Here is a 144,179-nt window from a genome sequence, read left to right as displayed (position 1 = left end):
GTTTGCGTAAACACCGGGCTGCATGAAAACCACACACAGAACATCTAATTTAAACTCTGTAGTTAATAATCATAGCACACCGGTTTACCATCTACATGGAAAATACATGTTTGCGGTCCACTGTAGCTGCATACTCTTCAAGTGAACCTTCAGTGCGTTGAATTACACTAATAAATGTAATGATGACAATATAGGAAGCAAAATGTCGGCACATATCTTGCTGTGTCATGTAACTTTTTCTTTGCTTTTCTCTCTCGTCTGACTATGTAAATGTTGATTTGTTGCACCTCTAACTAGAGCCTTAGAAATCTCTTACATGCATTAATATATTTAGTGTTGCTAAATGTTCTCGCTCCGGCTCCTAACTGTACCTACTGTATACTTTTATGCATGTCCCTAAATCCCTCAGGTTAATTACTGAAACCCGTGGACATCTGTTGCTTTTGCAGCTACTAGTTGGTTGCGTGTGTGTGTGAGGGGAGGGTTGGGCGTGCGGTTATGAGAAAGACAGAAATAACATGCCCCAGCTGAATACCGGATATAGAACATACAACATGGTTGTCTGCCTCCCTTTTAATGTTACCTCATAAACACTCGATACACGGTGACCTCATCACTTTCAGAAAGTATTCTTAAACCACCACAGCATACACTGTTATGGTAGCCCATGTCGAATCAGCAGTGTACATGCATTCAGTCACATCTTGTTCATAGTTTTGGTAAGTTTATATCACATATTTAAAGGTGTTTCAGTACTAACAAGAAATTACTGTAAATGCTGTAAAGGCTTCCATTTAGTGTTCTGACAAGTTGCGTGAGCTATAAAATATTATTTATAGTTAAGACAGGATATGAAAATGTGCTGCAGCCATAAAGATTTTCTATTTATTTTTGTTTAATGATGCATCCTGTTCCGATAAGTGCAGATGATAAAGTGTATCATGGAGGTTTTCAAAGTAACATGGTGCTAGTTCAAGAAGAGCTAATGTTCCTTCTTTGCAGTCATAAAGTAGAGTAATAAAGTTTAGCTTGATTTTAACAATCTTCAGAGATATTAATATTGACTGTGCATCTGACAGAGCACATATAAAGAAAAGCAACACAGAAATATATTCACAGATATTAGAGGTGAGGTGTCGGAGCCTTTCTGTCTGTCAGCTCTTTTACCAAACTGTCGCGAGTGAGTTATCTGATTTGCTGTTTTGTTTGCTTGGCCCAGGAATCCTTGATAAGATGGAGCCATTTGACAGAGCTCAAAATCTAGCCTCATCCGTGGATTGAGCTTGGAGTCTTTGGAGCTCTTCCAAAGCAGATAACACACAGAGTCACATAATGGCTCCAATTTATCTCCTCTCCAACCTTCCCAGTGCCGGCCCCCTCCTCCTGCAGAATCCCTCCCACTCTACATACCAGAAAGGGAAATCAATTTATCTCGCCACACACTGACTTGTCTCAGTCTACTCTGAGAGAAAAACCTTTTGTGTGAGAAAAGAATGTGTTCTCACACAAAAGCTTGCATGATTTCAACATAGAAAATTTGCTCGGTGAACGAGGTTTGGCTAACCGTAACCTGTGTGTGTAAAAATGTGTTTGCAGAAGTAAAAAGGCCCCCACATATGTGGTGCAAAAGTCTGTCTCATTTGGCCTGCTAGACACAGTTGCATTTGTATTACAGTTAGTGGAGAAAAAGAACAGAAGTCAGGGGCCTATCACCATAAAAATCATGTTTGTGCCACCCTTCTAGATCTCAGGAATTCTATATGTTGATCTCTTTCTGTGCCCCTGATTGTTTCCATCTTCTCCAGAGGAATCATCAGATACTGTGAAAGTGGCCTCATACATCCTCATCGGAGTGGGTTCCCTGACGATGGCCATGGGCTTCTTTGGCTGCATTGGATCCATCTACGAAGTCCGTTGTCTTCTGGGTCTGGTGAGAAGCTACACTGACTTTAAACTCTTTTTAATCTCTTTTGCCTCTATCTGCAATCGAGTGCATAATTAAAACAGTAAATACTGTTCGAGGTATTGTTTCCTACTTATTTATATTTATTCTCTTATCGTTTTAAACACACAGAAGCTTAATTTTATTTAATGAAACATTCACCTACCTGCTTGAGCTCTCAAGGCTAAGAACATGTGGTATATTCCTGCTGACATTAAAACCCTTCAGCATTTCTGCTAAATGTGTGCTGCCAGGCTATCACAGCATGTGTGGATTTACAGGTGGTGGGGTGGGGGGGATGGGGATAAAGCCAGTAAAATGTAGGGGATACAACAAGAGTGGGGATGGGTGCGTGACCTACAGTGTTAAACCTGCAAGGGGTTAACTGAATAACTGCTGTGACCTACTTCTTCCAGTGACAGTGACCAGCTGGCAGTAGAGCCTCTCTCACTCACACACACACACACACACACACACACACACACACACACACACACACACACACACACACACACACACACACACACACACACTGAGGGAAGACTGGAAAAGCTGGATGTGTCTGCCCAAAAAGTGTTTTTCTCTTATTCTGTTTTGTTTCTATTTGTTACATGTGAATAAATTTCCATTTATTAGAGTTGATAATTTGTTTACTTTCTATCTATTCAGTACATTAACTGTGTGAGGATGAGATGCAATAAAAAAAGTTAAGAGAACAGGTCCAGATTATAAGCTTTACCGTTGGCTGATCTCACAATCGTCTCCTACACTGTTTTCAGCACGGCTGCTATCTTAGTCGAAGTCCTGTTATGACTCTTTACATTTATGCCTCTGCAATATTCATTGGATCACCTCCTGTGTGTCATAACAGTGGACCTGCAACTTGATTGTCATTTTCGTGAAAAGGATGAAAATGTAGGGAAGCAAAACTGGTGAGCGGTCCAGAAACTTCTGCGTTTTGAGTGTGCTCTGAGCTGACAGGAGATGGCTGGCTGACATGCACCATAATTCACATCACTTCTGCTGAATGTTCTTCTTCAGAAGCCCCAGAAAGTTCGAATAGAGCTCCACGTTGACAGTTTCACCGCAGGGAATGAATTCACTGTGCACCATGTTGGAAACTAAAGTGACTAGTATGCCCTCGGTCTCGCACCTCTCCCCACACACTTGCCTTAGGGCTTGGAAACTGTGGAGTCTGACACAAACTTCAGGTTGATTTGAAAAGACAAGTTAAAGTTTGACCTCTGTGCAAGTTTGAGGTCTGTGGTTTAATCATAGAGCACGGAATAAGATCTAAAAACAGCATTCATGCTGGAACTTGTCGGGACCAAAGCAGCCATGTCTGAGAAGATAAGCTTTAACGTGAGATTGGCCTCATTAAATTCTTCTGAATCTGTTTTTAGAGGGGTGTTTTTTTTCATTCAGAAAAAGTGTCAACACTTGTTTTGGTGTTTTGGCTGCCCAAAAATAACCGAGTTTCATGATATTCAGGACTTAATAATCTATTTTCTATCTATCAGCTGCGTGTGGCTGGATATGTTAGTGTTCGTTGAAAGTCTTCCTGCTGCTACTAATTAAAAAACCTAAACTAAACCAGCAGCCTATAATTACCTGAAACTTGCTGTGAAACTGTGCAAAGCTGATGGGAACTACAGATATATGTTCACCAATACAAGCTTTCTTACTTCATTCACTCCTGTTAAAAAAATAATTATTTTATCTGCTTTAAGATTTGCATCGGTGTTTTTCATCTCTTATCAGTGGTTATGTAAAACTGACATACGTCTTTGTCCCCTCACAGTACTTCACCTGCCTCCTCCTCATCCTCGTTGCCCAGATCACTGCTGGAGTTCTCATTTACTTCCAGAGAGATCGGGTAAGAAGCTAGTTTAGTTGATCCTGCTTTACTCTCTTCCCCTATATTTTTTTTCACATCTTCTTTCTTTTTGTGTTATATTTGTTTCCTTTTTTATTTTTACCATATTTCCTAATTTAACCTGTTTCCCCCGCTTCTCGTGCATTCTACCACCTACCACTCCTCCACCCACTAGTACAGTTTGGGCCCACTGGGTACTTGTTTCCCCTTCACAGCTTTCGCTGGCTGTGTGTACATTAACCTGTAAGGAATCCAAAGTTCAACAAATGGAAAGTTTCAGTTTGAGTTTGTGTCATGTGATTGGATTGTGAAAAGTGAGATAAAGAAGGAGGACAGGAGACATGTGATAACAGTACCGGAAGTAGTTTGTAGGTTGCTGTAATCGAAGGCTTTCGTCATCATATTAGTGATGTGGAGCGAGTGTGCTGGAGAATCGCATTAAATGATGTTTTTAAAGCTTTAATCATATGAAATAAGTCTGTCTTCATCTTCTATACGTTAGTACTTTTCACCCCAGAGGCAGAAATTGTCATCGTATTAACTATCATGTCACCTATTTCTGGGTGAAAAAAAAGTTTTAAACAACAGCAACCAAACTGTGGCAAAGTTTAATCCTTTGATAGATGTTATTAGCTCGGCAGGGGGGCTTGAATTAAAACACAAGCTGGCTAAAATAAAAACCATGACAAACAACACCAAAAAACAGCTTAAGATTTTCAAAACGTATTGGATTAAATTTTAAAAAGCTGTTGCGTAGCTGTAAATGTGTTTTTCTGAACTCCTGATGTTTTAATGTTTTCCCCCCTTAAAACCTTTCTTATACAGGTCAAACCAGTAATAGCACCACCTTTGTGTTGTTCTAAAGGGAGTGTTAAGTTGGAGCACATAAACATCTAAAACCGGTTTTGTTCTCTAAACATGGCCTTTCTTTTCCAAGACATAAAAAGCCTTTCCCTTGATAAACCTCACCACTGCGCTCAGGATAGGTGGTGGCTATTTCAGCCCTCCAGCATTTATATGCATGTATGTGTACGTACATGTGTATCTGCGTATCTGTAGCCCAAGACACCCTCCCTGTGTTTAAGGCTCACCACAGGGCAGGGTGGTGCCCATTCCCAGAATAGGGTGAGGCTCTCGCTGTAGAGCCTCAGAAGCTGCATCTCTGCCACCGCTCTGTGGTCGTACACACATAAACACGGAGTCGTTCTCTTGCTAAGCTGTATTTGAACAACGTTTGAGCCCAGCAAGAGACGTCACATAGAAGAACCGACTGCGGCGGTGCTCGAAGAAGCATAAATTTAAAATTTGGAAAAGAACGATCATCTGTGGGATTTGTGGGGGGTTGTTGCTTGTTTATTTGCTTTCCTTCATCACCACTGTTTCACTTCCCCTCTCTGGCTGGTGTTCAACCTTTTTTTTTTAATGCCTAAAATAAAAAGCACTTTTATTTACGTACAGCCATGGTGTGTTTTCTGATTCTTAGACACTGATAATAATATACTCGTATTCAATTCCAGTTGGCATATGAGATGGACAGCATTATTAAGACTGTGATCATCACCTACCCCAATAACAGGACCACAGAGCACCCCTTGGACTACATTCAGAGGACGGTGAGTTGACGCTTCAGTGTGTTTCCACGCCTTGTCGACCCCCCCCCCCCCCCCCCCCAAAAAAAAAAAAACCAAAACAAAACATTTGTTTAGATTTCAGTTTGGATTGTTTTGGTGGCAGGCGTGATTACTCTAAATAATTCTTCAAGAATCACATTACAATACATTATAAGCAGCTTTTCTATCCTTTTTAATGCGTAACTCAGTCAATCAACAATTATCATGCAAGCAGCTAACGGTGTGATTGCAGCTTTCCATACATCAGGAGAGACTAATTGTGCTGAATAGTTGTAGGTCTGTAACCTGCAGCCTTCGTCTAACTTAACTTTCATCCAATCCGGTGGGCTCCCTAAGTTCCATCACATCCACCGTTTTCTGGAGACAGCCTTTTCAGAACTATACAAATAAAACTGATCTGAGGGATACGTGAAAATATGTGTATGCTTTGCACTTTGGATGAACTAACTCATTAAACTAATCAGCCTGTACCCAGTTTCTTCCCTCTCTTCTTCCACCTTTCCCTCTTTCTTGCCAAGCCTCTTTCCTCCTGGTCTTTCTGAAAGCAGCAGCCAAGAATACATTGTTCTCAAATATCATAATACAAGTACTCATTCACAGAGCCAAGGGATTTGCTAATTTTGGATCCAGTTTCATTTCCAATTCATTTTTGTCTCTTTTAAAGAAATAAAATGCAGCAAAATCTTTTCAATCCATCCTCTGTGGAGGTTTTTGTGTTTCTAACTTGTCTCACATCCTTACTTTCTCCCATATTACCAGATGAAATGCTGTGGTTTTACTGGGCCGGGCAACTGGTCTGAGAACCCTGTGGTCAAGAACAGCACCCAGGTGCAGTATTCCTGCTCCTGTCGTAATGATTCCTTGCCTGGAGTGGATAAGGCGCTAGCAGGCCTGTGTTCAACCTTGTCCTCGGATCCACCTGTTTATGAAACGGTAAATAACACAATGTAAAGTCTGCAGCCTCCTGTCTGTGCGCTAAGAGTTGAAAATTAGGCGAGCAACTGTTAAATTATACAACCTAGACTGAAATTGTTTTATTTCCATACCATGATATTGCTGCTTATACAAATTATTATTATTATTATTATTTTTGGTATTTTCTTTAATATTTTCTCCAGGCAGTGGGACAGCCCCAAAATACTGTAGTAAAATTAATAATATCACAGTATTTAAAAAAAAAAAAAAAAAAAAAAGGAATTGATGATCTGCATGTTTGATTCGGCCTTTATACGTTAGAGAGGCAGGGCTGAGATGGTTTGGACATGTGCAGAGGAGGGTTAGTGGATACACTGGACAAAGGAAAAGAGGAAGGCCACAAAGAAGATTCATGGATGTAGTGAAGGAGGACGTGTAGACGGTTGCTGTGACAGAGGCGAATGTTGGGGATGGGATGAAATGGAGGCAGATGATCTGCTGTCATCAGAGTTTTACTACAGTTATTATCACTGCATTTAAAAAGTATCTTACTTACTGATTGGATGTGTACTACAAGAAGTATAGACTTATTTGAAGTACTTTGCAGCTGCACGTAAGCATAGGAATGATTTTTAATTTATGATTCTTTGTTTTAGGGAATTTAACGATTTTTAACACTTAATGTTTGTGTCTGATAAGGCCCAATCAGCATTAAGGTAAAGTAGATGTCGGAGTTGTTGTTTGGTCTGCGTGTTTGAGAAACTTTACACTCCCCAGTCGCTCCCTTCCTCGGCTAAGCTAAACCTGTTATTCTTCCCCTCACAGGCTCAACCCAGAGCTAACAGTTGTGCTTTCAAAAGGCTCAGTTCATGTCCGGCTGTGATCCTGTAATCATTCATCTCTCTGCATGTCTCCCCCCCCCCCCCCCCCCCCCCCCTCTCTTGTTCTCTCCTGTAGGGCTGTAAAACCACCATAGAAACATGGCTAAAGGATAACTTGGGAGTTATTCTGGGGATCTGTGCTGCCGTGGCAGTCGTGGAGGTACAGTATCCGCCTCTTCCTGTTCTGATTTTTATCAAGAGTGCCTTAAGGCTGCCAGTATATTTGTTTTTAACTGCACCATGTCTGCGTTTGCTTGGATCGTAGCTGGTATACAGTTTCAAGTTAGGTCAGGCAGACACAAGATAAATAAATGCATTAAATTATGTTTGTTCATTACAACGATGGCAGAAAGCAAACATATGTGTTTAGATTATCGTAGTAGATAGACTTTATAATCCTCCATATATACTGCTATAGGCTACTTTTAACTCCTTCCTCATTCACAAAAGGTCACCAAAGTGGGTTTGAGTTCGAGTTGAAGATCTGTGCCTTCTCTCGAGGTCTTTCCTTTATGGATCTTTTGCTTGTTTTGTTAGGTGAATGTGTAACTACACCGACAACAGCAGCTTAATCCTACACCCAGGTGCCACATGTACTGTTCCTTTAAAAGTTTGGTCTTCATTACCACACCTCTGGCTTCAGCCAGTTAGCTTAGCTGGAAACAGAGTGAAACAGCTGGCCAGCATCTGTACATAACTCTTGTAGGCAGAATCTAGTTTGGTTAAAAAGAAAAGCTTCTCCTTCCTCTTTAACTGAATGTCAGAGGCACTAAAAGGAAAGTGAAGAAGCCTTTAGAAAACAAAACCTCCAAAGTTTTAGGAAAACCAAAAACGTATTTATATAGCTTACCTTTTTTGAATAATATATAAATGGATAACAGAGGAGAGTGTTTGAACCTTTAGAATTTGCAGTAAAATTGAAGGTGAAATTAGAATCTGGCTCTTTATGTTAAAAAAAACTGGGAGGTATTGAAGTACGATCCTGACATCTGAGGTTGTGAATCATGGCTCAAAAGCGAGAGGCCTGAGGTCCTCAGAACAGAAAGCAAGCAGTGTTTATTTATGTAGTATCTGTCCCTGCTTTTTCTATATAATAATGTTTCCAGTAGTCTCAGTTTCTGCCGTTTTAGACTAAAACACGGTGCTGTGGTTTTCAAACTAAGACTGGATATGTAGTGTTTCCAAAACGTCTCACAGACAGGAATCACAAAGTGCTGACACAATGCAAAATTTTAAAAAGAAAATAAATCGAACAGCAGATTAAAAAATTTTAAATTAAAAGACAGTGTACAATATTTTTAAAAAATACCCTTTTTTTGAAGCTAAACTAGGGTTAAGGGTACATTACATTAAAGCAGAATTTGGGGAAACACGTTTCTCATGCCAGCGTAAATGGACATGTGCGGTTGAAGCTCTGCAGTGGACATAACTAAAGTATGTGAATATTGTTTCAAGACAGACTTGGAGAAAAAAACAAAGCCTGTGGTTCAATAATTGTAGCCTGTTGTAAATACACAAATTCTTTGGTTTTATCACCTGCATGTTTGAGTGCACACTCTGCTCATCAGTTTCAAATGCAATATCTAAGCCGACAACTCCTCTTTCCTCCAGCTCCTCGGGATGATCCTCTCCATGTGTCTCTGCAAGAACGTTGGCCGGGAAGATTACAGCAAAGTGCCGAAGTACTGAGCTGATGCTGGAGCCAGCTTCACATCACACACACAGATGGACGGACTCTCCCTCTCTCTCTCCTCACAGCCCAGTCTTACACACACACACACACACACACACACACAGACAAATGACAGCTGTCTCCACCATTTGAGCTTCTCATGTCTGCACAGCTGTACAGATTTCTCACGCCCACATGTACACAAACACACACACACTTCTCAAGTGTGATATATTTGTGGACCGTAAGTTGAAAAGTTACTTAATTTTCCTCATTTTATTTGTTTTTATTTTTGATGGAAGCTTCTGGCGTTTGATACTATGCAAGTGTTCATTTGTATGTCGTCGTCTTTTTTCTTTTTTTTGTGTCCCCTTGGCTGACCTCAGTGATGCGCTTAACCCTGTAAAGTCATAAGAAAACTGCCAGAAAATTCTTCATTTATTGTGTCTTAATTGAAAATTCAGACACATTTTTTTTAAATAAAAGGAAGTATTAATTTGCGTGTAAGCATTTAAATTGGTATCATCTTTGCCACAGCCATTTTTTATGTTTAAAAATGTTCTGTTGCTTTAAAAAAACGTGCAATGCATTGATGATGTAGAAGTCTCAAAAACTCATGTATCAAATGTACACCTGGCGCTACAGGGTTAACTGGTGAGAGAAAGAGAGCACTTTAGTGATATTGAGTTAGCTGAGAGCCAGTTATTCTGACTTCAAGGCACGGAGATGAGAGGAAAATGGGAGGGCGCATGCTACTATCTCAAGGTATTTTTGGTGCAGTGGGTGGAGGATGGATGCAGGGCATGGCTGCTGCGGTGGAGGTTTTGGCTTCTGTCGTCAACTCCTCGTACCTAGTAGCTCTCTGTTGACACCCACCACCGGCTCCACCTCATGCCTACCCATCATCTCTAAATCATGTCTGTCTTCCTTTCGGGTACGCATGATTCGTAATGAGCGGCTCTTCGAAATGAACTTTTCTGTTTGAAGTACGTATGCGTATGATGTGTTGAGTGAATATTTTATTTCTTTATGTTCTTTTTTTAGTATTTTCATGTTATCTGTTCTTTTTTGTTGTTTTTAAACAGCTGTATATATGACTTTAGATAGTGATCGTGGCATGTTGAGTGCTCGGTCAGCGTTTTATATGGGAAAGCTTTCACCCACATGTTCCTGTTTTAAGACGTCCTATTGTTCTTCGGTTCCTTCGGTTCTTGATGAAGAGCAGAGCACGGCTGCCTGTCAGCACTATTTTGGTCTGAATCGGAGAAATTGGATCCCTTGGTAAATTGTCATCAGTCTTAAAGCTATATTTTCATTTCCTTAACATGGCATGGTTGTTTTTGAACTTACACACAGCTCTTGGCTTTTATTTTGAAAAGTCATTTTTTCGTGTGTCTTTTAGCAGCTGTGTGACCACAGTGGATTTCTTTCAGAGCGTGACTGTTTTCCAAGAAGTTAGTTTATAGTATCAGTCCGTGAGAAAAAGGAAAGACAAAAAAAGTTGTAAGTTATTACATATTCAGAAACTGACTCTTCTCCCACTTATACTTTCTTCTCTAAAAATACTTTTTACAAAACCTCTTCTCTTCCTCATTTGTTTTTTTTAGCCGTCTTCTCCATAAAATCCCATCTTTTCACTTCAATACACTATTATAGCTCAATTTATGGTTAATGAGCACTTTCATGAGCCTTCGAAAGCCTTAGAGGATTAAAAGCTGTTACAGTCAGCTTCTACTGCGTGAGCTGCCAAATTGAAAACATTAATTTAAGTTGAAGAAAAATGAAGGTTTCCTTAATGTTTAGAATACTTTGTACACTTTTTCCTTTGTGGAACTTTTAAGCCATGTTAGTAATTAATTGTTTCTTTTTATTACTGAGAATTATTAATAAACATGAACCCACTAGAAACTGTTGACTGCTGATTTCATTTTATTTAAAACTCCAGTTCGAAGTTGGTACGACTTCACGCACAGACTGGAGTCAATCTTTCGCAGGCTGCTTGTTATTTGTGTGTTCAGATGTCACGTTTGTTTGTTTTGTGTTTTACTCAAAGCAACCAGAAGATGGCAGTGTACACCTAACATTTGCACTTGGCTAAAATGAGTAAATTTCCCTGTTATGGCCTTTTATGTGTAAAATGAAAGACTTCTCATCACTGGATTAATTATGCTCTAAAACCCTGATTTATAAAAGCTACAGGTTTAATTAATGGGATTCATCCAGATTCTTATGAAATTGGTTATTTCACTACCTTTCCAGTTTTGCACCTCTAAGCTAATTAATTTCTTTTTTTTTTATCGTTTCTTTTCTTCGTTTTTTAAAAAAAAAAATTATGTTAATTTAGTCTCACTACCCCGTGGCTCAATACAACAAAAAGCTCCACACGCAGAAATTTCGCTGCTTCAACAGGATTTTTCCCCTGTAAGATTGTCTCATGAGATCTAAATGCAGTGACTCTTATCAAGGAAAGCGAGCCCCATGATGTAATGTCATACCACAAGCTAATACCTCACCACTGCCTTTGCTGCTTTTAAAGGAAACATGACAATTACAGCACAGACCTTGCTGCTCTAATCCACTATTGTCTAAGGCACTTAACCTCAGTGTAATGAGTACAGCTTAGTGTCCTCTCAGGAGGCTGCTTTTACATCTCATCAGTGAGCTTCAAGAGGCAAACATCACCTTATCATTTAAAGCACAACACTGAACTTAAACAACTGTGGCTGCTGAGAGGGCAGACCAAAAGGAGCGAGAATTAAAACTTCCAAAACTTTTCTAAGATTTTCATGCTGGCAAAAACTCACTCATCCTAGTTTGTTAGGTACGCCTGTTCAACTGCAAATATCTAATCAGCGAATGTCATGGCAACAACTCCATGCATTTAGACATAAAGACATGGACAAGATGACCTGCTGAAGCGCAAACTGAGCATTAGAACTGAGAAGAAAAGAGACTTTGAATGTGGCATGGTTGGTCTGAGTATTTCAGAGTATTTCACTCCTGTCAGCTGATAACAGGAATCTGAGACCACAATTCAAACGGAGGACTGGAAAAATGTTGCCTGGTCTGTTGAGTCTTGATTTCTGCCTCAGCATCCCGATGGTAGGATCTGAGATTGAGGCAAGAAAGCATGGATCTGTCCTGCCTTCTATTAATCCTTCATGCTGCTGCTGGTGGTATAATACGATAATTAAGTGTAATTAGGCTTGATGAAACCCCACAGCCATGTCCATCCATCTATGACCATCAGTGTACCCATCTTCTGATTGCTGCTTCCAGCAGGATTTCACATCATGTTACAAAGCTCAAATAATTTCAAACTGCTTTCTTAAACATGTACTCAACACTATTCACTGTACTCAAATGGCATCCACAGTCACCAGATCTCAATCCAGTATCCTTTGTGATGTGGTGGATGTTTCCAGCTCCTTGTTGAAGCTGTGCTATGAAGAATTACATGAGTTCTGAAGGCAAAAAAGGAGTTTAAGCAAGGCGTAACCGTTGAAGAGGTTAATAGGTGTAGGGGTAAAGCTGATTACATCATTTGGGCAACACTATTAAATCACGGTAAAAAAAACATATATAATATGAGCCCGTCAGGTGTGCTCAGATATGAGTGTAGTTACAAGAAAGGCAGAGAAATCACAAAGGAACAAAACGATAACCATGCTGACAATTAGTCACACCGACGGAGTCGTTCAGCTCGAAACAAAAGACTTTTTTTGCTTGAAAGTCATATAATTACATTTGTCCTAACATTAACAGTTTTGCATCGCAGAAGATCATAAATCAGAAAGCAATCTATCCAGCACGTTTATCAATTATTTAAATGTTTGCAGTTTTCAGAGGCTGAGGAATTTCATCATTTTGCTGTTTTATGTCGGAATAAAATGATAAAAGTTATGAGGAACGGGGTTTACCTAGCAGACTGGATCGCTGGTACAATCGGACGAGGTGATGATCCCAGCCTTCTTAAATCGTTTTGTTGTTGATTATAGGGCTGCAACAAATATTTGGTAACTATTTCATAATTATTTCACGAGTCATTTAAACTCTTTAACATGAAGGTGCTTTTCACCGTTATCTAATACACCAAATAACAAACTGATTATTCCAGGCTCATCTATTCCCACACGATTCTATAAAATAAACAACTACTGACAGAAGCCCTACATGTTATTCACATGTACAGTTACATACATTTCATTTTCTCTGCTACAGGCTGTGAGAAACAGGTCTACAGACCCCTGTAGAGCAGGGTGGTGCGCTGCTGCTGCTGGTTCATCAGATCACACACCCACACTCGCATTGTTCTGGTCGAACACAACGAGGAAGGAAACGTTCCTCTGTTTTTTTCCACATAGCTGTCAATCAGCGAGCGGAGGTCAAAGGAAGTGGGAAAGATGATGATGCCACTGAGACTGCATGAAATGAAAGAATGATTGATGAAGGACTTTAAATCCATCTCTTTGTTGAGAATATTTGATTAGGAGGCATTTTGGTGAATACCTACTTTTGTAAAATCTTGCCACTTCATTCATCCCACAGGATGTTAAATATATTTACATATAAAAAGATGATTGAATATATTTGTCATATCAAATGTGTGTTCTCTGCAGTCAACACACACAAGGTCTGAAAAAGGAACACGGTCAATTGCTGGGGTCTCTCTGCAGCCGCCCCTCTGCCTGTTTCCCCCTCATCCTGTTCTGACTGGGTCAGGGACATGCTCAGGCAAAAATCCCTAATCGCCCCTTAGTCACCCGACGCCGGACCCCACCTCCACCTGCACACTGACCCCCCTCGCCAACTCCCTTCCTCCTGCACAGGCCGTGACTGTCTTTCCTGTTTTTAATCTCTCTAAGCGATCATACGTAAACAAACTGTGTGCACTCAGTCTGTTGCACACGTCCGCCTGAAAGATATGTTTAATAAAATAACTAGCTGGGTCCATCCCCTGTCTGGTGCAGAGCACTAATCAGAAATGAGGAGCATGAGTCACGGTGCCCCCTGTATGGGATCGAAAGAGGTTCGGCCTAGTTCCATTAGCTGTTTAAATTGTTTCTGTGATAGGCTGATAGGCGGCAAGTGGCGGCAGGTCAGCGGGTGTCCTCTGCCTCATTTCCTGCCCAGCAGCTTGGCAGGAATCAGAAGAATGATACTCTGACTCACACTCTGAGCCACCTTCCTTCCTCTCTCCTCAGCTCTTTATACCTCTGTCTCTCCCCCACCTCTGCGGGCAAATCCAGCATGATAAGGGCAAGCTCTCCTCTTCATGTGGCCTCTTTGGCCTGTGGAGAGTTAAGACTGCTGAAATCACTCTGGCACTCCGCTAACCATCGGGAGCCTGTGAAAACTTATTAAAGTCCAGTGAGATAGAGGAAAGGGAAACTGGCACGGAGAGAAAAATCTTGGCACCAAGTGTGGAGGAAGAGAGAGAAATAAGAAACTACAGCTGGACTCTGCGGTCAGCTGCCCTGTCTAATATTTTCCAGAAAAGCACCACATAAACTTTACTTCCGCTGGTGAAATTTTTGAAAAAGTACAACTCTTAAGCACTTATTTTTACCTGACACTTTATATTTTAAACCACTACATTTGAGGGGATTACCAGCTGACACAAGGTGAGATAGAAGGTGTACAGCGGACAGGTTGCCAGCCCATCACAGGGCAAACAACCAGAGACGTATAACAGCACACTCTCACAACCACTGAGCCTAACAAGCATTTCTTTGGACTTTGGAGGGGAAAAATCCCCCATGCAGAAACAAAACAGATATAAAAACCACAGAGAAAGGCCTCAGCTGACCAGATGGCTCAAACCCAGAATTGTTTAGCTGTGAAGCAGCAGCCTGTCCATAAGTACTTAAAAAAAATATCTTATTTTCAACATTTCATGTTGATGTGAACAAAAAAAAAGTTTAAAGTTAAATGGAAACCTGATTTAAGCCCAATTATAGCAGATGAAAAATGGGAGGAAACGTCTAAAGGTGGACGTAAATTCCCAAATAGCCCAAGATGGAAAATCAAAATCAAAATGAGACGTACCAATTATTACTTCAAAATATAATAACTCATCTGAACTTTGTTGGAGGGGTTGTGGCTAGATCGGGAATTTGCGATTAGCCTCATTTATTGATAAGATGTTCAAGAAGAGATTAAACAGATGTTGGGAGTTGATGCTATGTTAGATCTGTTACTTTATATATTGAGCATATGAGTGGATAATATAATAAATGTGAAATTTATATATATATTAAGAATTATGCCACTGTGAATGCATTTTGTTTTTGTCCCCAATTTTTGAAAAATTATCAGTTCACTGCAACAAAATCCTGCAAGAACGTCCTCACAGGCTGGATTACTCTGCCTCTGACGGTCTAGAAAATGGACTTTAGGTTAAGTGGTGATTCTTAATTGGCAGCAGGTGTCAGTGACTGTCTGTCTCTCTGTGTTAGTCTATGATAGACTGGCAAATTGTCCAGGGAGGATCCTATGACAGCTGGAAATTGCTTCATATCCACTGGGTGTAGCATTTTGTCTTGATGACTTTGAGATTTTGTCATTTAAATCAAAACTAGCTTGCTGGTGAGATCACATGCTGAAATGACCTCACCCAAAACCTAAATCTTACCTAAAAGTGTGAAACATTAAATAAACCCTGTGATTTAGCAGATTGTAGAACCACGTGTATCAGAAATAACTTGGAGTAATTGTTTTCTGTATGACTTTATCAGTCTTTTACATCGCTGTGGAGGAATTTTGGCCCACTCTTCACCACAGGACTTCAGTGGTGTTGAGGTCTGGACTTTGGACCATTGCAACACTTTGATTATTTTCACTCTGATGTAGATTTAATGCTGTGCTTGGGATATTTGTTCTTTTGCATGACCTAATTTGGGCCAAGCATTAGCCGTCAGGCAGATGGCCTCACATTTGACTCAAGGCTGCTTTCGTATACAGAGTCACTGATTCATCGACTCAATGACTGCAAGATACCCAGGTCCTGTGGCCCTCAGTCATTGTGTTTTACAGCTGGTATGAGGTGTTTTTACTCATATGCTGTGTTTGTTTTTTTGCACGGTCTGACCTTGAGTCAGTTTGCTGGGACGTCCACTCCTGAGAAGATTGGTAACTCTCTTGAAAGTGTTTCACCTGTAGAAAGATGGTTTTCATCATCCTTCTCACCGTAGAAGGATGGTTTTCAAATTGTTTAGAAATGTCTTTTAAACCCTTTCCAGACTGATGGGAAGATCGGTGCTGATGCCTTTCATCTTCACTAACCCACATCTGAATGTTTCAGACCAGAAAACTGCAAAACTACTTTGAAAGTTCTCCCACTCGTCAGCTCCTGGTTCCTTGTTACCCTCTTTCTCTCTCCCCCCCGCCTGTCCCGTTTGGTTCTTTTGCAATCAGAATTATTGTCTAAAGGCCAAGAAAGATGCCCAACGGATTTACTTTACCAAATGGACCATCCCGGCCTTGCCGTATTGGTCCATTTGATTGACCTTTGTTTTTATTGTTTATTTTATTTTATTTTCACTTGCTACACACGGGACAGACATGACTGGGGGAAAGAAAAGGGAGAAAGAAAGAGGTAAGGAAAGAAAAAAAGCGGGGAAGAGGAACGGTGATGAAGGGCAAAAAACAAAAACAAACAGACAAAAAATACATATATCACTCACCTGGATCACCTGTTGAGAAAGAAAAAAGAGAAAACAAGCAAAAAAAAGAGAGCAATTTAATAAACAACATCATCGCGATGATCTATGTGAATATAACAGTAAATACTAAACTTTGAATATTATTGTGCAGCACGTCAGCGCACAGTGTGCTTTGAGGTAGGAGCCAAAAAGGGTGCAGTTTGTGTGTGTGAGCACCCGTGTGTACACCTGTGAGCATGAGCGCGCTTGTATTTAAAAGGTTCCTTCATGTAATGATCTGCTAGAGGGTGTGGGAGCCATAGGGCATGAAGCAGGTATGGAGGAGATCAAAACTCCAGACATCCAGAGACCCTCAGAGCACAAGAGACCAAGGAAGACCAACGGAGGGGCAGCCGTGCCACTGTCTCGGAAAGAGCTGAGGAGAGCCCCAGATGAGGGGTCACTCAGCAGCTGCGGAGCAGAAGGCAGGGGGGGTAGCAGTGATGTGCCCGTGAGCTCCGCTGGCAGCGAGCTGTGCCAGAGTGACCGAGCCCCAGGCCCAGAGGCCGAGGGCACCCCCCCCCCCCCGAAGGGGCCTGAGCGAGCCCCAGGCTCCAGGCCTCAACAAGCAGACACCAGGAGTGAGCCGGTGCGTACCTGAACGCCCATCCCCGGACACCAAGAACCACCAATGCACCCATGTCTGAGGGCGTCTGCCACTGGCAGGGGGAGTGGTTGGGGGGATACCCCACCACTATCCTCTTTCTACCCTCATTCTTCCTATAGAAGCAGTAACATTGTACTTAGTTTTTCTGTACACTTCCTCTGCATTTTTTCTTAGTTTTGTTAAAAAAAGAATAATAATTACACGGTGTATTCAGTCATGTGTGGTTGTTAATTTGAGGTTGTATTTGCCTGATTTTAAGGCCTATTAATGACCGTGTTATATTTATTACACATGATACATGTACAATAAATACAAACTTTGGAACTAATAGAGTTCATTTTCTTTTTTACCATGGCTACAGCATTAGATAGAGGCGCTGGACTCATAAATACAGTATTTTATACTTTTTTTTTTCAATATGGAGGTTTAAAAAAATCTGCTCTCATCCAACCTGAGTCAGCAATAATTTAGAATCAGATGGTGACTTATTTTCATCTGAGACCACCAACACACTCCTTATTAATTAGGTTTCATGCAAAGCTTTGACTGCTTTGAAACACGATTTTGTAGGGTTGTAGAGAAATAATCAAGATAGCTTGCATCTTCCTATTTGAAAGCTAGTATAAATGTGCTAACCGTGCACATGTGGTTGACAGCAACTTTATATAAAAGCTAGATGTAGCCACAGTGACATCGCTTGTTGGGTTTGCGATGTCCCATTGTGAAATCTGGAGTTTGGTTTTGGAAACCAGATGTCACAGATGAGGTGTTCGCTTGTCTCTCCCCATGCCCTGAAACTTACTCAGGATTACTGTTTGTGCAGGCAAAACGGTGTTCATCCTTTGAAAGAACACAGGTTTAAGACATTCCACTTGTTGGTTTCCCTTTTCAGACCTAGAGGAAACAACCATCTTTTACATACTGTTTATGTATTTTCACTCGGAGTGCTATGTCTCATGCAACATCAGCTCTGGCGCTTAGGATTAGGAAGTATGGTGGTTAACACTGTCACCTCCCAGCAAGAAGGTACAAATCCTCAGCAAGAGTTTAAATCCTCAGGCCTTTCTGTCCAGTTTCTCTCTGGGGACTCTGGCTTCCTCCGACAGTCCAAAGACACACATGTTAGGTTAAATGGTGATTCTAAATAGACTGCATAGTCGTCTGTGCGATACCCTGGAGGGCCAGTGCAAAAACTGAAAGAGAATATTACACTACATTAATGCAGTCACTCTAACTCATAATCAAAATTTGATTGTGCAAGAAAATGTAATTGGAGGATCTGAATATTGAATCTATCATCTACAAAGAAACTGCAGACTGCGGTAGCACCTGTAGCTAACACATCTTCATGATCACACCTGACAGTTGTGCTTGAGGTACTAATTATTGTTCATTGTGTCCATAAATACCTCATAATAACACTGCAATCTTCTGCATCAGATTGCATTCTTCATCACTGTTTCCCTCCAGCTGTAATGAGATAACTCTGAATTGAATGTTTGAGGGTGTTTGTGTACGTGCCTGATGTGTTGGTATACTTTAAACATCTATGTATTTGTGAGTGTGTGTCTGTGTGCGTGAGTATTTGGTGCTTGAGTGGGAGTTCATGTCTGATCTGATTGATGGAGGCTGCAGTTGAGGCAGCACTCCCCCTGATTGCAGCTACAGGCAGCACTAGACTTCTCATTAACCTATGATAATGCACCTGTCACCCTGATACGAAAGCCTTGCAGCACATTTGCTGCGGATGACTGTTCTCGCTTCTTCTTCTTTACCCCCCCTTTATTTTGTTTCTTTGCCCGGTTTCCCTCCCTGCTTCATCCATCTCCTTCTGCCTGTCCTTTCTTTCTCACTTTCTTCTACATTCATGTTAACACACACACACACACACACACACACACACACACACACACACACACACACACACACACACACACACACACACACACACACACAAAGTAAGCTCTACCTTTGGAGAGCCTTGTTGACTCCTTGCCAAAATTGACCACAGCAGATGGAGGTTAGCACCCTCCCCTTCTCTACTGAATAGAGCAGCAGCTACAGTATTTAATAGGATCTGTGCTCACTAACCTATCGGGACAGGGGCTGATACGAGATCAACCGTTCCAGCTTTTGTGTATGGACTACAAATGTGGCAGCAAGTATGTGCAGCAGTATGTGCTTTCACACAACATAAGCCATCCGAGTTGACTTATTTTCTGGCTGGTAGAGACGTGATCTCTCCTTCTGGTGAATTTGAACTCTGAATGAGATAACTTTTCTTTCAATTCAAACACATTTGGTTATGCCAGGAATGTACATTTTAATCCAAATTTGTATCTAAAGTCTACAAATAAGTGGTAAGTTTGGAGTAACAAATAACTACAGTTCTGACTACAAAGGCAAGAAACTAACAACAAAAAAGAAGTCTCTGTACCTAATTTATTGTGTCATGATAGGGTTAAGGTTTTGCTTGAGATATACTTTTTCATAAAAAAAAAATTTATAATAATAATATTTCATTTAACACATTTCAATAGTCTATGTACTGAGCTTGGAAGATAGCATCAAACTATCAGTCCTATCGCGCTAGTATTAAGCTGATACCAATACCAGGATTGCTATCGATACTATCGATTGATCCACACCTCTAATTTCTAAAATATTTTTGTTTACTAGTTTTTATGACAGGTGATTTAATAAATGTGTCAAGCACTGTATATATAACTGACTTATTTCCATTTTATTAAGGTTTAAAATCAGGTGTTTTAAGAAAAGGTAGGTCCCAGCTAGGCTGCTAGCTGCCCTAGCTAGGCTCCTCCTCAGCTAATTCAGGTCACTGAACTGGACCTATCAAGTGCACCTGTGGTGTTGGGATCTATTTAAGCATTTCTGATGCAATTACCTGCCAAATAAAAGTAGCTTAAGGTGCAGTGGTCAACACGTTCAGCTTACACACAAAAATACCCTGAGACACAAATCTAGCATAACAGGGTCACAAGCTAATGTACTCATAGCGCTGGCCCAAAACCTGGATAAACAGGAGGGGTGCATCAGAAAGAGCATGTAGTGTGGCGACCACTTAAGAAACAAACCTGATAAATAATATGGTTTGATTTCAAGTCACTTTCAATTTCACCCCATCTGTGAAATCGCTACTTCAGTTTTTTGGGGAGAAATCATGCATTTGATTTCTACATTAACACTAATAAGCAGATGTCTGTGCAATGCACCCACACAATCTGTGGCTAAGTTGCTAAGCATTTGCTAGCGTTTATGTTTGCTACCATTACCTGATAGTGGTCCACCTGTCTCATCAAAAGACAGACTCTGGAATATGATAGCAACAGCGATAAGGCAAAATTCAAAGCCCTAAAGACGGCACTTGATGAACTGGAAGGTGATGAATCAGTGGCGAAGTATATCTTTTACAAAAAACCCACTCTACACGCGGTTTGTTTAAAGTCTTCATTTTGTATTTAGTGGAGACTCGAATAAAGTTCCTTCACACATACAGATTTTTGTGACCACTAAACCACATACGGATGACACACTGAACTTGACACATGAAGTAAATGAAAAATGAGAACGTTACATTAAAGGGATGATGAAATGAACATAAAATAGGTATGAAAATTAAAAGAGTTGTGATTTATAATAAGTCTTCTTCAAAGACATATCAATGTTAAGAATCACTGTATGTGTGATGTTCATGCAAAGTTTTGTTCAGATTGTCCCACCTGTTAAGGAGGAGATAGGGTGCACAGAGACATATGTAGCAATCAACATGAAGTCAACACAGGCCTGCCTCCTTTGAGGGGTGAACATCAGAATTCTCAAAAATTCATAAAAATGCCAAAATGTTAAACATATACAGTTTTATATTGGGTCAGATGTGCTTACCGTATATTATCATTTTCACACACAAGTTAGCTATGTGCACCTGACACTTGGTAAACAACATCTCTACCCACGATGCGGCTTGTGTTAATTTTGTGATGTGTAAATATTGTTTTAATTAGCACTTCCATTACATCTGAACTCAAGGCGAGCTGGCACAATCATCTCCAGTAGTCAGTGTCTTATAATAATGTGTCTCTATAAGTCATTTTCTCCTCAGCAGACAGGCTCCAGTTCCTCCACCAGATGTCTTCTTTATTCCCTGTAGCCCGTTCCACTCGGTTTCTCTTTTCTCCAGAGGGCCTGTGTGTGATTTATTTATCATATCTGCACATTTAGTTAGAGCCAGGAACACGCCCAGAGAGCTCGCAGGGCTGCGTGAACACACTCTCTCGAGCTGCTGGGGAGTGTCGAGAAAGGGAGGACTTCAGAGGACAGGCTGACGTGTGTCAGAACCGTTGCGTGTTGAGTCGCGGCTGTTTCACAAGGACATAAATGGAGATTCTCGGTCTATGAATTTGTTGAGCATGTTTAGGTTTGGGTCTTTTCGGCAAAGAGAAGCTTCAGCGGCTCCCATAAGGCACAGTCATAGGCTAGAGAGACCTTTTGATGCCGAGCGTCCTTTGGAATTCAGATTTCCCAATATTGGCAGGACTTGATCATGATTAAAGAATGAGCATGTGTGGTGCTGGGAATGTCTCTGGCATGACTCTTTGCTTCCAACCTCTAATCTCCTCTGTTTCATCTTATGCCACACTCATTTCTCCAAGGACAATCAAACATTGCTTGAACTGTTAATGTCTCTGGACAATAGCCTGAGTTTGTTTGCGTTGGATACCAGCTGCGCTCATTAAGGAAAAGCACAGGGATAATAAAAAAAGAGGAACACCCCTGCTTTGACTCGGACCTTCCTGTTTAACAACCATTCAGCTTCCCGTTGTGGTCTCTGTCTTGGTTTTTTTTTGTGTGTGTGTTCTTTTTGTCCTTTGACTCCCCGCGGTTAAACTGGCATAAATATCCTGCCGTCTTTTTGCTTTTCATCTATAAGCGGATCATCGAGATGTAACAGAACCCACAATCACTTACAAATGAATTCACACGTTTCAAATTGTCAGCAGTGACGCGAGTACCTTTTTGAAGTTATTTGGCTGTATTTGCCCAGCAAGCTGTCATTTGGAAAATGCACATTTTCAGCACAAGTGCTCATTTATTTCCACTGCTTACCGAGTGGAGCAAAAAGTACTGGAAAGCAAGCCTCTCTTAATGTGACGAGAGCAAAGTGGATATCTTTAACATGGCAGCCTGCTGTGTTTAACATGTAAAAAAGAGGGAGTCCACGCTGGACATAATTGAAGCTGAGAACAGACGCTGCTTTCTCGAGGAGTTTAAATTAGAACCCTTTATTTTTTTTTTAAAAAAAGAAGAAAAAGGTAATGGTAAATTTATGCATCAGAGTAATCAAAATGAGAGGAAGGAGGTTGGGAGCAGAGCGGATGGCCTTCAGTGGAATATTCTCGGCTGCTGATTAGAGAAGCCCTGTTAATGAGATTCACTGACAGACTAATACGGAGAACAGCATGCCCCCTGCTGCGGCTGTCTGTGTCGTCCCTTTCTCTCACTCCCCATCTTCGGCTCGTATTTTGCTCTTTTTCTCAGTTTCTTTCTCTTTGCTTGTCACGTCCTCACAGAGGGAATCGTGTTTTCACTGGACTGGGACAGCAGGGGATCCGTCTGTTTACCACCAAGTTCTTTAATGATCCCAGTTGAGGAGTTCTACTTTTAACAGCACACGATTCTCACAGTCCTCCTGTCTTCTTCAGGAAGGAGAGACAGGAGGACTGTTCTTAGCAGCCCACCACACACACACATGCACGCTTACGCACAAAGTACCTTGGGATTTGGGTACGGGTGGAGCCATATGAAAGGCAGGCAGAAGGCAGCTGGGTCACATTAGCAGGAGTAATGACAAACGGGCGATTGCTGTTGGTTTTCTCATATATAAACAGTAAACTGCAGCTCTCAGGTACTGTCACTCAAAGGAGTAACCCAGTATGTGTCTTTTAGATGTATGTGCTTGTGTACACTTCATATGCAGCCACATGCTAAGAGGTCCATCTCAGGGCTCAGTGGAAAACTGTGCAGAGGAGGAGGGAGAGCCAGCTGTTTTAGCTCAGTAAGCTGAAAGATGAGTTCATGGGGAGAACATCTGAGGCTTTCAGCTCTGTTGACCCCCGAAGAAAGTCTTAATCCAGACATTTTGTGTGCATATGTGTACAGTGAACACTGAAGATGAAACTATTGTTCAGGTGCTTTGGGTCCAATAAACTGTGATCTAATTGCCATTTTGCCATAATGATACTTCAAAACAAAAATAATAAGCCAGATGTGGAAACAAATGCGTTGGTAATGCCTGTGGCTGTGTGTGAGAGAGTCCGATAGAGAGGGTGAAACGGGGTCTTAAGGAAATAGTTGAGAGTGTGATTGTGCCAGACAAAAGTGTTCCCTATTAAGCAGAAGCGTGTCTGTGTGCGCAGGCTAACAGCTTTCACTACAAAAAAAGTCAAGCTGGAGTTAATGGCCTTCCTCGCATCTCACGATTCCCCTTTTCTGTTGGCCCAGCAGCTGCAGCCTCAGTGTTGTGACAAACAGGGAGAGAATTTAGCAGAGGTCAGATGGAGGGATGGCTCGCAGGGTGCGAGTGCCCTCTGGTCGCATCGCTTACCTTCCCCCAGCTGAGGAAAAACAAATTCTCTAAACCACAAGCAAACACCCAAAGACCCCCCCACCACACACACACACACACACACACACACACACACACACACACACACACACACACACACACTGTACTGCTGCAGAGTCTGTGGTCAACCTCAATGCCTGTATTTAAAAGATGGACACAGTCACAATGACTACGGTCTCTGAATTTTGACCCCTTAGCATTAGCATTTTTGGCCCCCATTATTTTGTCTTTTTTCTTTTTTTAGGAGCCAAAAACGACCGTATTTACACAAGAGGGTGTAAGTTTCATTCATCAAATCTGGAGCACAAACCTGACTGAGCTGCACCAAACAAGAGGCCATAACAGTTTCGGATATGACAGCAAAATCCATCCACAAGCCTTGGCATCCTTTTTAAACGAAGTTAAGTTAGGCACTCTAACGTGGAACTTCATGGGAACTGACTTGCTTCTTGAGTCTGCCTCACTGGCTCAACAGGAACTGCAGTTTTTGACACACTGTTCAGCTCTGGGGGGTGCTTGGTCATACACAGCTGATTCACTTTGATCTCTCACTAGAGTTCTCCTCAATTCAACTTTTTTCAGCAAACCACACACCTAGATTATCATCAGGTCAGTCTATGTGTGAACTTTTCTGTAAGTTATGATCGATTTATTTGTGCCCAGTGCCTGATGTCTATTTAGATATGCCTGTTTTGCTGTCCTGTAAGCTAAATATCCCTCTTTGGTCAAGGAAAAGCTGTAAAGTAGACACAATTGACCAAAGTGGAAATGCAAGAGAATGTCAAAAAAAAAAAACCCATACAAACACCAAGGAAAATATGCTCCAAATATAAAAACTGCAAGAATACCAAAACCCTAGCTAAAAGGGAAAACTAAACACTAATGGAAAATGCTACAAAAAGACTTGTGTTTGATTGGGTATGACTGGCTCTTTTGCAACTTTCTTGTGGCATTACAATTTTTTTGTGACCGTGAACAATATTTCCCTAATGTTTTTTCTTTGATCTCTGATGACCAGGAAGGAGGACAGGATGAGCTCATCTGTGAGGCTGTGAACCACTTCAAAAACCAACAAATCACACCCCTTGTTTTTAAGGTTTCAGCCAATCACTGCACCAGTGGACAGGGGGGTCATGTGAGACCAGTTAACTCTTTTACGAGGCCCTACCAGACAGGGGGGAATGGGATGGAGAAACGCTGTCTTTTAAGGGTTACTGGGGGATAGTGCGCTTCCATCTCAAGGTTATTAATAAAGAGCTTGGCATGCGCACTCTCTTGCAACCTGTGGGTGAAGCCTGCTGCACCTGGGCTCAGCTAGAGAAAGAAGCTTAACCCCTGGTCTCCTTGCTCTGGTTGTCCTGATGCTTCATGTTTTCATTTCAGCCCTTATAGATTGTTTTCCCAGTTTGCAACTGTGTCAGAATCAATTCTCCATCTCAGTCATAACTCAGTCTAAACTGAACATAGAGACATGAGAAAGAAGTCTTCATACTTATATCTAAATACCTTTATATCTAATTACCTTTGTGCGAAGTATTTGCTCAGAAATCAGAGATAAGACTCATAGCTTGACATGTATTTCTCAAAATTATTGTAATTCAGAGATTGCATTCACAAGTACACTGCAAATAGAAACTACTAAAGGTATGTTTACATCAATTTAGTAAAGGATATTCAAAAAAGTAAAAACAAAAAAAAAGATTTATACGGCAAAGCTATTGGCTGGACATCATCAGTATACTTTCTTTTTGCACATTCTATTCACACAGTCATGTTCTTAAGAAATAGGAAACATTCCACCAAAGGCCTGACAAAGAACCTAAGAGATTCATCTGACCCTTCAGCTGATCCATCGACCGTTCACTGAAGCCTCATCAGAAATGGGCTCATTGGAAGGGTGGCTGTCAAGAAGCCATATTTACAAAGGGAAACGGTAGAAAAGGCAGAGCTATGCCACATTACACAAGAACTGCACTGAAAATCTGTGTTAGTGGGTCTTGTGGTGTGATGAATCCTAATTTGAAATTTTTGGTTGTATATATGGAGTTGGTTAGGAGAGAGGTACAACTGCAGCCATCTCTAAAACACGATGGAGGCTTAGTCCTGTTTTGGGGCTGCATATACGTCAGTGGTGTTGGGGATCTTTGTAAAACTGATGGATTATGAATGCAGGAAAGCACCATCTGATTTTCATACATCATGCTACACCATCTGGAAAGCGTCTGATTGACAACAGCATCTCAATGATCTCAAACACAGTGCCACTGAGGAAATAGCACACAGTGGAAAACAATGTGTTTTAAACTCTGGGATTTCCCCCCTCAGAGCATGAACCTTAACGTATCTGAAGTAACCTGAGAAAACACCAGTAACTATGTGGTGTATCTGAAGCGAGACACAATCAGTTCATCTTGTCAGATGACCTATGGACCACATGCATATAGTTTTATTTTGTTGTTTTTTTCTAGTCGCAGCACAAACAGTAAAACTGAGAAATAGTTCTGCATAGAGCATGCTGTGTACACTTGAGGTTCTCATTAGATTGAACTCTTCAGGCATCTGCAGCGATAAATGAACACACTTGAGTTTTAGAGATCTTCCTCGTCTCTGTTTCTTGGTCTTTACGATACACGTGTGCCCTCACATAAAGTGAAAGGACTGGGAAGAAGACTAGTCTAGTAAACCAGGATTTGATTAACTCCTCCACAGGGAATTGGTGGGGTGGGGGGGTAATATAGACGGTACATCTAACTGAATTTCACTTTTTAAATTTCCCTAGCTTGTACTCCTGTATCCGGTCTTCCCGAGAGCTGAGCAGTTTACAGCCAGCAAGAGAGAATTTGTCGCCAGATTGGCTTTGTCATTTTGATTCATGTGGGGCTCACTGCCGAGTGTGTTATTGTGCAATCCTGAGCCTATTCTCCTGGCTCACCACGCTCTCGTCTGGTTTTATTAACTTAGCATCTTAGATGTGTTCTGTAAGAGACGAGTAGTCACGGGAAGACTTGGAAAATGATAAATTGATAGAGAAAATTTTCTTTTTTCTACTCCCTGAAACTTGCTGCTGATTGAAGCCTTGAAGTCTTTACATATTGTACCCTCTGCTGTGAGCTGAAGGTAGGTGGATGACAAGAGAAACACAAGGGGAAGAAGAAAGAGTGTGGAGGAGAAGGTACAGGAGACAAAACAGTTAGCAGTGCATGATGTAACAGCCTCTTTTTTTTTACCTTTCCCTTTTTCTGCAGCCACAAGATTTCTGTCACCCACATGGGAAACTGAAACAAACTATTCACAAGAGATCTGATGAATAATTCATGATTCTGTTGGATTACCAGTGGTATTTTTTTCACATGACAGAACCACTGGCATCCCATGACAGCATTCTGAGCCTGTTTCATGTGCAGATTGCTTTGACATTGTGGTAAAATTAGTATATTTGCTTTGTTTTCAGGAATTACTGTTAGTGTTGTCCCTTCAATATAAGCACTTTGATCCTGGACCATCAGTGCAACTGGCCAGTCATGCTGGTTGTGATTCCATAGTTCTAACTCAAAGAAAAGAGACTGGCGCATGGCCATAGAAATTCTATAAAGATGGATGTAGCCACTGTGGCCTGAGGTTGACGTGTTATCAGCTAATGCTATCAAGCCTTGATACAAAGCAACATTCATAACATGTATGGGTGCAGGGCAGAAGCACAAACTCTCACTATTCAGTGCTCAGTAATAGACTGTTAACAACACTAGAATTATATTCACCAAAAGTGAAGCAGTGGGTTCAACTACATTTGACATAATAGATAATTCCATGAAAAGGCTCCAACATGGTAAAAAGGTCCAGTTCAGTGTCACCAATTAGCGGAGATGAGGCCTTGGAGACAGCTACTGGCTACAGCGGCTAGTGTCGAGACATCTGCTAATCAAAGCTGCCGAGTCCCTTCCTGTCAGACCTCTACGGTATCCAAATGAACTTCTAAAAATTGTCACGCATATTATGTTATAAAAGGAGAACCATCGATCCAGACGAAAGTGTTTATGTACCAAAAAAGACATGTTTTCACAGCTGAAATTGGGCATTTTAATCGAGGTTTTTCATGTGACATCATGTGCACATTGCTCAGTAGTGGTCTGTCATACTGGCTGTGATACAGTCACCAGTTGGTTGGGAAAAATGTTCATTCACTGATTGGTTGGCAGTGGTTCCTGGAGGTTGCTGGGCAAAATTGGTTGAAAGAAGATGCTGCAGCAAAAACCTCCCAGCATTTTTTTTTTTGCTTGCAAACAGATTGCCACGGTAGTTTTTACCCCTCAGCCGTAAAAGGGTCATGGCGTATTGTTGTCCAGGTCACCCACCTACCGTGGGTGGCGTGAACGCCCAAATTTGTGTATGCAATAACTTGAGAACTAGGTGACAAAGACACCATAGAAATAGACACCATAGATCTACTAGGAGTCTTGGGGTCAGCATTGGTAGCCATCAGTTTGTCTTTAAACACTTGCAAACTAGTGGCCAACCAGTGAAAAAATGTGATACAAACTGGAAATGGAAAAGGTTCACCTTCAAAGTAAAAGTTGTGTTTTAGCTCTGCAGGTAACATGTTTCAAAAGGCGCCACTTTTAATTCAATAGTAAACAGTCTCCATTTCCGGCTTGTTTCACGCTTTCCACAGTTTCACTAAAGCTTGGAGAGTGGCTGGACCGTGTTTGTAGACAGCTCTACCACCTTCCTTCAGTCTGCAACTGCACCAATATGCTAGCAAGCAAAGCAATCACAAGTCTTTGCCAACAGATTTGGGGAATACAGGTTTTTCCCAAGTGACCAGTGGTTAACAGGGGGGCACTGAACCCGTCTGTACTCTTGCCTGCATGACTGAGGCTTTTGCATCATTTTTCCTGCAACTGCCATCAAGCAGTTTTTGGCAATTCCAGATTGGCCTATTTTCTTAGGCCTAAGGTTTCCACTTCTCTTTAAGGTTGTGATGGATGAAATACTACTACTAATAATAATGGATTGCATTTTTATAGCGCTTTTCGAGACCCTCAAATTCCACTATTCATTCACACACTGGTGGAGGCAAGCTACAGTTGTAGCCAAAGCTGCCCTGGGGCAGACTGACAGAAGCCAGGCTGCCATATCGCACCATCGGCCCCTCTGGCCATCACCAGTAGGCGGTAGGTGAAGTGTCTTGCCCAAGGACACAACGACCGAGACTGTCCGAGCCGGGGCTCAAACCGGCAACCTTCCGATTACAAGACGAACTGCCAACTCTTGAGCCACAATGCCCCCCCAAAAAGCATGGCTTTGTCTGAAACCAAAAGTAAACATGGCACTACTTAAAGCAGTTTTCAGTCGCACATTGGTTAGGTGTAACAGAAAAAAAAAAGCCTCAGTTATCTTAAGGAAAAGATAATGGTTTCAATTAAAATGGATGCTTCACAACATTAACTATCTATTGAAAAGGTCTTGGTGCTTGTTGAGAGTGCACTGAAGGCCTTCTGGTGTAGTCTTTTTTCCCTGACTTTTGTAATGTTGTCACATTACAAAAACGTGATTGGCCAGTTCCAGACATGGTCTTTGTTGTTTTGGCATGTTTGTTTTTCTATAGTTTAAATAACAACATATAGTGTGTTACTTAAAGAGGCTTATATTTACTGGGTTAATACTGGTTCAGGTCTGTGTGCTGAATCATGCTAATCAGCTGCTGGTGATTCACATTTACCATACGACACAAGAGTAGAATCAGTCTTTCTGACACGCACAGGAAAGTGGAAAAGCAAAACTATTTTTGTAAGTCAGATAAATGCCATATAAAAATTCATGCAAGTTATTCATTCAACTCTCTGTCCCTGTGCCAGGAGTCCAGTTGGTTTCTTCCTTCCTCCTCTGCTTGGCTGCAGTCTGGACTTGTGCGCCATGTGCTTTGTGGTCTGTGGATACAAGAGTGGAAGTGACAGGGTGGGACAGCAATGTCCCCAGAGGGACCTGACGTCCTTCTGCCTCAGCAGTGAGCGAGACTCAGCGAATCCTAAATGAAATGCTCAGCCCAAACTCATCGTGACAGAGAGGACAGAGCCTCAGCTCAACCCTGAAGGTGACTGGACTCTCGCTGTGGTCAGAGGCCACACGTTTACATGCAACACTGCACCCATATGATCTGAAAAAAATACCTTTGGGATCTGAAATATGTTGGAAATCCATCCATAAAAAGAGAGAATCATGTAAAACGGCTTTGACAGCACAGTCGCCTCAACAGGTGCTACGAGACTGGCTCAAAGCCACAGCCCAATCGTCTGTGATGGCGAGACAGACGATGGCAGCAGCAAAGCCATCCAAGTGTCATTATAAATCACTTATAGATGAGTTTTACTGGCTCGTCTGGTTTTGTGCATATGTAGTTGTGCTGGTAAACCCCAGAAGTCTACTTTGTGATTGGAGAGAGAAATGATGGGCCTCTTGGTTAATGGCGAAAGCAACTGGCGTTGGAAGCCTGTGTTTTTCTAGCTCATCTGGCTTAGATTAGAGCACGCCTGCACTCCACTGTCATAGTGAGAGTGGAAAGGAGATAGAGGCATTAAGAGATGAAGAGAGCACAGAGTGAGGAGGGAGGGGACTAAGGGACGGGTCTGGGCGGTGGGAGGGAGTGAAAACAATAATATAGAGAGCAGGGAGGAAGGAGGGGTGAAAAAAAAGCATTTGCAGAGGTTTTTAGGATTTGTGATGAGCAGTGTCACCCAAAGTGCTTAGCTCAAGTCAGAGGCATAAACCCTTTAGATAGGCCTTGTGAAACAATGAAAAAGGGGGAAAGCTTTTAAGACCAGGCCGTGAATGAAAACCGAGAGGCAGGGAACAGAGCCAAACACCACTGGTTGCCCCTGGCATGTCCTTGCCCGCTAACTAAAGAGTGCACGCCCATTGCGGGAGGGCAACTTTCACCCTTTTCACCTTCAGAACATCCTTCTGCCTCCACATCCGCCTCCTTTGCTAATACTCTCACTTAGCTGACAGTCGCTCCCTACACTCCAGAAGAAAAAAGCAAAACACAGGAAGAAAAAAATAGTAGGCAGGGCATCCATATCACTCAGTGCAGGTTAGAGTACATGGTTCACCAGCTTTGTGTTGTTGTTGTCGTGCACCTGCAGAGTCTCCGAAACAAGTTATAGACATGCTGGAACTAATTATTTCTTCTGCTGACAACAGCACAGTTTCACAATGCCTTAATTACGTCAGCTCCACCCATATCTGTTTCTTGTCTTGCAGTAGGTGCATCTGCAAATCTGCTTTGTGGCTCAAGAGATTTATTTTAAGTTAACTGGCCTTTTCTGTCTGTATGGATTTTGTGTCGTAAATGCTTGTACCCTTTTTTTTGTTTTTGTTAGTTAATCCAGTCTCCTAGACAGCGAGCTGAGTGGAGGGATTTTGAGTGTTTTGAGCCCGTCAGTCTGTCTCAGCTTGTTGTGCACCCTGCGTGCAGACAGGCTTTCTGGGTCATGCCTAATTGACAACCTGTATTAATAACAGTGAGCAGCATGTGCATGCGTGTGTGTGTGTGGATTTATGTGTGCATTACTGTCCTGGTTTTTGCTGTCTCACTGTCCTCAGGCGCAGTCTAGAGCTTTACCCATACAAAGATACAGCCCATCACAGAAGACCACCCTCTGATCCTCCACCCTTTCTTGTTCCCTGGGGTTCCTGCTAATTTTTGGGCTACCAGGGATGACACAGAGGGTGTGTGTGTGTGTGTGTGTGTGTGTGTGTGTGTGTGTGTGTGTGTGTGTGTGTGTGTGTGTGTGTGGGGTGTATCACGCTGTCACTCCAGACTGGCCAGCCTTCGTTCACGCTCTTACTTATTTTGTCTCTACATGGGGTCGGTTTCCCTCCCGAGCTGGCGTGGGGGATGTTGGGAGGGGTTGCAGTCTGAACAAACAGCATCCCCTCTAATGAGCAGAGAGTACAAAGCAGTGTTCTAACAAGAACCAGGGAAATGCGAATATACTGGCTGCTGTTGTGTAGGTGCAGTCATTATTTCAACTAACTGTTAGTTTTACGTTCACCACAAGCCTGTCCTAAAGGTGAGGGAAATATAACAACAAGGTCACTGCTTTGATGCCAAGACATTTGCACTAAATCTTGATTTCTCCCATCCATGTGAAACAGATGCAGGTGCAAGGATTTTAATCTCAAATGCTTAATCGGCCACCTTATCATACTGCTGTGATCATGTGTAGAGACTGAAGAGTGAATATGAGAAGGACATTGCTACAATACAAACGTCTCCTTGAATAAATTGAGGGAATTTTTAAAAAGGGTGGGTGGGGTTACTCAGTCAGACAGTTTTAAGCAAGCCAAAAGTTACGCCCAATTATCTAAAACTAAAACAAGAGTTCTCAAACTTTTAACGACTCAAAGCCAATTTAGTGAGTGAGCATATAATTGAGGCCGGCGCTGAAGAAATGCACACATCAAACAGTTTTACTGCCGGTAATGTGTCTGGCTTGTGCTATAATCAAAATGTCAGGGCTCCTTCATGTGTATACATTTTTTTAAACCCCATTGACAGAAGTATACTTGTCAGTGTTAGGAAGGTTTACTCTTTATGTTGGCTGCAGTTGAAAGTAACGAGACAAATGACCATTTCTTTCTCAAATCGCTCGACATTCTTTCTTCACCGTGCTTTCATTCAGCATCAAATGTTACTGATCTGCACCAAAGCGCTGCCAGTTTGAGAACCCTAAACCATCTGATCTAAACTATTTTATTTGGGGGTCAGTGTTGGATCTGATATGCTCCACATTAATGTGTAACCAGGGGTTTAAGTGGGCTGGAACAATCTGGAACAGCGTTCGGCCACCTTCAATAAACGAGCAATTGAATCTCGTATGAAGGCTAATACATAATACAGTTAGAGAGTTAATTTTTCCTGGTGTTGTTTCCAGCTGCTAGCTGTTAGCTGTTTCCATTGAGATACTTGCTCAGTAATAAAATAATGACGTCCCACCATCCGCTTACACCTTCAGCTCATCACTTTTTCCTTCTCGTCCCTGTGATGGGTTCATGGTGCAGATGCCAAAGTTACGTTTGTGGCGCTTCAGCATCTAGTTAGCACAACCGTAGAGGAGTGAGCATAAAAGGGACAGCTTTATGAAGCGGCAGGCAATTTAAGGTGTAACTTTTCAATCAACTCGGCAAACATGAAGCATTTCATGTTTGCTGAAAACTTTTTAAAAACACATCAATGTTTGATACTGTCACTTGTGGGCAAAAATAAGAGCGAAACAAGGGGGTGAGGAAAAGGAATTAGTTAAAGACTATCAGATTTTTTGTCTCTGTACATAATGTGTTGCTAAATTTTGTTCTTCTGAATTTCATGCAAAACAAACTTAAGTGTGCTCTTCTTGTGTTATCCAAATTTTGCACAAGTATACTGTACTAACCACTTAGTCTGCAGCTCTGTAGTGAAGTTTACAACAATAATTACAACAACACTGGTACAGAATAGGTTGTGGTGTTCATGGTAAATGCTAGGCTACATCAGCTAATTTAGATTTAACGTATTGATGCTGGTTAGATTCATTCATGATTCATGATTTTACCTTTTGTACTTGGTAAATGGCCTGTATTTATATAGCGCTTTACTAGTCCCTAAGGACCCCAAAGCGCTTTACATATCCAGTCATCCACCCATTCACACACACATTCACACACTTGCGCCATATTGTCTAAGGGTGGGAATCCAAGAAGATAAAAGCAGAAACACATCCCCCAAAGAGCAGCAGAGCAGGTCACATGATGACAGCCTGCACACAGAATGAAATCTACTTTATAATCGATGTGACTTATATCTAAGTGATTCTTTGCCCCATGCTGCACCTGATCATAGGATTTACCTACCTGCCAAATCTCACATTAAACCCTTTGTGTAACTGTAATCACAGTGCATTTGGTAACAAGTTGGTAACAACTGTGTTGTTACTTGCATAATTTCTTTGATTATCTGCAGGATAAGCAAAGAGAGAGAGAGAGCCCTTTTCCTGGAATCATCTGACCAATTCCTGTGCAGGAAGAAGAAAATGGCAGTGGTCTTTATTTGTTTAGCACAGCACTTTTTTTTCCTTTTTCTTATGTTTTGCACAAGGACAAGAATGGCAGACTAAAGCACAAACCGTGTCCTGTTTGGAAATACAGCATGCTAACACAAAGCTACTAGTGTGGAACCTGAGAGTCAGAATGATGTTCAAGCTGTGTGTATGTGGATTTAAGCCAAGCAGCCCGAGCTCGATATTCAGCAGGTAAGAAAAGTAACAATAAGCAGCCAGCAGCATTAATGTATACACACCAACATATATATTTAGGTTTCTGGTAATTAGGTGGGAATATATGCTGTGGGATTGTACAACAGCAATGTCATATGTAAAAAGGAAGGAAGTAGATAAGCAATTTTCCAGAGTAATGTGGAATGCATTACTTTTTTCAGTAATAACTAGAACATGAATGAAACCCTTGTGAACAGTTTATATGGAAGCCAACCCATAGCTGTAGCACGATGTCAGTCTATGAGCTGTGACAAAGATTTACAGGGTGTGAGACGATGTTACTGTTCACATTTTTCTATATTTACAAATCATTTCAGACTGATTGTTTTCCAGTCTGACCGTTTTAAGTGAAGTCATCACGTCCCATGATTACGGTAGCTAATCTGTTCGGTGCAATCTTGCTATAATCAATAGACTTAAATCAGTGGATGTGGGGAACTCCAAGAGGATTGTAAAGTTGAGCTGCGATATTAAAAAGTGTACATTGGCAGATAGAGACCATTTACACCAACAAACTTACATGATGTCTCCACTGCCCCCTTCCACAGTTTTGTTTGTTTTTTTGGCAAAGACAAAGGTAGCTCATTCTTATTTATTGTCCTTTGGGGTCTTTGGCTGACACACTGAGTTATGACAATAGTGAAACGGCTCTTTTCTTTATATTTTGTTTCCAAGGAGCCCGACTTTCTACATTTTTTTTTTCAATCCAGTCATTGTACCGGATCATCTTCAGAGGAATGTTTTTCTTCTTTGTTTGCTAAAAAGCTTAAAACCTACTACAAATCACTCTGGTATATAAAGCAAATAATGAATTTTAATTGTATCTTTTAGCACTTTGTTACCAGCAGCTTGTTGCTAAAACACATCATTTGTTACATTTTCTTCAGAACAGTCTATAAAAAATGCCAAAGATAAAACAGTTTAACCGACATAAAATAGTGTTTTTATGTCATCAAGGTGATTCCCAAGGAGCTATTAACAGACAACCCTAACAACAGACAATATCTCAGCACAGTCTGCAGTGCGTCACTAAAAAAATTGAGGGAACTGCACAAGTGGAGGACAAATGAAGAATTGGCAGCAGATGAACAGTATCTGAAGGTCATGTCTTTAGTAAATAGAAAAAGAAATCAAGCACAATCTGAACCTGAAAGATGCACTTTTGCTTTTAGATGATCCGTCTACTGTTCATTGAAGCCTCATCAGAAATAACCTCTTTGGAAGGGTTGCTGTCGAGAAGCCTTTTTAAGGAAGGAAAACAGGGTAGAAAAGGCTGAAGTTTGCCAAATTACATAAGAACTGGACTGAAAATCAGTGCTAACAGGTCTTATGGAGTGTTGAATCCTAATGTGAACATTTTGGTGGGGGTCAGGAGTGAGGTGCAACAGTGAGTGTGAGGCTCTGTCATGGTTTGGGACTGGATTTCAACCAATGATGTTGGGAATCTTCTCAAAATTGATGGAAATGAATTCAGAAAAACGTAGCGAAAATTCCTAACCTACATTAACCCAAATATTAATCTTTTCCTAAACCTGACCCATGTGTTCTTGGTGTATAAATCTATACAAGCATAACAAGCATTTGACTATAAACGACTACTACTAAAGACATAGACTACCTTCTGCTGACTTAAAAACGTTGGTACTGGCTCTAAAAAGATTGACAAGCCCTGCTCTAAATATTTACAGTTGTTTATTAAGTGTTGCTACTGATTTATATGTCTCTTTATAAATCTGCTCAGTTAGATACTTGACCCGTGTATTTGCATGTCATTTACTGTCTCCTGGAAGTATCCAGCTATTCAACTTCAAGTTTGAAGCAGGAAAAAACGTGGCTGTTATGCAACATCATCGGTAATGGTGCTAAACAAAGAATAAACTTGATTCAATTGGGCTTCACTCTCAGGGTCAGATCTTTGAGTACAGCAAGAGCCAGACAGTTAAGAAACACAACTTTTCTTCTTCTTCTTCTTCTTCTTCACACAACGAGCAAACTTTCTTGTTAATCTTGCAAGAGGCACTTTGAGCTGATGCGTGCGTGTTTGCTGAGTCTGGAAGTGAAAGCCGTGTTACCTTGAAAGTCTGTACGCTCTACTCTCTGGGGCAAAGCGCTCCTGCTGCTCGGCCTTCTAATCTCTCGTGGAGTGAGCTGTGTTCAACGCGCACTCTAACAACCCTCTGCTCCTGTTTTTCTCACGCGCGCCTCAGCTTTGTTGGTGCTTCCTGTCTTTCATTTGTGCCTCATCCACTGGCTAGACCTGGAAAGAATCCCGCTTCGTTCTCCTCCACCTCACATCCCAGTAATGTTGTTGTTCCCAAGAAAGATATCGGTGCAAAGAGAAACGGTGTCCACGTTCACAAAACGTCAACACTGACATGATAAACGTCCAAGGCAACAGCAACAACATGTATATGTGTGTGGGAGAGAGCAAAAGTAAAGCAATGGGGAAATTATTTGTTTGTTAATGAGACCGAGTGCGTTCATATGTGCAGTCTGATGTGACTACTTTAAATCCCTCCAATCGACCCTTCTGACTACAATAAATCTTTGTCTCCTTCCTAAGATAATGTTTTGGACTCGGACTCTGGTGCACTATGGTCTGTGGAATTTAAATGTGAGAGCTTGTAATTTCTCACATCTGCTTTTCTCATGAGTATCCACGTCTTTATATGGTCAAACTATTCCATGCAGCTCCTGCTACTCAGTAACAACATTTAGAAATGGCCTGAGATCATCTAATTACGTCCATGTCCACATGCTGACGGAGCGGTGCAGCCTGTTTAGAGGCGGCACTGAAGCGTGCTGTTCAAACTCTACTTCTGAGATGAATGTCTTCAGTTTAAGTAGCTTCAAGTGAACATTAACATGCATTTTGTCGCCGGAGCACACTTAACGCGCACATTGTTTCACCTCTCCATGACAGTCGTGCTGCTTCTGTGTGAGCAGACTGACGGGGCCACGTCCTGCTCGGCTCGCAACACTGAACTCTGTTGTCATGGCGACGGAGACGTCGTGGCAGTTGGAGTGCATCTCCTTCGAAAATAAGACCAGCACACAGCATTATGCATCTACGCGTACTGCCTCTTTACTATTAATGGACATAAATATTTATACGGTTTGGAAGATATTTTCACGGTGGAGGAGAGCCAGTGGCCTGTGGCGAGCATTGTCAGACATTTGTGTCGGTGTGCCCATGTGTGGAGGCGCAAGTGCATTGCTCAGCGCCATACTGTATAAGAATAATGATGCTGGGTTTTATAACATGCAAATTAAGCACTCATTGTGCTTAACATACATTTGAATATCTTCAGTCGTGCTCCGTATTTGAACAGTTAATCTCTGCTGCAGAGCCGTGGTAATGAAGCGTTCACAGTATTCTTTGACTGCAGTGAGCAAAGAAAAAAAAAAACAGCAGTTAGTTAATTGATTTGGCAATTTATACAACAAAATACTGACAAGTTACAGAATCCAGACTCTCTGTTGTTTCTTCTGTTTTATATCAGGTTAAGCGATGGGCTGGGCAGGGGGTATGATCAGTGTGGGACATAATAAAGATGGTGTTGAACTTTAACTAACTAATAATAATCTCACGCAGGTGTAGGTTTGTCTGTTTGCGTTAACCTACACCAGGGGTGTTAAACATAAGGCCAGGGAGACTGAATCAACCCGGCAAAGACTCCAATCCAGCCCAACACAATATATGAACTCACAAACACACTTTGCCATCTTAATTTATGTTCCACCTGCATCCTTACATGCAGTGAATGGGTCATTTGAACAGCACCTCCCCAAGAGACCCCTCACAAAATCAAGAAACTGAAGCTGTTTCACTTTGATATATAAAATAAATTCATACAAGAAAAAAATGTTGCTGATTTATCACCACATAGTCTACCTGCACATTAGTGCCTGTATTGAGCAAATGCTTAGCTAACCCAGATAAATTCACAAAGCATGAATTATGCATCCCAAATGTAACAAGTAAGCCTAATTTCTCTACTTCTAAGTGGATTCACACAGACGGGCGCTGTCTGCACCAAGCAGTGCTAGGGTTTGGGTCACTTACATCCTTCATGCTCTCTGGAGGAACTGAAAAACCTACAGATGACAATGACTAACAGCCAGTTAACCACAATGCACACTGGGTGAGAGTAAGCATCCCTAATTTCCTTAGGGATTAATAAAGTATGCTGATTCTGATAGTCCTGTCTACTGTCTGCACGTAAATACAAACCAAGAGTTTTTATCAATATAAACTGAGAAAAACATGCATGAAAAAAATACTAAATATTTGAATAAATACTGACTATCTTTAAGCAGGTTTTTAGGGTTTATTAAAGTGAGATTTTAAAAAAAGCATCTGAAAATTTAGTTCTGTTGTCAGATCTCCACAACCTTCCACGTGCATTGGTGGAAAGCTGCAGTCATGGAGACACACAGCAACACCTCCTCTGCTAAACAGCGGGCATATGTGACAACAGACAGGGCACTGGTTGGAGCTGGGGTTGAGGTGGCTTGCAAATGTGGAGCAATTGTTGCTTGTATTTGCCAATCCATCTGGCAGTTGGATGCATGTATGGGTTTCAGATGGGTAGTTAGCCAATGTGGGTTGGCCATGGGATTGGTTAATCTGCTAAGACTGTGACCAAGCTTTCTCTCATATTTTTTGAGCAACAATACAACATGTAAAGAAAAGGTTGGATCCACTCTAATGTCCAATGAACATGTATCTAGAGCATCAAGATGATTAGCCTAGCTTAGCATTAGGACTGCAGATACAGCTAGCCTGACATCAAAAGTCTCTGAAGTCTCGTGGTGTAAATCATTATGTTGCTCTTACACTTCAAATAAACAAAATGTGATGTGTTGTACTTTTAGAGGCATTTATTGGCAGATGTATCTGACAGGACCAGGCTAACTTTTTTTCCACTGCTTTGAGAATTTACGCTAAGCTAAGAAAACTGGTTGCTGGAACTTGTTTAAGGTGCAGACTATATGGCATCAGTCTTCTCATTGATTGCAAAAATAGGTAAGTCAATATAAGAACAACAATACCCATGTGTTTTTCTTTTATTTTTTTACACTGAAAACTGATAAATGTTGCTCACACTACTCTTAAATTTAAAATATAGATCTTGTTCTCTGGCCATGTGGAAACAGAGCTGAAAAGCAGGAAGAGTAAAAAAGGCTTACTTTAAATGAACACAGTCCAATCTTACTGTATTTGCCTTTTCATTCTGTGTTGATAAATTGCATTCCCTGGCTACAAGGTCACCCTGTCACTTCAATGTGCATAAGATCTATATTTTATTGGCTTCTGTGCCGCCTGGATTTCACACTCGGCGCCCCGCTTCCCCATTTCTCTCTCTCTCCAGCTTTGTTCTCTAATGCGCACATCCTCTTTTGTCTTTGCACTTTCTCTTGAAGTTCTCTTGAATCTGTAACATTATTTCTGGTAAAGGTTCAGCATAGAGGCTCCCACAGTGGGCTCAGATTTATAGCAGATTAAATTATACGTAGAGTCCTTGGAATCTAAAGGGAGGGGAGAAAAATGATCCTTTTTATATTTCATTTGCATGCTTTCCCCATCTTTCCTCCAGGCCTTTTGGTTAACGTGACCAACCTCCCATGGCTGTCTCACAATCCATCCTCTCCATAATGACTAATTTAAAAGGCTTTGATAATCCGTTAGTACAATGAATTAAACAGCCATTAGAAGAGGGTTCACAGGGAATGATGTGAATAGAGGATGGTCCAGTCCTCCTCCCTATCTCACCTCTCACTCTGCAGAAAAGTCTTTTTTATTTATTATTTAAAACATTCAGTTTCTCTTATCATTCAAAGCTGGTCTTTGGATGTCTTTAATTTTTAAATAACTAAGTTTATTACTCTTTAGAGCAGCTGTAGCTATACGTTTGTCTTTTAAAAGTATTGTTTTAGTATTATAATTTTTTTTCTTAGCAATATGTGCAAATGATATCTCTCTAACATTTTTAGATATTTACCAGTTAAAGAGAATATTGAATGAAACTGATTATTTTGATTATTTTCCATATTTGTTGTAAAAATATAACCTCTGAACATATTTTAATGTTTTGTCAATACAGAAACTGACCTGGAACACTTTTTACATATTGCCTCAAACTCTTATGTTCAGGTTTCAGTCCAAGTCTTTGCATGAACACCTACTAACAGCTTTTCGGTTATATTCCATTTGAACTGTTGTATTGTTTATGAATATAAGACTTCACACAGATCATTAACCCCAATGTCGGTAAACATTTGGAGAATTTTCCTCCTGCAGCTTTCCCCCCCAAAGCTTTCTCCTCAGCTTTTGTCTCTTAAAATCACTCCTTTCTTGAATCCAGTTATTACTACAAGAACACATTTTTGGTTTCTGTCTTTTCTGCAGCCTTCCCTCAAGTTATTGTCTCTCTGAAAACACTTCCGTTGTGTTTTCAAAGATTTTTTTTTTTTGTATTTGTGGCACTTACTTAAGTTGTAGTGTGTTTGAACTCTCAGGGCCATCGTAGAAAAGAGGTGTCACCTGATTCAGCCCTAAGTCTAAAATTTAATGTGTAATCTGTCTGACATCCTTCCAAGTATCTGAGTTTTTAATGTCTTAGGCTAAAAGTAACAATAATATAGTTGTTGGAACTCAACTGTTCAGTATCTGTCGGGCTTCTTGACCTTTGACCACAGCCTGTTTATAAAAGATGTACATCGTTAAGGTGATGATACTCACTGTTTTCTGCACTCTGCACTGTTAAGTGTCAACATTGGCATTTAGGGGAATGCTACGTCGTTGTTTTTCAGCCAGGCGTGGGGTTATTTTCAATCTGCTATGTTGCTTTTTTAGCAGTCTGCATCCATAAACTGCTCAGGTCTGATACTTCACAGGTAATCATGCTAAGTGTCAGGCTAAAGCTAGAATTTCATCAAAACTGAAGTACAAATATTCAGCTAACTGTACAGTTGTGATGGTGCGAAAAACGATGATATATTATAATTATATTTATATAGAATAGAAAAAACTCTTGCACTAAAGTGTAAACACGCAGATTTTTAACATGGGAGTCTATGTGTATTAACTCACTTTTTGAGATAGTCTCAAGTGGCCATTAGAGGAACTGCAGTTTTTAGCACTTTGTGCTTGGCTTCAGTTTTCGACTTTAGAGTTTGCTGCTTACTTTCTGTCTCATGCTACCACAATGCACACTGGTTCTGGAGCTTAGAAAAGACATGAAATTACTTCTGTCAAATAGCCGGTCAATTACAATCAAGATTCCTTTTTTAAGCTGATCTCTGAAAGCACTATCCTGCATTATAGGACAGACATTCTTACCAGCTACATGTGAAAAAGAAAGCACATGCTCTTTCTTTCAAGGTTTTATATATGAGAACATAAGAAAACAAAATCCCCTGGTCCTTAATATGTCTTACATTTAGGTAAATACAAACTAATATGAACAAGAACACACAACATATTAGTCATTAGTTATTTAATAAAAACGAAGCCAAAATACAGAAGCATTGTGAAAAAACTAAGTATAGCCTAACTGCTTCTATAGGAAATAACAGGGTAAATAATAGAGTTGATAATCAAATGCACGTGGTTACCTGATCATCTGTGAAAACAGAGGTTTTTCCGGTTTGCCAGTCTGGAGCAGTCAGGTATTTGTTAACACAGTGCCAAGCAGGAAAGACATGAGTAATGATCTCAGAGAAACAGCTGTTGCTGCCCTTCAGTCTGGGAGGGGTTATAAGGCTTTTTCCAAACAATTTAAAGTCCATCATTCTACAGGGAGAAAATTTATTCACAAGACAGTTGCCAATCTTCCCAGGAGTGGATGTCCCAGCAAATTCACCCTCAAGGTCAGACCATGCAATGCTCAGAGAACTGCAAAAAAGCCAAGAGCTACATCTCCAACTCTACAGGTCTCAGTTAGCATGCTAAATATTAAAGTTCACGACAGGACAATTAGAAGACTGAATATGTAAGGCTTGTTTGGAAAGGCTGCCAAGAGAAAGAAACTCCTCTACATACCAAAACAATTTTGGAGTCAAATATGAAGCCATCTCTCCGACAGCTAAAGCTTAGGACAAACCGGGTAATGCAACAGGACAACGATCCCAAGCACAGCAGCAGATCTAAAACAGAACGGCTGAAAAAGAAGAAAAAAATTAAAGTGTTGCAATGGCACAGCAAAGTCCAGACCTCAACCAGATTGAAATGTTGTGGCCTGGACCTTAAGAGAGCTATGCATAAATGAATATCCACAAACCTCAATGAACTGAAACAGCACTGTAAAGAAGAGTGGGCCAAGATTCCCCCACAGTGATGTGAGAGACTAATAAAGTCACACAGAAAACGATTACTATGGTGGTTCTACAAGCTACTAAATCATGGGATGTACTTAGTTTTTCCCACTTCTGCATTTTGGCTTAGATGCTGTTAATGATAATAATTAATGGCAGGATGTAATATATCATGTGTTGCTGTTCATTTACCAAATTACCATTTACCTTATAACCTGCTAAGGACAAAATGATTTTTTTAATTATTATTTATTATTATTATATCCTGATACATAAAACCTTAGATCTGACAGAGGGTGTAATTTTTTTCTCACATGACTGTGCCAGCATTGTTCCGCTCAAAGACAATGCAGCTCCTAGTTTGTTTTTTTCTCTTTATGTGCAGTCTAAGCCTGTGTAAATAGCAGACAAAAGGCACAAAGAAAGATACAGTGGAGTCTGCATATTAATGAGGCCAATGACGCACCTAATGCCAAGAGAAGACAACAACAACACTCTAAAAGATCAACACACTATACAGCAGACTGAACAATACAAGCACCTAAAACCATGGGCATGTGATGTGACAATCAATAAATACGAGTTTTAAAAAAGGAAATCTTTCTTCAGTCTTGAGTTTGACACGTGGACGGTGTATTTTAAGCAGCGGTGTCTTAAAAGAATTCAGTCATTTGTTCCAATTTACCAGTATTGTGCAGTTTATCACACCCCGCTTCCAGGAGAGGAAAATGCATTCATTATTAAACATGACCCTGCGGCAATCAAACGTCACTATTGTTAGCAGTAATTAACAAGGCAGCTACCTTTAGGACAACATTTTAATAAAGAAACAGAAAGCAGTCGAGTTTGAAGCACGCTCTGACTGCCGGGAACAAATTCATAACAAGTCTTCCTGTAAAGCTCCAACAAGATAAACTGATGCAGTGTGTGTGTGTGTGTGTGTGTATATATATATATATATATATTTATATATATATATAGTTCCATGTTACTGTCAGTTTCAGAATCGGAGCAAATTGAACATTCAACCCGGGGGGAATATAAATATCGCATCAAAGAATCAGATCCTTTTTATTAAGAATATGTACACTGCCAGCTGACAAAGGCATCAATTCTCCCCTGATAGACCCGAGCCAGGGTGGATTTTTGATTTAAAAATGTGATTTCATATGAAACTCAGCAGTCAGGTGTTTCCCCTGAAACTACCTGCTGAGTTTTGACAGGATGAGGAAAATGAGAACTAACCTGTGCTTTGTTGTTTTCCCCTTCTTTTCTTTTTCAACTTCCCTGTTATTTTCCTTTTTCGTTAACCTTTCGGTTTTATACATGTTTTATTCTTGGAACAGCTGCTACATTGGATCTTGAAGCTGCACTTTGATAAAGCAATAGTTCAGCTTTGCACTCTGTAAGCACAGCCTCAGCTTTGACTCATTGCCATTGATGTGATTTCAAGGTTAAACATTATATCAGCCCCCACCAGCCCCTCAACCTCATCCTTTCTACAAAGATTTGTACCATGGACTCACGATAGACTGTTCTAATCAATCACCCGGATTGTCTCTGCGACACCTAGGACATCTTCAAATAATGAGATGGGGATTCATCGGTAAATGAAAGTGTCACATCATTGTGACAAAATGGGTATCATCTTTGTCTTTTGTCGGTGAACAAATAAATGTCTATTTCTTGTTCGCCCTTTCACGTTCTTTGACAGACTTGATGGTGTCGTGACTGTCCCAGCACTGTCTTCATGGCAGCTACTTAATTACAGTCCATCAGTGTGTATAGCTGTCTATCATTTCTAGTCTTTTGATTATTAAGAGATTAAACAGCTGAGAATGTGTGAGGGTTTTTTTTTTTAATTCACATCAGCACAAAGGTGTGTAAGATGGAAAATTAGATCTATCCATGTGTTTTCTTAACCACTGGGGGTGAGGGCAGGTGTGTCGTAGTACAAAAATGGTAAATGGCCTGTATTTGTATAGCGCTTTATTAGTCCCTAAGGACCCCAAAGCGCTTTACACATCCAGTCATCCACCCATTCACACACTGGTGATGGCAAGCTACATTATAGCCACAGCCACCCTGGGGCACACTGACAGAGGTGAGGCTGCCGGACTCTGGCGCCACCGGGCCCTCTGACCACCACCAGTAGCCAACGGGTGAAGTGTCTTGCCCAAGGACACAGCGACTGAGACTGTCCAAGCCGGGGCTCGAACCGGCAACCTTCCGATTACAAGGCGAACTCCGAACTCTTCAGCCACAATCGGCCGTGGTGGAGTCCAACCCGGACAGTCTATAACAGGGCTAGTCAGGGGCTGTGAAACAAAGAGACAGACAAACATTGACTAATTAACCCAACAAGCATATCTTTGGACTGGGGGAGGAAGAGTTCCTCCAACCCCAACCTAAAAGCCATGCAGTCATAGTCACATGCACACTTGACTCCACCAGAACCTGCTTGCTGCTGATACTTACATATCCATGTCTCCCTTGTAGAGAAAGTACAAAAGAGGATGTCCTTAACATGACAGCTGCCACGAGCCAAGTAATTAGATGATCTACGGGTAAACAGTATGTCGTGCGTTTTACACCAGTGCTTCAATTGCAGCATTGTTGAAAAAATTCAGCGATGCAATGGAGCATTAAGACTTTCTTTAACTAATAGGGCAGTGTATCTACCAACCCTTGTTTGTTCCTTTCAAGTCTGAGCAAACTAAGAAGTATATTCAGATTTAACAAGGTTTAGTCCTAAACTATTCAGGACTTTATATTTTCTGCAAAACAAAAATAATTAGTAGATGCCAATTTTTGTGATAGATGTTTATGATTGCTTTTACCCTTTAATAATTACCACCTGGTCCCTATAATTATACTGATATTGAACACGGTAGCTTGTGAATCTGACAGCAGTTTCTTTTTTTTCTGGATCTGAGCGAGGCAATAATCACTAAAAGCACAGATGGGAGGTGTGGAGTACAAATTAATAGCTTTGCTTAAAAGGTTACTCTGCGTCTACATGTTATGTCTAAATAATTATTCCTAATACTACTACTAATAAAAATTAAAATGAAAAAAGAACACAACGCTATTTATAAGTGCAGTGCATTTGTCGAGATAGCTTTTTATCTCCAAATTTCCTTAACTCTGACTCATCAACAATGAGAGGTATCCCTAAACCTTAAAATAAAACTAAAGAATCTTTCTTTTTTTTGTTATTATTTATTTATTTATTTATTATTACTATTTTTATATGCACATATATGTCATTTACACACATGTTGTATATATGACATTTTTGTGAGTAAAAACTGGATTCAAAACATATTAATGCAGCCATACTTGAGCTAACTTTAACATCTAATCAGACACAAGTTCCTTTTAATTTATATGTATCTTTAGTACTGTATGCCCTCACAAAGCCCTGCATTAACTGAGTTTCTGGGCTCTTGGAGGCAAAGTAACAAAACATGGCTTAACTCAGTTTGGTTTAAAGCTGATGAATTTTTAAAAAGTGTTTTCAGTTGGGTTTTTAATGACGTCTGATTTCAGTGAGATCCTCGTGTGAAGCAGCAGACAGTTCAACAACTTAGAAGTAGCTACTTGTCAGTGGTTTTATCTGGACCTCGTGACAGCCGGGAGCATCTGGTCAGCAGACCTCACTGATTTCATGAGAATGTGCGAAGTAACAAGATCACAGAGTTTAGGAGGTGCTTACTAATTTAATGGGTGAAAAAACCCCCGAATCAATTCAAAATCTTAAGCTTGCTTGGAGCCAAAAAGTGAGCATAGACTAATTGTAATAATAAGCTTTAAACAATAAACTACACAATCTAGACAGTTTTTCAGTTAACTGTATATCTTTGGAGATTCTGCAGATTTCATTTGAAGACTATACGGCTCTACAATATTGAACTTTAATTATAAATGCATTGTTGTGGCAGTGGAAAGCCTGTGCTGTTGACCTTGCACGACCATTAGGAGCTGCCCACGCACAATAAGTTCTGTGGGTGGAAGGAGAGGAATCAATAAAGAGGAATACAGTGTTTATATTGCTTTCTCCTCCAATGACATTATAGGTTTCTGTGACATTTTTCCTTTTGCAGCTACTTGGTTTAACAAGCATCGCAACTTGTCTGGCGATGCCAGCTGTAAAGTATGAAATGTCAAGATGTCTCATGAAAAAAAATTAGATTACGTCTCTCTGCCCTGGGGTTTTTATCTATCATTAGAATTAGGCCCAAAATAGAGGTCCATCCAGTATGGTACATTTTGTTTTGCAGAGTGGATTTAGAGTACCCGCCCACCCTGCAGTTCCAGTGCATGTACAAACAGGGTCACAGGAGAAGCCTGTGATTTGTGTTTTGGGAGCTCAACGAAAATCACGCACGCAAGTTCTGGTGCTTTGAACATGTCTGAGCAATTTCTCTTCTGTTGACATCATATCTGATGACATCTGGAGTGTGATGAGGAAGAAATCCTTCATTTGTGTGCTCAGATTTCTGTTCGGGGTATTGAACAGGTGTTTTTTTTTCCAAGGAGCCGGCCTGTTCTCCTTATTGGCCACACTGTGCACACAAACGCGCAAGTCTCTGATGGTTTCCCTCAGGCCTGCTGAATCTCACATAGAGCAGACAGTAATGAGAAAAAGGATAACTGTGTTCCATCAACAGCTGAGCCCTGCAGCTCCTGTCAGCATTAAATGCACATATATAGCCTCTGGCCATGCAGTTGCTAAGGAAGTGCTGGTATCCAAGCAGAAGTTGGCAGGGAAACATCCCCAAAGTTGATTCAAGAGATTGGATGCCGCTGGAGATGATTTCAAGCTACATCCATATTTCATTTATGTATACGAGTTCTCTGAAGCCAAAGGAGGAAAATTACCTGGACATCTGTAGGAAGGCTGCAATGTAAAGTGTATCAGATCCAAAAGAAACTCTGTGAACGTCATTATTGGCTCACAGGACATTAAAACAACAACCAGAGTGGTTGGATATGACAGTTGTTAGACTTATGGCCCCGTATTCAAATGTTATAAACACGTGTTCACATCAAACTTGGTCAACGAGGTCCCAAACTGGCCGAAGAAAGAGAAGACGCAAAGCAAAACAAACAGTGACCACCGTGATGTTGTTTCCACACCTGACTGCTGCTCTCCACTCAAAACCAGACAAGCAGGCTATGGCTGACAAGCCACCAAAGTACACTGTAAAACATCAGAGAGCAATTTAAAGCAGTTCTTCATTGTAAGTGTATCACAGCAGATCCACAGATCTTCTACAGCAAGTGATTGTATCCCAGACGTTAAATTACTATTTAATCAAGGAATTGAGAGGCGCAGTAGAAGCAGAACAGTGACTCATGGGTGCAAAATGCTGCTACGGTAAGAGGGTCATGCATTTTCTCAAAAACCTGATGCCTATCCTGGCCCAATATGTGACATAAAAGCAGCAAAGACATTCAAATTCACACTCACAGACTTTCTGTTAAGTCCATGAGGACCAAGGGCTTTCAAATTGTCAAGTGCATGAGGGCTCTCTGGCAGGTATCTTGTATCCCTTTGCACTTTCCGTGGAGTGAATTTGGATGTTTTGAGAAAGGGAAAAGGAAAATGAAAGCTGAAAGAGCATTATTACAAATCAGAATCCAGCACAATAATAGTTTTTATTTTGTTTATCTTTTTTTAATTATGGTGATATTAGGTGTAATTAGGTGTAAAGGTGTAATCGGAATTAAAATTGGAGCAATTTTACAGTATAATTGTTTATAGAACTGCCAAAGATTACAATTTCTGCTGTCTCTGCCCCAATATGTAGGTTTTAAGAAGCTTTCCCCCCCACATTACATTATTACAACTTTATTAACAGCTTAACATTCACCTACATCTTTACTCCAATAGCAAGTGGATATAATTCCCACCAGATATTAGCTGAACTGTTGTATAGCGCTACTGTGCACGCGCATCAGTGCAACAGTTTGATTGGCTCATTTCTCTTTCGGATGATTGGCTCTTTGAGGGCAGGGGTAGCATATCTTTGGAGACTTCTTACAGGATCCTTTTAGTCTCTTACTTGTAATGTCTCTACTTTAATGTTGGTTCAAATGAACTCATTTGAATATGAGCGATGGTGCTGACTGTCTTATGCACAAAGTGAATGTGTTTGGGGTGGAAAAACCTTTCTATGTCCCACGGTTCCATTTTCCAAGACTCTCAGACCAGAAAATGTGTCTGGCTCAACCAGTAACCACAGAGCTCCATACTTCTGCAAAGCATCATGGGGCTCTGACTGGCTTCAGCAGCTTCCTTGTAAACCTGTTTGAATTAAGTATGTCAAAACATACGCAGACTGTGTGGCACACGCACAGGACTACAGAGTAGAAAGTGCATGTTGTATCTGAGATAGAACAAACAGCCCATGTCAAACGAAGAAGGAGAGAAATTCAGTGTGACAGACAAATGGATCTTTCCCTGCCAGTGAATCAGATTTCTGGAGGAGGGGATGCAGCGGTGGCTTGCCTGGCCTACTTTCCTCCATTCATCAGCCAGTTCATCCTCCTGGGAAGACTGGAGGTACGGTATATGAAGGGAGTTCAGCCACGCTTGGCCTGCCACCACAACAGCAAAGAAATGGCTGCACTCATCAAGCAAGAGGGGATGGGTGGAGAGTCAGCATGCAAAGGTAAAAAATGGACCGCTCGCTCCTCTTTTCCATCTTTACACTCTCCATTTGCACTCACCCCGTGGCCCTATAAGCCTTGTGTGTGGCTTCTTTCTTTCCCCTTTCCGCTTGGTTAAGTTCAGGCCCTCCAGATGTTTCTGCTGTGTGCATTCCTGAATGAAGAGGTGTATAAAGTATCTGGTTAGACTGGCATATAACTCTACAGTATTCCCCCTCACACCCCCTCATATCCTCGGGCTCCTGTCACAGACTGAGATACAGCAGGTAGACATCCATAATTATTAAGGTGGAGGAAGGCATCGCGCTAGATTGCCTACAGGTGTTTTTTAATGCTAAGGAATGCACACGCAGAGGGAGAAACACAATCCAGAGTAGTCTCAATACAGTGAGCCTTAAAGATACTTTCAAAGCTTTCTAATTCCAGATTTAGCCTGCTAATGCTCTGATTTCCTTCTTTATTCCTCTTCCCACGGATTTGTCCAATTACTCCTCTAAACAGCGCTGGGGGCTTGTTGCTAGGTTATGTTAGATTATAATATTATTTTATGCCATGTTATACCCCTAATTAAAGATTGTGAATTATTATGTAGTTTTAGATTGCATTATTCTCCTGAATTAGAAGAAGCTGATAACTATTGCATTAGTTAAACTGATTTGCATTACATTAAACTGCTGACTTGTTGTGAATGAATGATATTGTTTTATGATGCATTATACTGCTGAGTTATAAGAAATCTAATTTGTCTGAGTAGAAGAGAACAGAGTGTGCTGGAGTTTTCTGCCCCATTTCAGCAGGAGCAGATAAACAGGGAGCCAAGGTCGTAGCTTAGGCGCTGTGTGAGAGAAAGCATGTGAATGTTTAGGCTTTGTATGATAAGGTGGAGGCACCAGAGGCTATAAAAGTTTGAGCAATGCTCCACCATTTTGAGATTTTGAGGCTGTCTGCATCAGTGTCCATCTCCCACGTGTGTGATCATTAAATCATCGTTTGACTCAACCCGACCGGACCAGTGTTGTTATTGTGGTTTTTCTCTTGTCTCCATCCCCAATATTTTTGAACCATAACAGTTACCACCAGGTAACACACACACACGCAGTCACCACAGAGTTGCTAAGATGAAGGTGTTTCCAAATAAAGATGATTCCTTAGCTTCTGGCTTAAGAGTTAAACAGACACGTCTACTGTCACCTTCCTCTAACCCTTCTCCATCAGCTTGGTGAACGTGACAGATGCAGACAGGCTCACTAAGCCAGATGGAGCCGCATGAATTCACACATGATTTCATGTGAAAGCACACTGATTTTAAATGGTGTCGCAGACAAAGTCATAGAGGGGAAATTTGTTTGCCACTCTCTTCACAAGTACTGCTTCAGCTTAAATCCCATATATTTCACATATATATATCATCATTTTTTCTCCAAAAGTTTCCTCTCTGGGCAAATGCATGCCTAAATTCAATCTGGAAAACCAAATTATGACTCAAACAATACAATGGAAAATTAAAGACAGCAAGCTCATTCAGTGCAGTGGCATTGCAACTTGAATGTGTGTTATACAGCCCTGATCCAAAGGATGAGTCTACTCTCTGCCTCACAGCTTGAGTCCCGTCCTGGAGACTTAGAGGGGGCAGAAAAGCTGGGACACATGCCACGTCCCCCCTGGGCATTGGCTGATGCCCCCTGACAGATTGAGGCTGCAAAGATGTGTTCACATTTGTGTACTGTGTGCGCTTAAGGGTCTTACATTAATCAGAATTGACAAACTGCGCAGTTTGGGACAAGTAAAGGTCTGTTTGTTCAAGTAAATAACCTGTAAAAAAATTGATCTGTCATAAAAGTCTATGGCTGGACTGCTCTGTTTACAGTAATGTGCAAGAGTCACCCTTGATTTCATTATATTTTGCAAGGGAAATGAAAAATAGGTGAGGTGATTTACTGAAACGTGTGCTATCTAGGTATGCTTTTACTGCATTGGCAGTGTGTTTGGCATCACTGCCATGTTGAAAAATGAAGCTGTTGGCAGTCAGATGCTTTCCAGATGGTATTAGCTGATGGATCAAAATCTCATTATAGTTTTCATCATAATTCCATCAATTTTGACAAGATCCCCAACATCACTGTTAGAAATGCAGTCCCGAACCATGACAGAGCCTCGACCGTGTTTTACAGATGGGTCTAGACACTCACTGTTGTACCTCTCTGCTGACCACCTCCATACAATTTCACATTCTACCCATAAGATCTGTTGCCACTGAAAGTCCAGTTCTTGCATAATTTGGCATACCTTTGGTGTAGACATTTATACAGTCCTAACACTTTTTGCACATAGAGGCGTCACCTCTTGCTAGCCAAAAAACAATGCAGGTTTAAAGATTCTTTACGGTTGCCTTTACTTTTCAGACCCAGACGCTGTGTCCATCTTTTATACAATTTAATTCTGCTTCATTTAATTTGCACTGCAAGAAAGTCAATCCTGTGTGTTTCAGGGACCAAAGTAACACAGATATAAGATATGAGGTAACACTGAAAGAATCGGACAGTTATCAGTATATCTAACTTTGGAGCAAGCATTATGTCACTAACAGAGATAGGCAGTAACGCGTTACTGTAATCCGATTACTTTTTTCAAGTAACAAGTAAAGTAAGGGATTACTATTGCAAAAACGGTAATTAGATTACCGTTATTTTCCCGTAGGAACGCTGCGTTACTGGTTACTAAAACCGTGATTTTTTTTTGCGAGAATGTAAGCGAGTGCTACATTGTGACAACAGCTGTGTGCAGATCAACAATGGATCATATGAGTGTGGGAGAGAGTATGAGCGTGCAGCGTTTAAAGCGTGGAAGTACTGACCTTACTTTGAGTTTGATTCCATAAAAAGTGACAAAAACATTAGCGTCCGTTGTGCGTGGGAAGAAAACTTCTTTTTACAGCGAAAAAACCCCCCTAAACTTCCAAGCAAGCACCGAGTAGCTACCACATAATGGGAAACTCACAGAGAAACTCGCGGATTCTTCCACTGACCGCTGTGGCACACCTGCACCAGGGTAAACCTCCGCCTACCCGACTCCTGCTTTACAGGTGAAAATAGAGCAACAGGACCGCTAGTCTTTGATGTTATTTATTTTCTGCTGTGTTTTACTTGCATCTATTTGAAAGACTGAGTGTAAACACACAAAAAAAAAATTATTTCATGTGCTGGAATGTGCAGAAAATAGGTTTAAATATTAAACAAATTTCTTCCAGTCAGAAAATGTTGCATATAATTTAATTTTTGCTTGATGCATAAAGTTAAAAGATTAAAACTAATAAAACAAGTTTTAAAAAGAGACTTTTCCATTTGATTACATTTTGTATGATGGATTATGCAGAAAAAGTAGAACTGGGCTGAAAGATCTATTTCTTCATCACCTATTCAGGTTGTAAATCATGTTTTTAAAAAGTAACTAAGTAACTAAGTAATTAATTACTTTTGAAAATAAGTAATCAGTAAAGTAACTGGATTACTTTTTGGGGGAAGTAATCAGTAATTAGTTACTGATTACTTTTTTCAAGTAACTTGACCAACACTGGTCACTAATAAGGTAAAAATCCAAATATCACCTTAGGCTCACTGAACAGTGTTACACTGCAATGTAAAATACTCTAAAAGCTATAAGTAACGCTAATTATGTTTGCTAACTCAGGGCTAAATAGTGCCTTGCTAACGCATAACTGACATTAGCTTTCTTACAACTAAGTAGACACAGAGCTCTAGCCAATAGCACTTCAGCTGACAGATGCATATAATGGGGGTAAATGTGTTCTGCTCCAGAAGGTGTGGCCAGGCTCCTCTGTGTTTTAAATGTAAACTTACGGTGTTAGCGTGAAAGCTCCATGGGTGTTGGTAGTAGTTTTTAGCCAGCTGTTTCCATCTGCTTTCAGTCTTAAAGACAAGTTGGATAGATAGATTTGTTTATTTCAAACATACGGAATATATTAACCATGCATCTGCATATAAGTAACTCCTAAAAGGAATAGGAAGAAGTATAAACCTATGTGATCCTACCCCTCCAAGTTATTGGCCCCTTGACTCTAGCTACATATTTAGCCAACCTCTAGAACACAAACAATTACCCTATTGATTAGCTGATCGATAGAAAACAAATTGTCACTCTCTATGTATTGATTAATGGCTGAAATGATTGTTCAAGCAGAAACATTCACAGATTTTCCGGCTTTAAAATGTGCTGCTGAAGTGTAGGAGCATTATTTTCTCCCTCCAGTGGCTACACAATGGTGATATTTCATCCTTTGCTCATAAGGACTTGATATTTTCATGCTGCAAAACATTTAAAGAGAAAACAAGACAGCATTGCATTAACACAAAATGCGGTAAATTAAATTACTCCTATGCCGTTGCTGGGGAAATTCCTTCAGACTCCATCCCCTGTGTGTGCTTATGCATGTCTCTGTGTGTACATAACAATGAGTCCCACTTTGTGTGAGCTTGTGAAGCATGGCCATGGCCTGTTTAATGAGATAGCATGTGTTATGATGCTATGTGTGTGAAATTGAAGTGCCGGCAGTGTAAATTGAATTAAATGGGTATGTGTGCGATAAGGATGTGCATATGAGGAGCTGCCTATAGGCTGAGATAGTTCTACCTGCGAGTGTCATGTGCATCTTATGTGATTACCATGGACACAAAAGTAAATTTCACTGGCAGCTGCATGGATGGAGGAGAAACAGTAATGAAGTCTGCTTTCAATCCAAATTCTAAACAGTTTAACATGCACATGACTTAGCTGGAAACTCTCAGCAATGATAAACAAATAAATGGTTAATTGCACCAGTTTCCATCTGAAGCACCTTAAATATGACTTGGAGTTTCGAGAACAAATAACTTCCTGGATTTTCTTTTGTATTGGGGGGGATAAAATGTCACTCTAAGCCATTACAATCCGACTTAGGCCATCAAATAAAGGTCAAAACCCGAGACTGTAATCCAATTTTGTGGCTGTGTATTGACTGTGACTGGCGCGCTGCATCATGTGGACAACAGATCAGTACATTCGTTGATCAATCACTGATTAGCTAAGAAAAGAACAAATAATCACTCAACTGAACCGTGTCAGAGCTTAAAGAGTGCACATCTCCCATCGCCAGTGAACCATGTGAGCGCTCAGATGGGAGTGGGGCTGTTTAGTCAGTGATTCACTTCAGCTTTTCTTTACTCTGAGCCCTCTGAAAATACCCAAGGAGCCAAAAGGAAAATACCTCACAGCTGTTCTCTCTGCAGCCAAATCATTCCAGATATACCTCTCTTTACTCGCCCTACGCCTGAACCCCGAAGAGCTATTGAATCCAGCCTTTCCATAAGCTAATCTTTGCCCTCCTCCAAACTTCACATTAAGTCGCTGGATGTCTTTTCTTTTCTTTTTTTTGCTGTTGTTGTTTTTAACATTAGAAATACATTTAAAATAATAGACGTGTCCCGAGAGCCAATGAGCAAAGAGTCAGGAGACTGGGGGTTGGAGGTATCACATGTGCCAGTGGGAATGTCAGTGTCATGACCTTAGAGGAGTGGGCAAAAAAGATCAGTCTCCGGAGCGCTTATCTTGCTCTCCATCTGTAGTAGATTTGGTGACACGAGGAGCACAGAGGGATAGAAAACACTTCAAGCTCAACCCCCCACGCCCCCAAACCTGGAACAAAAGCACTCGCCTTGTTTTCTGGCTGGTGAGAGAGTCACACAGCATGAATAATTAACAAGGGACAAACAATAACTATCAGCTGCCTATGTGTAAGTTGTTGCTTATCTGTGACTGTCATCAACAGTGCTTCAAAGGAACCCATACTCGTTAGTCTCATAAAGATAATATTCCTGTATGCCTTGGGGTACTCGCTAGAAGCAGTATATTGTTCTGTGCTGTGGAATTTTGTTAGTTTCCCCCAAAGTGTTGACGGCATTCAATTCAATTTTATTTATATAGCATCAGATCACAACAGCAGCAATCTCAAGATGCTATATAGTATAAGATAAAAACCCTGTAATGTTAGATAGGGAACCACAGAGTCCCTCATCTGTGCAAAAAAGACACTGAGCGGACGGTTTTCCTTTACAAGGGATGATTGCAAACATTATGATCATTTTATCCAGCAACCCAGCAACTTTATAAGCCATTTCTCTGCTAACCACAAGCTGCAGAAGTGATTATTTGAATCATGCCTAGTGCTGCAACTTATTTTCAATACAGATAAGTGTGTAAATTATCTTTCCCACACCCAGTTTGCGTTTATATTTTATTTATTTTTAAACTATGAGACACAGAGAAGGTTCCTTGCATTTCCCCCTCCTATTTAAAGACTTAAACAATTAATTACCCATTAAAAATTATGATTTTCTTTAGATGGACTAGGCCTAATCAGTTATTGAACTCAGCAGCTCCAATTCTGAGTTCAATAAAGGTTGAATATAAATGAACAAAACCTAAGAGATCCAGAGTTCCCCAAAGTTTGGAAACCAGGTAGAAACAACTTAGTGGAGACCAAATCTAAGCAGGGGGTCGGGGTCTGGGGCCGTTATTACAGTTGATTACACTTGTGTTTGGTGGTATTTGAATGAATGTGTGACTAATGAACTTTTCAAGAACTGATTGATCGGTACTAGCTTAATTATTATTATTATTATGATTATTATTATGATTATGATTATTATGATTATTATTATTATTATTATTATTATTATTATTATTATTATTATTAAAATACTTGGGGGGAGGGCATATTTGGCGATATGTATTACACCACCCATCTGTTCTTACACCTAATTTTGACAGATTGATGCTTTCCATTAAGCTGGTAAACGCACGTTTCTGCTGCGTTTTGCCACACACGCACAAACAACACAGTGAGCGTAAACTCGAGGCGTGTATGTGGTCCGGAGTCTCCGCCCTCCGGAGCAGAGCAGGCAGCTGTATGAGCCGCTCAGCTTTCAGTGAGTTCAGAAAACTGTTTGCATACCAATCTTCCCCCAAACACTGCGTGCGGGTCTAAATTGGGATCGCCGATCTCGTAGTGGTGGATCTTTTTTCACAGTTGGACGCCGTTGGGCACGTTTCACTCCAGTGGACATCCCAGCTGATTCCGCCTTTCCTTTTTTTTCTTTTCTTTTCTTTTTGGTTTTGTTTCACCTGAATACGTAGGTTGCAATCAGTAGTAGCAGCTCTCAGAAATAGGCTGTGAGTAGCAGCGAAAACAGCGTGTCACAGCCAGAGGTTTCGGCACTGAGGTAAGAAACTGCTCTTCAGAAGTGTCTCCAACTCAAATGTTACGCACCGAGGCAAAAGATTTAAAAGAGAATTTCGTGACTGCCTCGTTGAACTGAGTCATTATTTTCAACAGCGTGTCTAATTGTCTAATGGGTGGTGGTGTGAGGGGTGTTGTTGTGTGCGCACTGTTTGATTTCTGCAGAAGCTACTTTGTTGCGGAGAGTTTAATTTTCACATCAAACAAGGAGCAGAAATGAAATGCCTCGCAAGAAGTGACACGAGCAGGAGCGCGCTTGTTAATTGTTTAAGTCGTTTATTGGGTTGTTAAAACCTCTTTAACCACGGGTCAGATCTCTCTTTCGTCTTTTAGAGATGCAGAAAAAAAATGCATCGATGCATATCTACATTCTTTGAAAGTAGTTCAATCTTTTCATTTAATTGTGGGTTATAGTGTGAGAAACCTGACAGCAGGGGCAGTCCAGAGCGACGTCTGTCAGTCTCCAAGCTGGCTTTCTTCCCACGGGGGTCCAGCTAAAAAACGGGCAGGCTGTCTGCAGAGACTTATGGAGCCACCAAATGGATGTCTCTCATGGCGCTACCTTCGTTGTAGGGCAGGAGTTCACTGTCAGTTCGCGTTAATCAGAGGGATGCATCATCCAAAATCACCTCCTCCATGTTTCTGTCTGTCAGAGCTCCTCTGGACCAGACATGAAATACTCAGAGACTGAAAGGGCAAATCCGGCACTCTTAGGAAAGTCCCGTACTTGTGGCTTTTCCTAGTAAACTTGGGCTGTTTTTGTTTTTAAACTGATAAGTTGGATAGAGTGAAAAGTTGACGTTCTAACTCACTCAGTATGCAGTGAGAAACTCAAAACATCTGTCACTGAGTGTAACAGCTGGGAATCGGGTTATAATCAGATTTTGCCCAAGGAGATTGGCTCCAAGGGACCCATTAACACGCTCACCGGTGTGTCCAGGTGAGCGTGGTCTGCTGGGCTCTCTCACCTCAAGTTAAAGTCACTGCCGGGCCCATGTCTCCCCGAGGCTGGTACAGTGTGTCAGGAGAAAGCAGAATCATATCACGCCCCAGCAGCTTGGACAGACTGACAAATCAGCTTCTGTCTTGATAAATGAGCTGAGCTCCACTATACTGCTGCCTCATGTGAAGATTTCTCTCTCTCCGTCTCTCTTTCTGCTGCCTGCTCTTTGTTCCACCTTATTTATTTTCTTTATTATCATTTTCTCCCCCCTACAAATCAGATGAATGTGAGCTGGTGGCTGGAGAAGAAGCACAGAAACTGGGAACAGAGGCATGTTTGTTCACCATGTTGCGGATGAACATTTGCCTTGTCAAAAAAAAAAAAAAAAAAAAAAAGACAGAAAGAAAGAGGAGGAGGAGGAAGGGGGGAAAAGAAACAGTAGTATTGATGCTTTTGGAGCAGCAGCCAACACGGATGACTAAACTCCGCCTGAAGCCTTTCTCTCCTCAGCTTGATTCACATGAGTGTTGGAAAATAGAAATTGTTTTTTTGCTCAGCGATGTTTCCAATACAAGTACAAATGTCAGCAAACCTACAGTGTAATTTATACGGGGAATAAAGGTTAGCAGCAACAATGCAGACTCCGGAGGACAGCAATTAGATGGGAACATGTTTGAGTAGACTCAAGTCTCCGGCGTGCCCGGCTGATATTTATTCCACCTACAGACAGAGAACACCTGGTGTGAGACTTGCCACCGGTGATCAGTGCACTCGTTTTAATAGTGCCTCTGATAATGTGTTGCTCTTAATCACACGTTTATGCGCCAGCGCTGAAGTGAACAGCAAAAACACATTAATAGGAGAGAGAAGGCGAGATGGAAAGAGGGAGAGGAAGTGTGGTGAGTTCTCTGCTCCTGTGTCATTCAGTCCTTGGCAGAGATGGGGAAGTGTGAATTGTAGTGTATGGCAGCTCCCGCTGTGAAGATGGGGTGACTGACTTGATGCCGCCTGGCCTGGCAGTGCATCGCTCATTAAAGGCCTGAAATTAATCAGTCTGCGGTTCCACATGGTTGGGTGCCTCTGATTTCTCTCCGTCCCCTCCTGTTTCACTCTTTCTCTCTTTCTTTAATATCAGCTGATGTGCATGCAAATGACGGGGTGGGGAGGCTGATCACCGACCCTGAGTTTACATTCCTGATTCACTATGCCTCACCATAACCTCCTTCCATCTTCTCTTTCTCTCTCCGTCTGTTGCATCTAATCTATTTTTCCTTCTTCATCTCGTTCCCATCCTTTCTCATCGTACCTTTCTTCGTTCTGCCCTTACACAGTTTGCAGTACACGTCTGTATATTGATGAGTTCAGAGCAGCGGAGGCACAGGGAAAATGAGGCTGGGTCATCACTCTACACTCGCTTTCCCCTGTATCAGCCTCACTACAGCAGCAGTGGTCCGTAGAGATCCCGGAACTAAATGGAGTATCTATTGGCTCAATGAGAAAATTGCTTTTTTCGATTGCTAGAGGACCCTTCATTTAATGTGTGTGATGCAGAGGCCCCGGCCTGTAATGGGTTCGGCATCTTTGTTGTCGAGAGACAGGAGAAAATGAAATTTGCTTTTCAGCTGGCAGAAATAATTTACTTTCTGAAAGGTGTATTTTTCATCAGCTGTTTAAAAGCAGCGAAGGTGCGTGTTGGTGTACGGGCCACGTCTGCGCTTGAATGTCCAAACCGGCGTGTTTTGATGTTCTCTGCTGAGGGCAGTTTTTCCGCTAGAAGTTTGATCACAACACAGCTCTGCTAAAATATAAAGCCGAGGTGGAAAACTTTGCTCCTCCGTGAAAGCAAAACGCAGCAAAGCTCGGTAGAAAAATGAGCGTACGAGGTCAGTGAAGCCCACTACTTCCTCTCGCTGAGGACGCCTGAAACTGTGGCAGGCCAAAACAAGCATGTTGAGATCACAAGTGTCTGATGAGACATTTTGGAGAGCGAAGAAGCAAGCACAAACAACAGCTCTTATCTTGTCCGGCGATGCGCAATAAATGGTACTTTCATCCACACTCCAATATGAATTTACACATTAACCTCCTCAGATGAGGCTGCCCTTAATTAGAATAGGAAAAATGTTATTCTCTTTAAATGTGCCAGGCACGGCAACATTTAACCTTGTTCGTACCAGATTATTTACATTCTTGATTGACCTATACTTAGCTTTTATAAGGAAGTGAACAGCTAATATGCACCATCTTTAAAAAGCCAAATCTTTATTGCAGTATTGACCAGCGGTATTGCACATTCTTGGGTTTTCTAGGGTTTAGCTACCCTCCCCATCATCTTCAACCTTCATCCGTTCACGCTTCCATTTTCTGTTTTGTTCTTGGGTATTAGTCGCTGGGGAAGCAGTCTAAGGCATATCCCTTTTTAAATCATTTTTCAATGTGCAAGATTCTCTAGTAGGATTGACTCAGTCCCTAAACCTCTGGAGTAGATGCTTTGAGACTCAAATTTGCTGTGCTGCTGTCGTTGCTTGGAGAGAAGCTCGTTGCAAATCAGAAAACTTTGTCTGGTGAAGTGTGTCATAATTGGGTGTTTTAACCTGAACTGTGATCCTGACCAAACAACTGGAGGAAAAATGGAAAAGGAAAGTGTAAAAATAATCATCTAGGCATTCAAACTCTTTGATTAACAACATCCATCTGGATCGAGGAAAGAGTTTGCATCGGGTATCAACAAATTTTGGTCAGGAGTGAGAAAGTGTTGTGTCAAAGCTGTAGCAGCAAGTAGACACAGTAAATTGTTTATACTGTAAATGTTGCCATAGCGAAAAAGAGACATGGAAATTGTTAAGCATTAGTATGGTTAAGCAAGTATTTTAAACGCTTGCATATCCTTCTAAGGGGACTTTATAATTTTATATTTGATGATTGTATGTGTTTATATGCTAATTCTGGATACCTCACGAGTGCAGTTGCTTGTTAGAACAAAGGTGTGTTGGAAACACAACACACCTAAAAGGTTTTGCTACATCATAGTGCATATAAACTGTTTATTTGAGATGCATATAATTATAAATATTATAAAGTACCAATCAACGTGAATATAAATTCAGTCTTAGCTTGCTGTCGAGTCATGTTTCTGCATGAACACACAATCGTGCACTCCTGTGTCCCCGGTGTGTCTCCATGTGCACCAGGAAGCAGAGAGTGACCTAAACATGGGGCAGTTGGCAGCTCCACACTTCGCTGAGAGCAGGAAGTTGAAGGGGCCTCTTCCGTTTTTATCTGGAGGAAGCAGGACGTCTGTTTGTGCTCAGCCCAAGAATTCTTTGTGCTTATCTAGCGTTCACCCTATTTCCCTCAATAATGGCTGTGCAGAGCAGGTAATGAGGTAAAAGGTATGTATGTGGCAAGCTGGCCTCAGCAGATAGCAGGCTCTCCAATAGGCTTATGGCTCTTAGTTGAGGGCACTCTCAGCCACGTTTCAGATTGTTCAAATATTTCAAAGTCTCCCCCCTGCTTCCCCTCACCAACCCCGCCCTCAAGCCATCTTTCCTTCTGCATAATGTTTTTCAGAATTAATAAACCATTTCACTCAGGTGGCCATTAAAGGCTACTGGTGAGGAACCGCGAGTTATTACACAGAGCGAGCATACTTGCTAAATCCCCTGTGCTTTAGCCGGGAGGTTTCTTCATCACCTTGTGGTCTATTCATCCCCCCCACCCCCAGATGTAGTTAAAGCTGAGAGAGGGGCTTAGGCAGACCAGGAGTCTAGGTATGTGACACGGTGAGATTATCTGCCTGGCTTCAGAGAGTGGAGCGACTTGGTTGTACTGAATGATGTTTAAGTTTAAGCACGTCGCTGATGCAGAAAGCATTGTAGCAAAGGTACAGCAGAGTGCCTCACAAGTTTTCTTTGCTTTAGGTGTGTAAAAGGGAGGCATTTGTTTTGTGTTTGCGGCTGGGCTCGCTCACATTGGGTTCAGTGCCGGCTCACTGGGCTGATAATCAAATAGTACCAGAGAGGAAGAGTTCATTTTACGGATGCGATTGTTCTCCACGCTCTCTGCCTAACGCTGGCTCTTTCTCACTGTAGATGACTTTTGGCCTCCCTTTTTAAACTGTTTCTTGTCTTCTTTTGCAGAAACGACTCACTCGCTGTTGTACATTGTGATAAAGCCCCTGTGCTCACATGATTCATTAGGCAACTCAAATGGGGGGGGATTATACACTGCTTACGAATCAATGAGGAAGGAAAGAAGTGTGTTACAGGAAGAATAACCCATTTTCTACAACAATGGGAAAACTCTCCATTGTAAGACTCCACCATGTTTCTCTGTTTGCACAATGTGCAAAAGCGTCACTCTGATTGTCCACTTCAGCTCCAGTGTTGTGTTTCAAGCATTCTTCACTGTGTGTTTGACTCTCAGCGGTGATGTGAGAATTGGAAATTGTGCAATTATAGAGCTGAAGTGAGTCATCAATGCCAGTCATCAGTCAGTTATTCACTAAGTTTTTCTGATCAACTGTTTGTGTTTTTTAGGGCTGTCGCTGTCTAAATGCCATGTTTTGGCCTTTTGAGCTTCAATGGTAATCGATAGTGAAAAATAATAAGTATCTGCTGGTGTACAGGAGTTAAGATCACATCTGCAATTTCAACATGAATGTAGATTTTTCACTCAAACACACAGAAGAAGAATATATTTCATACTTCTTTTTTTTTTTATTGTTCTCTGACTCGGTGCACCAGTGCTCACCACCCAGAGAGAAGGCAAGGAAAACATTGCTGTGCCAGGAGAGCAAGACTTGCTTGCAAAATGCAATCCTGGTCATCCATTTTTTGTGAGGCTTTTAAAGCCTTTAAATCGGATGCAAAGTCACTACATCTGCATCCAAGCAACAAGGCAAACTGAAGACTGAGCATCATTGCAGTGAGTAAAAAGGATATCAGACAGAGCAGCTTAAGTTATATTTACTCATCTGTAGGTAGCAACAGAAAATTGAACAAAAAACAATACTTTCCCAGCCAATATATGTGTTTTATTGTTTTATTTTGAGTCAAATAAAACCTCTTACCAACCAGTGTACCAGCTGTTTTATTTCTAATTGCACATAAAATTGCAAACTTTAGAAAGTTCCTGCAGTCCCTTATGCATTTAATTGAGCATCCTTGAAGCACATTAGCAGTCTGTGGCTAGCATGAGCGCATTATCTGAGTAGATGTACTGATAAGGAGACATCAGCGGACATGAAAACCCATCGCACTTCGTTTAAGGCCACTGTTGTACTCTTTGGCTGCTTTTTGAGGATGGTACTGGGAGCTGCACTCAGTTCAGATCTGTTTTCACAGCCTCTCCCTGTGACTCACTGGGCCTAATGGTTCTCTGCTCCTGACTCAGGCATTTTTTCTGATGAAATGGGACTCTCTCCCAGCTTCTGGTCTTTTTTTTTCTCCTCCTTTTTTCTGTTGCTTCAACCACAACTGCGTCCCAAATCTCCTCTTTCTGTAGGTTCTTTTCCTCGAGTGCTCGCACTCTGTGCATCCAGGTTTTTGGATAAAAAGGCCATAGCATTACAAGAGTACCCCTATTAGTCATCACAGGCTTTTAAAATGTGCCCTATTTTATTCCATATTCAGCACGGTGCTTTTTATTTCCTCTGCCTACAGGGGATCTGAGCGCCTGTAAATATCCCTGTTTATTTTTAATCACTGACGACGGGCTACACAGTATAATGTGATATGATAATTGTTGCTTGCAAATACAAACACACTTGCTCTTGTCAGAAATTGATTTGGCAATTTAGAGCGTACAAATTATCGTAGGGATGGACAGCAGGTTGTTAATGATGACCCAGATAATTAGGTCATTATCACTGTAAACAAATTAAAGGCATGTTGGTGCTGGATGATACCTCATTAACTCACTTTTTCAAACATTTACATTCTGATTGGAAGTCGGGGAAACAAAGCGGCGAGGGTGGAGTCGCATCAGGTTTAATGATACAGAGCGGACGCTTGGTTGGTGTGTGACGTCGTCTTGTTTGCTGTCTGTTGCTTTTCCAAAGTGGCTGAATTATAGAGTGCTTTTTGGAGATTTATATTCAGCGTGATATGGGTTTGCATCCCGGTCTGTTAATAACACTTTGCTGTTCCAGTCAGTTATACCCATACAAACCTCAAATACAAAACCACAAGTGCACATGAAGCTCTCCCACACACACACACACACACACACACACACACACCCCTGCAGCCTGGGTGCTGCTGCTACAACTCTAGTGGAAAATGGGGTTGCTTCATATTTACTGCATATGTCTTTCATATCTGCTTGAATGTGGGTGAAATGTTTTGAATCGCACAGGGGGGGGAACCTTAGCTAAGCAGAGATTTCTTTATTTTAACCTGGAAGAAAACGTTGTAAACTTCAAGAGACGTAAGTAGGCTAATGTGATTCTTTCACTGCAAACTGATTATGTGCGTTCATATTCACGTTTCAGTCCCTTTTCCTGTCAGCTGGCTGGCTTTGCTGTCTTTATAGCCCACACACCTCGTCCACAGTGCTGCTCCCCCCTGTAGCTCCTGTGGAATAACAGCAATGTTACAGGCCCTCCCACAGGGTCAGACTTGCCACAGGTCTATTAGACATACGGGCTCCCTGTTAGCTTCCAGGGCATCAAGGCCACAGATCGGTTTTTTCTAATTAAAGAAAAAAAAAGAAGCTCGCAGCAGGTTAGAAGCTGTACCTGGGGAAACTTGTGGGCGGGGGGGGGGCAAATAACGGTCTCTCTCCCACCATGATCACAAGCCTCTGAGAGAGACGACTGCATTTACCTCGAGCTTGTTAACAGGAAAGTGAAAATCTTTAAAAGTCGTGGCAGTTTATGTGGCGGGCGTCTGCCTCCGCTGTTTTCTGTTTACATTTTGCAGGCTTGCTTGTGATTCGCTTTACTCGTGCAATAACGTTTTGTCGCCTGAGGTTATGGAGCGTCTTACGAGTGTGACACAGGTGTGCTCCTTGCCGGATTTAGCTTCCCTTCAGCGTCGTCCTTGTTTATTGCACACAGTCGCACTGTTGGACTACATGTGGTTGAAAACTGAAGCTGAACTGTTGCTCGCAATGTATCCCTCAAAGCCAACTGAGGTTGTCCAAGTGAACCAGCATCCTCCAGCAATCCAGAGTAGGCCTGTGTGAAGATAGTAGTGATGGTTCTTGGACAGCCTCCCTGCGTGCTGAACGTCTGCCCCCTTCACGTCTGACTGAATAATTGCCTTTTAACAGCAGATCAGATGTACACGGTGTAGACTGTTATTTTTACTCCTCAAAGGCGAAAACAATTAGACGGCAAAGACGGTACGCACTGCTGCCTCATGACTTTTTCATGGCGCTTTATGAAATTTTTAACCTGCTGCCTCTTTAAAAGTGCGGCGTGCTCGAGACAGCATTCATGGGTCAGTGCACTAAAACCCGGCCTCTGTCCTTTGGGCAAACGGTACGTCAACCCCAGCTGATGTGTTGCAGCCACAAGCAAACCACACCATTAGTATGAAGGAAATGTGCTGCATTTAATATTCTCTGTGGCTTTGCAACTTCCAAGAGGAATTCTTAAGAAGTCATGCGTTTTCTAAGAAGAAAATAGATCTCTTTTTTCTTTTGTAGTTCTTCATGGTAAAATAGTTTTTATTCACTAATAGTTATTAGGGTAAACACAGGCAAACCATGAAGCATAATTCCCTTTTCCTTAATCCGTAACTCTCTGTTGCTTCTTTGCTTTGAAGCTTGAGAAGAGAGTCTGTGGAATTGAAAAAGCTGGCCACTGTTTAATTATTTAAAGTAATATTAAAGCATTTGATATTTTTATGAAAATGTGTTTGATTCCAACATTTCTGACACCAGCATCCAGGGATCACCTTCACGTGTGTTTGTCAAAGATAGCACAGGCAGGACAGGTGTCTCCAGTATGTGAAATCAAATTGGCTGCAGTGCTCATCGATTTAAATGTTCAAAAAGCGAGAACACCCCCCCCCCCAGATCAGACACACTTGGAGATTTTTTTTCCCCCCTCAGTGGAACATCAGGTGAGCTTGGCTGGCTTCCCGCTCGTTTTGTCACTCGTCTCACGTCAAGATGACAGGCTGCTCGCACAGTGGTCCAATGTACTCTTGACCACCTGGTTGTGACGCTCACAAGTGTGAAGTGTTTGAGGACAAAACAGACAGCTCAGGCAATTTTCCAAGAGTTTGCACCCCGGAGGATCGCTTGCCAGATCGTCTTTCCCGATAACGCTTGGCAGGAGGCAGATCCCATATGAAATATCTCGGCACCGACTATGAAGCCAAAGTAATTTTGTGGGTGTCTGTGAAAACCCCTGGACGTGTAAAGGTTCTTTTTAGCTTAAAAAAAAAAAAAATGGTGGTTCTGCTGCTGGCTCCAGACTGCTGCTTTAATTGGACAGATGACAAAACAGGATTTAACAAAGATAAAACAGCTTTTAGATGAATTCCTTTTAATGCTTAAAATTTGGTCTCACAAAAGAAACAATGAGGCAGAGGAAAGCCAATATAGCGGGCAGTTATCACAACCACTTTTGCTTATCTTTGCAGGCACTTTGGAAATGGACAAGCCCCCCCCCCCCCCCCCCCCCCCCCCCCCTTTTTTTTTTTTTTTTTTTTTTTTTAAATAAGGAACAGATGTCTACCCTTTCCTCACTCAAAACATCTCAGGGTGAGCTATTTGCCACATCGGGTGCGGCCGTGGAGTCTATACACTGTGAGCTTTCAAAACACCCCCCTTCAAATATTTGGTCAGCTCCGTGTGTCTATATATTTATCCTGTTGCTTTTGGCTTGAGCCAAATGTGTGTTGTGCTTCCAAGAAGCTCAAGACTTTGCAGACAGCAACTTTAAAGAAAAAAAAGGAAAGAAAAGAAAGCGTTCCATATCTCCTCCTGCATCACCACAGCTCATTATACGGGATATCATCTGTAATCTCCCTCTGCTTTGTTCATCTCTTCACCATTTGGTGGCTCACATAAACACAAGTCCCACGCCGTGAAAAGTAATGAGTTGCATCTTATATTTGTTCTCTAGGCTTAAATGTTGTTTGCAGCTGTTTGTAGATATATTTTTGTTGTTGTTAAGACTATATAACAGACCCCTTGGATACCTTTGATCTGCAGTACTCCTCTGCTTCAGCTCGCAGGATTGCTGAATGTGCATCACAGTCTTTTTTTTTTTTTTTTTTTCATTTTAAAATCAGTCAGACGTTTAAATAAACACATAATCTGTAATGTGTTTCGCCATAAATATCCCAGCGGTGGTCACTCCTGTGGTCCTGTTTCAGGACTGTGGGAGCACTAAGTGGACTATTTATTTATAACTGTTAGCCTGTGCTACCCCACAAAAGCTGCAGTGCACGCTTGAGCGCATTACTCACAATTTCGTCACCATCCCAATTAATACTCAAGACAGCATCAGCAGCATCTGCATCAGTCCCTCTGCTTGAGTTCAGTTGAGTTGAGAGAATTAAAAGTATATCAGCAGCGGTGTGATTGCTATTCTGAGCTTGTTATTGGCGTGTGCAACCATGAGCAGGTTCGCAGAGAAGAGTCTGCATTACAATTATGTCTGTTTTCATAGTTTAGCGTTTTGTGTTTTTTTTTTTTTTTTTTAGTTTTAAATCGAAACCAATAATTTCAGATGGGTTTGACCTCACCGTGTTGCCCGTGCTTCTACGACCGCAGTCCTCCCCGTACGATTGTCTCAGATCCATCATGTTCTGTGGTGTAAATCTATTGACTTGTGTTTCTTCTGGGACTTAATCTTGGAGCCTCTCCAAGCAGCTCAGTTTCCATCCTCTCCCTATCTTTCCTCCCTCTCCCATAAATCAATGTGATGTAATTGCATAAACTCCCTTTCCCACATCTCAGGACTGGAGGCAGATCATTCTCAGGGAGAAAGTGTTTCAGTGTGGCCTGTTAACCTTAACCCTCAGATTCCCACATTTGTGATGTCCGTGTCTTGTGAAAGTTTCATGTTGACCTTTAATAAAAAAAAGAAAAAAAAGAAAAGAAAAAAGCAGTGTTTGCAGAGTTTATTTCATTGGTGATATTTGGTGTTTCGTTTTTCCAAGCAGCAGGACTGTGGAAGTGAACTTTCTCACAAATGGCACTGGCTGTTTACATCTGGCTAATTTACTCTAAGATCAGCAGATTAAATCTCATTTCTCTGAGTGCTTTTTGTGTTTAGCCAAGCATGATTTCTCCTGACGTCTCCTCATCGTCAGGAGTCTCACTAGGTTCCCTCGGCCTATTGAAGGAATGTTTCTCAAAGCACTTCTGCATTTTCACGAGATTGGACCGTGGCAATAGTCCAGCTTCCATTCCCCCTCTTTTTCCACATTTCATTGCCTTCCTGGCTTCCTCTTTCATTCAGATATCTCTCAGCTTTGTCCGAGGAGAATCGAGCGTAGAGTGAACCGGTGTGGAAAGGTTTTGCAGTGAGCAGGAGTCTTACTCACACACTTTGTACTTATACTTTATCCAGGTTTCATCATTCGTCCGCTGCTCCAGTAATCCTCCCGCCATGAATCGCACCCTGCTCTCATGGTGATAAAATGATTTTTTTTTTTCTGGCTCACGCTGAAACACACTTCCACGGTATTTGGCTATTAGCGCAGGCATATTTGACAGTGTGAGAGACAAAACGCATGTGTCGCTCTCAGTTGTGAGTTTGTCACAGCTTGTTACCTGCTGCTTGTTACCGCAGCTGCCACATACAGGCCGACATGGATGAGGAATTCTGAGGGATACAGGGTTCTTTGGCATATGTGCAGCTTTATGAGGAGTTCCCAGTGTGGAGCCTGTGTGCCGAGGAAATGATCCAGATGCAAAGCTTCTGGCTCTCATAACCCAGTGGGACACCTGCCTTACTGCTCCCGTGTAGCCCTCTGCAAAGTCCACAAAAACGAAGGCTACCATCTTTCCTTGGAAGGAGGAGTCGTCATAACGTGCTGCTGCATATCAGGCATGTGGAGTATTTGTGTTGCTTGTATTGCATGTCTCTGGTTTAGGAGTTTCAATTTAAAGCCGTTGTTGAATTCACCTAAATGAAAACTCTTAACAGATTAAATGTTGAACTGGTTTTGCCGGGTGTGATTATTTTAAAAACCATGTTTAATTTTCCCAACATGCGTCTGATGGATGGAAAAAGCTGCTGGACAACCCGAATAAATGCCTCGGTGTTTGTCAGCCGCAGAAAACTGCCAAACCACGCTGTGATTAACTGGCTTATGCTGAAATGGCTAATGTTTTTCTTTATTTCTCAATAAATTGGGCTCAAAAGGTTTTGACATTCACATAATTTACTGCAAGATGAAACCAACATGTCACAGTCTTAATTGCAGGCAAATGTAAAAAATATTATAAACTTCAAGCATATTTCTTTTTTTTTATAAATATAGTAAACAAGGGGTTTTTGCTGTGTTTACAAACCTAAAGGAGAGCCAAAAATGTATGTATATTTATGTTATCTGGATTATTTTTGTTCACATTAAGCATCTCTTTGAGGTATGAAATCAAAATGACATCAGATCCTGGATATATATCAGGATGTCCTGCAGTCTTTCTCTGTGTGTGTTTGTACTTTTTCTTTAGTAATGCGACCCACATGTTTGCACGCTAATAAGCCCAACATGTGTTGTTATAGCCCAGCCTTTACAGCATTGTTCCCCTTGTTTGAACACAACAACAACTTGCAAACAGCGGTTTTAGAACTTAAAATACGCCGACAAAATAGTTTTTGTCAGTCGGTGCATCATCATCATCTTATTTCTGAAGTAGGAAGCTTCACTGGGGTGTGTTCACCAAGGTATGTAGTGAAAACCATTAAGAATTGGAACCAGATCTGATGCTGTAAGTACCAGGCAGTGATCCAGACATTGCTCCTTTTTGGGATTTATACGTTAGTTGTGCCAAAAGTTTTTGTTTTCATTCATGCGGCAGTGTGATGTACAAACTGTTACAAAGTGGCCATGGAGCAAATTCAGATTAACAAAAGCAAAACATCACTGGCTTGGCACAGCCTGTCAAGCGTATGGACGTTTCAGAAGAGGAAGGAGTCCAAGTCACTCCTCCTCCTGGTTTTAATCATGAAAATAAGTTTCATCTGGTCCCATTGCGCACATATTCTTGCTTCCACTTCTTGTGTCTCTTTTGCATTATGATGTTTACCGCTCATGACCCACTAAATAGAGTCATGAGCTTCAGCTGACAGAAAGGTCAAGGTGAGAAAGATCATATCCCATGGCAGCTAATCTCACAGGTACAGGATGTTTCTCTCTGCCATTTCTACATCTCTTCTCAGAGATGTAGGGAATCAGATCTTCACAGCTATACAAAAAACACTATTACCTCACGGTATTGCAGAAACATTTAAGTGAAGCCTAGAAATGGTTTCCAGATGTTTTGGTTTTTTTTTTTGTTTTGTTTTTTTTTAAAGTAGCTTGTTGGGTGTATAGGACAACAGTGGGCCAATATTTCTACAGCGTGCTTCGGGGGGAGTCAGGATATCATACGCTGTTGTACAAAATGTAGCTGATTCATAATATATTTCAGTCTCTTAGGTGCAGCAGATATCTGTATTTGTTCTATACATGCATAATACATCATTTTGTAAAACGGTCTTCTGTTTGCAGCATCGAGCCTGATCTGTATGTGCAGGCTGACTGACAAGCTGTCATTGCTATAGCTGTAAGTGACCAACAAAAAATAGGCTGTCAGTTACTCAGGAGACGCTGCCAAAAGTTCCATATTTTAAATTGTTAGTAAATGGTGTTCATTTTATGTTTTCAGAAGCTTTGGGTTTTGTTGCAAAGATTCAAAATATCAATGTGCAGACACTGCATTGAGCTTTAGGACCTTTAACTGGGATTGATAAATAAAACAACAATTAGTGATCGGAACCAGCTGAGAATGGTTTCCAAATGGTCTAATCCAGGGGTGCCCAATCCCGGTCCTCGAGAGCTACCGTCCTGCAGCTTTTAGATGCATCCCTACTCCAACACAGCTGAATCAAATGGTTTGATCTCTTCAGCATGCCATCATGTTTGGCAAGGGCCTGATAACAAGCCATTCATTTGATTCAGGTGTGTGGGAACAAGGATGCATCTAAAAGCTGCAGGACGGTAGCTCTCGAGGACCAGGATTGGGCACCCCTGGTCTAATCGATCAGAATCTATCAGAATCGTTTGCCTTCCAGCTAATCAATTCCTTTCATCAGTACGGGCATGCTGTTGTAAGACTTACATGCAGCAAAACAATGATATGAAACTTTTACAAACCTCAAACAAGCACTGTTTGTATGCTGTATATAGACTTGGAGATCACATAGATCAAAAAGGGACGGTAATCAAGAACTAAAAAGTAAACGGAATCAATAATGGGATTGGTATCAGTTGTATCAGTATACATCCCATGTTACAGCTCTACTAATGAAAAAAATGTCTACAATAGTCTGATCTAATAGTTTGAACTGAGCGCAGATCTGGCGTTGTTTCTTTTTGTGTACACGAAACACTTTATGAAAACTGTGCTAACTTCCTCTCTGTGCATGCAGCTTGGATTTTCTTCCAAATTCCTCTTAGATTTGAAGCTCCCTGAGCTCACTTCTGCACAGTTCTCAAGACTTACTGACTGAGGGATTTCTGTGGGTTGGAAAATGATTATCCTGTGGCTGTTCGACAGCTCGCACCTCTGGCGGTGAACAAACTGGATTTAGCAGCCTCAGCCCCCTCCCCCTTTGTGTATCTAGTAATGAACTCTTACCTTGGCTTGGAAGGGTGCACTGCTGCTATCCTTTCTGTGTTTTTGTAACCCTCACTAAAAAAACCTTCCTCTTAATTGTGTCCCATGGGTCCCGAGCTCTCAGTATTCACAGCCTTTCCTGTCCCTCTTACTGATCCTCCTCCTCTCCCAACCTTAGCCCCATCATCCCAATTCGACAGGTTTCCTCTTTAATCGCTTGACTTCAAAGCGGTATTTTGATGCCCCCTCCCCAGGCCCCTGGCTCCTCGGAGATAAGGAGAGGGCTAGACTTGGGGGCCTGGGAAGTAGGGTGAAAGTGTGGTGGTGCACAAAGCAGCTGGTTAAGTTAGACAGGCATGGGTTAAAGAAAATAAGTAGTTCAACTGCTTTTTTTTCATCACTTTGTCACAAGAGAGAAATTGCTGTTGTGTTTTTAGAGAAGCAAGTCGCACACCTGAAAGGCTCTGTGTAAGACATGTCTCGCTGTTCTTTGCAGAGGTGAGAGGTACAAGCTCCTGCCGGAAAAAACCTGGCGAATAGAGACGAGCCCTGGCTAATGTTTGCCACAGAGGTTGGACACAGTGTCATCTTTCATCCACATCAAAATAGCACCCTCCAAACACACTTCCAAGAGCTGCATTCTCATCAGGTTCCCATTTAGCTCAAAGCGATTAACACTGAGAAAACACAAGGCTTGCTTAATGAGTTCAGTCTGCATCTTTTAGCTGGAAAAATAGTGCACCCCAAATGCATGAATACGCTCTTGCCCCGCGTGTAACCTCCCCGGAGCACCTACTGTAGCGTGAGGAACAAAGAAGAATTGGGTTTGCTGTGGCCAGAGAGGAAAGGGTGAGTGATTAGCTGTTGGATGCCCTCTGATCAGTGCAGGGATTGTTTCTCCATCGTGCTGGTTTATCTTTGTCTCTGGTAGTTGACTCGCACTGTTAGATCAATAAATCCAGATGGAGTAAGGCGATAATTCTGCCTCAGCATTGCCCTCATTAAAGAGGACGCTCAGGAGATGTATAGCTGCCGGCAAGTGGCCTCCTTCTCATTTCTGTAATATTAGAGTTTGATGTATATGGCGAAAGATCACCAGGGAGGAATGACATCCAGAGCTGTAGATTTTTCCTTTAAGTGTCTTTATGAAAGTTGGATTTGAGCCGTAAACCGCCCCTTAGGTTATTATCTCCAAATTTGGAGTTCCTTGTAAAGCTCAGGGGTTTGCTCTTTGTCATCATTAGTGAGAAGTTGAGGTTAAACCCAATTATAATGTGTAGATGGAAATACTGTCTATTCCTGTACTGTTGTCCTTTCCACTTCCTTTCCTCAGAGGAAGTGCCACAGCTCAAACTGGGTGCTGTGCTCTGACTTCTGACATGTCACAAAAGGTTTCCTGCCTAACATGCAAATTGGCCTGTGCTTAAAAAAATGTTATTAAATCAACGTGTCTTGGATGAGCACAGAAAGTCATGCGTGTAATGTTAGATTATTAAAAATCAATGTGGTCGACTGTGTTCAGTGACTCAGCTGTGGTGAAGCCTCGCAGGCAGCTAGCAGCTACAGCTGTCAGTGCCACTCAAAGCTGTCAGGCCCTAATAACTCAAACATTTAGCATTAGTGAAGTTTGAATGGAATCGAAAATACTTTATTGTTGTTATACAAGTATACCGATGTTTAGACTGCCATCTCTCCTATGTTCACCGGGAAAAATGAACATAAATAGATTATTATTCAAGATGGAGTGGTTATATAGGGGTGCAAAGATAGTCCTGAAAGTTATTGTCAGTGCATGTTGTTCTAGTGTATGGGGGGGTTGGGTGGGGGTGATGAAGGCCATAGCTCGGGGGAAGCTCAGCTTGTGTGGGACTGTATTAATTTGTTTGTCTATCTGTTTGCCTGATGGCTGAAGTTCAAATCGAGGCTGACCGGAGGGGAAAGTGTCTGAATTGAGGCTTTTGCCTTCTTCAGACGGTTAGTGTAGACATCTCTGTGGTGTCATAGCTCCAACCCTACCACATGCTAGGCAGTCTTCACCAACAGTGTAGGTCCTTCTGCTCAGCAGCTGTGCAGCTTCTGCACCGCACCTTGATGCTGTTTGTGAGGATGCTTTCAAAGAGAGTTTCATTCAGCAGCAGCAGTTTTTGGGGGAGCTGTGCTTCAACTTGATGAGTTATTGAAAAGATGAACTCACCTTACAGTTCTTATGAAGGTGGGTATTAGTTATAGAGACCAAAAGCTTCTTTGTACAAAGCTATAGATGTGTCTTTTTCTTCTATAAAGTGATGCATTTTAACAGCGGACTCCATCTGGTTTGACTCACTTTTGAAATTGGCCTCAAGTGCCGATTGGAGGAACTGCAGATTTTGGCACTTTGTGGTGGGTTCATTGTTCAGTTCTTGAGGTTTCTGCATGTTTAAAAGAATCAATCTGGCATCACAGATGATGCAAGAGACAGAGAAGCTGACAAATGGCAGTAACATACGGAGGCTTTTGAGCATTTTTATTGAAGGCATTTGTCCTTATGCACACAAAAATCATCAATTTCGTTTAAAAAAAAAAAAACAAAACAAAAAAAAGGAGGGAATAGAAGCTTGATATCCATAGTTCATAAGTACTCACTAAGTACTGGTGCTTCAACCAAAATGAATTTGTTCTAATTCCCTTTCAGCCCTTTCAGCGGTTATCTGCGTAAGCACTGACACTCAGAATGGCCATGGATATTAGACTGTATTGAGAAATGCCTGGAAAGGTGAGGGCAGTGTTTATATAAGGAGTATATTCTTACTGCATTATGATACTACAGTTTTCCCTGCTATCTCTATTGTGAGTGGTATTGAAGCACGTGATTTATCATGTGCTGATGGCTTGCACACAAGATAGATGTTGATGATGCAATAATATTGCCAGAGCCTGAAATAACAGCACAGACTAATCAATTAGTGGCTGCCTTGATGTTTAAACTGCCCACAGGGCTTCGGCGCTTAAATGTCAGTGACAAATTGGCAAGGGAGATTTCCTTTAAAAGGAAAGTCATCGAGCGGATGTAGATGAAACCTTTTCTCTAGTGTTGACTCGTTCTCTTTGTTGGACCCTCAGTGGCCTGGCCTTTCTAGTCCTCCCCTCGAGGTTTCGTCCTATTGTTGTGCTTTCTCAGCCGCCTGCGCTGATCTCTCTTCGCACCCCCCCCATAAGCGATTCATTGAGGCTCTGCGATCCTATTGGTGCTCCACTTTCCCATGGAAGGGTTTCCATGGAAACCAAAAAATAATGCAGACCCTCAACACTGTTGCTCTTCACTGGCTAATAACTCTCTAAACAGGGGTTCAAAAGAGACTGCCACTGCAACAGGCTTCATGGTAAAATCTGACCGCTCTGTACCTGATTACAAACCGTAATGACGAGAGTTACTTACATATATGCTGCTGTTTGTTATAATCTGCTGCAAAACTGAAAAGGATTACAGTGTTGCGTTACCTGGGGATCTCTGAGCTAAACCATATGGTGAATATTTTCTATAAGACTCACTCAACAAGGCTGCCCATGCATGCGTATCCACTGTAAGGATGTTAATGATTTCCTGAGCACGTGTACCTTGTATTGTCTGAGTTCAGGGTGCTTAGATAAGGGAGTGTATCATTCCAGTGCATCTCCCCACTTCTCAGATTTGTCCACTCTCCTCAGTCAGCCTTTGATTGCCTTTTCCAGATGCAATCAGCGCCTTCTATTCTATATGGGGCTGGCAACGTCAGTTAGGTTTTGTGTCCTGGTGAATCTGATGTCTGCTGGCAATATGGTGTGTCTGCGGGATGATGTGGCTGGCTCTATCAGCCAGAATACTCTTGGGATATTCTCCATCCCCGAGCCTCTGTCAGAATGAGAATACCCTGCCTGTATTTCACCATCTAATGTGGCAACAGCCGCTTGCCGTTCATGTCTTCGTAGGCAGCTCTCTCCATATTTGATGCGGTAGTTGTCAGTGCCAGTGCTTTCAAACTGGCTCCAAAGTACTGTCAGTCAAAACTGTGCTGCTGCCTATTTTTGTACATGGAGGCTGAAATACCACCAATTTAATTGGCTCTCATTGCGATATCATTATTTTCAGCTGGGAGACAGTTGTGGCAAAGCAGTTTAGAAACAGGAAAAAGTTTAAAGCATTTATGCTCATTAGACACACTCGGCTGGAGACGTATCTTACACTGACAGTTAAAGCCAGCAACGTGCGGTAAGAAAGCAAGGTATTCTACTTCCAGTGAATAATGCATGAGTTCAAATGCTCATCAAGGTCAAGTCGCAAACTGCATGAGGAGATTGTGGTGTGTTGGGTTTTCTAATAAAGGATAGTTAATTAGTGAGAAGATACACAGTTTCTAATACCTCGAGGCAGATATTAAAATTTTACCTGCCCAGAACTTTGGTCTGGGTTGCTGCGACTAAAGGCAGTGCATTTTCCTGTTCTGTCCCTGTTTAATTTTGCCTTCCAGCAGAGAAGTGGAAAAATTCACACAGAGAAAACACTGTTACAGTCCTAGATTGGAGCACTGCGGGGAGCGAGCGCTTCATACATAATAAATGCAAACTCGGTCATTTTAAGTGTCCTAGAATTTTATTTTCTGTGTTTTTTCTGTTTTTTTTTTTTCCAAGCTCTCGCTCTTTTACTCTGCTCAGATGACTTACGTGCACCAAGACAAATGTACCACTTTTCTTTCTCTTCGCCGCTGCTTCACTGTTCATTCATCTCATTACCTCAGTCTTGACCTGTGCTCCTTCTGCTGTGCTTCTCTCCAACAGCCCATGAAAACAGGAGAGGAGAGAAAAGCGAGAGAAGTCATCAGCTTCACCTGAACGAAGACGAGGAACAAGCAGATACACATGGTACGGTAGTGTTTTATCTGCTAAAGCGGCACACGCGCAGTTTTTCATTTTCACCTTATATTTATGTGTTTCCTTTACATTTTCCTCAGTATATGTCTGGAACGTGGGGGTGTTTTCATGAATAATTTCTAGCAAATCCAACAATAATTCCACTTCAACACACTTAAAATTGTTTGAGAGGCGCTGCATAAAGAGGTTGTTGACAGACTCTTTTCAGTAAGATGCTGACAGCACAGGCGCAAAACCATTGTTATCGCCGACAGGAGGCACAGTGCTAGAGCAAGAACCTGTGTGTGTGTGTGTGTGTGTGTGTGTGTGTGTGTGTGTGTGTGAGAAGCCGGTCCTGCAAAGAGGCAGACGTGCTTTTGTCCCTTTGCTATCATAGCAGTCTTGCACTGGTCTTTGTTAGTCCCTGATTTGCATTGGCATTTGTAGCATTAGTATTCCAGACACAGCAGAGCAGCAGACACGTATGGATTGAAAGGTTAAAGGGGATGTTAGACCCAGACACATCAGCTGCAGTCAGTCATACATGGAAGCATAAAAAGCATCCAGTGAAGCAAATAATATGTGCTACATGTGCAAGTGACATGTAAGATCATGAGCAAAGTCGAGCTGTTTTCAGTTACATAAGTATTGATTTTAAACTTTTCATTTTAGTTTATTGCAACGTGTGTGTTAATGCTCAAGCTGTCACTTGTTGGGTGCCCTTCAGGCGCCTTACGGTCAAGCCACACTGTGCATGAATCTAATAAACCTGGCAATGACATCAGGTTTGTTGGATGTAGACTGTGCAGTGATAATGGCTGCTGAACTGGAGGCTATGACACGCACAGTTGCAACTCCTGCTCTTTCTTTCTTTCCATGCTATGACCATCTTGGAATTTTCCCAAGCTATCTTTGGTTGCAAGATCATTACCACCTTTGAACTTCTCTATGGCTATGATCGGACTGCAAATCTAACGGTCCTTTTATGGTTTTCGTATTATTGCCCTTGCGGATGGCGGCATGTGCCAAAAGTGGCACCATAGCTGTTTGATTTTCTTTTTTTTGTGAGCTGATGTGCAGCCGGCATGGTTGGGTTGAAGATGGAAGGGTGTGATTGTATTGGTCTTTACCGCCATGCAGCAGCTTGAAAAGCTCAAACACTTGGGAGAAAACTTTGAAGAAATCTCTGATCGCTTTGCTTCCTCTTTCGACTTCTTCTGCTGTTATACCAACACTGATGCAGAGGTTTTTTGTAAGTGGCAAGGATGTGTTATTCAGGAGATGATAACAGCAAATCTGGTGCTTTTTAACTAATAGTATAAAATGGTTTGAGTGATAGTGGCTCTGTAGTGTAGTGGTTAACGCATTCACTTAACACAAGCAAAAGTTTAGGTTTGACTCCAGCCCAATCTGGACAATACGAGTAACAGATTTCAGAGTGAACTCTAAACTGACGTGTATGTGCAGCAAAAACTATTAAAATGTTATTTTATAGATGTAAACAAGAATAAACAAAATAGAAACCAGCAGTAACGGTTTCATTTGTAAGTCTTCTGTGCCGTAAGTGCCAGAAAATATGTTCTCTAATTTGATTTTCATAAGGAAGAGGATTTTGACATCGGCTTTTTTGTGGCACAGTAGCTGCTACCTGTATACAGAGCTTTGTGTGGATATGGAGTTGCAGCAAAGAGGGGTGGGATGGTGAATCTGCTTCATGGAAATAATGTTATGTAAAATTGAGCATATAAAGGGACCGCTTTAGCCCACGAGATGCTCTGCTGCACTCTGCTCTGATGAGTCATGTGAATTCGGATTCGACCGTTACAGCTGAGGTTCATTTGCAAAGATTTAAGATCTAAATTTGATTTAGAATCATACATGAAGAGTTCAGCTTTTATATATGAGGAGTCACACCTTGATGCATGCTCAGTTGTTCAGCTAAGGAAATACAGGAAAGTGGATTTTGTTCATCTGGGCGTTGTTTTCAGTGGGAGTAATGTTTTGTCACTCATTCGAGTCACTCCCTTATAGTGGAGGAACTGCTGGTTTGATTGATCTAAGAAACAAACATTCACATTAATAAATAAACTTAAAGGAGTAAAAAATACAAGCCAGGATATAAGATTTAAACATCCAGTCTAGACTGGCTTCCTGGTTTCACTTATAAACATGTCTTCCTCTTTTATTTTTATTTTTTTATTTCAACATTGTTGGGTGGGGTCACTTTCAGTTTTACCTTGAACCAGCTTTATATTTGAGTTTCTTTTCTTTTCAGTTTTTTTTTTAACTTTAGTTTTACTTTTACCGCAGGACAGCAATTGAAAGAGACAAATCCAGGACAAGGATATAGAAGACTCAAAAGAACAGCGCAAATAGGAAAACAATGAATGGAAAAGGGGGATTGTGGGGATAGAAAAATGAGTGTAATGCAAATTGTGCGAAGATCTGCTGTTTGAGTGGGTTCAATCATGTTCCCCCAGTGATCAAATAAAAGATGGGACAAAATAAATGATAATGTCTGTGAAGGTTCTCAGTCATCCAGGTCATCGTAGTCAAAGGAGCTTGCAAAGAAAAGCGTCTGGACTTCTTTAAGTTACTTGAAGACGTTTCACCTCTCATCCGAGAAGCTTCTTCAGTTCTAAGGTCAAATGGTGGAGGCCAGGTTTCACAATGAACTCACCCAAAACTCTGGCTTATTGGAACCCATACCCAGTTTCACACCTTGGCTCAGGCGATTAGAGGATCATCAGGGGGTCCTTTTGTCCCTCTGTGGGGGGTTACTCCCACTAGGTTTATATCTGGGACTCCCCACCATTTGACTTTAGAACTGAAGAAGCTTCTCAGATGAGAGGTGAAACGTCTTCAAGTAACTTAAAGAAGTCCAGACGCTTTTCTTTGCAAGCTCCTTTGACAATAAATGCTAATAGTAACAATAATTTCAGCAATAACAACAATCCTTGTCTTCCTGTATTCTGTAAAGTATGCATGTATAAACCAATATACCAACCCATGCACATACAGTAGCAGCAGCTGACTCACAGGCATGTAGACACTCTGGACCTAAACTAGTACCACCTCATAATTGTCTTAACAAATCTGATAAAACTGACGACGTCTAAAGACATTTAATGTATAAACCTTTAATGATGGATACATGCACAATGATCTAAAATGAAATAGTCTTCTTCTGCTTCTCTATTATTTCGGAGTTTCTTTCCCTGAAGTCTGGTTTTTAAACTTTCAGTTAGTTTAATCAAAATGTAAGGTGTGTTTAAAGCTAGTTTAATTTTCTAGTTAAGTTTCTGCTTCCAATAATCTCTGTGATGTTTGCTCGATCCTTATAGTTATTATGTGATGCCATCTGAGGTCTGATTTGAGCTTTCACTTGAGGATTTTTTTTTTTTTTAAATAAGGAAATGTGGTGGAATTAAAAGCTCATTTTCAACAATCTCACCACAAACATTAATCTAGTTCTTATCTACCCTGGAATGAAAGGCGAGCTTTAGCTCCTCCTTTACAGTTCAGTATTTAAAGACAAAATCGCGATCCACTGAGATCCAAACAAACTGGAATAATCTTTTAATTTCTCTGATACATTCAGTATTGCTAACATGCTTTTGGTTTACTTACATCAACTTGTTTTGCAGTGGGGCCTCAAATATACAGTATGCCGTTATCTCTTTTATCTGCGGCTTCCACAAAAACACAAACGTTCACATGCTTTATCCTCAAGGCTTTGTTTTGATCTTTGCATTGCACTGAAACCCCAGCCTGTAACACAAAGTAGGTTACACTGTTGTTTTTTGATTTGGTTTTTTTGCTATTTTTCTTTTTCATTTTGTTGAACTTTTGCCAAGTGCGTGATATTTGTGTGTGCACGCCACACACAAGAATCATCAGTAAGTGATAAAACAGCTTTTAGGCTTTCCACACGGGGGAACTAGCTGTATTCAAACTAGCATATGGCCTTGCAACAGGGTGTGAGTGATTGCTCATTAGACAAATGGCTGGCCAAGCTGTCCCCCCCCGTTGTAAAGTGCTCTGCTCTGCTCCCCTTTGTTTTCGAACAGGAACTCGAGCTAAGTGGAGATGCCAAACAGTCCTCTGCAGACAAAGGCCACTCTCACCCCATATCCGGGTTGCCGTAGAGACCAGAGTCTTTTTTTGGAAATGTTCCAGCACGTGATTTAGGAAATCCTTCTGTTTTGAAAGATGTGTATCGTTTGCTTAAGAAATAAGATTTTTTAATTTTTCATGGTTTTGTTTTTTGGGGTTTTTCAGCCTGGATTTAGTGATGTTTGGTGACTTGCGTGTATTTTGTGTTCCTTTGTCTTTTTTTCCCCAGTGTCCTGTTCTTGTTTAGTGCCCTGAGGCTAAAAGTGTTGTCTTTCCTGAAATAGTCCATTATTTACTTCTGCAAAGGCCATCTGTGATGATATGGACATCCGACAGAGACAACAACCTCGTATTCAGTGGCGTTTAAAACAATATTCAGTGTTAAGAAAATAATTGTTTAATTGTTTCTTGCCTGAGGGTCAAATGGTGGTCAGGGGAGTGCTGGTGAAATTATTGACTGGATTTTTCCAAGTTTTTGTTAAACGCGGAACTGATATCGATTCTTCTCCCTGTGACTCCGATATATAAGAAGGAGACTGAGAAACTTGTGGAATAACCCACAGAAGTAGACAGTGCAGTGATATAATTCCCTCAGTTGTTCGCTCAGTAATTTTAGACCATTTAGTTTTGAATTGAGTTATAACTCATTTTTGTGGAAAGCCCCAAAGGCAATGTGTCATTCTCTAAAAACGTGGGAAAAGCCTTAGCCGAGTCCTAACAGCCGGCAGCACCGAAGTGTTTATGTGTTCATTGTGTGCTGTTACCACATGCCCTCACTACCAGGCAACCAGTGGACTAAGCATTGGAGCTCTAGGGGATCAATGCATCATTGACCATGTGCCCGGGCCTGGTATCGATCCATCCTCACGCAGCCAGTTTGTATCTTCGCTCAGCCAGATAGAGGTACCGAGACGATTAAGTGAAAGCCTCTGCTATGAGCGATCTCACACACAGCAGGGTTCAATAGAAGTCAAAATCTGCTCATCACTCAATCACATGTCCTCTGCTCAAGATAACTATCGAGAAGTTATTAGCGCTCTTCCCCCTCCCCCGTCCAGTAGTTCTAATCTAAGGAGCTGGAGAGTCGATTTCGCTGTAGGACTCGGAGCAACTGTTACTACTGAACTAACAGCTGGATGTGTGCCCAGTTGGGATGTCAGGAATGTAGCCTGCAGCAGTGTTGACAACACATGGTCAGTCTGTTTCTTAGTGTTCATTCTGGGAGTTTTCCTCTTGTTAATCAGCCTGGTTTTCAGGAGTGTGTCAGCTGCCTGGTCAGACGACTGCTTCCTTCTGGGGTTCACATAGTGTCATTTCAAACTGAGTAGGCTAGGAACTGAAATCTGAACTGGAAAAATAGAAGAATTTGACTTTAGATGAAAATTAACTGATTGAAATGCATATTGTGTGTATGTAGTCTTTTAGTTCATTGCCTTAATAATGTTTTTGTACCTATTCTGAACTTTTATGCCTCTGCGTGGCTGTGGCTCAGGAGGTGGAGCAGGTCACCTACTAATTGAAAGATTGGTGGTTCAATCCTTGGCTGCTACAGCCTGCATGCCAAATTATCCTTGGGCAAGATGCTGAACCCAGAGTTGCTCTCTGATGCGTTAATCGGAGTTTGAGTGTGTGTGAATGTTAGATAGGGGGAAGAAAAAAGGGGGCTTGTTTAAATATGGGTGAGTGAGGCATGTTGTAAAAATATTTTTGAGTAGGTTGGGGGGGTTGCATAAAAACTTAACCAAAATGAGAGAACCCTACTCTGGAAACGTAATGGAATTAAAGTGAACTGAAAACCAATAATAATAAAATGAAAAAAAACAAACGTGAAAAATACCAAAGTAGCCTGTCTGCACCAGTTACAGTACTGGAGTATAACTCTTTTGTAGTCCCAGCACAAATTGAATGAAATTATAAAGGGTTTTGCACGACTGAACCAGTTCATCATAAACTGTCCACTTTTGGAGGGGAGCAAACTAGCATTCCCTGTAATGTGCAGAAGCTGATGATATTCTGTGTGTACTCTGAAAACTCATTAAGCTAAACTTGCCTGAGGAAAGACAAGTTAAAATACCTACCTGAGCATCTAACCAGCATTAGGACCTTTGCTTTAGCTTGCCCGGCTCAGTGTCTGCACTCCTCTCTGTGTGAGAGCTACACCCACACACGCACACACTGCGAGCTGCCTTTGAGCTACTTTTGTACACTTTCTCCGTGTGGTTGTTTGCTGTTGTCTGAAAACTGTATGCCCTCTAAAGTATACAGTGCTATTGCTGTTTAGCATTCTGTGCACTTCAAAGCTCCTCCGTGTGACAGCAGAGCCCAGGGCTCATTCTCTCCTAATTGGAGGTTCATTAAGGACTTGGTGCGCCTCACGGGAACCCATTTCATTGCCAGAGGAGCCTGTCTTTATTCGGATTTGGGGGTGTTTACTTGCTGTGGCTGATCTAGGAAGTCATGGAGAAATATGAAAATGGGTTTTTAATTGAGATAAAGGCTGATGTGGCATGTGTGTGGTCCCCTAGTGTCATTGTCAGAGGGTATTAGCGCATGCACGGAGAGCTTAGACTGGCATGCAGTTGATGACAAAACACACCTGCTCCAGCTGCATCGGGGAGCCTGGGAACGAATGTGTCCTCCCCAGGGTTCAATTACAGGTGATCACTTAGAGGGTCAATGATATTTAAAGGGGTCAAGATACAACCCATAAAATCTCGAGAGGATTTCAGTATTAATGATTGTTTTTAATGCAGGATCATGCTCAAGATGAAGTGAACTTGCTGGTTATGTGAGGGTGGAGGATGGCGACAGTTTGACGAGGAGCAGACACAGAGTGTCCTTGTAATTCTGATCCTTTTGTCCAGGGCAGCCGCTGGGGGAGCAAGGGAATATGGACTGGTTTCATTAATCCTGCTGAAAGTGACATCTTCAAGGAGAATCACCCACGGGTGTGCTATTTATATGTGGAGTACTTTCAATCTAGTCTGTGTCTTCCTTATCTTTTAATTACAGCGGGTTGACACCACCATAATGGTTGATCGTGTAGGTGCCGACTGAACAGACTTTTGGTTTTATGAGTTAGGAATGGGGAAAAAAAAAGAAAAGGTCTATTCCTCACGCTTCCATTGAGACGAATATAGGTCGGATCAGTTTGTCCTCATTAGAGAGCTCTTGCTTCTTTTGGTAGTGTGAGGTTGATGCTTTTAGGATCAGTTCACATCAATTCACCATCAAACTCATCTGTGCCAATTTCCATAGCCTAAGCTGACTGTGGATCAGTTTTCACCAGGAGTAAACAATGGGTTCTTAGCGCCGCATGACATTTTATGATGTCAGTTACAGGAGATGGAGACAGATTTGGCATTTGCTGGATACCTCGGGGCGAAGACTGTCGCTTAGCTTGTCAGATTGAGGACATACAGTATTTCCTGCATGTTTAAAGAAAAAATCCAGCACATTGTGTAGTTGTAGCAGTGCAGTACTCCTCACTGTTTTTGTGTATGCATGTGTGGCATGTTTATTTATAATAGATTTTAGCCAGTACAGCGTGTTTTCTTGACACATCGCTAGCATTGCTCAGCGGCACACCTGAGGAGGACCAGCCTTTAACCTAGTAGCAATTTTTCAAAAGTGATATAAGCCTGCAGCTCCTGGGGTGTGAACCATGTTTTTCCTTGTCTACATCATATACACTGCAGAATATTCAGAGAAAGCCTTAGTGGTCTGATCTCTGCGACTGGCCAGTGATCGATGAGGACCTGCGATCCCACAGGAGTCATGGGAAAGACCGGTTTGTTTACTCTGCACTTTCTCCGGGGTCTCAGTGGCACTTTGATTTATACCATGCTGCTTTTCAACCATAGGCTTGTTATTTGGAGCCTGTCTGGGCCCTTACACTATAACCCATTTCATTCTTAAATATTCAATGCATTTTTATGCACAGAAGAAAATTGGCTCCAGATCTGACAGTCAGCTTGACCCTGAAATGGGAGCAAAGAGCAAAAGGGTGAAGCTGGAAAAGAAATCGGACATTTTGTTTAGAGAATAAGAAGTGAGCTGTGCCCTGAGAGGTTTTCCAGCCGGCCCCTTCCTCCTCCTCCTCCTCCTCCCCTCCTATTCATTCAACCTCTTCATCCCCTGCCTCAATAAATACAGTTTGCACCCTTCATAAGGGCCCAGAATTGACAGGCTCGAGCTGGAGGGATAGGAATGGACCTTTTCTGATGCTTTTCTATGAGACTGTAATGTATGCAAATCTCAGTTAAGACCTCCTGTGCCCTCATTAGACCTTTCTGGGGCTTAGGAAAGGGAGGGGTTAATTAAAACCCATCTCAGACAATGAATCTGTTGGTTGCTCTCAGAGTACCACTAGAAGGGTAATCAATACCTAAGCATATTATTATGATTTACAGAAAGTGTTTAACCATAGGTCTAAATCAATTTCCTGGGTCCAAAGAGGAAAGCGGTAAAGGGGAACAAACAGAAGCATAAGCCCTCTGGCTGGTGAGGAGAGGAAAAGGTCTTTTTTTGTAGGGTAGCTTCTTCTCACAGCAGACAAAGAATGCCGTCATATCTTTAGTACTGTTTAATTTTATTGTCACGGCAACTTATGAGAGTTAACAATGCAATGGGGGGAAGAAAAAATAAGCTTTTCATGAGGCTCGCAGAATGAAAAACAAACCAGTGTTAGTGCGCTGTAATAATAGAAAAACAGATTAGAAAAAGATATCAGTTCTGCCTTAATTATTCACACGCTTCCTTTTCTTCTGTGGGAAATAATTGCTCCAGCAGCTCAAAACTGCTTGTGCCTAGGCAGGGCTTTGTGCTGGGCTATGGTTTATCATACCTGAAAGCCAACATTTGTGAGTCTGCTGTGTGCAGCACAGGGATGAAAGGGTCAAGGCGGAATGAGATTTGAGCGACAGCCGAGGGTCTTCAAAGATGGACGGGAATCAAGCCCGGTGTTGATCACAACAGAGGTTTCACTCCTGCCTGAGAAGCAGAGAGAGATCACCCAGAGGAGTCCTTTGACATCACATCAAGCAAAGGAAAGCTTGCCTACACGTTATGAAATTACAGCTGATGGATGTTCTGCAAGTACGGATAAAAGATTTTCTTTTTTTTCAATTTGCAGGTGCAGTGTGTAGCTGTGTAAACCTATTTACAATTCCTCTGAGAAATCGTTTTTTAATCCGCTTGTTAGCCAGCCTCAATCCTGGCTATCACTATGGGAGAGCAAATTAATAATCAGAAAGTACAAAGCAAAGAGTGCCAATTCATTTCTGCCAAATAATTAATTTTCTTCCTTCACTGAGACTGCAATTACAGCTGCCCCACAGATTGTTTTCATTTCAGTTTGTGCAGAATATGTAGATATGAGTCCTTACACAGTCCCCAGTAGGGCTGTTCCATATAACGACCGGATGACGATATAAAAACGTCTATCGTTTCATTTTATGCTATGGTTTGTTTCGTGGTGTCGCAAAATAAACAGTTTACGGCAATATCTTTTCATCGTTTTGATGGTCACTGTAGTGGTTATATTAATTTCTTAAAGTTCTTTCTCTTATATTTAATATAACCACACTAGGGATGGACAAGCGCCTGTTTTTATGCGTTGTCGTTAGCAACAACGATGGTAAAACCATCGCATGTCCGCTTGTTTATTTTCCGCATAAACCTTTCACACTAAAGCTCAAGATCCTGTTGAGACTTTTCAAAATAAACTTACCCACGTGAAAGACTATGTGGAGTGCTTACTGTTGAGAAGCAAAAAAGAGCCGTCAGGTGCTAAAAAATAAACATTAGACTCAAACGTTAGAACAGGCTTTTCCCCGCAGCACCCTGTGTAATAAATACTCACAAAGAAAACGGCGGCTGTTACAACTTATGTCTAAAATGTATCGTTTCATGCATCGGTTAAAACACTTGACTCCAGGTACACAACGCCCAGCTGGAAACACTTCACTCAAGTCGAGCTGCCCGAGATTCACAGAATTTACAGAAAATGTTAAAGTTTTGTGATTTATATTGTTATCGGATGATAAATGTCTTATATCGAGATATGAGATTTTGGTCATATCGCACAGCCCTAGTCCCTAGCTCACAAAGGCTGAGGGAGAAATCTTTTCATCTGCAGCTTGAAAGGTTAAACATTTGCTTCAGCGAGGGCACGCTGCATTTTTAGGTGTACTGGGACATGGATTTTTAGACACCCCACCCCACATACACACTGTCGCCCCAGTGTTGTCTGCTAATGCAGGAGAGGTGTTCTTCATTAACCAGGAGTGCTTCTAGGATGGGTCTTCATCAAGCAAAGTGTGTTTGTGTCAGATGGAGGGGTGGCTGATGGGAGCACAAGGCCTCTCATTACATTAAGAAGAAGAAGAAGTTCCATAGCAAAGGCCATCTCTTGTCGGCTAATGAACATGGAACCCCTGTCAGGACTCATTTCCTTAAAATGCTTCAGAGATGGACGTCCCCTCCAGTCGCACTAACATAGGGTTGCCATTTTTCCGGAGACAGGAGGAGCTGACAGACGGCTAAGTTTGAGAGCACGCTAAAATGAGATGTGTCAGATAGGTTGACATTGTGCTGCCTAATCTCGTAGTTGCTTGGGGATTTCCAGGACTATAGCTGGGGACAATGCACCTAAAGGGATAATATGAGGATTTTCATCTGAAATTGGACCAAATCAGCTGACAGGCGTGCGTGTGTGTGCTGTGTGTTTGACTGACAGAACTCATTAAGAATGTGAGCAGGTTCTGGCAGAGCATCCTTTTCTTGGCAGTTTCAGCCTAATGCTTATCCAGGGTGCAGGAAAGTGGGGAATACTGTGAGCATTTGGCAGGAGTCATTAAGTGGCACGTTTTATGTTGTGTTTAATGTCTTTTCTTTTAGGGGCAGGGAGAGGCTTCAGCACGGGGGACAACCATGGAGGGGGACTGTCTCAGCTGCATCAAGTACCTCATGTTTGTCTTCAATTTCCTCATCTTTGTGAGTATTTTTTTTTTCATCTCTTTCTCAAAGACACTTAATCTGGCCGTCTCTGAAGTTTGTGTCAATCTAATGATTTAAGAAGGGCTTCTGCGTGCTCCCTGCCTGACTGACTAATGGAGCCACATTTGCATTTCATTAGATGAGGCAATCTTGATTCTATCAAATTCTCTTTTGATTAAATTTTAGTGTGCTGACACACATCTGAGGCACATTGTGCCATGTGGAGTTTGTGACTGGCACCTGAGTTTATCGGTCTTGATCAGACAATCAAGGGTAATCCTGTTAGTCTGAAGCCGTAAAGCGGGGGAGGGTCAGAGTAAGAAGGTTTGTCTCTTTTCCTGCTTTATTAAGCACAACCAAACCATTTAGTCTCTGTTTAGATGAGGTTGCTCAAGGCTGGGGTAATAATGCAACCAGCAGAGCAAAGAATGAACTTGACTGTCGGCATCACTGTAACAACTACTTTTCACAGCTTTCTTTTTTTTATTATTATTTTTTTAAGTGTGTCTATCTAAGGCCGTTTCACACTCGTGTAACTCAGCAGCATTTCTTTTAAAGCCCAGTGCCTTGAAAATGGCTGCTTCTTCTCCTCGTACCACAGAGTGGCTATCATTTGCACAAACCCCAGGTGACAGGAAGAAGGGGATTGGGGTAAAAATGTTGGAAGCTCAGATCTATTCCCCCTGACTCAATATCTTCTTTTCTTAATCACATGAGTCACCCCACAGTGGCTGCAGAGAGGATTTTATTAAAGGGAGGATGGGAAAGGATGGAAGCTCATTGCATTTCTTTAGCAGGTGGGGAGGCTGGGAGGAGTAGTTCAAGGGGGTAGATTTATCCACCCTTACCCCCACTGAGGTACTGTGGCTCTGTAGATACCCAGCCTTTTATTTTAGCTTTACCTCCAACCTCTGTGGTATTTGCATAGCTAACAGTGGAGAAAAAAAGTCACCGTATGACCTCTGGTTGAATCTTTTGAGTTGCTGGGGATACAAAGCTACTATATCTTCTGAATTGTCGATTTCTATTTTGTCTAAGTAATGTACTCTTTGCCTTTTGTCGTTATCAGCTGGGGGGCTCTTTCCTCCTTGGAGTGGGAGTGTGGGTACTGGTGGACCCCACAGGGTTCAGGGAAATCGTAGCAACCAACCCCCTGCTATTCACCGGTGTCTACATCATCCTTGGTATGGGAGGCATGCTCTTTCTCCTCGGCTTCCTGGGCTGCTGTGGAGCCATCCGTGAAAACAAGTGTCTGCTCCTCTTTGTGAGTTGGCTGACAAAGTCGAAACATAGCTGTGTTACCACTCGCTCGTGTGTGTGTGTGTGTGTTGATTATTCTCTCTGTCAGTCTTGAAACAGAAAGCCAAAAGAGCAAAATGATTTTGTATGCTGTCTTTGTGCTGAGTGAAGTGAGCACCACCAAAATGCGATTTTTCACTTTCCTTTCTTTTTCTTTTTTAAACACATGAACATGCACTTTTTTGTCTTCACTCTCATCTACCTTGTCATACTCTTTCTGACCCTTTCCTTTTTCCTTTTGTCTTACTGCAGTTCTTCATGCTCATCCTCCTGATCTTCTTAGCAGAGCTGGCTGCTGCCATCCTAGCCTTCATATTCCGGGAGCATGTAAGTTTCTTAAAAAGTTCACCCCACCTTTGATCACAAGTCTGCAGTTGGGCTGAGTGTCAAAACGCAAGGGCTCAGATTCTTACTTTTTGTACTTCCGGACCTGACAGCTGCTAATTTAAATCATGATTCTGAAAATTTCTTTTGACGGTGTTCAGGTATTGCACAAGTGTTTGTATTTATAGCATTGCATTCCTATAACAATGTTGTGCTTGTGATGCACAGTTAAAAATTGGGATCAAATTCTATTCAGCAACCAGAGATGCACTCTAATTCTCCATGTCAAAACCTGTTTGGTACATTACTCATTAGGCGTGTGACCACAAAGATTTGGCCTAATCTAGCCTCGAGTCTGTAGCCCCAAACACATATGAGGAGCAGATTGCTGGTGAGCTCACTTCTTTGTAACTCCACACCACTAGATTTTGCCGTAGCACCACCAGATTTCCCTGAGAAGACTTTAATGTGTTAAGTTAGCGCAGTCCCCTAATATAAATGACACTCAGCCCAACCCAGAATTCAGTGAAATCATTCGAAGTAACCGATGTTATCTGTGTGACGCTAACATGTGCGCCTTCGCTTTAGCTGACCAGAGAGTACTTCACCAAAGAGCTGAAGAAACATTATCAGGGCTACAATAACAGCGACGTCTTCACCTCCACATGGAACGCCATCATGACTACAGTAAGACCACCGCACACATGGCAGAGAGCTGACGTAATGCAGCTTTTACCGACTCACCCTTTCCACCAAACAGTCTGTGGAAACGTTAAGGTTAACAGCCAGGGCTATATTTTATAGATAAATCCGAGACATTTAGGTCAATATTCATGCTGGATTGCAGCACGCACACAGTGGACCACAGGCCAGTGCGCAAATGGGCGCTTAACAATAAGGGCTTCTTCTTCTTCTCCTTCCTCTCAGTTTGACTGCTGTGGGGTGAACAGCCCAGAGGATTTTAAGGAAAGCATGTTCAGGATGATGAACCAAAATCATGTGGTGCCAGAAGCCTGCTGCCAGCGTGCCGCTCAGACTGCCGAGTCAGCCTATACCAGCCAGGAGCAGTGCTTATCGGGCAATATGATGTTCCGTAATAATAAGGTAACTTTTCACATCCACCATGTCAAGACCTCTCTCTCTCTCTCGCTCTCTCTCTCTCTCTCTCTCTCACTTTCACTTCCTTCTTCTAAACCTCCTCAAGGCTTAATTAGAGCTGAAGACGGTTGAGGGGTGACATCCAGGGACTAGCTGACTCCTCCATGGCTGATTAGTGCTTTTCTGTGTTTTGGGTGTCACAGAAGACCATCTTACTGTGTGGTAGAGCACAGAGACAACAGCGCTATGTATGTGTGTGGATGTGTGCGTGTGTTTTGTGTGAGATATATACACACGCACACACACACACGTGCATGCCCACATCCCTGCTCACATGGCTTCCATGTGCACAAAGGAAGCCTTGAGTGTAATTACAGTGAAAGCTGATAGGAAGAGCTTTTTTACTGCAGTCTCCACCTGTTGTTTTTCAGCCCATTAGAACAATGAGAGATATCCACCGTGTGTGCCTCGCTCTGTTCATTCACACAAAGAGCTCTCATTAAAAGCCAGTGAGGCTGGAGGCCCTCCTTCCCACTCATTCAGTCAGGCCTTTGTTCAGACTCTCACTCAGTTGAAGCTGTGATGTTACTTTAATTGTCTCTGTAATTCTGCAAGTTTATAGCCTATTGATTCTCTGCTGAGTGTCACGTCTTTGTGTCCACAGGGTTGTTACTCTGCAGTAGTTGACTACTTCGAATTGTACATCTATGTGGCTGGAGCCCTGGCCATAGTGGTGCTAACCATAGAGGTATGAGCAAGTTTTAAAATATGCAACCTTTTTTTTTTTTTTTTTTTTTTTTTTTTTTTTTTGGCCTCCAGTGTATTCTGAATATTCATTTTAGAAAATTTGCAAGGCTGCTTTAACCCAAGGCTATTTGCCTGAATATGCCAGTGTTATGCTTTTTGAATAGCAACATCGCCACCTTGTGCTAAAATTCAGTATCACAGAACATAGTGGTTTTTAAAATGAGGTGAATATTGGACAGTACAGTGTATTTATTTCTATTAACAATTTGGGAGGGAGGGATTTTCTGTATGTGTGCTCATTATTTCTTTTTCGTTCCCTCTTTCCTCAGCTTTTTGCCATGGTTTTTGCAATGTGTCTCTTCAGGGGAATCCAGTAGAGCTGCTCCATCCACAAACTTCTTTTTTTTTTCTCTAAAAAACAAAAAGGGAATTCAGGAGAAAAGAAGAAAAAAAAAATGGACATTTGTAAATTTTGTGGATCTCTTTTTCTATTGGCTAATTGGTAGAAAAACAAACTCTTGTACTTCACAGCTGGACTTTTGAGGTACTGGGTGATTTAAAAAAATATACAAACACACACACAGACATAGAGAGACACACATTGCATTGAGACTAGACTAGAGAGAAAACTGATGTTTAAAAAAAAAAGAAAAGAAAAAAAAGATTTGTGTGGAAAGGGTAATTTGTGGACCAGGTCTTGAGCAGATTGGGTGTAAAGTGGACCGGGGATGAGGACCAGGTGAAGCCTGAGCAGAAGGCACTGCACTGACTTTTGGATGAAGAATATTTATATTAAGTAAAGTTGGCTTGACTGTAAAAATGAAAAATGTGTTTCTTGTAAACTCTGGCTGTTATCCTTTCCCCTTTCATACTGTATAATGTAATAACCTCCCTTCCTCCACATGCCTTTTTTACAGCCACACTTCTTCAATGCTGTATTATATAAGCTCTGTTTATTTGTGTGTGTGTGTGTGTGTGTGTGTGTGTGTGTGTGTGTGTGTGTGTGTGTGTGTGTGTGTGTGTGTGTGTGTGTGTGTGTGTGTGTGTGTACTGAATGCTCTTTATGAATGTGTATGAGCCTATTTGTATGCATGTGAGCTTGTGGCTCTCCGTGATCTCTCCCAAGCTTCAAAGCCAACTACTCTAATTCTTTTTTTCCTGTTTGTATGGTGATGTTTTATTGCATTAGTGGTTATATGTGGTTCTTGGTGGTGAAATGTGTATGCCTTTGTATTAGATTCTTGAAAAGTAAGTTACATAAATGGCATTTTACCTGACCCTTCCCGTGTGTTTTCTCAAGCTGGTTGCACAATTTCACACCATTTTCGTTTTCTTTTTTTAAATGAAAGCTCGACCCAGTTTATAAAGACACTGGTAAGTAATGATATTGCATCACAGGATAATTAAAAACAAGTGTTTGTTAAAAGATTATTGCTTATCAAGTCTAGATCACTAACTAGCTTAACTTTTAAGAGCTTATGTCACATTTATGATCATTTATAGGATACATGTGACTGTTACACATTTCCCACATGAAATTATTCTTCTGTGCTACTGAAGTCTGGAAACAAAGAAGGGGTTTTATTTGCTGAATAGCCAAACCATAAGAAAATGCCATTAGCCTTTAGTGTCCATATATATATTTATATGACTCCGGGTGTAGCTTTTGTAACGAAATCAATCTCAACCATATTGCTGGAGTGCATTGATTTTATTTGCAAAAAAAAGTAAAGGTATTGATTAGAAATGCCTGTGGACATTGATCTATTGCAGCAGCCTCAGAAAATGGCAGAAGAATACATCAAAGGAAAAAAAGGGGAGGCATGCAATGCAACAAAAAAGCATGGTAGGGATGAAAATGAAACCCTTCATTTGTGGAATTTGCATTAGTATTCAGAGCAAAGAAACCGATGGAAATTGAAAAGACACAAAACTGTTTAACATGGGTAAAAATGAAGGTTAGTTCCTACATACATGAATTTTCACTTGTTTTGCCATCCTATTTTTTATTTTTTATTTATTTATTTAAATGTGGTCTTTTTTTCATCTTCTTTTTTTACTGCATACCTTTTTGCATACTCCCTCCAAACAGCGTGCATGACAAAGCCTACTAAAAACCCAAGTATGGCTTTGTTTGACATTTAGTAACAAATCCACATTTTCAGCAAAATGTAGCCATTTGGAGGGGAAAACACAAGATCATAGCAACTGGTAAGTGATATCCAAAGAGAAGCAAAAATGCTTATTCTGTAACATAAATATTTTTAGAGTAGTGCTTGCAACCTCATTCCTGCTGTGTGTTGCTTGTTAGCTTGCTATAGTGTTTGAGGGTTGTGCTACTAACAGTTAATCTTTCTATTTGCATATGCAAGCAAACCGATTGTGCAAAGTACATAGGCTGTATTTTGTGGCTTGTAAATGCTGGTTCCCACAGACTTTGTGCAGAAGACAGATGGCGCTGAGAGAATCCTGAATTTATGGAAGAATTCTGTAACAGCAATTTAATGTTGAAGTCAACTTGAAAGGGTTCACATTGTAGAACATTTCTGAGAGGTGGACATAACTTAATCGTTTGAAAAGCGAGGTGATGCCTGTAAAGTCTTCAGTCTCTCTTACAGCCAGCAGAGGGCGACGCCTCTGGTTACAACAAGAAATCTCTGGGAAAACAACCCTTTGGCTCCTTTGATGATCTCAGTATTTATTTATTTATTTATTAACCTTTATTTAACCAGGAAGATCCCATTGAGATTAAAAACCTCTTTTTCAAGGGAGACCTGGCCAAGATAGGCAGCAGCAGATGTCTCACAGTTACAGAAATTACTCAAACACAGGCAGCAACAACACACATGCAACAATAAGTGAAAGAATACAAATAAAATAAAAATAAAATTCAATAAAATTCAAATAAAATAAAAAGTCAGTTAAAATGACAATCAATCTAATTGAAACAGTTGCATGTTATGGACTTGGCCTCAAGGATTCGTAGTTTAGATTTAAAATCACTTAATGAAATGAATTCAGTCATTTTCCATTCCTTCTGCAGTTTGTTCCAGGCCGAGGGTGCTAAATGGACAAAAGCTCTTTTACCAAGTTCAGTTCGGGCAAATGGAACAGAAAGCAACAAGTAACCATGCGGACGAAGAGAATACCGACCAGCATGTTTCATTACAAGCAGGGAACATATATAAGAAGGCAGCAACCCAAGTATCGCCTTATATATAAAACTGTATAAATGAGAGTTCCTCCGACTTACCAAAGCAGGCCATCCTACCTGAGAGTATAACTCACAGTGGTGAGTCTGAAATTTACAGTTGGTGATGAACCTCAGAGAAGCATGATACACAGAATCAACCATTCGAAGACATTGAGCAGAAGCATTCATATATAGAATATCACCATAATCCAGCACAGGCAAGAATGTTGCAGCAACAAGCCGCTTCTTTGTATTAAAAGAGAAACACAACTTATTTTGAAAATAAAAAGGTAAGCGAGTCATCAATTAAGATTTCCAGATATTTATAGGTGTGAACCAACTCTATTTTATTACCTTCAAGAGTGGTTACTGATGGGATTGTTTGGGCTCGTCTCCTTGATTTAGAAAACAACATGAGCTTTGTTTTGTCTGCATTGAGAACAAGTTTAAGCTGATGTAATGAGTGCTGGACAGCAGAAAAGGCTTTCTGCAAGGAGTCGATGGATTGGACAAGAGTTGAACCACAGCTGTAAATAACTGTATCATCAGCATAGAAGTGCAAGTTTGCATCTGGCACATGTAGACTAAGATTGTTTACGTAAATGATAAATAGAAGGGGACCTAATACAGAACCCTGTGGCACTCCGCTGTGCACTGTAACAAAGTCAGAACATAGACCGTCAGATTTAATGCACTGAGTCCTGTTACTGAGGTAGTTTGAGAACCATGCCACTGCTCTCTCAGAGAGTCCTGACTGGAAGAGTCTAAGTTTTAAAATACAATGATCAACAGTGTCAAATGCTTTTGACAAATCAATAAAAAGGGATGCACAGTGTTGTTTTTTATCAAGTGCAATAGTAATATCATTTACCACTCTAATTGCAGCTGTGATAGTACTGTGATTCTTCCTAAAGCCTGATTGATATTCAGATAAAATGGCATTGATGTGCAAAAACTCCTTTAACTGCTCACACACAAGAGCTTCAAGAACTTTGGCCAGCACAGATAGATTAGATATTGGTCTGTAATTAGTTAACACTGCTGGGTCGCCCCCTTTTAATAGAGGAACAACAAAAGCTGATTTCCATACTGAGGGAATTTTATTCGTATCCAGTGTGAGGTTGAAAAGTGTTGTGAAAGGCTCTGCTACAAAATCAGCTGCCAGTTTCAAGAAGTAAGGATCTAGTAAGTCTGGCCCTGGAGATTTTCTAGGATCTAACAGTTTAAGAGCTTTACAGACCTCCTGCACAGAGAAAGGAACAAAGTTAAATGGCTGACCAGTGTACACCGGAAGGTTTGTGCCAGATTTTACAGAGACTGGGTTCAGAGAGTCAAACAAAGAGCCAGAAGATATAAAGTGCTTGTTAAAACAATTCATAATCTCCTTCCTATCATAAACAGGAACAGAATCCTTAAAAACATAGGTGGGTAGAGCATGGGAGCTTTTACTCACTGAAAGAGACTTAATGATTTTCCAGAACTTCTGTGGATTATTTAGGTTCTCAGTGGTGACAGACAGATAATATTCTGTTTTAGTAAACGCGTTCCTGATGAGTTATGGGTTAGCTTCATGTTTTATTGACTACAGCAGAATGTTTAGTTTATGAATTAGCCCCCACCCCTCCCCTAGAGTTAAAAAGGTCAAAAAGCAGGTTTTGTTTTCAGGGAGCCTTTATCTCCTAACAAGCTGCTACAGCACGAATGTACAGTGTCTCTCAGATTCACCCCTTGCTCTTTACCTCCACTGTCAAAAAAGGTAAAGAGTTCTTTGCATGTTTAAATCTGTCTGTCTTCTTAAATGCCCACACTGAATCTGTCTTTTGTCTAACAAGTAGTCGAATTTCAAGCTTCAGCTCAACAGTTGCACCAACCTTTTGTGGTTCTTGGCTCTGTTGATGTCACTTAGAATTCTTCTCCATCTAAAATAAAAAAAAATTAACCAGGCTTCAGCTCCTCAGCTGTCATGATGACAGCAGAAAACCTTTTACTGAAACCAAACAAAGAACAAAATAAGGAGGTACAAAGAAATGGCACCCTCTGTCAATTCTCAGGTTTTACATATCAGGAGATAATAGAGTACACAGCGTGTGATAGCAATAGAGCTAACTATCTTAGGAAGAAGGCCAGGAAGGAACCGCTTTTTTTAAACCCCTTTAACCCCCCACTCATACGCTATAATAACTTGAACTGATAACACTCTGATGATCATAGGAGAGATGCAGTATAAAATTTGTTGCACCTAACAAAATGACTATTCTATTCTGTTTGTAGATAATGAAAAAGTCCTTAGCAGGTCTTAAAATTAGGTAAATACAACTTGAGATGAAACAAATGACACATCACATCATGTCATATAGTTATTTAAACATAACTCTGGTGTTTTGAAGCCATTCTGCTGTAGATTTTCTGATGTGGTTGGGATAGTTATCCCGTTCTTTGGTTCACAGAGGAGTTCAGAGACCGCAAAACAAGCACAAATCAAGCACCCTGCACCATCGTGCTTGACAGTTGGCACAAAGTGTTTGTGCCGATTTGCTTTTGATTTTTATCAAACACAGCACTGTGCATCTTGGTCAAACATTTCCACTTTGGTCTCGTATGTCAACTAAGATATGATTTATTTCCTTTTTGGGATTTTATTACCACCACACCTGAATGCTGCAGATCAGCAAATGGTTCAAATTTCAGCTTTTACAGAGATGTTCACACTTCCTGGTGATGATGCATACAATTAGCAGAACCCAGCTGCTACTCACCCTCTTAATTCCTATAGACGCAGCAGGATTGTAGTTATTACATGCTGCTTTTGAATGCCGGTGTAGGTTTTGCTAAATAAATAGTATAATATGTCATATGTTGTTGTTTAACTGAGACTGATTTTCTTAATAAAAGGTTAGATTTGCCAAACATGAAGAAAATCAGTATTTGCTTCACTTTAAACGATTGGATTAACCTCAACATAACACAGCTGCCTACAGTCATCTACTGCAGGCATCCTACAGTATATATGTGACAATATAGCATACTTTATAACTGGATTTAGCAACTAAAGCAAAATGAACTGATGCAGGTTATATCATCCATACTTTAATACTTTAAATCATCCTCACTAATCTGTGCTTGGGATTCCCCAGGGCAAGACGGGAATGCCACACACAGACTGTATATCCAGTGTGATTACGATTATCTGCGTGATGTGAGGTTTTTTTGCTTTTTTGCTTTTTTTAAGAAAAAATGGATGACCAACATTAGGTTTGTCATTCGTCTTTGTCATTTGGCTAGTTTTACAGCAAAAATGAATATATAGCAGCTCATAATATTATAGTCATGTTAATGGTACAGTGGGTTACTGCAGCACTCACTTACTTTAGTTCTAAATGAGGCATCGTATCATTTTACATGCCAATCAGAGCATGTTGAAAAATACTCTAATTTTTAACCTGGTTTGTTATTCAGTCTTATTATACAATCTATCATTTCTAATTGTATGTATAATTTGTGTTCATCCTTTCTTTATAAACCATTTACACTGTTCACAGTCTCTCAAAAACTCAACCCGACCCAACATATGATCACAATTTTCCTAATGACCCTATTAAGAGTGCACTTTTACACATGCATGAATAATTGTTAAGCTCAAGGTGTACCAAACAATGACCAGCTGACTTCTTTTAGTTTCGCTGCCTCATTACCATATACTGGAGCTCATTACTGCCACCTCAAATAAAAGAAGAATGTACAGCTTCGTTTCTTGTTCCAGAAATGCCAAAGGCATTAAAAAATGGTCCCAAACAGTAACCATCGGTGTTAAGTGAATTGTTGCCAAACTGAATCAGTCCAAGTTCAATTATTAGAGCTCACCGGGATGTTATTTTGGAGGTTTTGGAAACCGCAGCATTATTATTCACTCTGCAGTATTTAAGGAATTTAATGTATGTGTTGCTTTCAAGCCAGACTTTCTTGTCATTTTGAAAGTACTCTTGATCAATAGTTCTCTGAGCTTTCTGAAAGTTTCTTAGGGCATTGGCTGCTTTTTCACTCATTTTCAGTCCATTTCTTGTAACTGAACATTATCAGAGAAATGACTGATAAATTATTCAAGCAAAAGGGAACCAAACCCAAGGAATAGATACTTTTTAAAAAATTAACAAAGAACCCATTTGTATTTGCACTTTGGGGCACTTTTTTTTTTTACTTACCACTTGTTACAAAAATGCCAAATGTATTTAGCTGAAAGGGTGATTACCTCACACGCGTCAGCAGGTTGTGCTGAGAGAAGAAGAGCTTTTAATTAATAATTGTTCCAACTCCATTTGTGTCTTATGTCCATTTATTTTTGCACGTGTTCCAATAAATTCACTTTCACGCATCACTGTAGATGTTAAATTAGTTGTGAATAACGCCAATTTATTTAAAATTGTGGTTATTTTAAGGCAGCAGGGACTTAATTCACCACATGAGGGCAGTAGCATTCCTACTCCTGCTCCATGCACTTCTCTTGAGGCTACATTTTCTTCTTTAAGCATGAACAAGAAGGGTCTTTTGTGTAGCGAGTGTTTTAACGTCGATCCCAGAGTGTAAATCTGTCATCTTTAATGTCTATAGATTAGGTTGTTTTGTATTTTAAAATGGCATAAAGGATCGCCACAAAACGCAGCATCGCCAGTGGATGTGTTAAAGTGTAACATTTCATCAGATCTGTAAACAGTGAAAAACCTCTCAAGAGGCCTGATTGTTTTAATCCTGCAAACATGACATGACTGTGAAGCAAATTTAAACAATGTGGTGCTTTAAGCACGTTTTGCATTTGACCTTCTGTTAATGACTTAAGCACCAGTAGCAGTTTGTGTATGCTTGTGCCCCCTCCACTCCCTTTGCTGTCATTTGAAATGTTCGGATCTGCTCAGGATCTCAGCAGTGAAGCCTTACAGGTGTTCAGCAGCGCTTCCCCATCATGGGTGTTTACTCTCTGCAGCACGCTCGGGTCACATCGTTATATGTTAATGAGGCTCCAAAAAGCACTGCACAAAGTCGCGGGAGACAGTGTACTGTGACATTTATTGTGATATCCTTCTGCTGTTCTGCCTCTGGGATATCATAGCTCGACACACATTTGGACCCATGAAATCAAACTAAAACCAGCTGAAATTCAAAATCTGGCATCTTTGATCTCCATTTGAGAGTTCTTTCATACAAGGGAAGAACACCAAAAGAAACATTTTTGCTTTGAGTTAGTGAAATGAATTGACAGTTTGTGGTTTTAAGAAAAAACTGCTTTCAGTGTGTGATTATTTTCCATATTAATTGGTGCTGCCAGAACTTTTGGATTTTCTAATAGAAGAACAAAACCCTGTAAGGCATTATTTGAGAATACGCCTTTGTTCTCCAGTTATGAGTTACTGGGGTTGGATTTGAAGTCCATTCATTACTGATTAAGAACCTAAAAGGTCTTAAAATATTGTTAGAGTTATTTATTATTATTTGTTTATTTATTCGGTTTGTTATAGTAAAGGGTCATCTTAAAGGATTGATGTCGTAGCAGTTACCTCTTTGCTCGAGTGTATGTTTGCACCGCCGCATATCTTCTTTCCTCATAAAAATTCCTACCGGGAAGGAGAGCGAAGGAGTGAAGGATGGGGGTGAGGTGAGGCCGAGGGGTTCCATGTTCAGTTTGTTTTAGCCCTCTGTTTGGAGAGGAAACTTTCATTGCTTGGTGATTTATGGGTGGTTAGCTTCCCAGTGGAATCAGAGAGTCGTTTTCCTGCATGTAATAACCCACTCTTTAACATAAAACTTGGGTTTCTCTTTTGTGTTTTGCTGATCCAGTGTGAAAGGTGTTACATCCGGTGCAGAGCTGAAGTGCTCAACAAGAAGCCCTTGAGGACAGTTTAGCAGAAACTATACCACGGGAGATGATTCACATCTATCCACAAAAACCCTCATAGAAATGTAAGGATCTAGGAAATGCATATGACAGCATAATAGCTTCGGTAATGCTCTAGGTCCCTGTGCAGTGTTGTGGTATAGCACATCAGAACTGTCCCACAGAAACAGCAGTTTTGGACTTGACCAGGCCGCACTTGTGACGCACAATGCGGTGCCTACGGCCCAACATGAAACAGGAAGTAAGCGAGAAAGGCCGGGAAATTAGTCTACGGGGATGAGTTGCTTCTCAGGCCAAGCATCACCACTGGCTTGAGAGATCTGTGACTCACTTGTGGAGCATGTGTTTTCAGTCCGTGGGACAGATGACTACAAATAGATGGCCCCAGCAAACCCATGTGAGAGGACCGCAAAGTGTTCTATGGTTACAAATGAGAAAAATAAAGTTTAGTGGCCGGCCATGAATCTGGTGATAGTGAGTGCTGGAGCCTCCTTGGGATTAGTATCATTGTCGGGTTTTTTTTGTTTGTTTTATTTTTGTTTCACTGTTTGTCTTGTGTTTCTGCGTTCCAAAGTTTCCACACAACGTGAGGCTAATGCAGCGCTTGGCAGCTTTTGCGTCGGCCTCTTGGCTTTCGCTGCTGAGCCATCATCTCTGCCTGTCAATCACATCCAGAGTGACACAGCGCACATGAGTCCTCGAGAGGTCAATTGTTGTGTATGTCTGACCTTTGAGCCCTGCAGCAGGAGGGATCCATGTGCAAATGCACTGAACAAAACTGAGCTTGAGCGCGTAATAAATCAGAAGAACGCTTTACTATCCCCATATACACAGGATTCATAATTGGAAGCATATTGCTGAGCGGAGAGACGAAAGGCTGCTCCAGAGCGAAGACGTAGAGGGGTTAAAAACACAGGCTGATAGCAAACTTGAAGGGTGTTGGGGTGGAACTTGCAGTCAGGCTTTCAGTATGTTGACTCAGGCAGAGTAAAAAACTACAGCAATCACCACAGTGAGTCATTCATGGCTACAGCATGCCAGCTCACAGTCGAAGCATGTTTTATCCGTCGTATTATTCATGTTCTACAACACGTGTCTAGTAAATGCAAAAAGCTGCTGTTATAAACCCAACCAGGCTGTTCTTCCAGTGTAATGCTTCTGCAAATATGCACTTTTATTCTTGTGTCTTAACAGTCCCTATAACAGTACATGAGTGCTGGTTTAACCCACTAACCCAGTTTTTTTTTACATTGATGCTGTTCATCTCTTTTTTAGCCTGCCCAAACCTACACCCACGTGCCAGTACCACTTTAAATCCTTTGCCTCTATATTTATGTTAGCATGTCAAAAAGCCACACTAGACATTTCCACACTGTAATAAACTAGATTTTATTAGTGAGAGCCAGTGAAAGATGGGAACTGCAGCCAGGCCATCTCCATGGTTACAGACCACAGAGATGGCTGTCAAGCAGCTTCTGACCGTGGCGTGTTTCGTGGCCACCATCAGCTGATGGCTGAAGACAACCCAGCGCATGTGTACTGTGCTTTCCTTTCCAAGTATGCTTGCTCTCACCTGGGCCTTCGTTTAGGCTTTCAATCGGGAGTTTTGTTTTTTCGAGTTGGCAAAGTAGCCCTGCGACAGACTGGCAACTTGTCCAGGGTCTACCCCGCCTCTCACCTGTGACGGCAGCCATGACCCTGAATTGGATAAGCGGAAGTTGGCAAATTTGTTGCTGCTATTGCACAAATAAACCTTGGAAGAACGTGTGAATGGAAATTTAACTTTATTATTATTTAATAGTAAATAGTAAATAAAGTTATTATTTACTGTCTTTCATGATGATTACTTCCTATATTCACCAAAGTTTTCATGACAACATTCAAATTTTGGTTTGAGAAAGATTGTTGTGTTGCATACCTACAAAAGACTGTGTGTTGTTGCTGGACATGTGGAGATGAGAAAATGCAGCAAAGAGAGACTCTGCCAAGGTTAAGTTCACAGGAGAGCCTTTTCTGTATCTTCTGAGGGTCTTTTTGTCAAATTATATTGTTTCTTTGTAGCCTGGCAGTGACTGTTAGCAGGACTAATTGTGGCCCATTAGTTGGGAATCTCCATTTTTGACAATAATCCCACTTGAGTACTAAGTGCTGAGTTTGTCCCGTGTCCCTCCCCTAACCTTTGCCTCCCTTACACCATATTTGCCAGAGGTCTCTTCCTGTTAAAAGGAAGTTTTTCCTTACCACTCTTGCCAAGAGCTTGCTCATAGGGAGTTGTCTGATTGTTGGAGTTTTCTCTCTATTATTGTAGGATAAAGCACCTTGAGGCACCGTTGTTTTGATTTGTACATATACATATATATATATATATATATATATATATATATATATATATATATATACATATACATATACATATATATATATATATATATATATATATATATATATATATATGTACAGAGATGGGCAGTAACGCGTTAATCTGATTACTTTTTTCAAGTAACGAGTAAAGTAAGGGATTACTATTGCAAAAACGGTAATTAGATTACCGTTACTTTCCCGTAGGAACGCTGCATTACTGCGTTACTAAAACCGTGATTTTTTGCGAGAATGTCTCACGACAGTGACGTAAGCGAGTGCGCCGTTAGTGACAACAGCTGTGTGCAGATCAACAATGGATCACATATCAATTGTGGGAGAGAGTATGAGCGTGCAGCGTTTAAAGCGTGGAAGTACTGACCTTACTTTGAGTTTGATTCCATAAAAAGTGACAAAAACATTAGCGTCCATCGTGCGTGGGAAGAAAATTTCTTTTTACAGCGAAAAAAACCCCCCTAAACTTCCGAGCAAGCACCGAGTGCGCTACAACTTTATGGGAAATTCACAGAGAAACTCGCGGATTCTTCAACTGACCGCGGCACACCTGCACCAGGGTAAACCTCCGCCTACCGCAGTCCTGCTTTACAGGTGAAAATAGAGCAACAGGACCGCTGAGTCTTTGACTTTATTTATTTCCTGCTGTGTTTTACTTGCATCTATTTGAAAGAGTGAGTGTAAACACAAAAAATATTTTATTTTATGTGCTGGAATGTGCAGAGAATAGGTTTAAATGTTAAACTAATTTATTCAAGTCAGAGAATGTTGCATATAATTAAATTTTTGCTCGATGCATAAAGTTAAAAGATTAAAACTGATAAAACAAGTTAAAAAAAAGAGACTTTTCCATTTGATTACATTTTGTATGATGGATTATGTAGAAAAAGTAGAATTGGACTGAAAGATCTATCGCTTTATGTATGTATGTATATATATATATATATATATATATATATATATATATATATATATATATATATAGATAGATAGATAGATAATTTAATTGAAATTAATTAAGTCAACAAGGAGAATAATACTTGGTTTAGATCCTTTGAAAAAGTTCAACACTTTTTCTTTCTTGCAGACAGTAACAGTAAGTAGAAAACACATGTGCCCGTCAGGTATAACTGCTGTAAATGCAAATTTACAACACTGCAGATGTTCTGTATGAGCATGAAAAGACATGAAACTGATCTCAATGATAGTTCAGTTAAAGGTAATAGCAAAGGCTGGCTCATAGCCAAAGACCCCATTAGAAGGAGCCCAGGGAAGGCAGGTATATATGCTTCACCCGCTCGCCTCTCTAATCTCAGCTGTGAGCCATATCCTCCTGCAACATTTATCTCCTACTGCAAACACAATAACCTGTGACATGTCATGCTCTTGTGCAGACACAACACATTTTGGGCCCCAGTGATTTCTGTTTTTGTGAGGCAAAATTTTCATTGGATACTACAGCAAGTCACAAAATGTATTCTAGGCAGTATCATCACATTTCTCGATCACGCTCTTTGTCAGTTTTCCTTCTTTAGTTGTAGAGCCTACTTAAAAACAGATGTCAGTTCTCTTAGATCATTCATTATTTATCCTCTTGAGGATTAGTTTCTTATGTGTGTCAAAAATTATAAATCTGAGTTATTTACTGGGATGTTTTGCTGGACATTTATCTTCTGCTGCCTACTCCCCCGCATTGATGTACAGCCACAACAGGGGACTGCTGCTGCTTATACTTCCCATAGGGCAGAATCAACAAATCAGCTTCTTTAGATTAACAATGACAACTCCTTATTTGAGCGCGGTATCCTTTGGTTTCAGAGCAGTGAACATGACTGGTGTGAATTCGCATGTCTAAGCCTGTTAGGAGTGAGGCCTTTTACTGGAGAGCTTGCACGTCTTTTTGCTTCGGCTACAGTCCTTTACAGTTTGCGGGTCTCTTCATTGGCCCAAAAATGTGTGCAGAAATTTGATTTACAGTGCAAGCAGCAGCTTTCTTTTCAAACCAAGGGATCATTTAACACTGCAAGTGCCAGCTCTAAAATATGACCTATAAGAAATCTTTGCTGAAAGCTGATATAAGCACTCATTTACAGCCTTAGCCTGGCTAACGATGGCCCTTAATGAGCAGCTCAGGCATCTACTTGTTTATTAGGGCAGACTGACTGACAGGTCAACTGATGGAAAAATAAAGTACTGAATGAGGAATTGGATCTGTCCCCTCTTTGCCACATCAGCGGGGCCCTAATGTAGTGGGGTGAACTTTGAAGTGCCCTAATGGTCTTCATGGTCCTTTAACCATGCAGGCTTCTATTAGGGGTGTCAGTGGAGCCTGGCTGGAGCAGCGTGACCTATTAGGTTTAACGAGTGCTGCTAAGGGCACAGTAGGCTGCTCTTCTTCCTCTCTGTAAGTGTTTATTTATCTCGTCTAGCTGTGTTTTGGACTGAAGCAAAGTGCAAAGGCAGCGGCAATGTCTCTTACGCTCACAGTCCATTTTATTCTGTGGGTCTTTCTCTTTTTAATAGGGCTGTGTGATTAATGGTCAGTTAACAAGGAGGAATTATGTTGTATTTTCCATATTCTTGCAGTGGAAAAACACTGAAATTGTTCTGATCTACAGACTTACTTTGTTTAAAAAGTATTAAAACATCAGAATCACACAACTACCAAGTTAATTGGAGAAAGTTTGTGATTGGCTTTAAGATTTACTTTAGAGCTGGGTGTCAAAGACAAGATAAGAAGGTAAAAAGGTACTGAAAAGCATGGTAACACTAGAGTTTGCTGTCCTTTTGTGTAGTGCTATTGTAAGAACACTATGAGGCTTCCTAATGCTGTTTGTAGTTTGATCAGGTTGTCTTCTAATCTTAGGGTCCATCCCAGGCATTTCCAACTTGACCAAGTGACTTTGGAAAACACCAGATGGCAGGCCAGAGGCTTGGATGGCAGCTCTGCCACCAATAGTGTGTGAGTGAATGGGTGAATGAGAAGCACATTATAAAGCACTTTGTAGAACTGCTAAGGTTAAGAGGTGCCTCATAAGTGCAGACCATTTAGAATTTTAAAGAGCACTTTCTAGTCTAAGTAAACTTTACTTATTACGTTGTTCTGAAAAATCTGTATGCTTTGTCTGAAATGTGCAAGCCTGCAATGAAGCCGTTTTACTCGTATTCACGATTGCCAGTTCCTCTGCTAGACATGGAAGCTTTATTGGGTGACAGCAGGCGTCTCATGAGTTCTGCCATTGTAACGTGATCGAAGTGCTCCAGTAAACTGTTGCGGCGCAGTGGAAAAGTTAGCATTTGTTTCTGGGAGCAAACAGAAATGGATGTGCCTCAGTGCAATGTTTTTTTCTTCTTTTTTTCCAGGCCAAAGACCAAAGCAGTGGCATGATGTGAATTGCCACAGGTTTTCTATAATTGTTTTTATTCTTTTTTTCCTGGCCATGCTTTCTCTTCCTCTTACATGAGAGTTGTTCTAAGTGGTTGCTCCTTCTCTGAAGGATTTTCAGAACAAAGGGTAATAACGGGGGGATTGATTACACACAGAGATTTTGCAGTGTAGGAAAGATATTTTGGAGCATTTATAAGAAAAGATTTCCTGAACACTGTCTTGTCTCATGACTTGTAAAGCAAAAACAAAGAACATCTGTGTGAAAAGAGGTTCTATATTTTCTTACATCTCAGTTTATTCTAGCTCTGGCTACAGCTAGATTGACCACCTGTAGGTATTTAAAGCACATTCAAACTATTAGGCTTAACTTTCAGTCTAATGGCTTAGGCAGAACATCCCATCTGGACGCTGTTGATGCGAGAAAAAGGATGGAATCGGATATCAACCCCAAGAACACAGAAAGACAGAAAGACACACATCCACACTCGCACACACACATCACTAAAAATGTTAATTATTTCATTTTTAGAGGCACCTATTGTATTTTTCTATTTATGTTAATAAATGCGTGTAATTTTATGTTCAGTTCAGTTACATTTTTTTCTTGTATCACCATAAGAGCTATTTATGTTGGAAGATAAAGAAACGACCCTACAATTTTAGTGAGAGATCCACAACAATTACATGATCCCATGTGAACAACAATTTACTAATAGCGGGGAGGAAGAACTCCCTTTTAACAGGAAGAGACCTCCGGCAGAACCCTGCTCAGGGAGGAGCAGCTATGTGTCGTGACTGGTTTGGGAATGAGGAGAAAGAGAAGAGATACAGAAGACAGAATGTTTATGCATTCAAATGGAAATATGTTGATGTTTTTGAGATTTGAGGTAACTATTATGAGGTCTGATCGTTCAGAACTTTTTATGTAAGGAGACACATTTTAAACGGATTCTGAATTTAACAAGAAACCAACAAAGATGATTTCTCTCTGTATGGAAGAAATATGATCTACTCTTAACTAGCTGACCATAGATAAACAGTTAAACAATAGGTTCTACTGTCAGTGCTTTTTTTGCATATACTGTATGAAAAGTTCGTAGGTCACTGTTGTGATCATGCAGTACACTGCTGAGTGTTTTTAGAGTCTGAAAATTTTACTTTTCTCTTTATTGTGCTACTGCTGAAAACATAAAACATTGCACAACATTATTTCTTATTGTTTATTCAAGAAATGTTTTCAGCTGCTCCCAAATTCACAAAGGACAAAAACACCAAGTAGCTCCAAAAGTTATAACTATAGAGCCACTACTTTTGGTTTTTCAATGTGTCGGTTTAATAATTGTTTACAAGTCGCTGTCCATCTATCCGTTAAATACAATCCTACAGCCAGCATTCACTCACCCAAAGAAACAGCCCAAATAAACCAAACTCCTTCTCTTTCAGAAAATGATTGTGGTGGACATGAGTTAAATTTCTTAACCTTTCAAAGAAAGAAAAACAAAACTATTTGCACTCATTCTACCACTGGAGATCAATTTATTTCAAAATCATTTAGAAACCATCATTAACAAACACAGCGAGTTACTTCTGTACAAAAATACAGCACATGAGCAGCGCTAAATATGGACGGGCTTCGTTTTTTTTCTCTTTTTTTAGTTTTTCTTAGTTTCTCCTGGGACAAAACCAAAACCACGTAGTCTCTGGCTTTATTAAAGGAAGCGTCCCAGTGGAATAGGCAAAAATAATGATTAAAAAAAAACTCGGACAATCTAAGTGCAATAACTTATTGCACTGGCACAATCATACATGGAAATATTTGATTAATATACAAAAAAACGCTTAAAGCCATAAACAAAATGTGAACAAGTTTTCAGCCTTTCTTCCATGGCTACTTTTCAAAATAACAAAGAACATAATTTTACATTTCTCGGCAATATTAAGGTAATACTTCATTGGCTTATCTCTTGTGGTCCATTATTTGACAAATAAGCAAAACAAATGTACAAGCAAATGAACAATATTATTTATATTGTTCATATTCACACAATATGACATTACAACCACGGATTTCAATTGCTTTATTTCAGTAGTATCAACACGGACGGAGCTGCAGAGGAGTGGAGCACTGAGGGAGTACCGGCAACGCAAGGTCAACTTGACAAAGTAAGGATTGAGCCACACATTTCTAATCTTAGAGGTCCTTGTCTTTTACTTTGCTGAGGTTTGAGTACCCTCTGCAGGGAATATATAAAGAGAATACAGACATCATCATCTGGTCCTCCTTAAATGGTCTTTCCTTGCACACACAAAGGTAAACGTTAACATTTTTGATGTTCTGAACGGAAAACATGGTTGTACATGCTAGTGCATGTGAGTCCCTCTCTTTGGGACGTCTTCATAAAGAGACCAGAATGACACTAAAAATGAAAAGACAATGTAGAGGCTGAGCAATCAGCATTTTTCCCAAGAAGCAAATAAGTATTTTATCCATCTTTTTCTGTGCAGTCACATCATTTCAGATTATCTGAATCCTGTTGTTTTGCTCTCTTTTGCTTGTGCTTGTTTCCATCGCACTGTACACACAGTGAGACAGAGAGCAGAGGAGTAGTAAATGGACAGTTCTTATGTAGCACGTTTGCTTGTATCAGTCCTAGGCTTGTATTAAGCCTAGCTCAAGACTAAAAGAAAACGTTGATAAGGATCCCCGCTGAAAAACGTTTTAGTCCAGGACTAGAATTATTCCAAGTCCAGGAAACTAAACCTTGAAGATTAAGACCAGTAAGCAACCACTAAGAGGACAGAGCCATGCAAGGTGTGGGCCTGTCACTGTCACTGAGATTAAACTGGGTTTGCTGTCATGACTGGATTTTGGTGTTTTTGGCTGTCATGTAAAATACCTTCCTAACTGTAACTGAAATATGAAATGAGGGAGGTGAGCAGTGGCCAGCGGGCCCTTTTGTTTTGGTTTGAGATGCTGACGCAACATTTAGTGGTTGAATAGACAAGTATCACCATTAAAAGAGGGTTTTTTATATTGCTGAAATCTCAGATGTGACTGCAGCAGTGGGTCACAGTAACTCAACCACTATAATCATATACACTTGATCAATGAAGTCATTTGTCAAGCAAAAGCACCAAACAAACTGTTGAATTGATGTTTAACTTTATCTTATGTTACCATAAACTGAATATCTTTGGGTTTTGGGCAGCGAGACATTTTAAGACGTCACACTGGGTTTCTTGCCATCATCCACGCAGGAGGAAAGAAAACCGATATGTAGCCCAGCATGCGTCATAGAGAGATCAGCCAAAAAGCTAATGAAGCCTGTCTCTAGCCTCGGCCTGGAGCCCAGCTCTGGTGACAAGCTTATTCCGGCGGGGTAACACACACACAGATACCCCTACAATCACTGGACATGCTCACCACATTCCTGTAGTCCAGCTCTAATGTCATCACATTGACCAAACATTACTGAATGCTCTTCGGGACGATTAGGCCCACTGATTTGGCCTGCAGTCTCTGGCATGTATAAGATTCTGTTACCAAGCTATGAATCGAACCTTCATCCCTGCTGAGCCCGCGTCTAGTGATGAAGCGATCACTTCTGTGTGTGTGCCGTATGTCCTCACCATGTAGACTGTGATGTACTGCAGCTTTCACAGGGCAGAAAGGCTCATTTTGATGCTAATTAACTGTGTCTATTCCTGCTGGTTGCTGATTAGAGCTGGCGTGGTAAGCTGGTGTTGAAGGTTGCTGCTGTGCATTCCTGTGCCAATGGAGACACCATTTCCTGTAACCTGAAGCCTGAGCCTATTAGTTGAACCTGTGGAGGGAACCCTGGGAGGGAAATGACAACTTCATTTGAAATTGCTGCCAATCCAAGCCCTGCCCTCCACCCAGACTCAATTGGCAGGCCATGTCTGCTCTCGCTCAGTTAGACTCTGTTCACTTACTCTGCCCTTCTCTGCAGGGAAATAAACTCCCAACAACATACTAGTGAAATGTACAGAAATGAACTGGTTTATGCAGTGGAACAGAATGGTGTGTGGTGGGATGGTCGGTATAAAAGATAGGATGAAGAAGGCAAATGATGTGAATCAAGATCTGCTCTTTAAATGACGATACCGTACTTGGCATTATAGGCTATAAGGCTATGAGGACATTAATAAAACCAGGTTTGGGTTTGCTGAATTTTACTGAAAACAGCGTCATGTTAAACGGTTTATTGGGGTGTAAACACCATAGTTGCATGAGACCTGAGAGATCAAGGAATCAAGAATGAACATCTAGGTGATATTCTCATCTAAGTCACACCTCTGCTTGTCTCTCACTTTCAGCATCTGCTGATTATCATAGACACAGTTGTCTTGGTTGCATCGGCAGCTGCGGTGGCCTCTGTTATCTCCACAGTCTCTCCCTGTTCATTTGACCTGTGTTATCATTAGTGCTCGCCTCCTCCCCCCATAGTGCTTGCTGACGGCTGCTCCGGGGCAGGGGCCTTATGGGGGCAGGTTGGGATCGGGCTGGAACATCATGTAGCCCAGGAGATGGCTGCACTGTGTTCCTTGGCCTTCATACGCAGCGCAGCTATGCTGGAGGACTTTCGATCTGGATCAACATTGAGATCATAGCCATTGATTCCCCCACCGATCCCAGCGCCCCCAAACAGACTGCCCATATGAGTCTGTCCCATGTGGCTGCTTCCTGGACTTGGTACACCCAGGAAGTCAGAGACGCCTCCAGGACCGTGAGGGTGAGGGGGCATGCAGGAGGGCATAGAGTCACAAGGCACGACACAACCGGGCACCGGAGATGCCCCGCTGCTGCTCCCTATCCATGAAGGGTTCTGGATCTGGAGAAGAAAAGGAGGAGATATTTTCATAATAACTGTTGTTTCAAATGAACACATGAAAAATATTAGTCCCGCCATAGTAATCAGAATCAGAATCAGAATACTTTATTCATCCCGAGGGAATAGTCACCTGCACAGAATTATTTTTGATTTGATTTGATTTTTTTGCCACATCAGCTGCTGTTAATAGTAGAAGCCCTCAAATTTAACACTTAGACCGAAGAAACGTTAAGAGAGAGCAAATTTCACACTTCCTAACTGCAATTCTGATATCTGCCATCAGGTGTATCTGTAATGTGCACACCACTGAGGACTGAACATTTACCTGTGCATAGTTCTCAGGTCGAGTGAGCAACGGCAGCTCGTAAGCTGTGGAGAAGTGCGTGCGGACCTGTTGCATCTGGCCAAAACGCTCTCTCTTCCTCCACTTGGCTCTGCGGTTCTGGAACCACACCTGCGAAGAAAACAGACTATCAGGAAAATACCTCTAACCAAATAGAGACCAAACACTATCAAACAGAAATGTGAATATCCTTCTTAAACGAGGCCATTAAAGCTCCTAAAAAGTACACAGAGTGCTTTAGTTTTTCCCACAGAAAACTGGGCCATCTTCTTGCTAAGAAAGACAAAGTAAAAGACCACATAAAATGAGGACAGTGAAGCAAATAAATTCTCCCGCACATGAAAGTACGAGACCCGATTTTAAGACTTGACGTGTCTTTAAAGTGCCGTCCACACTGAGCTATTGATGTGAAAATGGTGAGTCTCCCCTGGTGCTGCATGTTTCAGCTCCTCCCTTTGATACACAGACGTCTGCCTCCCTTCAGGCTGCCCGCGTCGACAGATCCACATCTGGGCCTGTAGCCGTGCATAAATCACTCTGAGAAAGGTGTGCTCTCTCCCACATGTCAGCACAGTGGGATCCAGTGGGGAATCCTCTGTATAATCCATGGAACAAATGTTGAACTTTTGACCAGGACATATATATATATATATATATCACCTCCTACATCGTTCCCTCGCTCACCTGGAGACCGCTGGAAGCACTGTGAGAATCATGTTCTTTGATTTCTCCAGTGCCTTCAACACCATTCTTCCCTCGGTTCTAAAGGACAAGCTGGTGAACTCTGGAGTGGACCATCACCTCACTACCTGGATCCTGGACTACCTCACCGACCGACCACAGTATGTGAGGACTCAGGGCTGTGTGTCGGACAGGGTCGTCTGCAGTACGGGGGCCCCACAGGGAACGGTTCTGGCTCCGTTCCTCTTCACCATCTACACTGCAGACTTCTCCCACAATTCCACCCAGTGCTTCCTGCAGAAGTTCTCTGATGACTCTGCAATAGTCGGCCTCATCACTGATGGGGACGACAAGGAGTACAGAGGTCTGACCCAAGACTTTGTGGACTGGTGCCAGCTGAACTACCTCCAGATCAACGCCAGTAAAACCAAGGAACTGGTGGTAGACTTCCGCAGGCACAAGCATTCTCCACTGCAACCACTGAACATCCAGGGTATGGACATTGAGGCTGTGGACAGCTACAGGTACCTTGGTGTTCATCTGAACAATAGACTGGACTGGACTCATAACTCAGACGCCCTCTACAGGAAAGGGCAGAGCAGGCTGTACCTGCTGCGGAGACTCAGGTCGTTTGGAGTGGAGGGCCCACTCCTGAAGACCTTCTATGACTCTGTTGTGGCTTCTGCTATCTTTTATGGCGTGGTCTGCTGGGGCGGCAGCATCTCTGCTGGGGACAGGAAGAGACTGAACAGGGTGATCCGAAGGGCCAGCTCTGTTCTAGGATGCCCTCTGGACCCAGTGGAGGTGGTGAGTGACAGGAGAACGGCGGCTAAGCTGTCATCCCTGATGGACAACATCTCCCACCCCATGCAGCAGACTATGACAGCACTGAGCAGCTCCTTCAGTGGGAGACTGCGGCACCCACGGTGTGGGACGGAGAGATTTCGCAGGTCTTTCCTCCCCACTGCTGTCAGACTCCATAATAAAGACTTTAACTGATCAAGCACACACATCCATACATATGCAATAATACTAAGTGCAATAATCCTTTCTGTCATCGTTGTATTTTTACTCAGTTGTATATAGTATTTGTATTTGTATTCTATTTTTATCTTATTGTATATTTATTTTATTTTATTCTACTGTATATAGTATTTTATTTTATTCTATTCTGTACAGTTGTGTACTGTATTTATTCTTATTGTATTCTAATTTTTGCCTCATAACTCTTGCACTGTCCACTTCCTGCTGTGACAAAACAAATTTCCCACGTGTGGGACTAATAAAGGTTATCTTATCTTATCTTATCTTATCTTATCTTATCTTATCTTATCTTATCTTATATACTGTATATATGAGCATAGAGTATATGTATGTGTGTATATTCATCATTAGCTTTACTGAGCATTGTTTGTAGCACATGAAATGACTACTGCTCTTCAGATTTGTAGACTTGCTACTTCTCAGAGGGTTGAGCTTTCGGGAACCTACTGACAGACCAAGTGCAGGCTGCTTAGTCCACTTCTCCATGACTGCAAAGTAGAAGATGGCTATGAAGGCTGAAGCCTAAAAGAACTCCCCAAGAACATTTCCCCCCTAAAATCTTAGTGTTAATTGATGTGATGCCTAATACACTGTAGAAATTCATGATGTTCTACATACTGGAAGACAAATCTCATCACTTTTGCTCTTCCAAAGGTTTCTTCCTTATCTAGGGTTACACGATATTGATGAGTGTGGATAAAAATAAGGAAAAATAGATACTAGATATTGATTACACACATACAACTACCTGGTAAAATAATTAATGTTTTAATAAATGAAGAATTCATTTGTTCTAATAACAAACAATGAAAATAATATTCAGTTGCAAACTTAGTACTATTCTGTTTTATGTAGCCCAGTTGTGTGTCCTATTGTTTTGGGAACTAAAATGAAAAGAAGATGATTAGCAAATAAAACAGTACTTTGCAAAAGTACTGTTTTATTTGGCATAGGCATGAACACATTTATTCTTCAACACAACCTGAACTCTCTCAGGCAAACTTGCGTGTAGTTTCTTTAAGCGGTCTGTGGGAATAGTTCTTCAGGCTTCTTGAAGGACATTTAAAGGTCTTTTTTGGGTGTTAGCGGTCTTTTGTTCTATTCTCTGTGAAGATTTTGAGGTCTGGGCTCTGGGGAAGCCATTACATAAGCAGTAGTGTTCTACAGTGTATTTTTTTTCTATCCAGGTATACTTTTACTGCATTGTCAGTATGTTTGTGATCATTGTGATGTTGAAGCTGCTGCCAATGAGATGCTTTCCAGACGATATTGCATCAAAATCTCACTGGGTCCTTGACACCATGGGCTGAAATGCAGCTCCAAGCCATGACAGAGCCTCCATTGTATTGTACAGGAGGCTGCACTACCTCTCTTTTCACTTTCTCCGTACATATCGACAACCAGAAATATAAAATCTACCTTCATCACTCCAGAAGAGCTGTTGTCACTGATTTTCAGTCCAGTTCTTGTGTAATGTGGCATACCTCTGCCTTTTCTCCCTGTTTCTCTACCTTCAGAATGACTTCTTGACAGCCACCCCTCCACTCAGGCAATTTCTGATGTGGTTCCAGTAAAACAGTAGATGGACGGATCTCACATGTCCTGTGTCAGGTATTTGCTGGATTTCCCCCCCTATTTTTTAAGGACCTGACCTTTTGATAGACTTGCCACTTCTTCTGCCATGGTGTGTTATCTTTGGCATTTTTTGTAGATTCAATAAAATAAATATGAACAAATGATGCGCTTTTGTAACAGTTGGCTAGTAAAAAAGTGCCTAAAGATAAAATTTAAAAGTGATTCTTTACTAAGATGCGTTTTACATACAACACTGGTTCCCTTGAGTTCCCTTGAGTCCCCATATCCCTTGAGTTAGATGCTTTTTTTATATTTGAGTGATGCATAAGTCACTGTTAGCTGGGTTAACAAACAAGAAAAAACATTCATCTAAAAATGGTCAGTTAGAAAGATTGGACTGAAAATGAGAGAGAAAAAAGAGCCAATGTCCAAACAAAACCTTAGGCCATTTTAAAAACTTCTGAGAAAGTCTGGCGCCTTGGAAGCAAAATATAAGGAAATAAAGGGTAGTCCAAGACTTTTATACAGTACTGTATGTTTCAAAATAGTCAACAGATACAGATTAAACCATACAGATTATCACAGCAACTGCATCTTTCGTTAAACTTTTTTTCTGTAGAATTTTCTCACATCTCCTTGCGAGAGAATAGAAAAAGCAGAGGGGGTTACTGGGAGTCTCCACATGTTTATCTGTATCTATTTGTTGGTTGTTTGAATCTTATCCTCCCTGGAGAGAAGGGGGAAACTTCTTCAAAGAGAAAAGAGAGGGCAGCCTCGGTTTGACACAAGGGTTAGGACTTGGATTGTTGGGCTGATTCCCAGCCCAATCAGCTTGTGGTTTTCACAGTCCCTGACATGCAATTTCCCTTCAGTCATCCCCTTCAAATCCCCACTCTTGTCTCTGGCCATTTCTCTCAGTCAACAATAAAGTTTGGTGGCAGAATTGAGCACTGTCGTACAAATGCATATTTGCAAAATGCTGATTTTCTTATAGTAAGGACTTGACTTTAAACATATGAGATAAGACCACCTATAAGCACCCTAACCTGCAAACTCATCGTCTCGTTTTTTTAGATGCATTGACCTCCTAGCAAAGTCAAAGTGAATAACATATCCATATGTCTGTATTTTTGCAAGAAACTGACGTAAAGAAGTCTCGTCTGACTCCGACATTCTTTGGGTCAGCTGGTGAGATTAGAGAACAGCTCACCCTTACTGAGTGGTAAGCTGATATGTGAGGTTGTGACTGAACCCCAATGTCAAGGTGAGGGGTTGGAGCCCTTTGAATTATATCATATGTTTGGAAGTAGGTTTGTGGGTCTATTTTATACTCCTCCTGAGGATTTGGGATCTATTATTGTTTAAGATTTGTCATGCCTTTCCTTTGGTGGCTCTTTGGTTGCACAAGCTCATAATATCACAAGTTTCCAAATATAAGCCCCAACATGAAAACAGCAACATTAAGTTTCATTACAGCCTCAGTTCTACAAAGATATGTTACTAATGTGATTAATGTATTACCAGCTCAAGGACTCAATTTTCCTCCAGATATATGCAATTCTGGCAAAGTTTGAAAGATGGCGTATAAGTTTGTCCATTTACTAACTCGCCACAGGTAAACCACAAGGTCTTTATGATGTCCACGGTACCCTCATTTAGTTTTATAGTAAATGTAACAGTCTATTGATACAACAGTGATTGGTACAAGCCAGGTACATTGTAAACAGTTAATCACAATGTAAACTTACTTATATTCTAAAGCCATTTCAGACTCTTCAAGAATTTTTCAGGGCCCTGCACGAAAAATACGTGTTTCTTTCTCAGCAAACCTAAGTTTTTAATTTTAATTGTGATTTTGACAAATAGAGATGCCTCATTCAGTTTTCATACTGTGCTGGCACCACATGATATGTAGCTAGACTTCCTGGATTTTTATAATATTTAGATACATGCAGGACAAGAGCATCTACTGGATCAACCATCAGAGTCGTACTGCCCTTCCCTCCGTCTTTGTAAACTAGCCTTAATTTTTGGTTACCTGTATTATGAAAATAGTCACATTTCATTTAAATATTTATAAAACTCTTTGAGGAAATGTTGTCAGAATAGCAACAGAGCCTGATGAATGACCTTCTTGATTCTGGTCTTAGATTGTTATCAAAAATATTTAAAAATCGCATATTTCAAAGCTCTGCTGTCAGTCACCCAGCGCCGTTATTGTACTCCCACTCCTGTGTTGAAGCTCAGGCTCTTCTGTCCCTCGCCACCCCGCCCCCAACTCCGACCCCTCTCTCCATGTCTCTCTCCTCCCTCCGTTTTAAGTCAGTGAGGGGAAGTGGGGATATTGGAAAGTGAGATGGGAGAATGTTCAAACTGGAGCTTGTTTTCATTTCATGTTTAATTTCCTGATGCCTAAGCCCTCGGCTTTCCGCAGCTAACCCCTCTGACCTTTGAGAGGCGTGCAGACAAGAGCAGTGGACCAGGCGTGCACACACATACACACAGAATCACACACATTTGCATACCATGTTATACTCACATTTCAAAGTTGCTCTCCAAAAAATGCAGTATTTTAACCTGGACCCTCTCAAGCACTTACTGGAAGCTTTTTCATAAACAGTTTCTGAGCACATATATTTCCCTTGTCTTGGTTTCTGAGTGTGTAATGTTTCACAGAGAGTTTGCTCTACGTAGCTTTTCCTTTGAACGGCAGTAGGAACAAGACCCCTGCCAAATAGTTTGGCAGAGAGATAATTCGGGGAACATTGTGGAGTCAGATGTGTCCCTTGCTGCTCCATCTCTCATAGTCCCTGACTTATAAATTCATGCAGTTCTTGAGAAACTGGTCACTGCTGTCTTTGTGCAAGCAGTTTTCCAATTAACATAAATTGTCTTAATTGTTTGTCATGATGAACACCAGTGGTTAATAATATATAAAACCCAAAATGATGCTATTTACCAACTACACACACTCACGACTCCTGTTTATTTTATTTTAGCAGACATCTGCAAGGAAGGTGGCTCAGTGGTCTTGGAGCTCAAATAGCTTGGCGGTGATACAGTAATTGCTAAAGACGCTGACAGCGAAATGCAGCTTACAGAGCCATTAAAGAGCTTTATTTATGCTCCAGAGCCAGCAGGCAGAGAGAAAGGAAGAGGGAGAAAGGGAGGGCAGAGTCAACAACTCCAAAAGCAGCTTTGAAGTCCAGCCGTCTCACCTCATCTCTGTCATCTAGGACCACTGCAATTGATAGACTGCCTCAGCAGTCAATCACGTACAGCCTCCTCCTCCTCAATAAAAAGTAGGCCGTATGGTGAAGTTCAAGTCACGAGGCTCTGAGCTAATTGCTTCTAAAGAAAGTAATGGCACCAGAAGTCACAGATTGTGTTATTGGAAAGCTGCAGCCTGATTTTATGAAGACATTCAACATCAAAACTGAGGATGAAACCGTAGGACCTTGACACTAGCAATTTGGCAGAAAACATCTGTATTCTGGATTTCAATTGCTGTTGTTTTGCAGATGAAAAGGATTCTCGATAGCTTTCCGAGCATCGAGTGCCCCTTGGTATTCAACAATTGGATATCCCTGGACTTTGTCTCAATGTACCTTCAGTTGAAATTGTGGGGTTTAGTCTTGATTGCGTGCATATTTAGGGTTTGATTTTAGAAGTATGGGTCAAACCTCACAGTGACTCAACAGAGTCTGCAGTGTGCCTGTCAGATGAAGACGTTAATTATATTCATCTGGGGCATAGATGGGTCTGTGTGAATGCAACATGAATGTACTTATTTTACTGTACCACCACAAGGACCAGGCCCGGTTCTCTGTCCCTGACTATGTCTCGGACTATGTGTGGAAATTGAAACTGGCATCTCAAAGTGTTTTTTATATCCATGCCAAAATAGCTTTGATGGTGTTCCATGTGTTTTCCCTCATTGCCTCCAGAGCTGTGCAGCGAAGTAGTTTAAACATGGCGGTGTGGGGAGAAACCCTTGGCCTCTGACCCTTTCCAGAGTCTACACCGTGTAAGTGCTAAGAGCAGCGTATTCCCTAAGTCTCCTCCATCCCACTCTGATCTAAAACTGGCAGGCACAAAGACAGATGGAGAACAATAGGCTTTGCTGTCTAATGCTAGGAACAGTCTTTGTAACTCTCAGCCTTCCCTGTCAGTTCCCCCAATGATTATCAGCGTGCAAACAACTGTACTCATGGAAACTGTCTTAACAAGACAGAAGGACACCATCAGCTGCTTCAGCAAGTGCACGGAAATGACATATGTTTGTATTAAAGTCTCAAAGTTCTCCAGTGGACAGACAGTTGTTAATTTCCCACTCACAATGCAACATTGTCTTTAACACGATCATGCTCATTCCTAAACCATATGTTTTATTACAGTGCCAATAGAATCAAAACACCTAATGTTTGTTTGTTTGTTTTTCCCTGAACCATGACTCTGAGTGGGGGGGTATGCATGTGACCCAGTCTGTCTGACATCTCTATGCTGGTGTTGTTCTTACATCATCATAATTATGTTTGTCCACAAGCGCAACTAACCAATCACACTGTTGTGATGTTGCTTTGGACTGTCGAGGAAAATGAAAAGAAATGATTTTGTTCATATAAAAGTCTCTTCTGGGACAAGCATTACAACTGTTTTTATTAATTAATGTATACAATATAATAAATATATTATCAAGTTGCTAGTGATAGTTTTGGTCAGCTGCAATCTTGATCCTGGATCAACATTTTTGTGATTGATATAGGAACAACAACAACACGGGGATATGTCATAAAGTAGATTAATTGTGTATTACAGTAATTTGTTTCGATGACATAAATAAAATCTGGTGATATTTTGATTAGATGGCAGAGATTCATTTTCTCTTATAAATAAAGGACTTCTTAGATTATGTCAATGCAGAAAGGTGCTTTTCAAGCGTAACCCTCTGTTTTGACTTCATCCTCACCTGTACACGGGCCTCTGTCAGGTCTGTCCTGAGTGCCAGCTGCTCACGGGCATATACATCAGGGTAGTGTGTCTTCTGGAAAACCTTCTCCAGCTCCTCCAGCTGGTAGCTGGTGAACGTAGTGCGATTGCGCCTCTTCTTGCCTTTGTTGCTCTCGGCCTCGCTTTTTTCCAGTGGGCTAGAAAGGTCCGACCCCGGGCGCTCGCTCTGCCCCTTCACTCCAGTGTCCTTTAGGTTCAGGTAGCTGCTTTCCATCCCAGGAGGGTCGACGCTCTGGGGCAACTCAGACTCTGTCAGGCTGCTGCTGTCCTTTCCTGTATTTTGGAGATAAGAAAAGTAAAGAAGAGGTCAAAGCGTTTATTTTTAACAGTTTGTTCTTTTAAAGGGGCACCACACAAATTTTATACGTTCTTTTTTAGTTCAAAATGCTCTCAAGCACTAAATCGCTCAAGTACTCCTTCTGTGGCTTCCTGTTACTGCTCAAAACTTTAATGTGGAATTTAAAATGTGAAAATACAAGCGTTTGGGTGAAGCATTAAAAGATGAAGGTAATACTTTATAACTATACCCACAACTAAAGGTGTAATTCCCCTGTAATTAAATGGAATCTCAGTGTATTTTTATTTAAACTACAGTGTCATTATATTTATATATAAATACTTAAAGGTAGGTACCTTGCCTTTTAATTACAAGAGAAGGACAATTAAATAATACAAAATTATGAACCATGATGCTCACCATCATTAGGACTTTTAAATAACAATGTAGAAATATAAAGATATAAAAAGACAAGATTAAGTAACTCCATAATGCAACCCAAAAAGTGCAACGTTTTAACGATATTTACGTAGTTCTTAAAATTACTCACACACGACTTAAATTTACTGACAGTATAATTATTTCTTTTTTCCTGTAAAAACCTAACTTGTTACCCCCTTTCTTTCTAGAGTACCAACCTTTAAGTATTTGTATGTAAATATAATTGCCTTGTAAGTTTAAATGAAATGTGCTGAAATTCCATTTGATTAAATATCAATTACACCCTTGGTCGCTGTTCGTATTATAAGGTGTTAACAACTTAGAAAACATTCTCAAAATTGACTAAAGTGTGGCTTTACTGTGAAATCAGTTCATTTGTGTAATAATAAACAGACAGTTATCTTTCTGACCATCTCACAGATGAATAAAAACTGCCATGTGTTCTCAGTAATAGTCCCACGTTTACAGTTAGAACATTCATTAGAGCAACGTGTCTTTAAAATGTGGCTGAATGATCACATTCAAGCCACCAAGAGTGTCTGCTCATCGTCACATTACAGCATCCCCGCCAAATGACATTTACTTTAAGCACACATCATCTCTGTGATGTTTTATTTTAAGGTTCAAAGGCCTCGTCTGTGTGCAGCAGGAAAGAAAGTTTGAAAGATATGTCACGACGCATTGGTGTGACCTGCGACACAACCCTCGAGCCCTTCTCCCCTCACATCTCTCAATCACGCCACCTGAAATCCGAGCCACACAAAATCCTGTGCGTCTCGGGCCGTGTGTATGGCGGGCCTTGTGTATGGGGGCAACCACGCTTACCCCACGGCCTTCCCCCTGAGATGTAAACAACATTGTGTTTGTCACCTTCAATTTTCAGTGCATCCATTTTGTTACAGACCTTGCTCTGTTCCTGTCAGCACATGCTGGCTTTTTGTTTCCTTTTAAGAGATGAAGAAAGCTGTCCCTTCTCCTTCAATAAACAAACAGCCGTGTGAATAAATAAGCAGAAGGGCTCTGGTTGCAGGCCAGTGAGAACAGTGTGCTCGGTCAGCCTCTGTTTGCCTTTCCTGCAAATGGGCATGGAGAGTGCCCTGTCCTAACTGTATTGGTCTGAAACCAGCGCATAATGGTCTCCTCCATATAAACAGACTTGTGAGTGTTGTGCAACACCACCATTACTTTAATCCAACAGAATTTTTCTCAGAGTTAGGAAGTGCCAAATGATTGAAAGTTATGGGCTTGTATGCATGCATTTGCTTTTGTTACGTTGCATTTTTCTTCTGAGTAACGTCAGTAATCGCTGTGTGTCATTCTTAGAAAGTTACCTCACTGAAAGAGTTGACACCTTTTGACACACAGTGAGTCACAGAGTCTTGTTTTTTAGTGGTTAACAAGATGACTGAATAGTTTTAGGGTGATGAAGTTAGGCGGTGGTTGTCTGCAACAAGCATGTTTGTTTTCATGGATTAGTACGCTTTGGGCTTGTGTGTCCCACAATGAGATGTCAATAGTCATCCCCTCAGAACTGCTGCAGCCCTTCCCTGCTTTCTGGCTCAGACCTACATGGGCTGAAACACTAATGGAACAACACAGCGTTGCCCAACTGGAGTTCATGTCCTCATACAGCAGGTCTTTTTACAGTCTCCATGCAGGCAGATATTCTGACATCACCAACCCCTGAGCTGGCCTCGTATCCTCGAGCTACGTACAGTCATTTTATTCTGCCTCTGGGCAGGAGCATGGCTCTAGTGTTAGTAAAGTAAGACAGGTCAACTCCAGGTTCCTGTCTGGCATTTGCATCTATGAGAGAAAATCCAGTTATGCCCCTGAGCAAGGGGCACATATCCTGTGAGACTGCAGCTGCACACAGATGAGGAGATGGGAAAAGGGTAGGATGGAGTGTGGGAGGTACTCCAATTTGTCAGTGCAATTAAAAAAATGATTTAACATTTTGTTAAATACACATATTTCTTTTCTTATCCAGACATTGGATCCACTGATCAATGCCAATCCCATAACCGTAACTAAATGTGAGGCTACCGTGAGCAGCCTGCTAAAGGCATAAGGACTGGAAAGATGAGGTAAATTGCTTGCCTGTCACTAAAAAATTCCACCAGGAAGTAACATATATATAACATATAGTCATGTAAAAGAGGAAAACTAAGTACACCCCATGATTCAGTAGCTTGTAGAACCACCTTCACCCGCAATAACTTGAAATAATTGTGTTCTGTATGACTTTACCAAATGTCTCACATCATTGTGGAGGAATCTTGGCCCACTCTTCTTTATAAGGTTGCTTCATTTTACTGAGGTTTGCTGGCCTTGAGGTTTGTAGCAAGAACTTAAGGTCTCTTTGGTTTCTGGAGCATTTCAATTACGTTGAGGTCGGGCTTATACTGGGCCATTGTAACACCTTTATTCTTTTCTTTTTCACTCATTTTGCTTTAGATCTGCTGCTGTGCTTAGGATCATTGTCTGTTTGCATACCCCAGTTTTGCCCAACTTATAGCTTTTGGACAGATGGTCTCACATTTGACTCTAGAATACTTTTGTATACAAAGGAGTTCACTGGTCGACTCAGTGATCCTAGGTGCCCAGGTCCTGTAGCTGCCAAACAAGCCCAAATCATCAACCCCCCACCACCATGCTTGACAATTGGTATGAGGTGTTTGTGTGGATCTGCTGCATTTTCTTTTCACCAAACGTGGCACTGTGCATTATAGCCAGACATCTCCACTTTGGCCTCCTCTGCTTAAAGGTCACTAAGTTCTCGTGGTTTGTTTAGATACAACTGTGCAAACCTAAGCCGTACTGCCATTTTTTAAATTTTTCTTTTAGAGAGAAGAGTAACTTTCCAAACAAGCCATACTTATTCTGTCTTTTTCAAATTGTACTGCCTTGAACTTTAACATCTAACATGCTCAGTGAGGACTGTAGAGTTTGAAATGTCGCTCTTGTCTCTGACCTTGGAGTGGATTTTCTGGGACAGTAATGATAACATTGTGTTAACACACATCTGAATGCTCCAAACCAGCAAAGTGCTAAAACTTCTACTTTTAGAGAGGTGGTCACATTTGCTAATGATCAATTATTCAAATGCATTTGATTAGCAGTGCCTGGCTCCTACTTACCCTCTTAATTCCCATGGAAGCAGTAAGGGTGAACTTAATTTGTCACAGGACTGTGTCTGGTAAAAACTTTGTCATTTTCAGTTCTTTGTGCATAGATCCAAAAAACATGCCCTTTAACAGAAACATTGTAGGGTATGACAATCAAAGAATCCTGAATAGAAATATATAGGGGAATTTGCCAAAGATACTACCAAAGAGGGGCTTTGTCCTGCCCTTGCATCCAAAGAGCCATCCTGAGCTACGTGCTTTATATCAGCTGAACCCAGAAACATATATTTCAATCCAGTTTTATTGCACTGATGCACACACACATTTAACTTTCATGACCCTTTCAGTTGTGTGGTGGCATGCTGTGTCTCATATCCCATTTTCAGCACTCTGATGGGATAACCGAGTGACAGTGATTGTGTCAGCACTCAGGACTGGGTTGTAAATTCATCCATAATGTGGTAAAACTTTGCTCAAGCGTGGTGGAAGTATAACGTTAAAGGGGAACATTTTTTTGAGGCAAAGTCACTCATCTAAACAGATTTCATCAGATCTGAGTGGTGTGTTTTTATGCCCCTTACACTGTTTAAACTGTGGTTATGAGTCTCTCTCCATTCATTTAGGTTGGGATTTGATGTTGTTATACTGCAGTATATTGCACTGGAAATCCCATAAAGCAGTATTGACTATTTGCAATCATTTGCCTCAAGATTCCTTAACTTTGTTTGTTGTTCTTTCGTTGTTCTTTGGCGATTTTGCAGGAGAAATTGAGACTGTTGCGAGTCAGTTTTGATCACCTGGCTGTATTTTGCTCTTCCTGAAATCTATTTATAGATGTATTTTGGGCTTAACTAGTTACTAGTCTACAGTTAGTTAACTGGCTACAGCATACATCCCTATAAGTGTTAATAACTGTCTCATCCATCAGATCCAAGAAGAGACTTAATCAGGGATTTTCCCACGCTGAACTCTCCCTTTAAGTCTCTGAGCTTAACCCAGTCTTTTACCACCATATTTTACACTGGAATCTGCAATAATCAACATCTTTTGTCTGTCTAGTATGCCAAACTCATCCCTTTTCTCTCTGTCACGCTAACCACACAGAATCCTTTCCCACAAGCATCTTTCAGTTTTCCCGCATGCTGAGCTGTCTCTTCTGCACGCTGCTCCGGAGAACACAGCCATCACACACTGCTTTCTTTTGGGAGCCAAGATTCCACTGCGCTGGCTCCGAATTTTTTTGGCATTCACAGGAATGTGTTTTTGACAGTTGTTCTAGTTTGAGCATTCAGCAACGTATATGTGAACGCACCATCTGCGCAATGTGCCAGTTTCTCTGTGACAAGCTGCAGACCTCTTCATTTAGCCGAGGTCAGATGTTTACTAGGGTCAGCAATTTAATCACTGCTGAAAACAGAGAGAAAACATCAAAGTGTAATTTAACTGGTTGTAAAGCAACAGGGCACCCTCTCGGTTTTTATGGAATGGGACAGGGAGGGTCAAGTGAAGCCAAATAAAAGAAACACTATAAATTAGTAACCTGGGGAAGGGTTAATGACCAAACACTAAATAGGGAAGGGAATGCTTTTAAACAAAGTGCTCTGAAATGTTCTCTCAAAGCATTCGGAGCTGACAGCAGCACTCCACCAAATAAAGTCAAATATTCCTTCAGGTTTGGTTGTCAACAGGTGACTATTAATTTACAGTTAATGTCGGCTCGCAGACATGCTTCGGCCCGGATTATTTTTTTTCTGCACCGCGCTCTAAGACCTGATGTTGACTGTTGTTTCCTCAGTGGAAGGGAGGCTCCCAGATGTTCCTGAGGAGAGATCGATGCCAGCGGCTCATGCAAGAATGCAGATTCCCTGGGAAACAGAAAAAGTCTTTCTGTTAAACCTCACTGCTGTCATATTACCTTGGGCTGGGTCGCTCACTGTCTCATATCAAAATGCGCAAAAAATAGTTGTGGGGTTAAGGTCGTTTGAGGGGAAACTAGTGGAAGAAGAACACAAGTGTCTTTCTTAAACGTGGAGAATCTTGAGAAAAACATTCACGTGTTTGAACTGTATATAAACTGCATATTAAGCATTAAGATAAATAACATTTGCCACTCTTGGCAAATGTTATTTATTGGCAATGTAATGTGGCAATGCTGCAACATTACAATTAGGTTGGTCATTACAAAATCCCTCTCTTCTAGTAGATCACAGTGGCAAGCAAATTCTTGCCATTCCCATGTCTCTTTTTGATCACACTACAGTCCTGCGCGGCCATATGTTCGCATTGTTCAACAACCCTGCAGAGGTTAGATTAGAGTCAGATTTAACTGATGAAAGTAGTAAAGGTGAAGCCACAGAGCCAGACTCAGCACAACAGGCCCCACAGTGTGTGCCAGCTGGCCCGAGTCAGTCGCTTTATTTTTGGTATGTGTGTTACCTTCGCCTGCAAGAGGGATGACTGAATGTTTAAGCATAAAAGCAGCAAAACACAGCAGAAAGAGTGAATGCAGGAACAGATACAAGCAGGAACTTGACATTGAGAAAAACAACACCCCACAGTACAAGATCTCGGGTTGCCAAAGCTATATGGATGTATATTTCTTTTCATGGCGGGCCAGTTGCTGCTCCTTTGCGTCCCGAGTCACACATTTATATGAGCCACTGCTTCCAAGCATTCACTCATTACGTATTCAAATTTATTCTGGTTCGCAGAAGCATGCTGGTACGATCACAGGTGTCACTCTGGCGCTCGCGTTTTTGCTAAAATCAACACAATGTGTTAGTCATCAGCACATGTGTATCCTGTGACATCACTTCCCCAAGCCTTTTAATGCGTACTTAGAATACTGTATTTTGACAGGACGCTTTTAAAGAGCTGCCAGGACTTTTTGAGCTTGTGTTTTGGTTTTCATATGCTGAGAAAATGTTTTACATATCACAGGATGCTCAATGTCCCACTGAGGAGGAGGAGGGGTTGTTTAAAAGTACAAAGATTGACAATTGTTGTACTTTCGGAGTGTATAATTTGCTTTGGTTATTTTGTGAAGAGGCGAAAAGGATATGAGCCTTTAGCCCGAGTTGTACTAGTATTACCACAATACTAGTGTCTCTCTGATTGCCACCTTTAAGCCTTACTTTCATTTTATAAATACTGAGTGAGAATACTCTAATGATTGCTTTATGTTCATGAAACAATATGATCTCCTCTCTGAAGCGAGCAGCCCCTATCAAAGGCAAAAAACTGAAATTAATTAAAATTAAACAGTGAGTTCAATAAAGTGCTGTGCACGTAAACAGTCGTTCCCACACATGTGCCGCTTTCCTGGAAATCCTCTCATTTCTCTCGAGTCTCTCAAATCATTACCCAATCTCCATGTCTGTTTCTGACTCCTTGCTTATTTGTACAAGGTATTGTTGAGACAGGGTTATGTAAACCAGTCCCACTTTGTCATCTTGGGGACTCTCTGTAGCTTCGGAGATCTGATGTTTGGGGAGTATGAATAATAACTATAGGATCCAGTAATGCACATCTGCCTTGCATTAATGCGGCCCTCTCCTGCGGCGCTGACCTGCATTCCTCAGCTCTCGATCAGCTCCAGGGATTTTTATTTCATTCATCGCCATGTGAGCAGGTAGTCGGCTCCATCCCTGTCTTCACTGCAGGACAGTCTACCTGATTAACGTAGGCTTAGAATGAACAGTCCCACCGATCGGAGCCACTACTGTGCACGGCTGCATGTTAATTCATGCTTGCTGAGTCAGGGTTGTTTTCTGCTTTTTCTACACACGTGGTTTATGAGACAACGTTGTATTATTAATAAACAAGATTTAAGAGTATATCCACACCACCTGAACCTGGATGTTATTTTTTAATAAAGTAAATTTTAAAAAAAAAAAAGCTTGAAATATTTTGATTAATATTTAAATTGGATTTTAAAATATTTCTTAGATTTCTATAACTTTACAATTTTCTCAGATGAATTGTACTGAGCTGCACTGAAATCATGTGAATGTAAAGGTGTTTCAGGGGTTTTGGATCTCCTAAATCAAAGGTGTAAATTTAAAAGAAGAAATGTGGATATTATGGAGCAGTTATTAAATACATTCCACGATAATATAAAATTCCAGTTCTTTGCACTTTATGTATATTTAAAAAATGGCAGTTTTAATACATATCTAAAAGAGATGGCCTAGCTGGTTGCCTCTCTTTTGGGTGTTTTGATGTATGAAAACAATTTCATGTAAAATCTTCAGAATGACATAGAGATTTGCCATAAACAGCTTTAGAGCCGTAGCTGAAGTTACCACATTCAAAATTCCCTTTGGGGACAAGACAGTTTTGTCATCATGATGGAGATAAAGCATCAGTATTGAGCAATATATCTCCCATTGAGGACCACACATAACAGCACAACCTTGTTGACGCCTGAGGCTTTGGCAAGTCCCCAAAGTATCCTCCCCAGAGCCACGATGCCTTCATCTGGCTGCAACATTTTCAATATTAACATTGCACAGCTCTCCTCAAGGGAGGCAATGTTGCATTTAATGATGGTGTTTAAATGATTCTGTCAATGCACTTGCCAAGTCGATTTAGTTCAGTGCAGGGGTGCTGAAAATGTTGGAGGCAGAAAAGGTGACAGTTCAGACTAAAGTGAAGAGTGACACCATTTTTTTTTTTCTCAGAACAAAAAAGAACACTTTGCACTTTGTGGCTGTGTGATGGTGGTTATACAAAAATGTATACTGCCGGTCTCCTCCTCGCAGATCACGCAGAGCAGAATTAGACCAAAGCACTTTTATTCATTATGTGTAATGAGCAGTTTTTAGATCTCAAATTTTGGAACTTTTCTGAACTTCAGTGAGAACTGCATTAGATGCATTTAGGATGGATTGCTGCAAAGGACTCGATTCACTTAGTTTTAGCTGTGATCCCAACAGATGTTTTCGTCTATATCACTGTGGTAAACATCTGGAATTGACGCCAACCGGTCTGCCTCAGTGTTCACCAAAATCTGATTTTTGATGTAGAATATTATAGAGATATGACATAAAAATATTTAAGATTACTGTCTGTTACTTTTTTCACCCTATTGCCCTTTTGACCTTTTGTTACTCGGAATAATTTGAATCGGATTCATCGGCTTAATAAAGTTGTCTGTTTTGATTTTAATAAAAGCAAAACCTTTTCTTTTGCCGACCTTAAGCGTGGCTCCAGAATTGTCGATTGTCGCAAAACTGTAAAGCTTTCATTATAAACGCTATTTAAATGCATTTGGTACGAAGTTGACTACACGGACAATTAAGGGACATAAACTAAGCATTGCTTTTGGCTTATAAACCTCCATCAAATGGATTAATTAATATTAACAAAGACACCTGAAAAAAGAAGAATTTGCCCTTTTGTGTTTACTCTCACAGAATAAGCAGGACTTGCTGGAAAGAAAATTATAGGCCCTGCACATCCAAAAAATTCTCCAAAAATTAGGCCTTATGTTTCATAGGCTGTAAGGCTGAGGGTTCCGCGTAACGCAGACAGGTCTCAAAGTGCCCCAAATAATAATAATAACAGCAATATTCCACGAGTTGAGTTTATTTGTCAGCGATCAAGATAATTTATTGTTGACGATAACATGCTGCAGTTGTAGTTGAGTGAGAATAGTCACAGCGGTGCTGCGGGCTCGCCAGTCCAGCGATGCAGTGACAGACACAGGAAACAAAATTCTGCGTTAGTGCTTTTATTTTGTAGCGTCAGTGCGCAAAAAACGGACAAAAAGTCGATTTAAAGGCACAAAAATACCAAACTGCCTTTGGTCAAAGCGCCTCATTAAATCAAAATAAAACCCAGAGGTTTGATGCATTAATTATAAGTCACCTTGCAGATGTACAAGTACCTAAAATCCTTTAATCTCACTAGACTTGTAAAAAAAAAAAAAAATCAGCCTACTTCTAATATTTACTTTTTCTGCAATTATCCGGATTTAAGGGCTTTAATGTGAAGGTTATATTCCTGAGTCAGAACCAGTTATGCTCAAAGAAAATAGGTCTGTTTTTCAAAATGTGTTTTCTTTTCATACCTCGGCTTCTCCAGTCAGGCTGATGGGTTCAACAAACGAACTTATGGCACACTAATGCGCACACTTTCTCCTCCTCTCTGCTCTACTTTGACAGCTTATTTTCACACCGTGTGTTAGACAATACTATAAATTGCACTTATTGCTTGCAAATGTCCGGTCCTGCCTCGCATTTCCGTTAAATTTCTGGCCAACACATATATTCCCTGCAGAAATCGCACTTTGTCTTGTGCGCACTCACCATAGCAGGAGATGAGCGTCCCGTTGTGTGTGCTGTCCGGGTGCAGCTTGCTGCCTTCCGGGGGAGTTTTGCAGGTCGGTCGCTGCATGAAGAGCTGGTATTTGTTGAAGGTGCCCTCCTCAGCGCCATCCAGTGACTGGCAGTCCGGCTGGAAAGGACTCCTGGACTTCTCTCCGTAAGCCTGCCCTTTACCCGGAATGAACGTGGGACTGTATTTTGTTTCAGTGGTTGGGAAAGTCCTGAAAGGGTTCGCTTGGTGATCTCTACTTTGCGCAGTAGATGTACTATAATATGAATCCATCGATGTCATATCGCAGTATGAGACGCACGTATCTGCGTTCATACCTAAAAAGATATATTTTTAAAAAAAATCCACACGGTTCTTGTTTCCCTCCCCTTCTACAGACAGCAGATATTCTCCCAAATTTCTCTCGCACTGACAGGCTCACACTGCCGCGCTCATGCACACACACTCTCACACTGGCGCATCTGGGACTGGTTAAAAAATGAATCAGATGTTTTCCAGAGACTGCAGACTGAACAAATGCTAAAAGCCCCCTGAAGGTTTGTCGGGGTAAAGAGAAATGCCTTCCTCAAGCTGATGCCGCCTCAGTAGCCTACAGTGGATCAGACACACGCAGCACTCCGACCTTCAGGCTCGACGCACGTCTGAAGTAGGGCCCACACCGAGCTTCAACCTCCGCTATTATGCAGCCAGTAGAAATGGGAGGTCAAGCTCAGAAGGGGGACAGTTTTTTTTTGTAAACACGCGGGAGATACAACACATGACATTAATGCAATTAGGGGATGAATATGACCGCTTTGATTCCCGTTGTTGCATGGCGTAGGACCTTAACCTCCTACTTAGAGAAAAAAATTATATATTTTTATTAACCTTTAAAGGACTCTTCCCTTCCTTTCCGGGGAAGCCAGATGCTTATTAAATGACATTTGTGGAAACATTTGTGTTCCAAATATGTGGGGGAAAAGAGAGAAAACAGCACAAGTGTAAATGGATCAAGCCGGAAATTCGAGCAGCAACAGCTCCTAAATTCAGTCGTCGTTAGACTTCAGTGTTGCATAAATGTTTTGTTTGTGTTTATGTTGTGGAGGCCCGCACGAAGCGCATTATCAGGGGGGGTCCGTTACTGCGCACACGTCCATTCACAGTGGAGGAGAATCAGAGCATCATTAAGCAGCTTTGCCATTTGAAAATGAGCACTTGTAAATATCGAATTGGCCTAATTATGAATCGTTAAGCCCATCATGCTCGCTGAAATAGGTTACTTGGCTTCGTGCGCAAAGATCTGGTACAACGAAGCCGCGCCGGCAATTTGCCTTTTCTAGACTATAAAACGCTGGAATGAAGCAGTTAAGGAAACAAGATGGGCCTTTATGTCTGTCGGTAGTCAAATTGGTTAAGCTGGCTCCAATCACGTCCTTAATTTTAGGATATTGTCAAGATTACCTAAGAGTTTGAGAGACAGCGAAAATGAGAAAAATAAATCCCAAATCTTTTACAATCTGGCGCAACCGAGCGTGTCTGATTCGCATTAATATCACATGGTGACATGGTAGTATACGGCAATAGTCCCTTAATATTTGGCCAAACATTATTATTATTATTATTATTATTATTATTATTATTATTATTATTATTATTTGTTTCTGCATTTATTTTTATTAATCTAAATTCTCGAGTCCTCTTTCTTTCTTTCTTTCAGGTTTAATTAATTTTATAACTTTTATTTGTGGCTCTTGTTTAGCAACATGATGCAGTATACTCAGCCAGCAGGAGGATTGAATTTCTTAAAACATAAAATAAAAAGAGACACCAATAAGCGAATTAGCTCTATTTTTAAGCTGTTAGCGGTTTGTTTTTGTTGCTTTTTTGCCCGAAGCAGTAATCTTTTAGTATGCATTATGTTTCTTTCTCTGAGGAGGTCCCTTTGTTCACATTTTAAATGTGTTCACTTGTAAAATAAGAAAAGAGCCAAATGACCGGTTGAGGCCCGGTGCACGTGCAGTTTGTCGGCGATGTCCTGTCCACCGCCGGCATCTCTCCGGCTGTGCAGATATTCCTTAACGAGGCTTTTGACTGTTTTGTTAGTAAAAGTCTCCCGCAAAGAGACATTTCAGATATAATGAGTATGACTCTGGCTGCACACCACACCGACCCCAACTTTTCTTTAGTCATTTTCTTTTCTTTTTTATTTTGAGCCTGTGTTGCGGCTGGTAATGTGAGGGGCGATTAAACCTGTTCGGCTTTTATACTTCAGATCCCTGCAGTTTATTTCAGCTGTTTTAGGTCTTCGTGTCTCGACGAGAGCACGAAGCACACGAATATAAACAAGCAGCAGAAAGCTTGGCTCCCACAGAATGATCAGTGTTTGTTTACGTTATCAACATTATGATGTGAGACAGAAGACAAGACAAACATACGGGTTTTTAATGCAGTCTGTAATTATTCATTTCGCACTGTTTTCTAATGATAAGAGAGATAAATAATTTTTAGATATTTTTTATGCGCTAAAACCGAAAGTCCCTGTTGCCTTTGAAAAACCCTTTTCTGTTATTTGGATTTTTGAGTATTAAAGTTAGCACATTTTATAATTTTACCAGGCTTTTCTTTGCAAATAAAGAGGTTTGTTTTGAGAGTGTTTAGCTGGTGTATGTCCAGGATTTTAAAAAAGAGAGAATTTCTACATGCATGATTATACCTCATTTATAGGAAATCAATATAAGTGGTATGACTTGGAGTTGTTTTGCTGTGCATTTGTATTTCTATATTTTTTTTATTATTATTTTCAGAGTAAGATCCCACAAAAAAAGAAAAGAAAATACAATTTTTTTTAAGGTAATCGTGTCACAATTAAGGAACAAGAAGTTAACGGTTGTCACACAGCTCTCCAAACCGGAATAACAGAGTTTCCCTTTACTACAGTGTATATGCAAGCCATAATACAAACCATTCTACTGCTACAGGCTAAAGCCTCAGCTGTCACAGATATACATCACCAATGCATGGCATTCTCCGTGAAAGGTTCACTTAACGGTGACCTGCCTGTTTAATTTCCAGCAGGAACCATGTCCAGGTATTCACCACTGAGCGGCCGGGCTCTGCACTGATGCAGCAGCTCTCTGCCTCTGGGGTTTGTGTTGGCACAGGCCTCGTGTGCATCAGCAGCAGAATCCTCCGGCTATCAGTTTCTTGTATGAGAGGTGTGGCGAAGCGGTAATGGGCTGGAGAGAGGGCTTTAGGTTAGATTACTTAGTCCCAGCGTTGCCATGCTCTGTTTGAAAGTGGGAAAGCTATAGACATGAGGGACAGGAAATATACACCCCGCAGAGAGTTTCTATGCTTGCTGGGAATATATATATATGAAACTATTGGAATGATGACTGTGATTTTAATGTTGTCATGCAGATGGATCACTGGTTCATTTAGCAGATACATGTCATAGCATGTCGTAGTTTCCTGTGATGTCCAGTTACCTTATAGAAAGTAATGTTGGAAATTCATAAACCGGCTGAGACTCCTCAGACGAGCCTGTCACATCACAGCTTCAGATCAAATCTCCCTCTGCCTTTGTGACACAGTCTAATTTAGGGATGACATTGCTGTATGGAGTACCAGCATTCACCACCTCTTTACACTGGCTCCCTGTCCCCTACAGGATCCAATTTAAACTCTTACTTTTTGTTTTTAAGTCACTCAACGCCCGAGCCCCCCCCTACTTGTCAGAGCTCCTCTCTGCCTATGCTCCAGGAAAACCCACGAGATCTAGTTCAAAACTATTGTTGTCCATTCCACGGACTAACCTCAAATCTCGTGGTGATAGATCCTTCTCTGTGGCAGGTCCCAGACTTTGGAATAGTCTCCCCTTTAATATTAGATCTGCTCAAACTCTTGAGCAATTTAAATCTTTACTAAAGACACACTTTTACGCTCTGGCTTTTAACACATTATGACCCAAGCATTTTGGATTTATCTGAATTAGTTAGTATTGTTTCAATTCTTCTATTTTATTGTTTCTATTGTTATTATTGTATTACACTGTAGTTTTTAATTTTATTGTTATTGTTAAGCACTTTGTGCAGCATCGGCTGTTGGAAATGTGCTATATAAATAAATCTGACCTTGACCTTGACCTACAGCACAGTACTTTTGGCTATATTGAAATTCTCTACCCCTCAATGTTTTTGCTTATTGTTATTTCATTCACATGTTGGTGCTTAAAAACTTGCAGCATTAGTGCAGGAACACTGTTTTCTGTGACTGAGAAAGATAGATTTGTTTTTTGACACGAGAACTGGTGTGTAAATTAATCACTCTCCATACAGACTAAATATAATTTCATTTCAAGTAGGAAACATCTTGTGTCCAGAAGTTACTGTAAATTTTCTGTGTTTTTCAGTAAAGGAGAAGCAGTGTGTGCATGTGTGTGTGTGTGACTTTTTCCAACTTTAAACTTGGAAATCAAACTTTGTTTTTCTGTGGAAAAACAATACCAGACACAAATTGCTGCAGTATTCACAGCAGCGTAATTTTCTTAATAATGTCCAGAAGGGGCCTGCTTTTGAAGAATTCAGCACACAAGACGGTCACTACTGTAACTGCTTGTTGAATTTCTTCTGTCCGAACACGTTGCCATTGTTGTTTGAGTAACCTTATACAGTAGCAAAAGCAACAAGATAATGGACCTCACTGACGTTTCCACGAAAACGCCCTCCTAAACCTGCTGTCATTCTGTAAACATCACTCTGCTCACAGTTGTTGCCCCATAATTATATGCAGTGCCCAGCTTTCACCTGCTGTCCCCTGCTTAGATATATACAGGCAGAGTATTAATAGAAATGGGTCTCTGCATGTCTGACAAATAGCACACACCACGCCCTTTGTATATGTGTGTGAGAGTAAAAGGGACAGCAGATTTTTATGTGTAGCTTTAAATTGGTTTCACATGAGCTGGGCACACACTGCATCAGCAGATTCTCTGATCAAATTAAGCAGAGATGAGGGGGAAGAAAAAAGAGGCAGCGGTTGTACTGATGTGTAATTCAATAAACAGGACCAAGTAGGGGCAGACAGAGTGAACGTTGTGCTGCCTTCATCACTCAGCTCTATATCTGGTTCAGCCATGGATGGAGACACAGAGTAGCAAACGTCCGTTCACCATTGCTGTCGTAGTCAACAGAAAATATAGATACACGTCTAAGGAAATAATATATATCCTCTTTGCAATCTGTATCCTAACAGATCTGTCACATTACAGTTAATTCATTAGTCAGGATTTATTTTTACTGCCTCAGTTTTGAAATCTTCAATTAGCTGAATGTAAGCAAAGGTTTGAGGATTTTATTATGAGTTTTTATTCATGCATTATAGCTCAAATTATTAAACAAAATTTATTAATCAATGATTTTTTTAAAAATGGTGTTAAGGTTTACTGTTAGGTTTAATTAATGTGATCTCAAAAGTTTTTCACTTTGATTGTTGTACAAATGATGCACATTTTTAATAATGTTGAATAACTGCTGACAACAAATTAATCACATTATTATCTTGTCAAGAAAAAGACCCAAACATTCACCAGCTCCAATGTCATGATTCTGTTCTCAAGTTAACACATATCTTAGGTTAATTATAATTTTATTTAAAAGAATTGAAAAAAAGATAAAATGTCAGATATTCAGTCTTTCAAGTGGCATAAATGATGCTGCTGTCTGTTTTAAAAAATATATATTTTTAACATAATATTTATGTTAGTATTTTGGGGATATGGACTTCCTTTTAGACAAAACAATTTTAAGGTGTCATGTTGTGGTCTGAGAAATTATAAAGATCATTTATTTCTCCATTTTCTAAAAAATAAAATAATCTGTGGATGAATTTAGGAAATAATAAATCCATCAATCGTTTGCTAGACTACCACTGCTGTTTTTTCCATAACCACATTTACATCTGCATCCATTAACAGTATTATATGAATGTACAAATTAGTCCTTGTGCATTTAGATGCAAAAAAGCTAAAAGGATAAAATGTCTAAACTTACGAAACAAGTGTTTAGACCCTTACTGCAAATATCAACCATTCAACCTGAAACAGAATATGTGTACTGTAATAATGAGCCGAGTGTTGTCATTGTGTTCAAAGGTAATTGGACACATATACATTCGGTCCAGCAGTGTCAAAATATTTAATATTTTATTCAGCGAAAGCCTGCAGCCAAGTTCAGCTCTCACTTATGAAGGCTTTTTTTTGCCGTTAGTCTGGTTTTCATCGGGTGACTGAGTTGGCCCATGAAGGATATTCCATCTCTTCACCATGAAAAGCTGTTTTGTTGTGTTTTTGCCAAACAATTTGCTAAATGATGAAATGTCTGGTGAATTTGGCTGAATTGGAGCACAAAGAATACTTTTGTTTCTCCCGCTGCTTTATCAGACTATATCTTGTCTTTCTTTTTTCCTTTCTTTGAGGTCTACCAGTGCTGTGCACCATTCAATAAACCTTCTGAGGTTCATTAAGCCTCATGTGCATCTGCATCTTGAGAGCCTTACTGATCACAAAGAGGTTTTTCTTCATCATGGAAATTATTGTTCTGTTTATCCAACAGACTTGTGCTTCTTTGTCCACCAGGTTTGCAACTTTTTGACCACCTCTGATTTTATTTATTTTAAGCCACATTATTATTTTCTTCACTCACATGGCCACATCTGTGCTTCTTATTAATTCTCTTCAACTTAAACTCCAAGTTTCAGGTAGTTGTTTTGTGCATTAATAAACTAGCATTATTAACATTATGTCAATTTTTTTTCTAGCCCAAGTTTCACTGCACTTTGTATTAAAAGGACTGTATACACACACAGATAACCTAAATTGCTCTCACTGAGGTTTAGCACTTTAAAGAAGACCGATTAAACCTTTCCTTGAGACATGCTGTCAGAGAGGATGCTCACGTTAGACTAAAAGTTCAGTATATGTGTACATAATCTTTCACACTTAAGACCACTCTCAATCCTGATTTTCAGATTGTTTTTGTTACCCCAGTCTCTGTATGGTGTCACTCAAAGCAGACATCATTAATAGTGTAATGGCCACCACCTTTCAAACCTTCTGTTTGTGAGAAGTAGCCAATCAGAAGAAAGGTGGCTTGAACTGGGGATTGATAGCTTATAACTGATTGGCCGCACCAAGGATCAGCATACATCTATTATAATTATGAATAATGCAAAGCTACTGTAGTGGTGTACAAGAAAAAAAATATGGAGATGGAAATTATTATATATAAGGTCTTTTTTAATATGACATTCTGTCAACATTTGTAGTCTTAAAGAAAAAATAATAATTTTAAGTAAAACATAATGACCTTGGAGAAATGCCCATTATAAAAGGGTTGTGCTAACAGAACAAACACTTAAGATCTGGAAACTTGAATGTGCAATATATTTATTCATAGGGGTGCCTTAATGAAAAACTGAAGCAGTTTCAGTTCAGGTATATACATCTGAAAGATTTCAGAGCATGACTTTGAATAATTGTGGATGCCACGGCACTAAAGAAACTGCCTTAAACACTGAGGGAAAGGTGAAGAAGAAACCTCTCTGCGCTTGTGTTGAATGTCATTATATCAAGCACTAGTTGACGACAGCTAGCGGGCATCTTTAGTTTTAGTTGAGTTTGCAGTAGATCACATGTTAATGATAATGAGTCTCTGTGATAACGCTGTACAATTTGAGTGCAGACAGAAATTGCACCATCTGCCAAGAATTCTGAAGAGATAACAAAAATCGTATGTGCTTTGATAACAGCTCTTTATGAAAAGAAACTATGAATGCATCTTACATCATAATTATATAACTTTACCACTAAAATTATTGTTTTCCTTATCTTCATTGTAGTCAAATATGATTATAAACTATTTCTAGAAACACATTTAGCAGTATAAGATATCTGCTCCTGAGCACTTTCATACAGAGGATCCTATTCAAGGCCAGCCTAATGCAAGTCAAGTGCTTCCAGACTGAAAACAGCATTTGTTGCAGCTCCGTGCACTCAGGTTTTATAGTTTCCATTGCTCTGATTTATAATACATGTTCTTACGCATGGTGATGTTTTTTAAGACAGGCCAAATTAGCTGGAAAACTGAGTTTCAGTTCCGTGCTTTTAGATAAGAGCAGCCTAATAAGAGTGCAGTATTTAGGCAAGGAGAATGGCTAAGTTCATTCAATTAAATGTATAATGGCTTGCATTGTGTCAGTACAGTGTCATTTCCTTTTTACATGTGACTTGAATTTGTGGAGGCAAGGAACAAAATAAAAGCAAAGGGAATTACACTTGAGCATTAGTCTCTCACTCAAAAGTGTTTATTATGTGGAAGTCATCGTTCAAGAAATGTCTTCGTGTTTTAATTTCGGAGTGAGACTATAGCTATATCAGCCACTGGTGGCATCTTAAGACTGTGAGAGGTAACGGCTAAAAATACTGCAACTTTATTTTTTTTTACCCAGGTCTTCTCTCGCTCCCCGTTTGATACAGTTTTAGTTAAGTGTTTGGATTGTAACAGAGCACCGTGTGTGTGCTGACCCAGCCTGATCTTCCCATAGCAATGTCTGGACCAGGCCAAGCAATGTGCACAGAGACGCAGGACCAAAACAAAACAAACGGGTCTCCGGGAACAAGTCTGTCAATCCTGGGTTCAGCGCAGCCACACAGAGCTCAGCAAGGACTCCTATCTCAATAGGGAAAGAGCCACATTCCCCTGAAATGAGCTTCTATGGGATGAAAGCCTTGTGTGAGCCCCCCAGATGACCCACGACCCCGTCTATATTTGTGCAGGGGGGAGCCCTGATCCTGAGCTCTCTGCCTCCCTGCCAGGATCCCGGGGAGTCAGGTTGGGGTGGCCAGACAACCCCACCATTCTGCCCTCGGGTGTTTTGCTTTTGGGGTAAAGAGAGATTCTCAGATGAGCCGGCACTGTCACAGCAGTAACCTTTCACCCAAGGAGTTTTTAGAGGTGGACCATAAGAGGGTCTTCCTGGAATGCTATGCTATCCCATGTCAGGGTCTGCAGGACAGTAATATTTCACTAAATCTTGGGATCTGCTTTCATGGTTTGAGGTTTTAATATTGTCTGTAAATCATATGTATCTGCTTTCAAATCAAAGTTGTGTGATTTTAGTATATTACACAGGCAGCATGATGTCCACATTTTACTTGCCAGTAGCTGAAGCAGTCTGGCATGTCTCAGCAAAATGGAGGCGAGCTCCAGAAAATTAAATCTCTGAGAGAAGAGTTGAGGAGAAGAGCTGTCATCACAAACCTGTCTGTTCCTTTCATCTTTGCCAGCGACGGCGTGCTGACATCTTCACACCCAAAAAGCTTTGAATCATAATTCAGAGATTAGAGAAGGAGAGATACAGATTCACAGACGTTCAAAAGCACCCCCTCCTCTTTTTTTTTTTTAACTCACCCCTAATACCTTTGAAAACCAAGGATGCTCTGGAACGTCACCAGGCATCTTCGTGGCACATGTAGAGTGCATGCCGGGGCTACGATGACTAACCTATGCCCTACCCCTTAGGCTTTTCAGGATGTTAAACTCAGTCCCAAACATACCCAATTACAAACAAACACACATGCTCGAAATTCCACTTTCACTTAAAGCAGCTCGCTGACCCTCCTTTCCTCTCTATTCAGGTTACCTCTTCCCACTCTCTCCCTCAGGCCAGCGGTAATCCAATAGAGGACTTACTTTAAAGGAGTCTGAACAGGAAGGCAATGTGAGTGACTGGGTAACTAACCCAGCTGCCTCCTCCTCCTCCTTCCCCACCAACTTGTATATGTTCAAGGGGAGATGCAAAGACGAGTGCAGCTTGACCCGATTGTTATCTGTTCCAACAACAAAGTCCAGATTTCTGCAGCTCTAGAGCAGCTCTCAGAGGGTGCAGACACAATAGTGAGCTAAATGCTAACATCATTGCTGTTTTGCTTGTTAGCAATTTCATATTTAGTTATTAACAGAAAGTACCGCTTGGTCTGGTTTTGCAGTTTGCTTTTAAAGAATTGATTTATATCTTGTTCTGATCATAGCACTATTTTGAAAAGGTTTAAATATTGTTATCATTCATCATAACGAGGCATACTCAGAATTGTATTGCATTTCAAGGCAATCCATCCAACAGAGGAACTACCGCACTGTTTGTTCACACTAACATGCCACAGTGCAATTTTATTTTAGGCTTTACTGCTTAATAAACCTTTTAAATATTCCCAAACACAGCTGGTGTGAAGATATGTTACAGCCACTTAACTAATGATGAAACTGGCAGAAAGTCACCAAACTTTGAGAACTTCTACAATAAACATTTCACTTCAAACCACAAATGTGAACTTCTCTGTGATACAAGGAGGAAGTCAGACTTTTACCTAACAATAGTCTTTACAATTCCTCCTCTGGGGATGATGAACATAGGTACAAATAATCCCTCCAAGTTGTTGAGATATTTCATTTTAGACGGGAGTGAAAGATAGACAAAAGCTTCCATTCTTGTCAGATTACAATTTATTTTCTTGGTTCAGTGGTGTTGCATTAGTCAGTTCTTGAGAACATTAAATGACTTGGGATCCTGTTTGGCTGGTATTATGAACCACCCAAATAATTGTCCAATTTTCCTAAGTTTCCATTATTCCATTGTTTGCGAAGTTTCCTTTTGCAAACCCTTTGTTGGCCCACAGCATTTTAAGGTTGCATGACTTCTTTTATTTTCCCTTTGTTGCTCAAATCTGACTTCTCTTTTCCTTTCTGTTCCCATCTGTTACAAAAAAGAAAACTTTTCTTCAATGTTGCCACTTTTATTATGTCTGACCTTTTTTCCTTTGTCACATAATCACTCCCATTCTTTGTCTCTCCTCTAGTGCGAGGGTTTGGCATTTCTGACTGCTCAACATCCCAGATGGCAACATCCAGATTGATTTTTGTGGCTGTGTCATAATATATTCTGACCATGCGACAGCCAATAAATGCTCTTGGTCGACCCTGCAGCTGAGAATAAAGCTTCAGATTCCAGTCGTCTCAGAGGCAACAACAAAAAAGCTAAAAATCCTGCTGTTTCTTTATTACTTCTTTGCGATGTATTATTTGCAACTAATGTGAACAGTAGTAGTATTTACTGTAATTGCTGTAACCTAATTTAACTAACTATTAGGGGCTCCTCACCTGCCATGTGTTAATGCTGGCACTGAAGAGCTGCATGCAGATGCATCACATGGACTCCCAGGTAGTCTCTGACCCAACAGAAAAGGTTGCCTCCAACAGACAAACAGAGCTCCACTCATTCACCTAATTGTCAGGAATGTTCTCATTGAGACAAGAAAGAAGCTCTTTCACATGGCGTCTAATCAGAGTCATGCTCCCAGCACTTAATTTTGTAGGACACTTGTTGAACAACTGCCTTGTCCTCTTTCAAACGGCTGAAGCGACTCGGAGTCCCGTTCACCCCCCTCCGCACATCCACCACAGCACAATGTTAGTTCACAGCCTCTAACCTTTTCTCTTATCACATGTCTGTTTACTGCTGCTTTTAACAAAGCCTTACCTTCTTCTGTTGTACTACTTTAATTACTCAATTTGCTCTTGGTTTGAAGATCTGAGCGAAATTCAAAGAAAAATTATAGCTTTTCCAAAAAAAAAAGCAAATAAAAGGCGTCCTTGCTTCAAAACAAAGAACAAATGCTGGCAAAAAATAAAATAAAATTGCATTACATTGTATTTTCAACACTATTAAGCCCTCTTGTTTTTAACATGTGTCATTGTGGATGTATAAAAGAGACACCGTTTCATCCAGTATTCAGACTTTTGGTAGAGATATCATTGTTTCAGTTGTTTTTGAGACATTTTGATTTTTGATAAAAAATTTCAAAACTAAAATTTCATATGTCAATACTTCACAATTACAGTAGCCTGTTGCTATAAATCATGGCTATTTTTGGGTACTGTTTGTCAGTCTGTCTGTTTCCAGGATTGCAGACAGACAGCGTATTTGCTATTCACTAATAGTCTTGTCAGGAGACCACTCTCATAGTGCCCTTGTAGGTTGTGGACTAAATTACTTACCTATAGATGTTTCTATCTGCGTGTTACTGTAAGCCCATTTTTCTTTTGTTCATTGCTGCAGATGAAGCTGACTCAACTATGATTTGTGGGTTCAGCTGTGATCTCAGTCAGCTGCAGTAGTCATCATAGCATCCAGGAGTCTATAACAATTATTAGTAACAAAGCTTTACAACATATAACTTGAGAATGGAGCCTCTGGCTGGCCTGCAGACCTCGGCTCTCACTATTGCAGCAGGTTATTACTGTAAATCTATGGGCCTTCTTGGCACAAGTGAAGAGGGTGCTGTCTATCTTTAACATATGACAGTTGGCATGTGCAATGATTAGGCATTAAAGACACATGTGGGATAATACACTTGTCTCCACACACATTTGCCAAGATTGCTTCCACAAGTCAGCTCCTCAAATGGTGGCAAGAATTCTTTGACATTTCTACAATCCTGGATTTAAAATTAACATTGTCTTTTATATTTTATAACCAGCCTTGACTTTTCTAATCCTGCCGAGGGCTCGCGTCTCTTTGGTTTAGTAATGAGCCATATTTTACAGACTGCAGCTCCTCTGTGGACTTTGATTTACTCTGAGAATTAGCAGACTTGAGGTAATTTATGGAGCTATTTTACTGCATCATAGTACAGCTTTGGATCGGGACATTTTTATTTTCTTTATTATAATGCCAACTGTTTCCTGCCAAATGTGCATGAGCTAGGGCAGAATGACAGTAAACAGCTGTGTGAACGTTTGGCTAATGGGTCTTCATGCACGGGTAATATTTCAAGCTGGGATAAGTTTTGCCACAATTCAGAAAAATTTCACAATCTTGCTTTAGCTGATGTTTACGCTTTTCTTTGGTTGAAACCTGTCAAGTGTTTTGTGATCTTTCTGGACTGAATGTTTGTCTATCAGACTTAGCTAAGGCCGACATTCCCAGAGCTTGATGTATCCAAGTAATGGGATTTGTGGAAATTCTGCTCTCAGACAATAATAATTGGATGTTTTTGTGTGGTTGACTCCTGTCTAAAGATAGTGACTCACATGGCAAACACAAGACATGGCAGTCCCTAAACCTGTAAACTGTTCCTGAAATTGGTGGCCGAGCATATTGGAGTGGAGTGGTCCACACAGGGATGCTGGCCAGAGGCCGATCAGGCCGCATGATTTAGCCTGAAAGGTAGCAGCAATGATGGAAGGTCACAGACAAAGAGCCCACTCACCAGTGCTCTTTTGCTTTACGCCTCAAACTCACGCGCACTGCCCTTCGATTGCTTATTGAATTACATCTAATCATTCAATTAAAGTCACATGGAGGAGCAGCATACATTGTCTGAACCGAGGCACTGGATGGTGGATAAGGGGCACTGTGTTGTTTTTCGTGGGAAGTTACAAAACAAGATGTCTGAAATGTTAGCACTATGACAGGCGTCTCAATCTTCAGCTTCAGCTTGGGAAAGCACCATCGGGAATCTAGATCAAATACTGCGATTTCCGTTTTCCCATTCAAACAACAGCTTGCGTACACTGACATACATGACTAAAGTGTTTTTTTAATCTATGAATAAAAACCATGCCTAATCATGGAATAATTACCACATCTGTACAGCAGAAGTGTGCAGGAGACAATTTGGTAACACTTTGATGTGTCTAATAGACTAATGCAGCAGAAGATCCTGTGTTCTGTCAGCAAAGCAGATAAAGATGTGCGTCCAAGATGCAAATGAAGCAATGCACATATTCATACCAACCCCAAGTAACCAAAGGATGTATAAATAATATTCCTTCTGCTGCAACATCAAGATCAGAAGGATTATTATTATTATTATTATTATTATTATTATTATTATTATTATCATCACAATATAATATTCTCAGCTTCTTCCGTTTATTTCTGAAAAATGTATTCCTGTCCGTGCTATAATGGCTTTTCAGTGATAAATTAGCCACACAAGAGTTCAATTTCATTAGGTCTAAGGATTTTTTAAAAATGTTATGTGAATCCACTTTAAAGTCTAAAATCTTTGAGGATCTGATGAATTAAAATAAAGTGAAAAAAGATGGTGAAAAGGATAAGTGAGGACAAAGGAGGGCAGCTATGAAGACTGGAAAGATGGCACCTCCATGTCTCAGAGAGAGGGAAGACTGTGTCTGAGAAATGGAGAACAAGTGTACTGGTACCAAATTTCAAGAACAAGGCTGATGTGCAGAGCTGTAGTAAATACAAAGGGATAAAGTTGATAAGCCATACCATGAAACCTTGGGTAGAAGTTGTTGAAGCCAGGTTAGGAATAGAAGTGATGATCAATGAGCAGCATTATGGCATCATGCAGAAAAAGATGTGATGTTTGCTTTGAGAAAGTTGATGGAGAAGTATAGAGAAGGTCAAAAGGAGTTCCACTTGAGTACCTAGAGGAAACCATATGCCAGGGTGCCAATAGGGGAACTGCGGTACTGTGTGAGGAAGTCAGGAGTGGCAGATAAGTATGTGAGGATAGTGAAGGACATGTAAGACAGTGTGACAGTACAGATTGGTCCAAGGTGGGGGTGGGATTACATCAGACATCGCCTCTGAAACCCCCTGTTTGAAATAATGATGAACAGGTTGACAGATGAGGTCAGGCAGGAGTCTCTGTGGACTATGATGTTTGCAGATGACACTGTGATCTGCAGTGAGAGTCAAACAGGTGGAAGAAAACTGGGAGGTACGTACTGGTATGTATGTGTGTGAATGAGAAGGAGACAGCAGTAGCCTGCCTCAGTACCTAGTGAGGTGTCTAGGTATTGAAGATAGAAGAGTTTAAATACCTATGGTCAACCACCCAAAGCATCAGAAAGAGCACAAGAGAGGTAAAGAAGAGCATGCAACCAGGGTGGAGTGGCTGGATTATGACAGAAGTATAGCAACAATAGTGAAAG

The 144,179-nt window shown here is 41.0% G+C and overlaps 3 protein-coding genes across 3 annotated transcripts in view; 2 read left to right on the top strand and 1 right to left on the bottom strand.

Annotated features, from left to right (window-relative positions):
* The window catches only part of cd82b (CD82 molecule b), a 22,972-nt gene extending 12,522 nt beyond the window's left edge, over positions 1-10,450 (top strand). The window contains exons 4-9 of the mRNA XM_085412514.1: positions 1,806-1,930; positions 3,744-3,818; positions 5,336-5,431; positions 6,209-6,382; positions 7,322-7,405; positions 8,857-10,450. Coding sequence (XP_085268640.1) covers positions 1,806-1,930; positions 3,744-3,818; positions 5,336-5,431; positions 6,209-6,382; positions 7,322-7,405; positions 8,857-8,934 — 632 coding nt within the window. The 3' untranslated portion in view covers positions 8,935-10,450. The remainder of the gene's footprint in view (positions 1-1,805; positions 1,931-3,743; positions 3,819-5,335; positions 5,432-6,208; positions 6,383-7,321; positions 7,406-8,856) is intronic.
* A 45,696-nt stretch (positions 10,451-56,146) lies between these two features.
* On the top strand, positions 56,147-91,928 carry tspan18b (tetraspanin 18b). Its single transcript, XM_085412512.1, has 9 exons — positions 56,147-56,451; positions 75,997-76,080; positions 87,085-87,180; positions 88,253-88,447; positions 88,735-88,809; positions 89,395-89,493; positions 89,734-89,910; positions 90,569-90,652; positions 90,981-91,928. The coding sequence occupies exons 2-9, from the start codon at positions 76,078-76,080 to the stop codon at positions 91,026-91,028; spliced, it is 777 nt and encodes a 258-aa protein (XP_085268638.1). The 5' UTR covers positions 56,147-56,451; positions 75,997-76,077; the 3' UTR covers positions 91,029-91,928.
* Positions 91,929-106,737: 14,809 nt separating this feature from the next.
* alx4b (ALX homeobox 4b) lies at positions 106,738-129,810 on the bottom strand. The gene is made up of 4 exons (XM_085412511.1): positions 129,153-129,810; positions 118,955-119,268; positions 110,668-110,796; positions 106,738-110,342 (listed from the first exon to the last, which is right to left on the bottom strand). Exons 1-4 carry the CDS (start codon positions 129,493-129,495, stop codon positions 110,022-110,024), a joined length of 1,107 nt encoding a protein of 368 aa, XP_085268637.1. The 5' UTR covers positions 129,496-129,810; the 3' UTR covers positions 106,738-110,021.
* Positions 129,811-144,179: the final 14,369 nt, after the last annotated feature.

The sequence above is a fragment of the Rhamphochromis longiceps genome, linkage group LG7, assembly GCF_057381845.1.
Source record: "Rhamphochromis longiceps isolate RC_006_pf linkage group LG7, R_longiceps_female_GT1.1, whole genome shotgun sequence".
Lineage (NCBI taxonomy): Eukaryota > Metazoa > Chordata > Actinopteri > Cichliformes > Cichlidae > Rhamphochromis > Rhamphochromis longiceps.
Note: the sequence above shows the minus strand (reverse complement) of the source record. Positions and strands in the feature narration are given on the sequence as shown.

Coding starts and splice junctions, on each gene's coding strand:
- tspan18b (XM_085412512.1), top strand. Junction 87,181..88,252: donor TCTTCAATTTCCTCATCTTT/GTGAGTATTTTT, acceptor TGTCGTTATCAG/CTGGGGGGCTCTTTCCTCCT. Junction 89,911..90,568: donor TGATGTTCCGTAATAATAAG/GTAACTTTTCAC, acceptor TTGTGTCCACAG/GGTTGTTACTCTGCAGTAGT.
- alx4b (XM_085412511.1), bottom strand. CDS start 129,495: ATGAACGCAGATACGTGCGTCTCATACTGCGATATGACATCGATGGAT. Junction 119,269..129,152: donor GACGCTCATCTCCTGCTATG/GTGAGTGCGCAC, acceptor TCCAAAATACAG/GAAAGGACAGCAGCAGCCTG. Junction 110,343..110,667: donor GACCTGAGAACTATGCACAG/GTAAATGTTCAG, acceptor TTTCTTCTCCAG/ATCCAGAACCCTTCATGGAT.